The sequence below is a fragment of the Oryx dammah genome, unplaced genomic scaffold, assembly GCF_014754425.2.
Source record: "Oryx dammah isolate SB20612 unplaced genomic scaffold, SCBI_Odam_1.1 HiC_scaffold_29, whole genome shotgun sequence".
In the NCBI taxonomy this organism is placed as follows: domain Eukaryota; kingdom Metazoa; phylum Chordata; class Mammalia; order Artiodactyla; family Bovidae; genus Oryx; species Oryx dammah.
The window spans coordinates 68,248,099-68,392,277 of record NW_024070213.1 but is presented as its reverse complement, the minus strand read 5'-3'; the positions used below and the strand labels follow the sequence as shown (position 1 = coordinate 68,392,277).

At 39.3% G+C, this 144,179-nt stretch overlaps 2 protein-coding genes across 4 annotated transcripts; both read right to left on the bottom strand.

Annotated features, from left to right (window-relative positions):
* Positions 1 to 52,079: 52,079 nt before the first annotated feature.
* Positions 52,080 to 96,934, bottom strand: TBK1 (TANK binding kinase 1). 2 transcript variants are annotated; one of them, XM_040233374.1, is made up of 21 exons: positions 96,865 to 96,934; positions 94,354 to 94,471; positions 89,478 to 89,618; positions 86,461 to 86,590; positions 84,018 to 84,199; positions 79,050 to 79,210; positions 76,105 to 76,215; positions 73,195 to 73,374; positions 70,460 to 70,656; positions 69,736 to 69,794; positions 69,248 to 69,339; positions 67,665 to 67,766; positions 66,327 to 66,405; positions 62,105 to 62,226; positions 61,930 to 62,006; positions 61,296 to 61,335; positions 60,381 to 60,482; positions 60,156 to 60,252; positions 59,141 to 59,247; positions 58,846 to 58,917; positions 52,080 to 53,630 (listed from the first exon to the last, which is right to left on the bottom strand). In XM_040233374.1, the coding sequence occupies exons 2-21, from the start codon at positions 94,438 to 94,440 to the stop codon at positions 53,579 to 53,581; spliced, it is 2,190 nt and encodes a 729-aa protein (XP_040089308.1). In that variant the 5' UTR covers positions 94,441 to 94,471; positions 96,865 to 96,934; the 3' UTR covers positions 52,080 to 53,578. The 2 variants fall into 2 exon arrangements, with proteins under 2 accessions (XP_040089308.1, XP_040089309.1); XM_040233375.1 differs by having other exon boundaries at positions 53,099 to 53,630; positions 86,465 to 86,590; positions 96,865 to 96,914.
* A 4,621-nt stretch (positions 96,935 to 101,555) lies between these two features.
* XPOT (exportin for tRNA) lies at positions 101,556 to 143,842 on the bottom strand. Of its 2 annotated transcripts, none has more exons than XM_040233370.1 (25): positions 143,821 to 143,842; positions 137,734 to 137,867; positions 134,047 to 134,129; positions 131,905 to 131,961; positions 131,016 to 131,085; positions 130,112 to 130,330; positions 129,067 to 129,251; positions 128,797 to 128,965; positions 127,438 to 127,674; positions 126,301 to 126,339; positions 126,104 to 126,166; positions 124,938 to 125,062; positions 124,414 to 124,558; positions 124,136 to 124,255; positions 123,696 to 123,790; positions 123,063 to 123,132; positions 121,167 to 121,405; positions 119,972 to 120,257; positions 117,409 to 117,598; positions 110,971 to 111,087; positions 110,417 to 110,532; positions 109,682 to 109,729; positions 106,351 to 106,422; positions 103,999 to 104,055; positions 101,556 to 101,640 (listed from the first exon to the last, which is right to left on the bottom strand). In XM_040233370.1, exons 2-25 carry the CDS (start codon positions 137,791 to 137,793, stop codon positions 101,614 to 101,616), a joined length of 2,889 nt encoding a protein of 962 aa, XP_040089304.1. In that variant the 5' UTR covers positions 137,794 to 137,867; positions 143,821 to 143,842; the 3' UTR covers positions 101,556 to 101,613. The 2 variants fall into 2 exon arrangements, with proteins under 2 accessions (XP_040089304.1, XP_040089303.1); XM_040233369.1 differs by lacking the exon at positions 143,821 to 143,842 and adding an exon at positions 140,543 to 141,058.
* Between the last annotated feature and the right edge of the window lie 337 nt (positions 143,843 to 144,179).

Here is a 144,179-nt window from a genome sequence, read left to right as displayed (position 1 = left end):
TACAGGAAGGGTGAGGATGTCAGGGTGTTAACGCAATCTCTAACATGTTTTTATCAGAATAAGACCAATCACTTTCATTTTTAGCTTTTGTCATCAGTAGTGTCGCATTTTATCAAATACTTGGTTTTCTTAAAAAATCTATTGAGGTGATCATCCTTTTCTTCTTTGTTATATTAATGTGGTTAATACGCTAATTTGGGGTTATTAAACTAATCTTGCTGTGGTTGGCAGATTCTAGGATGACCTGTCATCCCTGCCTCCTGTTACTCACACCCTTGTGTAATCCTCTCTCATTGAGTGTGGGCTGGACCTAATGGCTCACGACTAATGAACAGAGAATGATGGGGCTTGCCTGGTGGTCCAGTGGTTAAGACTCTGCTCCCACTGCAGGGGGCCTGGTCAGGGAACTAGATCTCATATACCTCAACAAAGACCCGGTGCAGCCAGATAAATTAAAAACAAATGTTTATTAAAAAATGAGGATAATGATGTGATAGGAAATCACCCCTGAGATTATGTTACAAAGACTTTAACTTCTTTAACTTCTGTCTCTCTCTGTGTCTGTATCTCTCAGGCATTGCTCTCAGAAGAGTGAGGTGCCATGCTGTAAGCCTGCTATGGAGAGGCCTATTTAGTGAGGAGCTGGCTCTGGCCAACAGTGGGTAAAGACATGAGTCCTGACAATATTTCCATGACCAAGCTTGGAGGTGGGTCCTCCCCTAGTCAAGTATTGATAATTAAATTATGAATGGAGGTAAAACATGTAGAAATGCTTTAGCATATAGTAAAAGCTCAACACAATTGAGTAATATTATCTCTGAGCTTGTCTTTCCTATCTGTTAAATGGAAATGCTAAGACCTATTTCATAAATGAAATAATATATTGAAAGCACTTAATGAATAGTCACTACTTTTCTCTTATCACTTTAACTGCTACTTTTTAACAGTAGGAATATTGAATTTTAGCCATCTTAGAGTTCCTTAACACAACAGAATACATGTTTAATCAATACTTCAGAAATAATTGACAAACTCAATCTCTCTTCATACATGTGAAATCAAAAAAGCTTCATAGACTTAAACAAACCATTTAACTTCTGTATCTTCATCTATTGAATGATGGCACTAGACTTACTATGATTTCTTTAAGCTCCATTCATTAATCATCCATCCATTCATTTACTTGTTCACTAGTTTAATAAATATTGATTGGACTCCCACCATATGCCCGTCTCTGTGTTTAGGGCTGGGACTCAATCATGAGGAGAGCAGATAGGACTCCTGCTCTCATAAAGTTGCCAGTCTAACGAGAGGAAGACACAAATAATCACCCCCACACAAATCTAGTCACAAACTGTGAGAGGAGCTGTGAGAGGCAGGCTCAGGGAGCCATGGGAGAAATCCAGTGGGGAACTGGGCCTAGTTCAGGGTGACAGGAAGTCTATAAGCATCATAAACTACAAAGTCTCAGCTTGGTAGGAGGACATTTGCCCTTTGCCTATCAGAAAGGATAGAGTGATTCTAGCACCAACAGAATCTCGAAACTCACTCTGCTTGGTCCCGCCGTCCTCACCAGCACGCCTTGGTTTGTGTGCACAGCCATTTATGGTCAGGCTGGCCAGCGTGCGGGAACCTGACAAGAAGAGAGGGTAGACCATTTGAACAGAATTCATCTCCCAATTTTCATGAGTGCCTTGAAGCCAAAGGGTTTCCCTTGTGTCTCAGCTGATAAAGAATCCACCTGCAACACTGGAGACCTGTCTGGAACCATGTAGAGAAGATGCCACAGATCTCTCCACAGAACATCTACGATGGGAAGACAATGGCTGGAAATAGCCTCTGTGATGCTGTGAACACCAGATCTGAGGAAGTTGCCAAAACCTCCCTGGCTCTCCCTGCTCAGGGTAGCCCCAAAACACAGGTGTCTTAAAGAAAGTGCAGAAGAAAGTGTTGAATGATCAGGAAACTCATTAGGCCTGAAGCCTGAGCCCATCTCCAGCCAGAACTCATGGCAGCAGCGTTCTCCTCCATTGCCAGGTAAGACTGAGACTGCAGAGCTGCCTTCAGGATGGAAGGAGGGTGTTCTCACTTCCGGTTGCTGGGTGGCCTCCCAGTCTTCTGAAGCCTTTGTCTTGAAGAGCTGACAGCCCTTCTGCTCTGTGTCACAGGTCAGGGCCCAGTATCTGCAGCATGTCGTAATAAAGCACAGAGCAGGCAGATAGTGATGACATTCCCCAGACGCCTCTTCCACAGGCCAGTTAACATCTGGAGGCCTGACTTTCAGGTACTGCCTGTTTCATACCCACCCTGCCTCTCTATTCCTGTAGCCCTTTTCCTGTTACGGGTTATTTCTGTTGCTGGAATTCAAAATTTTCTTCTTGCTTAAGTAAAACCTGGTCTCCCCTCAGAGTGTCCCATGAGTTATGCGTTACTTCCACAGAGCTCACGCTGGTGTATGCCTTTCTGGAGTCAGAGTCCCTCGAGGTACAAATATTTGCATGCTTCAGGAAAATGCTTCCAGATGAAGCCACTGCCAACTCCTTGAACCTATCCTGTGTAGTGTCTAAGGAGCCAAGAAGCAGGCTGATTAAAAGGACATAACCTTGAGCGAGGTTTCTGGAAGCATCTTAACCTGGAGTCTGGCTTGGCAGATGCCTTGAAACCCATTCAAGACCCTCCCCTGTGGCAGGCTCCCTCAAGACCCAGGCTTCAAGGTGCTGTGATGAACCATGCTGAAATCACAGAGCCCCCACTTTTTCAATGCTAAGCAGACCACTGTGAGAAATGCCATGACTGACGTTAATACAAAAGCAGCTGGATTCTTGCGGGGGTTGTTCATATAAGAGGGGGCGTGGGACAGTGTGGGCATGGAAATGCGGACAGCTAAATAGCTCTTCAGACGGACAATTTTTCCCTTTGTTTCTGGCTACCAGCTAGGAGTGTGTTTCAGTTTTCTAGTCAGCAAGTTAAGCCAGAGGCACACATGGTGTCTTGACAAGAAAGAGGCCAGTATGAAAAGATATTAAAATTCAAAACACTTCAGAGACGGCTTTCTGCTCAAACTGCATGGTTGCAGGGAGAATTCCTGAAACAGAAATGAGGTCAAGTGGTGGTGCTGAGCTCAGCTTTGTCTGTTCCTTGGTATTAATATGATGCCCAGATGAGAAATGCCCAGGATAAAAGGCTAAGGTAAAACTTCTAACCTCTTAGCCCAGCAGCTACTAAACATCAGCTTTAGGCTGGCACCAAGCAAGCATTCCAAAAGGAGACATGAGATCATCAGCATCTGTCCACTTTTAAAAAACTATTTATTTATTGATGGCTGCGCTCGGCCTTCATTGCTATACACAGGCTTCCTCTAGTTTTAGCCCATGGCAGCTTCTCTTCATTACAGTGCACACACTTCTCATTGCAGTGGCTTCTCTTGTTGCAGAGCATGGGCTCAGCAGTTGTGGTGCACAGGCTTAGTCACCCCAAGGCAATATGGAATCTTCCTGGACCAGGGACCGTGTCCCCTGCATTGGCAGGCAGATTCTTAACCACTGGACCACCAGGGAAGCCCTGTCCACTTTTTAATTAAGTCAATTATATACAAAGATACCTCCTGTGCTTGGGGTTCAAGTTACAAAGGAGATCCTACAACCAGAAATCTTTTCTCCAAAGCTTGCACAACTTGTGGGGCAGAGTCTGGAGCCACAATCAAATCTGAACCAGCTAAGGCCAAAGTAAGTCAGCCATAGCCGTTCACAAGCCTGAGGGTGAGAAGAAGAAAGTAGCCTGCATTACAGGTCCTATGTTTCTCATGGGCAGATTGTCCCCTAAAGACTTATTTTTCTAAGGCCAAGATGGCATTAGTGGTAAAGAACCTGCCTGCCAATGCAGGAGACATAAGAGACACAGGTTCGATCCTTGGGTCGGGAAGACCCCTGTAGGGGGGCGTGGAAACCCACTCCAGTATTCTTGCCTGGGAAATCCCATAGACAGAGGAGCCTGGCAGACTATGGTCCATGGGGTCACAAAGAGTCTGATACAACTGAAGCAACTTAGCATGCCACTTTTCATTTTATTTTTTGGCCATGCCACGTGACTTGTGGGATGTCGGACTCATGGCAGTGAAAGTCCTCGACCACCAGAGAATTCCCTGTTTCTCATAGTTTTGATGGCTACAAAGTCCAAGACCAAGGTGTCTGCTGATTTAGTTCTGGTGAGGGTCCGCTAAGATTTATTTTTAAGTTGATAGTTGGAAAAGACCTAGGGATACATTTCCCCATAGGAACAATGGCGTCAAGGTAGTAGTGTTCTCTGATCGGTCCACAGCCTTCTGCCTGGCAACGTTCAGTTCAGTTCAGTTCAGTCGCTCAGTTGTGTCCGACTCTTTGTGACCCCATGAATCGCAGCATGTCAGGCCTCCCTGTCCATCACCAACTCCCGGAGTTCACTCAGATTCACGTCCATCGAGTCAGTGATGCCATCCAGCCATCTCATCCTTGTCGTTCCCTTCTCCTCCTGCCCCAAATCCCTCCCAGCATCAGAGTCTTTTCCAATGAGTCAATTCTTCACATGAGGTGGCCAAAGTACTGGAGCTTCAGCTTTAGCATCATTCCTTCCAAAGGAATCCCAGGGCTGATCTCCTTCAGAATGGACTGGTGGGATCTCCTTGCAGTCCAGGGGACTCTCAAGAGTCTTCTCCAACACCACAGTTCAAAAGCATCAATTCTTTGGCGCTCAGCCTTCTTCACAGTCCAACTCTCACATCCATACATGACCACGGAAAAACCATAGCCTTGACTAGCCGGACCTTAGTCAGCAAAGTAATGTCTCTGCTTTTGAACATACTATCTAGATTGGCCATAACTTTTCTTCCAAGGAGTAAGTGTCTTTTAATTTCATGGCTGCAGTCACCATCTGCAGTGATTTTGGAGCCCAAAAAAATAGTCTGACACTGTTTCTACTGTTTCCCCATCTATTTCCCATGATGTGATGGGACCGGATGCCATGATCTTCGTTTTCTGAATGTTAAGCTTTAAGCCAACTTTTTCACTCTCCTCTTTCACTTTCATCTAGAGGCTTTTTAGCTCCTCTTCACTTTCTGCCATAAGGGTGGTGTCATCTGCATATCTGAGGTCATTGATATTTCTCCCGGCAATCTTGATTTCAGCTTATATTTCTTCCAACCCAGCGTTTCTCATGATGTACTCTGCATATAAGTTAAATAAGCAGGGTGACAATATACAGCCTTGACGGACTCCTTTTCCTATTTGGAACCAGTCTGTTGTTCCATGTCCAGTTCTAACTGTTGCCTCCTGACCTGCATACAGATTTCTCAAGAGGCAGGTCAGGTGGTCTGGTATTCCCATCTCTTTCAGAATTTTCCACAATTTATTGTGATCCACACAGTCAAAGGCTTTGGCATAGTCAATAAAACAGAAATAGATGTTTTTCTGGAACTCTCTTGCTTTTTCCATGATCCAGCGGATGTTGGCAATTTGATCTCTGGTTCCTCTGCCTTTTCTAAAACCAGCTTGAACATCAGGGAGTTCGCAGTTCACGTATTGCTGAAGCCTGCCTTGGAGAATTTTGAGCATTACTTTACTAGCATGTGAGATGAGCGCAATTGTGCGGTAGTTTGAGCATTCTTTGGCATTGCCTTTCTTTGGAATTAGAATGAAAACTGACCTTTTCCAGTCCTGTGGCCACGGCTGAGTTTTCCAAATTTGCTGGCATATTGAGTGCAGCACTTTCACAGCATCATCTTTCAGGATTTGAAATAGCTCCACTGGAATGCCATTACCTCGACTAGCTTTGTTCATAGTGATGCTTTCTAAGGCCCAGTTGACTTCACATTCCAAGATGTCTGGCTCTAGATGAGTGATCACATCATCATGATTATCTTGGTCATGAAGATCTTTTTTGTACAGTTCTTCCGTGTATTCTTGCCACCTCTTCTTAATATCTTCTGCTTCTGTTAAGTCCAGACCATTTCTGTCCTTTATCAAGCCCATCTTTGCATGAAATGTTCCCTTGGTATCTCTAATTGTCTTGAGATCTCTAGTTTTTCCCATTCTGTTGTTTTCCTCTATTTCTTTGCATTGATTGCTGAAGAAGGCTTTCTTATCTCTTCTTGCTATTCTTTGGAACTCTGCATTCAGATGCTTATATCTTTCCTTTTCTCCTTTGCTTTTCGCCTCTCTTCTTTTCACAGCTATTTGTAAGGCCTCCCCAGACAGCCATTTTGCTTTTCTGCATTTCTTTTGCATGGGGATGGTCTTGATCCCTGTCTCCTGTATAATGTCATGAACCTCATTCCATAGTTCATCAGGCACTCTATCTATCAGATCTAGGCCCTTAAATCTATTTCTCACTTCCACTGTATAATCATAAGGGATCTGATTTAGGTCATACCTGAATGGTCTAGCGGTTTTCCCTTTCTTCAATTTATGACTAAAATCACATCTGGCTACCTTAAAATCCCCAAGCCTGTGCCTCTGAGCCCCTAAGGTGACAGTGATGAGCTGGAGGAGGGAGGAACTGGTTATTTAAGACTCGTGGTAGAACTTCCCAGGTAGCGCAGTGCTTAGGACTCGGTGCTTTCACTGCCAGGCCCAGAGTTTGACCCCTAGTAGGCGGAGTGAGATCCCACATTCTGCACAGTACAGCCAAAAAATAATAATAAAAGTAGAAAATATAACTCGTGGCAATGTTTGGAGGAAGACTCCAGCAGCCAGGTGGAAGGGTCCGGGGGAACACTGTACACCCCTGGCTGAAACCAGGCAGAGGCTGGGATCCAGCCCTCCCTCTACCAGCCAAGCTGGGGCACCTGTGGCTGCCAGAGGAGGAGCCTTGTTCTAATTTGTGCTCAAAAGTGATGCCCCAAAGGGACTCTGGAGGTTTCAACAGCAACAGTGCAAGACAGCTTTTCTAGAAGGTGTATCAAGCGAGGGAAGAAATTTGGGCAGAAGAGGACATCACTCGGGGAGGGGCAAGAGAGAAACTGCCACCCACATACGCAGTTCTGTGTCTGGGTCACTGAATGCTGGGGTGGGTATGAACACGTCCTAACCAGAGCCTGTTCTGGGAGCAACACTTAGGCCTCATCAACTGTCCTCACATTCCACTGCGAGACTTCCTGGGTGACCTTACAGCTTAGGGCTGGTGCTATGGGGTGAATGAAAATGACACACCTTTGAGATTTTCTACACAGTGGGACACCCAAAGAGGTGAGAAAATGCGTGCCTGCCCTCCTTGCTGGGGTGGAGTCCAGGGGCTGTTCTGGAAACAGGGAAGGGTTAGGAGGAATGGCCACTATGTGTTGGGGGTCGTGTGAGGAAAAGTGGCTGTGAAAAAGGACCCCATCCTAACTCCAACAGGAAGAAGTGATCCTCCTCCTGTGGGCCCTCCTTCTGTTGTAACAGCAAGAAGAAAAGCAAGACTGGTTAAAATGGCAAATTTTATATCTTGATTCATGAAGTGTTTAGGGACCTTATGTTATTTTAATGTAGTTAAATAACCAGAGTGTCATTGTTTCATATTAGGTAAAGCCTAGATATTTCTGGGAAAAAAGATAGACTATCAAATATGTGTGTGTGTGTTTTAACTTTCTATTTTTCTATTGGAGTATAGCCAATTGACAATATTGTGATAGTTTCAGGTGGACAGCAAAGGGACTCAGCCATACATATACCTGTACCCATTCTGCCCCAAACTCCCTTCCCCTAGAGGTTGCCACATGATATTGAGTAGAGTTCCCTGTGTAAAATAGCAAATTTTATGTTATACACACTCACACACAAACCTAAAAAAACAAGCAAATACACACAGAGACATATACACAGACATACTTGGGCACAGCCCAGATTGTGAGGGGAAAAGCAGGAGGGTCTATCCAAAGACTCTCCCAGCATCAACTCAAGCTGCAATCTGGGAAGCAGGCTCGCGGACAGAGGCCAGGAAGCCCTGTGGAACCAGACCAGCAGCTCCCTCAGTGACTTTGTGAGACTTTCAGGGAACAGGGTTTCCAGTAGATGCAGTTCCAGAAGGGTGTTATTCAGGTTATGTTAACCATCACGTGTGCCTGTGTGCTCAGTCGTGTCCAACTCTTTGAGACCCCGTGGACTGTAGCCCAGCAGGCTCTTCTGTCCGTGGGATTTTCCAGGCAAGAGTACTGGATGGCTCGCCATTTCCTACTCTGAGAGTTCTTCCTGACCCAGGGCTGGAGACTGCCTCTCCAGCCTTTTCTGCACTGGCAGGAGGGTTCTTTTACCACTGAGCCACCTGGGAAGCAGAGTATTAGTTAGCCATCACAGGGAACCCCCAAATCCTAGTCCCCCTGCCTATGGATGGGCAGTCATTCAGGGGCCCAGGATCCTGCCACTCCTGGCTCCAGCATCCCTGGGTTTCCCAAAGTCCTCTCTGTTCAGCCAGCAGATGAGGAGTGAGGGCTGGTTGCAAGTGGGGCCAGGCCTGACCGTGGCCAACAGCACCTCCACCACATTTCCTGGGCAGGAACTCAGGTATCTGGGAAAGAAGGCAGCCATGTGCCTGGGAAGAAAACCAGGGCATGGACACGTGAGTATGGCTGGTCCCTGTCTCTCTGCTCAGAGGAAGTGCTAGTTTGTGGCCCGTGGTGGGGTTGGCAGGTGTTCCTTTCATTTCTTTATACTTGCACCTGTTCAAGCAAGAGAGTTGCTCCCGTCGCTGTGACTGATAAAGGCAGGACCAAGAACCAGGGTGTGACTCTCAGCTTCAGGTGAAATGTCACCCAGGTTCTCCCCTGGGAATCTCACCCAAGCCTTTGTCTCCAGCCCAGCTCTTGCCACAGGCTTCTTCTCCCTACGCCTCATTTGAAATTGATCTGCCACAACAGTTGCAAACCCCAGCTGCTCTCTTACTCCTTGACTAGTAGCAAGAGGATCAATTATCACTGCCCTCAGTGAACTGCAGCGTCTGCTGATCTGCCCGAGGGTAGGATTCAAGGTCTCAGCCTCCGCCCATAAAGCTGTACTTAATCTGGACCTAATCACTCCAACAACTGCTTTTTATCCTGGTCCCCACCTGGCAACAACAAAACAGCACCTCAGACTTTCAAGAGTCTAGGATCCCTAGCCCTTAGGGAGGATGGGGCAGGCATGCATACTAAGGTCCTTGTTACAGATGCAACATGCACAGAAGGGGTAGAAAAGCAAGGTCCTGTTTGTCAGCAGCAAACTGGCCTCCATCTTTACATTTAGGTCTCACTATGGGCTTCCAATGAACTGTGGTCTTGGAGAAGACTCTTGAGAGTCCCTTGGACTGCAAGGAGATCCAAACAGTCCATTCTGAAGGAGATCAGCCCTGGGATTTCTTTGGAGGGAATGATGCTGAAGCTGAAACTCCAATACTTTGGCCACCTCATGCGAAGAGTTGACTCACTGGAAAAGACTCTGATGCTGGGAAGGATTGGGGGCAGGAGGAGAAGAGGACGACAGAGGATGAGATGGCTGGATGGCATCACTGACTTGATGGACACGAGTCTGAGTGAACTCCGGGAGTTGGTGATGGACAGGGAGGCCTGGCGTGCTGCGATTCATGGGGTTGCAGAGTCGGACACAACTGAGCGAGTGAACTGAACTGAACTGAACTGAGGGCTTCCAGCAGCAATAGCCTGTGGTCTATCGGTCTCCATCTGGGAACATTCCTGCTGCCTGCATGTGGAACCCTCAATTCATATTTGATTAGAGTTCTCAGTATTGCCATTTTAGGATGTGTTTACTACCATCTCTGTCCCCTCCACTTCCACCTACCCTCTTGGTAGTTTTGGCAATGAACTCATCAATGAGTCATTGGGAACTGGGGCTCTGTCTCCTCTCAGGACCCTCTCAGGACTTCTGGCCTGGTTAATATGCTGAAGCTGAAGCTCTAGTACTTTGGCCACCTGATGCGAAGAGCCAACTTTTTAGAAAAGACCCTGATGCTGGGAAAGATTGAGGGCAGAAGGAGAAGGGGGCGACAGAGGATGAGATGGTTGGATGGCATCACTGACTCAATGGACATGAGCTTGAGCAGATTCTAGGAGGTAGTGAAGGAGAGGGAAGCCTGGTATGCTGCAGTCCATGGGGTTGCAAAGAGTTGGACACAACTGAGCAACAACACAACATACTTACTGAGTGCTCCCTAGGTGCCGGGCACTGCTGGACCCTGAATTTCGAGGTCAGTGTCCTTACTTCCAATGAGTTCTGCTTTGGAATGTGTTTTTCAGTTGCTCTGCAACAGTGCCATGCAAATGGATTAAATGATAAAATAAAAAATGTAAAACAAGATAGTTCAAATTCCTTGGGGGGAAAAAATGAGAAATGTCTAGGATGGTGAGCATTCTTAGAGAAGTTTCTCTCCTCTCTTATTCTGGATAGAGTTCCAGCAGTAAGACTTTAGTCCTTTGGGGATTGGTGACTAGTATAAAAAGAGGTTCCTCCAATGTTCTCCTAACACACACACCATATTGAAGCAAGAACACGTTCTCTGCTTATGAACCAGACTTCTGTTTCTGGTTTGCAGGATAGTTGTAGTTTACCTTCTTTCATGTATGCATAATTTAGTTTTGAGGTTGTTAAAAATGTATGAAAGAGAATTCCCTGGCAGTCCAGTGGTTAGGACTTTGGGCTTTCACTGCTGAGGGCCCAGGTTCAATCCCTGGTTGGGGAACTAAGATCCCACAAGCCATGTGGCATAGCTCCCCCAGAAAAAAAAACAATGTATGGAAATATATTGAGAGAAGACCAGTCATGTATGTCTAAAACATTATTGTTTCTCTCTTAGAGATGGCAACTTGTAGAAACGTGATGAGGAAGAGGAGGCATTTACTATATTTAGGGCCTACAATGTAGGAGACCCTGGTTTGATTCCTGGGGCAGGAAGATCCCCTCGAGAAGGGATAAGCTACCCACTCCAGTATTCTTGGGCTTCCCTGGTGGCTCAGCTGGTAAAGAATCTGCCTGCCGTACAGGAGACCTGGGTTCGATCCTTGGGTTGGGAAGATTCCTTGGAAAAGGGAATAGCCACCTACTCCATTATTCTAGTATTCTGACCTGGAGAATTCCATGGACTGCGTAGTCCATGGGGTTGCAAAGGGTCAGACAGGACTAAGTGACTTTCACTTTTGCCCAAGAAGAATTAGCCTCCAACCTAATAAAGATACCACAGAAGTTATTAGAGGGCAAGGGCTGCTCATGTGTTTATCTATAAAGAATTGTTTTGAACTTACACACGTTCCAGAGTCAAATAGCCAGTATTGTCTGTCAGTTGAAAGTTGAAGTCAATATTGACAATTGTCAGTGTTTAACACAACAACCCCACCATTTGGGAAATTATACATATTGAAAGTCAAAAGGTCTAGTCAGTTGACTGGAATCGATGACTGTGTACATCAAAGGTATTATTGATATTTTTGAGAACACAATCTGCAGGATGAGATAGGCATGAGGGATGCAGCCATGAACGAAACAGAGTCCCTCCTCTCATGAAACTTACATTCTACAAAAACTAAACAAAATAAAGTCAGATGATGGTATGTGACATGAAGAAAATAAAACAGGGTAATATGTTATAGTATAATAGTGGGGGGAGGTTTTATTTAGTTTGAGTAGTTAAGTAAGGCCTCACTGAGAAAGTGACATTTGATCTGAGTCCTAGATCAAGGAGCCAGTTAGGACATACCTCGGGGGAGATATTCTAGGCAGAAAGAACAGCAGAGGAACTCAGGACTGAGCTTGGCCATTTAAGACATGGAGCAGGAGTCCAGGGAGCTAGTTTACAGTTGCTGAGTGAGGCAGTGGTGTGAGCCACGGCAGCACAGGAGGCAGGGGCTGGATCACAGACCACGGAGGGCCTTGTAAATATGGTAAAGAGTGCACATTTTAGGGACTTCCCTGGTAGTCCAGTGGTTAAGACTGTGCTTCCACTGCAGGGGGCATGAGTTTGGGGCAACTAAGATCCTGTCCAAAAATAAAAGAATGTATATTTTATTCTAAGGGTAGTAGGTGTTTAAATAGGTATGTGATATAATCTGGGTTATATTTATAAGACCAGATACTTGAAAACTTTTAGAGGAAAATATATGCAGAACATTCTTTGACATAAGTTGCAGCAAAATCTTTTTGGATCCACCTCCTAGAGAAATAACAATAAAAACAAAAATAAATGGGACCTAAGTAAACTTATTTAATTAAACTTTTTAAATTTAAAAGACCTAATCTTTTGCCCAGCAAAGGAAACCATAAACAAAACAAAAAGACAACTCACAGAATAGGAGAAAGCTTTTGCAAACGAAGATACCAACAAGGGATTAATGTCCAAATATATAAACACTTATGCAGCTCAATATCGAAAAAACAAACAACCCAATCAAAAAATGGGCAAAAGATCTAAAGAGCCATTTCTCCAAAAAAAACATACAGGTGGCCAAAAGGCACACGAAAATATGTTCAATATTGCTAATTATGAGAGAAACGCAAATCAAAATTATGAAGTATCACTTCACAGCAGTCAGAATGGCCATCACCAAAAAAATCTATAAGCAATAAATGCTGGAGATGGTGTAGAGAAAGGGGAACCCTCCCACACTACTGGTAGGAATGTAAATTGGTACAACCACTATGGAGAACAGTCCTGGAGGTTCCTTAAAAACTAAAAATAAAACTACCATGTGATCCAGCAATCCCATTTCTGGGACTATATCTAGAGAAAACCATAATTCGAAAACATACATGCACCCCAGTGTTCATTGCAACACTGTTTACAATAGCCAAGACAATGGAAGCCACCTAAATGTCCGTGGGATAAGGAAGATGTGGTACCTGTAGACAGTGAAATATGACTCAACTGTGAAAGAGGAGGAAATAATTCCATTTGGAACAACATGGATGGACCCAGATACTATTATTCTAAGTGAAGTTCCTCAGGCAGAGAAAGACAAATACCATATGACATCACTTATATGTGGAATCTAAAAAAAAAAAAAGGATACAAATGAACTTATTTACAAAACAGAAACAGACTGGCACACAGAGAAAATAAACTTATGGCTACCAAAGGGGAAAGGTGGGGGGTAGGGATAAGTTAGAAGTTTGGAATTAACATAAATGTACTGCTATATATAAAACAGATTGATTAACAAGGACCTACTGTATAGCACAGGGAGCTCTACTCAATGTTCTGTAATGACCTACCTGGGGAAAGAACCTAAGAAGAATGGAGAGATGTGTAGCTGGATCACTTTGCTGTATACCTGAAACTAATATAACACTGTAAATAAACTATATTCCAAATTAAAGAAAAGTCTAATTAAGAATAAACCTGGTTTACATTTTGAAAGATATTCTCAGGCTGCTATGTTCCCCAGCAGAGAACACAGGAGGTATCATAGTGCTGCAAAACAGATCATGATGGCTTGGACAGGGGACGTAGAGGAGAGTAGATGGACATTTGTTATGTTCTGGAGACAGAGCCAACTGAATCTGTTCTTTGGATGTGGGAAGAAGAGAAGAATTGAGGAAGGTTACCAGGTTTTTAACTTGAACAACTAGCTGCAGGGAAGTGTCACACACTTAGAAGGGAAAGATGAGAGAAGAGGTGGGAAGGATGGAGCATTATGGGGAAAGGATGGAAAAGCCACAGTTTGGCTTTGAAGTACTTTTCACTCACTTGTGAAGCAATATGAAGAATGCAAGTTGAACTAAGCAGAGCATTACCTAGAATGGTCCTCCTCACCAGCAAGTCTAAGGAGCATTTATGTAAAAGACAAATGCTATCAAGGTTTCCCTGGTGGCTCAGTGGTAAAGAATTGGCCTGCAATGCAGGAGACGCAGATTCAATCCCTGGGTCAGGAAGATTTCCTGGAGAAGAAATTGGCAAGCCACTACAATAGTCTTGCCTGGGAAATCCCTTGGACAGAGGAGCCTGGCAGGCTGCAGTCCACGGGGTTGCAAAAGTGTCAGACGTGACTTAGCAACTAAACCACCACCGTAAAATGCTATCGAGATGCAGAAGCAGGAATGGGGGAGGCTCCGTGGGGCATTTTTTGTTACATGTGCTCTTGGTGTCACAGAAGTGCATTGTGTAGTGGTCTTATCTGCAGAATAATTCTGTCTTGGGTATCAGGTATCAGTAATGAGTTGTTGAGAGGTACTGTTTGGGACTCAGCTGCCTCCAAGGACCGTATAGAAAAGGAAGCAGCAGCGTTACTTGTCAGGATGGGGAGTCGATTGGCATCCAGTCCCTGGGGCCAGGATGGTCTTTGCACAAGAACGAATGTCCAGTCCAAAATTTCTGTACATTGGGAAAACTTATTTAAAATTGCTGCCTCTTTCTTCATCTTTATTTTATTTTTGGAGGTGGGAGAGCCATGCTGCCTGGCATGCAGAATCTTAGTTCCCTGACCAAGGATTGAACCTACATCCCCTCTACATTAGAGTCTTAACCACTGGACCACCAGGGAAGTCCCTCTTTCTTTCTTCATCCTTAAAATGAAGACATTAGATGAAACCATTTCTGAGGTTAGAGACAGCTTCCTTATTCAGTGACTCACAAGATACATGAGCAATTGTGGTGTAAGCAGGCTTTAAGGACTTGGTGGGAGGTTGTGGTGGCTACGACAATGCACTTCTCAGCTTTCCGGCAGCGGGGCGCTTGCAGGACGGAGAGTCAGAGCGGCTACCATTCTGGGTCACAGCCCCTCTTCCCACCGGCTGCTTCCAGTCAATGACCGAGCAAAGACGAGGGACTAATGTGGGCCCATTCCTACAAGATGCAAACTCCTTTCATGATCAATTTTTCTCCCCAAGTCACCATCCTTTACATTTGTTTATAAACCACTATTAAAAAAAAAAAAAAAAAGAAACCACTATTGAGGTATGATTGACTTATTAAAAAGTTACATAGGGACTTCCCTGGAGGTCCAATGGTTAAGACTTCACCTTCCAGTGCAGGGGTGTATGGGTTCAATCCCTGGCCAGCGAATTAAGATCCCACATGCCTCATGGCCAAAAAACCAAAGCATAAAACAGAAACAAGATTGTTACAAATTCAATAAAGACTTTAAAAACAATCCACATCAGAGGAAAATCGAAAAAAAAAAGCTGCGTATATCGGTTATACAACTTGATGAGTTTGGAGGTAAGTATATACCTGAGAAACTACACCACAACCTATGCCCAATCAGAACTATCACCTCCAAAATTTCCCTTTTTATTATTATTTTGTGATATAAACACCTAACATAAAATCTAGTCTTTTGGCAAAATTTTAATCCCTTATAGCTCAGTTGGTATAGAATCCACCTGCAATGCAGGAGAACCTGGTTCAATTCCTGGCCCGGGAAGATCCCCTGGAGAAGGGAAAGGTTAACCACTCCAGTATTCTGGCCTGGAGGATTCCATGGACTGTATAGTCCATGCGGTTGCAAAGAGTTGGGACACGATTGAGCAACTTTCACTTTCACCTAAGTGTCCGTGTGTTAGTTGCTCAGTTGTGTCCAATTCTTTGCAACCCCAGGCACTGTAGCCCGCCAGGCTCCTCTCTGTACATGCAATTCTCCAGGCAAGAATACTGGAGTGGGTTGCCATTACCTTCTCCAGGGGATCTTCCCAACCCAGGGATCGAGCCCAGGTCTCCTGCATTGCAGGCAGATGCTTTACCATCTGAGCCACCAAGAAGTCCAGATAGTATTGTTAACAACAGGCTCTCTACTATACCTAGCTCTCTAAGACTTAGTCATCTTGCATAACTGAAACTCTTTGTCCTCTGGCTAATACCTCCCCACTCCCCCGCCCTCCGGTCCATGACAACCCCCTTTACACTCTTTGCTTCTGTGAGTCTATTTGACAACCCTCACGCAAGGAGAATCATGCAGTGTCTCTCCCCTGTGTCTGGTTTATTTAGCATAACCTCATCCAGGTTCATCCATATTGTCACAAAGGGCAAGATTTTTTTTTAGTTCATTTTAAAAATGGACTAAGTTTCCTCCACTCAAGGATTTTTCAAAACTGCTGCAGCCTCTGACTCTTCTACCCAAGATATTTCCTTCTTCCTATTCAAGTGTCAGACCCATTGCTGCCTGGAATCTCTCCTCACTAATGCAGGAGCATATCATGAAATCTCATTAATCGACTTTAAGATGGAGACTTTTGAAGGTATTACAAAGATAGTCTTATCAAAGAGTTAAAGAGATATAAATCTCTTGTTTAAAACTTTGAGAGCCAGATTCTTCCAGTTTTCAATTATATTTGTAGTATATCAAAATTCATTATTCATTCAACAAATATTCACTGAGCCTCCGCCACGGGCCACACACTGAGATCGCAGGGATGGGGGAGACAAAAACCTGTCGTGATGGAATGAAAGTCTACTGCTTCCTGTAAGGAGGCAGATGTGAGCACATCTGGGATACACAAAACCCCACCTCCCTCCCTAATATTCTAGGGAAGGAGACAGCCTCTCATGTTCAACTGTTTATGTCTCACTTGGTCTCCCCGTCTCAACTGATGGAAACTCCATCCTTCCAGTTGCTCGTTAGTGTCAGCCACACTTTCCAGCTCATCAGTGTGAGTCTGATGCTGCAGAATCAGACTCCATCTCCTCCCTTTTACTGTTGCTTGGCTGAGCCACCATAAACTCCTGCTGGGGTTTCTGCAATAACCTCTCAGTGAGGCTCCTCAATTCTACCCCTGCCCCCACCTATAATTTATTCTGAACCCAGAAACCCCAGTGATCCTTTTAAAAGAAATTAGAACACATCACTCTCTACTCAAAGCCATGTGATGGCTGCTCATTTCACTCAGAATCAAAATCGAAGCTGTGGAGGGGGCTACTTGACTACCCGCCATCACCTGCACCTCCTCCCTTCCTTGTCCTCACTCACACTGGCTTTCAACATACCAGGCCCAGTCCTGCCCAGGGCCTTTGTACCGACATCTGGAATGCTCTTTCCCCAGTTATCTGTAAGGCTCGCCCTTCATCTTCTTCAAGTTTTTCTAGATGGCTCCTTCTCAGGGAGACCTACTCTGATCACCCTAAAACATTTTTTTAAAACAACTTTAACAATATTTATTAATTTGGCTGTGATGGGTCTTAACTGTGACGTGAGAGACTTCGTTGCGGTGTGCAGCTTCTCCAGCTGCTCCACGGCATGTTAATTCTTAATTCCCTGACCAGGGATCAGACCTGTGTCCCCTACAATGGAGGGCAGATTCTTAACTACTGGACCACCAGGGAATTCCCTAAAACATTTAACAAAATATTTATCTCTGTTTATTTATTTGGCTGTGCCAGGTCTTAGCTGTGGTGCAAAGGATCTTTCGTCAAGGCATGCGGGATCTAGTTCCCTGACCGGGGATCAGACCCATGTCTCCTGCATTGGAACGTGAGGTCTTAGCCACTGGACCAGGAGGTAAGTTCCCATACTAAAACATTTGAAAACAGCTCACCCCTCGGCGCTCCAGATTCCCTTATCTTTTTTCCTACTTTTTCTTTTTCCAAAGCACTTATCAGCATTTATTATACTATATAATTATATGTTTTGTTTACTGTTGGGTTTTTTTTTCCCACCAGAATGTAAGCTGCACAAAGGTAGCTATTGTTGTCTATTTTGTCTACATGGTTGGTATTCAATGAATATTTCCCGAGTGAAGACAATCCTGCCTTGAAGACAGGGAGATGGGATTGCTCCCTGGACCATAAGCGCCTTGAAGATAGGGCTATGTTGGAATCAGTGTGCTATTCAGAGTGGAGACAGTGAATACTCGTTGAATCTCATTAGTTGAATTGAGCCAGAGACAAAACTAGGCATCTCCTTAGGATGGTCCTAAAGGAAGTGACCATTTATTGGCCCCTCTTACCACTTACTTGGTTGTGATACCTCCAGGAATCTGCTCGTGTCTCTTTCTCTACCTGCCAGAATTTCACTCTTAAGAAAACCTTTACACCAGATCCCTCTGCTTTCTGACAGCACTGTCCCTGAACCTCTGTAGTCACATGTTAAGGGGAACAATGACCCAGAAAACAGGGGTAGGGTCAGAAGTCTGAAAAAGAGAGGAAGGATATGTTCTGTATTGTTCCTTGGATCAGAGCTCAGGCCAATGGACTTCCCTGGTGGTCCAATGGCTAAGACTCCATGCTTCCAGTGCAGGGGGCCTGGGTTTGATCCCTGGTCAGGGAACTTGATCCCACATGTCACAACTAAAACCAGGTGAAGCTAAATAAATTAATTTAAAAAATTTTTTTAATTCTTAAAAAAAAAATGGGCCAACATGCTAAAACTGAAGGGAGACATATTATATTCAGCATCAAGAAGCCTAAAGCCTTGATCATGTAGAAAATGACTTCTTAAATTAGCAAGCATCTCTTTAAGGGAAATGTTTAAGCAGAGACTAGATAGGCTGGGAAGGCTCTCAGGCGTATTGACACCGCAGGCCCAGTCTCCCTCAGAGATGCGGTGGTTCTGTGGCGCTGAGAGAGCGTCAGATGTTTGTGACCTTAGGTAGTATATTTCTCTTTGTGAAGGACGTATTACCAATGTCTATTTTACTGTAATTCTTCTTTAAATTTATTTTTTGGCCAAGCCACATGGCACATGGGATCTTAACTCCCTGCATTGGAAGTAGAGAGTCTTACCCCTCGGACCACCAGGGAAGGCCCCTCACCATCATCATGTAGTCGCTCACTCCGGTCCCACTCTTTGAGACTCCATGGACTGCAGCCCACCAGGCTCCTCTGTCCATGGGGATTCTCCAGGCAAGAATACTGGAGTGGGGTGCCATGATCTCCTCCAGGGGATCTTCCCGACTCAGGGATTGAACCCTTGTCTCCCACACTGCAGGCAGAAGGGCAATGACTGTCCACATATTTTACTGTAATTCTTGATTAAAAGTGCAAATTTCCTGGCAGTAACTTACCAGCACCATAGTGTTTACAAACACTGCCCTATCCACCCTCCCTAACCCAAGGTCAGGGCTATTTAACACCCTGGTCCAGCCTCACTGCCTGGTGATTCAGTACCCCAGAATCATTAGACATACAGCTTGTTTACCTCCTATTTACTGCTCAACCAGTCGTGATCTACAAAACGAACTTATCTCTTCTCTTCAGTTAACGACTGAACCTGGTATCATTATTGAGTAGCCCTTTAAAGAGTATAGTAATAAAGTTGTTGGGAGAAAAGAAGCGAATCTCTTTCACACTTTTAACACTGATCCTGAGAACATAAAGCATTGTGTGATATCTAAAAGAGAATGTAGAAAGATCTGCAAGATAAAGGGAGAAAGAATATATTCAAATCATAGACTTAGAGGTAGAATCCAAGCTGCTCATTTTGGAAGAAAAGGACAATGAAGCCTGGGGTTTCACGTTCTTGTTCAGGGTCTTCTGAGCCTTAGCTCTTCTGTGCTCCCACCACAGTTTATTTCTCTTTCTCCCTCCACCTCTACCTAGTTCCCCAGCCTCCAAAATTATATTCTCCCACATCCTTCTAAGGGGCATCCCTGGTGGCTCAGATGGTAAGCAATCTGCCTGCAATGCGGGAGACCCGGATTCGATCCCTGGGTTGGGAAGATCCTCTGGAGAAGAGAATGGCAACCCACTCCAGTATTCTAGCCTGGAGAATCCCATGGAGAAGTCCATGAGGTCACAAAGAGTCAGACACAACTGAGCAACTAACACTTTCACATTCTTTTAACAACAATCAAAGCACAAAGAAAAAGTTAACTGTTCAGAGAATCATACTACAATGTTTAAATTAGATCCATTTCAAGGTTCCCCTAAACTTGGGGTGCTGTTTCCCTATTAACCAACACCAGGGATTTTCCGAAGGCTGATGGAAGGCCTTAAGCACTTGTGTAAGGCGCACATCTTGTGCACATGTGCTCAGGTGCACATGTGAAAATGATATTGCTCAGTCTCGCCTGCTGAAAAACCGAAAACAATGAAAAAATTTTGAAAAGATTTTATAGTTGTAACAGTAGCTGTGGACCTTTGGCACGTCACTTAGGCCCTGGGGAACTCAAATTTCCTCTTCTGTAAACCACAAGAACTCAAAGATCGTGGCCTAAGCCAGGTTCTCTGTGAAACGCAAACCTTATAGGGTTGTTGGGAGAATTAAATAAAAGAGCAATATTCAGTTCAGTTCAGTCACTCAGTCATGTCCGACTCTTTGTGACCCCATGGACTGCAGCACGCCAGGTCTCCCTGTCCATCACCAATTCCCGGAGTTTACTCAAACTCATGTCCATTCAGTCGGTGATGTCATCCAACCATCTCATCCTCTGCCGTCCCCTTCTCCTCCCACCTTCAATCTTTCCCAGCATCAGGGTCTTTTCCAATGAGTCAGTTCTTTGCATCAGGTGGCCAAAGTAGTGGAGTTTCAGTTTCAGCATCAGTCCTTCCAATGACTATTCAGGACTGATCTCCTTTAGGATGGACTGGTTGGATCTCCTTGCAGTCCAAGGGACTCTCAAGAGTCTTCTCCAACACCACAGTTCAAAGCATCAATTCTTCGGCACTCAGCTTTCTTTATAGTCCAACTCTCACATCCATATATGACTACTGGAAAAATCATAGTTTTGACTAGACAGAACTTTGTTGGCAATATTCAGTTCAGTTGCTCAGTCGTGTCCGACTCTTTGCAACCCTGTGAATTGCAGCACGCCAGGCCTCCCTGTCCATCACCAACTCCCGGAGTTCACCCAAACTCATGTGCATCGAGTCTGTGATGCCAGCCAGCCATCTCATCCTCTGTTGTCCCCTTCTCTTCCTGCCCCGAATCCCTCCCAGCATCAGGGTCTTTTCCAATGAGTCAACTCTTCACATGAGGTGGCCAAAGTATTGGAGTTTCAGTCTCAGCATCAGTCTTTCCAAGCAACATTAATTAAATCAGTTCCTGCCAAGCACTGGACTAAGTGTTTTCCTATGCACTGTTTAAATCTCTACAACATCCCTAAGAATAAGATATTACTACATTTTTTTACATATAATTTTTTGGCAACATTACATGACTTGGTAACCAAGGCCACCCAGCAAGTAGGGGGCTGCATGATTATCTCCTTGCCCTTGGTCACTGTGGGTCATGAACAGACTATAAAGGGCTATAGAAGCAGAGCTGCTATCTTTGAGACTGTGGAGTTTCCTAACATTCTCCTCTTGTCTTCTCCTACTGCTTGAATTCAAATAAGGGTGAAACCAAGATCAAACAATCTTCTAGGGCAAGCTAGGAGGTGGGGAGAGTCATAGAAATAGCAGACAGATTTTCGGAAGCAGGGCGGTCCTGCGCAGGATACTGTATCCTGCTGTGCAGGCAGTCAGGACTGGAGAGGTCACTGACCTATTGGACGTGAGCTTCTGCTTCTTTGTCTTTCTCTCTCTCTCCGGCTTCTTCTTATTTATTTAACAACTTTGTAATTTTTAAAATTAAAAATAGTTTTAAAAAATTGAAGTATAATTGATTCCTTTTTCTTTTAAAGAAAGAATTTTTAAAAAGCAAAATAGTGGACGGGAAAGCAAGAGACTTTTATCAGCGAGCTGAGCCTCTAGATAAAATCTGTTTTCCTTTTCTCATTTGTAAAATTACTTAACGTCTGTAAGCCTTGATCTCTCCATCTGTAAAAATGAAAATATCTTGCTGATGGAATTGTAGTAAGCATAAAATGAAATACGTGAGAAGCACACAGACGCTTAACTAATGTTAGCAATAAACATAATAATGATATATCTAAACCTTAGTTCTGTCCATGCGTGCTCTATAAATAACCGTCTTGGTATATTTATTGCTTTTTTCATTGGTGGTGGTGGTGGTGATTTAGTCCCTAAGTCGCGTCGACTTGCGATCTGGTGGATTTATAGCCTCACAAGCTCCTACGCCCAAGGCAAACGCGCAAACATATGGTAGTCAGTGTTAGAGTGCCCTCTGGTGACTCTAATATCACAAGCAAAACCTACTATCCCGACCTTGGCCTCTAAGGGCCGGAACTGGAAGGCTCTGCCTTAGTTGCTGTTGACCCGCCTCCAGGCACCGAAAGGAGGGGAGTAGGGCAGAGTCCATGCTGCTGCAGTGCTTCCATTAGAAAACGGTACCATTAATGTGCAAAAATACTGCATTGTATGCCATACACCTGAAACTGACCCAACATGGTAAACCACCAGGGAAGCCAACTATATTTAAGTTAAAAAAAAAAAGTTACCATCTGCTCATAATGATTAAGAATAATTCCCTTAGTCTGAGTTTGAGCCTTATGAAATTAGCTGCTATTCAGCCATTTATAACCTACAAAAATGTCAGTTTCCTGTGACTGCACCTAATCATTACTGCTAGATAGGGAGTATGCAGATCAAGAAGCAACAGTTAGAACTGAACATGGAATAAGGGACTGGTTCCAAATTGGGCAAGGGTACATCAAGGCTGTAAATTGTCACTCTGCTTGTTTAACTTATATGCAGAATACCTCATGTGAAATGCTGGACTGGGTGACTCACAAGCTGGAATCAAGATTGCCAGCAGAAATATCAACAACCTCAGATATGCAGATGAAACCACTTTAATGGCAGAAAGTGAAAAGGAACTAAAGAGCCTCTTTTCTTTTTTTCTTCCAAATATTTATTCAGCTGTACTGGATCTTAGTTGCACCAGGTGGGATCTAGTTTCTGACGAGGGATCAACCCTAGCCCCCTACCTTGGGAGCTCAAAGTTTTAGCCGCTGGACCACCAGAGAAGTCCCTAAAGAGCCTCTTGACGAAGATGAAAGAGGAGAGTGAAAAAATTGGCTTAAAATTCAACATTCAAAAAACGAAGATCATGGCATCCAGTCCCATAAGTTCGGTTCAGTTCAGTCGCTCAGTCATGTCTGACCCCTTGCGACCCTATGGACTGTAGCATGCCAGGCCTCCCTGTCCATCACCAACTCCCAGGGCTTACTCAAACTCGTATCCAGTGAGTCGGTGATGTCATAGAACCATCTCATCCCCTGTCGTCCCCTTCTCCTCCTGCCCTCAATCTTTCCCAGCATCAGGATCTTTTCCAATGACTTGGTTCTTCGAATCAGGTGGCCAAAGTATTGGAGTTTCAGCTTCAGCATCAGTCCTCCCAATGAACATTCAGGACTGATTTCCTTTAGGATTGACTGGCTGAATCTCCTTGCAGTCCAAGAGACTCTCAAGAGTCTTCTCCAACACCACAGTTCAAAATCATCAATTCTTTGGCATTCAGTTTTCTTTAAGTCCAACTCTCAAATCTATATATGACTACTGGAAAAATCATAGCTTTGACTAGACAGACCTTTGTTAGTAAAGTAATGTCTCTGCTTTTTAATATGCTATCTAGGTTGGTCATAGCTTTTCCTCCAAGGAGCAAGCATCTTTTAATTTCATGGCTGCAGTCATCATCTGCAGTGATTCTGGGCCCCCCAAAATAAAGTCTCTCATCATTTCCATTGTTTCCCATCTATTTGTCATGAAGTGATGTGACTGGATGCCATGATCTTCGTTTTCTGAATGTTGAGTTTTAAGCCAACTTTTTCACTCTCCTCTTTCACTTTCATCAAGAGGCTCCTTAGTTCTTCTTTGCTTTCTGCCAGTAAGGTGGTGTCATCTGCGTATCAGAGATTATTGATATTTCTCCCAGCAATCATGATTCCAGCTTGTGCTTCTTCCAGCCCAGCATTTCTCGTGATGTCCTCTGCATAGAAGTTAAATAAGCAGGGTGACAATATATAGCCTTGACGTACTCCTTTCCCGATAGTCCCATCACTTCATGACAAATAGATGGGGAAAAGTGGAAGCAGCTACAGATTTTATTTTCTTGGGCTCCAAAATCACTGCAGATGGTGAATGCAGCCATGAAATTAAAAGACTCTTGCTCTTTGGATAAAAGCTATGACAAACCTCAACAGTGTATTAAAAAGCAGAGACATCATTTTGCTGACAAAGGTCTGTATAGCCAAAGCTATGGTCTTTCTAGTAGTCATGTATGGATGTGAGAGTTGGACCACAAAGAAGACTGAGCGCTAAGAACTGATGCTTTCAAACTGTGGTGTTGGAGAAGGCTCTTGAGAGTCCCTTGGACTGCAAGAAGATCAAACCGGTCAATCCTAAAGGAAATCAATCCTGAATATTCAATGGAAGGACATTGTCCACCTGAAGGGAAGAGCCAACTCATTGGAAAAGACCTGGATGCTGGGACAGATTGAGGGCGGGAGGAGAAGGGGTGACAGAGGATGAGATAACTGGATGGCATCACCAACTCAATGGCCATGAGTTTGAGCAAACTCAGGGAGATAGTAAAGGACAGGGAGGCCTGGAGTGCTGCAGTCCATGGGGTCACAAAGAGTCGGATACAACTTAGTGGCTGAACAGCAGATGGGGAGTAATTCAAAATCAGAGTGTAACATTTAAAATGCTGAAAATGAAACGAGACACAACAACTTAAAGAATGACGTTGTGGCCTGTGGAAGCTAGAGATGAAAGAGGAACAGACAACCTCTCCTCAGGGATTTTAATGATGGGCTGTTTTACTGAAGCCCTAAAAAATTTCTAGCCTCTTTCATTCTTAAATCCCATCCTTTCCTGCATCAGAAGCACAGGTGGTGGTGGGCTGCTGCACCCCACTTTTCTGCTAGTTCACTCAGACCTTCCATTTCTTCCCCTACTTTGGAAAAAGATACATTTTCAGAGCCCCAAGGGGACAAGTGGCTGTGAAGCCTACATCTTCTGTGTAACCCTTCTGAGAATGACCAGCTATCAGGGGTGGGAGATCACAGACTCACTACTTCTCTGAGTCCTGACTTTACCAATTACAGTTTTGGAAAACTGGAAGAGGTTCGGCCATTCAATCATTTCCCCAAGTCACTCACCAAATCTCAAAGTTTTATGCAGTCTCCTACCCATTGTACTGCGTTCAAAATTTGTTCTTGGTGTTTGTAAAGGCTTAGTCCCTTAAAATTTGGTGAGTGAGATGGAAAAATGATTGTCTGGTTGGGTCTATTCCATCCACCATCTTTCAAAGCCCTCAGCATACCAAAAAGCAGTTGCAAGATAAGAGTGAGTGAGAGAATAATTGTAGTCGTTCTGGGTCAAATTCTATAGCTTCTAGGTAATTTTGCTTGAAATAATTTTCTTAAGGGTCTCCACAGAATTGAAACCATTCTGAAGTTTATCCCTGTAGCAGTGGCCAAAGATTATAGCATCACCTTCCAAAATGTTAATATCCTGAGAGATTGTCAGAACTCAGAATTCTGTAAATGACTTTGAAACCATCGCATTGATCATTTAGCAGGTTTAAAACCCCTGAGAAGGAATTCCCTGGAAGTCCAGGGGTTGTTAAGACCTATGTCTTCCAATGCAGGGGGTACCAGTTCGATCCCTGATCAGGGAACTAAGATCTCACATGCCTCACAGCCAAAAACAAAACTAAACAAAAACAATATTGCAACAAATTCAATAAGAACTTTTAAAATGGTCCACATAAAAAATCTTAAAAAAAAAACAAACGCATGAGAAAAGCTAAATATAGTATCAAACCCCAATTCAAATCACAGGAATAGATTGGTTAGGTAGAATTTTAAAACAATCTATTACATTGGATATGCCTTATGAAAAGAAAAAATATTCAAAATTGAATTGAATTCTCATCACCTCCTGTGAAGTATAGGTTATCCTCTAGATGTATATGCGGGAAATGATATGCTGGGTGGTATTCCCAGTTGGGGGCATTCTTACTTTAATATAGAGAAGCTTTATACTTAGCCTGTTGGGAAGCCGTTTTTCACAGCTTCTGCTTTGGCTCTATCCAGCAAACCAAATCTGGAACTCCCCAGAACGTCAACTTTTAAATCTTAAATTCTACAGTTTAAAAATAAGTGAACTAGGGACTTCCTTAATGGTCCAATGGTTAAGACTTTACCTTCCAATGCTGGGGTGCAGGTTTGATCCCTGGTTGGGGAGCTAAGATCTCACATGCTGTATGGCCAAAAAACCCAAAAAATACAAAACAGAAACAATATTGTAACAAATTCAAGAAAGACTTTAAAAATGGTCCACAAAAATTTTTTTAATTAAACTAAAATCAAATATAAAATTACTTTATAATTATGTAAAGCTTTTAGAGCCACGTAGGATTGCTCAGTGTTACTTTTAAAAAATGTATATAAGAAGTTTATGAACTGTTCAGCATTGGTAGTTCAGGTACCTTTTGAGAAACTTCCTTTAAACAAAAAGAATTTGTTTAAACCTTACACTTGAACTCTACATTTTTTTTTTCAAGCCGAACAAGTATATATTTGTTCTCCCTAGAGCCTCTCACAATACCTCTATTATTCTCTCTGCTCACTCCAAAGTCATCCTATTAAATTACAAACTGCCTCCCTAATCCAAGCTTTTCTTTTGGAGATGAAGGCATTTTCTCAAATTAGTTTTAAAGCTGGTACAACTCTGCAGGAACTCCAATCGACTCCCGTTGTAAAAGTCCCATCGGTCTCTAGTTAAAATGAAGCCATCAGTTTGCCAGACAAGCTATTATTCATGCCCTTGACTGACTCCCCATTCATTCCTTATGCCCCTGCCAAGTGTAATTAAATTGAATAGAAATTTAACAGATGTGAGAGCCACACACGCTGAACAAACTCATCACAGCAGCTATGAGTACTCTGATCAAGAGTTAACTTTGTTAGGGGAAAAGCAAGTGGCAAAAATCACCGATCTGTTCTTTTGTGCTCAGCGTTGGTCAGGGGGCTGTACAGAATCTGTCTCTTGGCCCCAGACTGAATAATAACTTCAGACACATGTAAGGGAAAGATGTATATTGTTGCCTGATTTCAGTAATCCTATTCAGACATGAAAATGAACTCCCAGAAATCACCAAGACACTTAAGGATCATTTCATGCCACTGCCCCCAACTTTCTGGGGTGGGGAGGAAAGATGACTTTTAAAGAAAAATCTTGAAAGGTCAGGAGAGAAGATGCTAGAAATAGTCAAGGTAGCAGAGGAGTAGGCTTCACTGCTGGTGGTACCCCCTTTCTTCTGGAAATCTCAACAAACCAGGGAAAACAGTGAGGAGGGAGGTCTGCCAGAAACCAGGCTGAGGACCTGTCAAAAGTAGATCTTGACCAGCTAGTTGGAGATCCTGGCTTTAACGGAACCAGTAAAAAATGATGGATTCCTGAGGCTCCTTATCAGATGTAGAGACAACCAACACGCTCATTCAAAGTTCAAGTCCCATTGTCAGTTGGCAGCGAGTACACCTGTCAGCCAGACCTCATCCTAAACGTGGACTAACAATGGTACAGATTGACGCCTTGTATCTTTTCCAAAATCTGTTGGATAAACTATTAGCACATTCTATCCTATTATTGCTAGGATTACAACCCATGGTTAAGCTTCCGATGCAACAGAAGAAAGGAGTCATGGCAAAGAATAAACACAAGTTAGCACTTGTGAAGACACACAGGTAAGCCATGGGGGTAAGGAGCCCATGCTCTTGGCAGTCAAGTGATGGCACAGCCCCCAATTCAGAACACTGCAAGCACTGTGTAGTACCTACCTGAGGGTTGTTTTGGCTTGAGTGTCTTACTTCACAAATGGGCATACCGCTTGGTAATTTCCCATTTTGTGGATAATCCAGATGTACCAGGTCTTGGCAGTAAGAATGGCATATGTATTTACCCTCTGAAAGAGAAAGTGCAGGAGGTTCTTGGTTAGAGGTACATGAATCTCTGTCCATCTGATGGGCACAGGGAAATTTAAGCCTCCCAACCAAAACCCAGTATCTGATGTGGAGTAACGGAGACATGTGTTTGTGTAAGGCCTATTCTTTCATAGCAGTATGCTGAGCCATTTATAAAAACCTGGCCTTCTCTGAAATCCAAACATGATACCAGTGAATACATTTCACGAAGACAGATTAGACTACTATCAATGTCATTTTCGCAATTTAAAAATTGAGATAAAATTCACATAATATAAAATTCACCACTTATGGCTTAAATAATTAAATATATATATAATAAGACATGACACCATAAAACTCATAGAAGAGAACATAAGCAAAACATTCTCTGAAAATAGGCAAAACATAAGTTGCAGCAATGTTTTCTTAGTCTCCCAAGGCAATAGAAATAAAATAAGAAATAAACAAATGGGACCTAATCAAACTTACCAGTTTATGCACAGCAAAGGAAACCATCAACAAAATGAAAAGACAATCTACTGACTCAGAAAATATTTGCAAATGATGTCAGTAGACAAGGGCTCAATTTCCAAAATATACCAATAGCTCATAAAATCCAACAACAAAAAGCAAACAACCCAACCAAAAAGTGGGCAGATCTAAAGAGACATTTCTCCGAAGAAGACATAGAGATGGCCATTGCAAACCAGAACTACAATGAGGTGTCACCTCACACAGGTCAGAATGGCCATCAGTAAGAGTCTAGCTCCAGATAATAAACGCTGGAGAGGTTGTGGAGAAAAAGGGATACTTTTCTAACTTTCTTATACTGTTGGTGGGAATGTAAATTGGTGCAGGCACTATGGAGAGCAGTATGGAAGTTCCTCAAAACACTAAAAACAGAGTTGCCATATGGTCCAGCAATCTCACTCCTGGGCACATGCCCAGATACAACTGTAATTTGAAAAGATACATGCACCTCTATGTTTATAGCAGCACTATTTACAATAACCAAGAAATGGACATAACCTAAATGTCTACTGATGGATGAATGGATAAAGAAAATGTGGTATAAAAATACATGGAATATTAGTCAGTCATAAAAAAATAATGAAATGATGCCATTTGCAGCGACATGGTTGGATCTAGAGATGATCACACTAAGCCAAGTGAGAAACAGACAAATACCATATTATATCATTTATATCTGGAATCTAAAATACAATACAAATGAACATATCTACAAAAGAGAAACAGACTTGCATACACAGAGAACAGACTCGTGGTGGCCAGTGGAGGAGGGGGTAAGGCAGGGAAGGGTCGGGAGTTTGGGGTTAGCAGACACAAGCTATTATATACAGCATGGATGAGCAACAAGGTCCTACTGTGTAGCACAGGGGACTATATTCAACACCCTGTGGCACACTATTGATATAATGGGAAAGAACATGAAAAAGAATATATAACAGAATCACTTTGCAAACACTTTGCTGTGTTTGCTCTAATACAACATTGTAAATCAACTATATGTCAATAAAAATTCACCATTTTAAAGAGTAGAAAGTTCAGGGAATTTCATGGAGCTCCAGGGGTTAGATTTGGTGCTTTAAATGCTGAGGGCCCACGTTCAATCCCTGGTCGGGGAATTATGATCCCTCCCATAAGCTGCATGGTGTGGCCAAAAAATAAATACAAATTAAAAAAGAAAATTAAATGATTTTTAGTATAATCATAACATTGCACAGTAGTCACTATTATCTAATTGCAGAACATTTCTGTCATCCCAAGAACAAGTCCTCTACCTGTTAGCAGCCACTGCCCATTTCCTTTCCTCTAGCCCCTGGAAATCTACTTTCTGTTCCTACAGATTTGTCTATTTTGGACATTTTGTTTTGACAGAATCATATAACATGTGGCCTTTTGTGTTTAGCTCCTTTCAAGGTCTGTCCATATTGTAGCACGTATCAGAACATTCCTTATTGTTGAATATTTCACTGGCTGGAAGCGCCACATTTTATCTATTCATCACTTGATGGACATTGGATTGTTTCCATTCCTAGGAGAGGAATTGCTGGGATCTATGGTAGTTCTGTATAATTTTCTGAGGAACTCCCACACTGTTTTCCAATGTAAATCTCTCCAAAAGGTTTCTTTCAGCCAGATCACAACACATAGATAAGAACTTCTATAACTCTATTCACCAGCTAATAGACTTCTCTGAACAGTAGTCTAGTAATGAAACCCATTCAAGAGGCATCTTACATTATGAAATACGTAAGGGGCCTTATTATGAAGTAACTTTATCTGTGAAAGTGGTGTCTAGGCAAGAAGAACCTGGAGGAAAACATTGTGTGGGGCTCTACAGGTGGTTCTTCTTCTAGCCAAGGACACAGCAGCCTACATCATCATTATAAAAAATGTTGTGTGTGCTGATGCCAGGATCAAACCTACTGGAGGCTAACAGGCACCTAGCTTTCCTAATGGCATCCAGAGGTGACCTAGAGGCCACGGTCTCTAGTGTCAGAGTCGACTAATTTGCAGGGACTTAGTCTGCATGCTGGTCCACATTCTTTTAGCCATGCAACAGATGTTCACGTACTTCATTCCCCAGGCCTGTCGGACAGTTCAGTACACGGTCAGAGAGGACCAGTCTCTGCCCTCGGTGTGAGCCACCGATGAGAAATGAGCTACACCACACAGTGTGGCAAATGCAAGAGCAGCACGGAGCTGGGGTCAGGACAGATGCCTAAGGCAGCCTCGGAAAGCCAAGAAAAGCTCCCAGGAGAGCTGATACTTGAGGTGATGTGGCCTAGGAGTTAGGCAATTGGCGCTGGAGGAGGTGAGAGAGGACAACTCAAGCAGAAGAAGCATCATATCTATGCAAGTGATGGAGGCTGGACAGAGAAAGTGCTGCTGGCCCTGGGACTACCTTTAGGAAGGCTGCGAGGTGGGATGATGTCTCCATCTTTGGCTGCAAAGAATATAATCAATCTGATTTCGGTGTTGACCATCTGGTGATGTCCATGTGTAGAGTCTTCTCTTGTGTTGTTGGAAGAGGGTGTTTGCTATGACCAGTGCATTTTCTTGGCAAAACTCTACTAGTCTTTGCCCTGCTTCATTCCGCATTCCAAGGCCAAATTTGCCTGTTACTCCAGGTGTTTCCTGACTTCCTACTTTTGCATTCCAGTCCCCTATAATGAAAAGGACATCTTTTTTGGGTGTTAGTTATAAAAGGTCTTCTAGGTCTTCATAAAATCATTCAACTTCAGTTTCTTCAGCATTACTGGTTGGGGCATAGACTTGATAACTGTGATATTGAATGGTATGCCTTGGAGACGAACAGAGATCATTCTGTCATTTTTGAGATTGCATCCAAGTACTGCATTTCGGACTCTTTTGTTGACCATGATGGCTACTCCATTTCTTCTGAGGGATTCCTGCCCACAGTAGTAGATATAATGGTCATCTGAGTTAAATTCACCCATTCCAGTCCATTTTAGTTCGCTGATTCCTAGAATGTCGACGTTCACCCTTGCCATCTCTTGTTTGACCACTTCCAATTTGCCTTGATTCATGGACCTGACATTCCAGGTTCCTATGGAATATTGCTCTTTACAGCATCGGATCTTGCTTCTATCACCAGTCACATCCACAACTGGGTATTGTTTAGCTTTGGCTCCATCCCTTCATTCTTTCTGGAGTTATTTCTCCACTGATCTCCAGTAGCATACTGGGCACCTAATGACCTGGGCCAAAGATGGAGAAGCTCTATACAGTCAACAAAAACAAGACCAGGAGCTGACTGTGGCTCAGATCATGAACTCCTTATTACCAAATTCAGAATCAAATTGAAGAAAGTAGGGAAAACTGATAGACCATTCAGGTATGACCTAAATCAAATCCCTTATGATTATACAGTGGAAGTGAGAAATAGATTTAAGGGCCTAGATCTGAGATAGAGTGCCTGATGAACTATGGAAGGAGGTTTGTGACATTGTACAGCAGACAGGGATCAAGACCATCCCCATGGAAAAGAAATGCAAAAAAGCAAAATGGCTGTCTGGGGAGGCCTTGCAAATAGCTGTGAAAAGAAGAGAGGCGAAAAGCAAAGGAGAAAAGGAAAGATATAAGCATCTGAATGCAGAGTTCCAAAGAATAGCAAGAAGAGATAAGAAAGCCTTCTTCAGCAATCAATGCAAAGAAATAGAGGAAAAGAACAGAATGGGAAAGACTAGAGATCTCTTCAAGAAAATTAGAGATACCAAGGGAACATTTCATGCAAAGATGGGCTCAATAAAGGACAGAAATGGCCTGGACCTAACAGAAGCAGAAGATATTAAGAAGAGGTGGCAAGAATACTTGGAAGAACTGTACAAAAAAGATTTTTATGACCCAGATAATCACGATGGTGTGATCACTCATCTAGAGCCAGACATCTTGGAATGTGAAGTCAACTGGGCCTTAGAAAGCATCACTACGAACAAAGCTAGTGGAGGTGATGGAATTCCAGTTGAGCTGTTTCAAATCCTGAAAGATGATGCTGTGAAAGTGCTGCACTCAGTATGCCAGCAAATTTGGAAAACTCAGCAGTGGCCACAGGACTGGAAAAGGTCAGTTTTCATTCCAATTCCAAAGAAAGGCAATGTCAAAGAATGCTCAAACTACCGCACAATTGCACTCATCTCACATGCTAGTAAAGTAATGCTCAAAATTCTCCAAGGCAGGCTTCAGCAATACGTGAACTGCGAACTCCCTGATGTTCAAGCTGGTTTTAGAAAAGGCAGAGGAACCAGAGATCAAATTGCCAACATCCGCTGGATCATGGAAAAAGCAAGAGAGTTCCAGAAAAACATCTGTTTCTGCTTTATTGACTATGCCAAAGCCTTTGACTGTGTGGATCACAATAAACTGTGGAAAATTCTGAAAGAGATGAGAATGCCAGACCACCTAACCTGCCTCTTGAGAAATCTGTATGCAGGTCAGGAAGCAACAGTTAGAACTGGACATGGAACAACAGACTGGTTCCAAATGGGAAAAGGAGTCCATCAAGGCTGTATATTGTACCCTGCTTATTTAACTTATATGCAGAGTACATCATGAGAAACATTGGACTGGAAGAAACACAAGCTGGAATCAAGATTGCTGGGAGAAATATCAAACACCTCAGATATGCAGATGACACCACCCTTATGGCAGAAAGTGAAGAGGAGCTAAAAAGCCTCTAGATGAAAGTGAAAGAGGAGAGTGAAAAAGTTGGCTTAAAGCTCAACATTCAGAAAACGAAGATCATGGCATCCGGTCCCATCACTTCATGGGAAATAGATGGGGAAACAGTAGAAACAGTGTCAGACTTTTTTTTGGGGGGCTCCAAAATCACTGCAGATGGTGACTGCAGCCATGAAGTTAAAAGACGCTTACTCCTTGGAAGAAAAGTTATGACCAACCTAGATAGTATATTCAAAAGCAGAGACATTACTTTGCCGACTAAGGTCCATCTAGTCAAGGCTATGGTTTCTCCAGTAGTCATGTATGGATGTGAGAGTTGGACTGTGAAGAAGGCTGAGCACCGAAGAATTGATGCTTTTGAAGTGTGGTGTTGGAGAAGACTCTTGAGAGTCCCTTGGACTGCAAGGAGATCCAACCAGTCCATCACCAGTCCTGGGTGTTCTTTGGAAGGAATGATGCTAAAGCTGAAACTCCAGTACTTTGGCCACCTCATGTGAAGAGTTGACTCACTGGAAAAGACCCTGATGCTGGGAAGGATTGGGGGCGGGAGAAGAAGGGAATGACAGAGGATGAGATGGCTGGATTGCATCATGGACTTGATGAACGTGAGTCTGAGTGAACTCCAGGAGTTGGTGATGGACAGGGAGGCCTGGCGTGCTGCGATTCATGGGGTCTCAAAGAGTCAGACACGACTGAGTGACTGAACTGAACTGAACTGAGGATGACTTCAGGAGTAGGAGATCCTGAAAAACCAAACCAGAGGAAAACAACAGAAATATTTTTAAGCACAAGTGTGATAAAATCAGTCTATATTGTAAAAAAAAAAAAAAAATCCTTCTGGTAGCAGTATGGAGACTGGAAGGGAACCAGCAGGATTAAAGAAAAGAGATGGATTAAAAACTCAGATCATCAATTTATGTAATTCCTATGGTGAATTCTTTACAGTGTTTTGAACTCACTCTGCTGTCATTAAAAAAAAAAAAGAGAGGAAATTGAACATATGTCTCTAATGCATGCAGGGTAAGCAATATATTTATTTATCATTGCATACATAAATTACTGCATTAGTATATTACATATAGAATAAAATGTATACAAATAGAAAAATTTAAGGATAATACTGATAGGTCTATAATCTTCTCAGTCTCTAGTGGCTTATCTTGCACACTGGCAGGTACTCATAGTATTGCCCTGATGCCTGTCTTGGCCTCCCTCTGGCCACGTTCTCCCCACAGAGCTCACAGAACACACCCACCTAGAACCAACATGGCCAGCTTCTGGGTATCACTTGCTGGGTACCCAGGACTCAGAGTTTCTCTGCCCAAATGGTCTCCAGCTTGCTCTCAGGGCCCATGCAGTCTTCTTGCCTGGGTCCTCCTTCAACAGGAGATGCCAGTGTGATCACCCTGAAGCCCAGGAGTTGGTCAGGAGCAATAGTATTGGTTGGGGTTGGACAGGGGCCCTCGTGCAAGGCCTTTTGTGCCACTGGAAAGAACGGAGGGCTGAAGAGGAGGAGGGGTGGGCTGTAGACTAAGGTCTCAGATTTGGGAGCTTGAGAATTGGCCTGTGAGCTAACTCTGTTTTGGAGACTGCTGTGCTGCAGAAATGAACTCACTGTAAGGGAGCCGGCACTGTCATCACCCACTGAAAACCAGAGAACATTTTCACCTAGAAAATCAGCACACACACGGTGCTGGTGAGACTGCTGAGAATTTGATACTTTCAAGCAGTGTTGGCAGGAGTCCGAATTGAAACCGCCTTTTTGGGAAGGCAATTTGCGAACATATATATATAAAATCTTCAAACTGGACTAACACTTTGACCCAATAACACTGCTTCTAAGAACCTACCCTCAGGAAATAATCATGATGTGAGGAAAGACTTACGATGCGGGATCTTCACTGTAATGGTAGAAATGTGGAAGCAATGGGAAGTCAGTTAATATGTTACATCCATGTGATGGAATACTGTGACATGATCAGTAAGTGATGTTGGAGAATAACATTCACTGGCATGAGAAACTGTTAAATTATACAGTCAAATTACTAAGGAGAATCTATGTTATGTTTCAGTGTTTAAAATATATATGCATAGAAAAAAGGTAAGGCTATTATGTCAATTACCAATTATAGGGGTTTATTTTTTATTTGTGCTTTTTTTTTTTAAATTTATTTATTTATTTTTAATTTTTACTTTACAATTCTGTATTGGTTTTGGCATAGATTGACATGAATCCACCACAGGTGTACATGCGTTCCCAAACATGAACCCCCCTCCCACCCCCCTCCCCACAACATCTCTCTGGGTCATCCCCGCGCGTCAGCCCCAAGCGTGTCATATCCTGCATCAGACATAGACTGGCATTTCGATTCTTTACATTTTATACAGAGTTCATCTAATTCTTCTTGTAATCAGAAACAAATTACTTATAATATTCATAATGGTGAGAGTATCGTCACGGTAAGAAATGGCATTGTTCTCAACTAAAAGGGATGAAGATGGAAAGTCAGATTTTAGAGATGCCTAAAGGTTAGTGTCATGGTATAAACTGTGTTCTCCCCAGATTCATTTGTTGAAGACCTAACCTCGTATGTCAGAATATGCTTGCATTCGGAGATAGTGCCTTTAAAGAAGTAATTAAGGTAAAATGAGGTTACATGAGTGGACTCTGATGCAGTATGACTAGTGTTCTTATAAGAAAAGTATATGAAGGCTTCCCTGGTGGTTCAGCAGTAAAGAATCTGCCTGCCAGTGCCGGAGACCCCGGTTTGATCCCTGACCTGGGAAGATCCCATATGTCGAGAAGCAACTAAGCCCGTGAGCCACAACAACTGAGTCTGTGCTCTAGAGCCTGGGAACCACAACTGCTGAGCCCACACGTGCAACGACTGAAGGCTGTGAACTCTAGAGCCTGCGCTCCACTACGGGAGAAGCCACTGTAATGACAAGCCCAAGCCCGGCCACGAACAGCAGCCCCTGCTCGCTGCAACTAGAAAAAAGCCCATTCAGCAACAAAGACCAGCACCGCCAAAGATAAATACATAATTTAAAAAAAAGTGTGTTAGGACACAGGCCACACAGAGCCCAAGAAGCAACCAGTGAGGACAGAGAGAAGGCGCCCACCTGCAAGCCAAAAGGAGAGGCCTCCGGGAAACCAGACCTGCCAACACCTAGATCTCAGACTTCCAGCCTCCAGAACTGTGAGACAATCAAGTCCTGGAGTTTAAGCCGCCCAGTCTGTGGTGCTTTGTTACGGCAGCCCTAGCGAACAATGCAGCTAGTCCTGTTGATACGGAGAAAGAGGACTGACTCTAAGATGACCCCCTCAGGTGATGTCTGCCCCAGGGTAAGGACGCTGGTGGAAAAGATGTATGGCTGAGCTCTAGGCAGTGTGAGATCCAGGTGCCAGTGGATTATGAAGGAGGCTGTCCAGCTGGTAGCTGGGTGAGTGAGTCTGCAGTTCAGGAGGGAGTGGTGAGACGGGGTCAGAGATGGGGAGTCATTTATCTTATTCAGATGTATGGCAAGGTCCGGATTATGGCTGAGAGCCGTCTGAGAGGGAGAGTGGCCTACTGGAAAGAGTGTAGTTTGTTGGTTAGACCATCTGGATTTGAACTCTGCCTCTGCCTCTTACTTACTGTAAAGTTCTGCACAAGTTATTAGCCCACTCTGAAGCTCAAGTGACCCTCTGTGAGCAGAGGGCATCTTGGAGCCTCACCATGCTCCCATGAGCCTTCAAATGATGTAACACGTTAAGTCCGAGAATGCTCTTGAAAGGAGCTCACACAAAGTGGCAGCTATTCCTACCATAGTAAGAACTAGGCTGAGGAAAGCTCACTGATACTGAAGTGGGTGCTGTGAGGAAGACTGAGAAGTAACATTTTGAGAGGCAAGAGGAGAAAGATGCAAGAGTGTGGAAAAGGAAGTCAAGACAGGAGAAACTTTCAGGAAAACGGTTGGTCAGCCCTGGCACATGTCACAGAGAAGCCGATAAGACAAGCATGGAGCATAGTGCAGAGATGCACTCCAACCCCGTATTCCACGGTTTTCCTTTCTAAGGTGTGCACCATCTTTTTTTCTTTTTTTGAGCGCTCTTCTTTCTTATCTGGGAACTAGACTGACACTGTTATTATTTATATGTGTTGATGTTCTAATAAACCCAACATAGGCCAACTGAATTAGAGAGATGTGTGATAGTCAAATATTCTATAAGCTATTCTACAAGCTACAAGTTTACTAGGCTATTAGGAAACATATTCTCTTTTGATATGTTTTTGTCCCTCATTCATAATCAATTTTAATCTCTTTCACTGTAATGTCAAGCCTACAGCAGGCCCACTATTTCCTTTTATGAAAACCATACTTCAAAAAAGAGAAAGCAAAACCCAATTTGGGAAAGTTTTATCTACTTCTTGTAAACAAAGTTTTAATGGGATGGGGATACTTTAATGAGGACGCACTGTTTTACAAGACTAAAAGGAACTTTGGAAGGCTATCTACCCAATTTCATCTATACTAAAGGCACTTTTTAAAGACATGTAAACATCTCTGAAGTGAACTGTCTTACAATGAATGATGTATCATCTAATTGACAACATTTTCCTTTCCTTTTTTAAAGGTTTTTTTTTTTTTTTAAATCAGTTTAAATTTATTTACTTACTGACTGATCCACTTGGCATGGGGGACCTTAGTTCCCTGACCAGGGATTGAGCCCATGACCCCTGCAGTGGAAGCACGGAGTCTTAACCACTGGACCACCAGGGACGTCCAGGATTTTCCTTTCTTTGTGGTTCATAAAGCATCACAGTCGACAGTGTCTTAGATATGATCAAACATGACAATGATTTGCCTGAGGACCAGGGAAGCAATTCTAGAAACACAACCACTTATTGGTTTTGTAAGAACCTCTAAGTAAGTGAGTAAGTGAAGTTGCTCAGTCGTGTCCGACTCTTTGCGACCCCATGGACTGTAGCCTACCAGGCTCTTCTGTTCATGGGATTTTCCAGGCAATAGTACTGGAGTGGATTGCCATTTCCTTCCCCAGCGGATCTTCCCGACCCAGGGATCAAACCCAGGTCTCCCACATTGTAGACAGACACTTTACTGTCTGAGCCACCAGGGAAGTAAGAACCTCTAGACAATAGTAATAATACGGTCATGTGGCAGACACACAGCCCTGGCAACATTTTCCATTGCTTAGCATTAAGACCAGCATCTTGCTACTCACGCCAAGAAACAAGACAGCTGATGGCTTAAAACCAGGTAGAATTCCTCTCTGGGTCCATTCCAGCCCCTGTCACCTTTTCACTCTAAATACACACACATACACCCAACAGTGCCACCTCCCGCTCCCCCACAGCCTTGCGGAGGCCTTTACTAGCCTCAGGATGGCTAATCTATCCATCACTGGCAAGAGAAAAGTAGGAGATACCCCTCTTTTACTTATTCTCTGTTAAACCCTCATTTCGATTTTGTTGCTAATGAAGATCTATAGACAGCTGAAGCTATTAGAAACTCTCCTGATTATACCAGTGCCCCTATCACCAGACAGCGCCCATCACCCCCTGTCTACACCGTGAGCCCAAAGGCAATTTCTGTTGCTCCTCAAGAAAGATTTGGGAGCTGAGGACTAACCCCTGGAGGTCCTTGAATCATTTTAGGAAGAATCTAGCCAGTAAAACACATGTCTTTGATATTTATAACTGGTCAAAATAATGCTGGAGTTACTGTTCCATCTGTTATGGAAAATTAAACCTCTGAGCTGTCCTGTAATAGAAAGAAGCTGCAGGGCTTTCCTGTCACCACCCTTTGTTTAACTCATGCAGCATTTGAAAGCACATTGGTCTACAAGAAAATAAAGCTTACTTGTGAGCTGGCTTATAAAAGAACTCAGATGACAAGAAACCCAAACAGCAGTCCCCGCTGAAGCTTTTATCCCCAGCCCTGAAGGCCAGCTGGGTCCTTCTGTAACATCAAAGGCACGAACAACTGAACCAATGTCAAGACGGTCCTCCCAGTGGCCCGGGTGCCGTCAGATGGTCAGAAGCCAGGCGAACCTACCGTGTATGTGGGTTTTCTTCACCCGAAAGTGGATTTTGCCTGAGAGCTTATAAATCGCAGTTCCCATCTCCGAGCCCTGGCTCCTTGTGCAGCACAGAGAGACAGCTGAGGGTGACAGGCTGAGTGGGCCAGCTCCTGCTGACCTATGTGACTCAGAGCCCACCAGGCGGCCAGGCCTCCTTCCACTCCCTGGCTTCGTGTATTTTTCCAACTGGCTACCAGTGTGCTCAGCAGCCCTGTTCGTCAGGGCTGTCAAACTCTCACAGCCAGGTCTATAAATCAGGCCACAGTCTTAACTGGAGATGCCTATATTGTGGTTAGGAAGGCCTCTGGACACAGATGGTCGAGGTGAGCCGTGTGGCTTTTGGCAATTTATTTAACCTCTCTGTGCCTCCATTACGTCTTCTGTAAGATAGTCCCCACTGCACTGACTTTTGATAAGGACTTAAAGGACTTCCAGGGTGGTCCAGCGGTTAAGATTCCCCACTTCAAATATAAGGGGCATGGGTTCAATCCCTGGTTGGGGAACTGAGAGCCCACATGCAGAGTGGTGGAGCAAAAAAAGAAAAAAACTGCTTAGAATGACGTCCGGCATCGTAGTAAGCCTCTCCAGACAGTTACCCACTGATACTATAATTGTTGTTGAAGGAAGCCCTGTGCTTTTCCTATTAAGAAAATATGCATTTATGAGCATGGATGTTAATTGATTGGGTAACAGGTTTTAACGATTTCCAAGGATACTAGGAAAGTATCATACATTAAGTCAGGTCACGAGTCCCATTGTTTGGGGAAAAGGAAGCCCTTACAACAGCAGTCAAGAATCAGAAGTGAGGCTGCCTTCTTCAAGTAGGTCCATCAGTGGGACTGTTTTATCTTTGCCCTGAGAACCCGAAGTTCCTGAGAGCATGGACTGCTGTGTAGTGCTGCTTTTGCCGCCTGTGAGAACTGCCAGCTTCTCTCCCGAGTGGCTGCGCTCTTCTGTCCCTGATCACCCCCTGTTGTCAACTTTGAGGCATTTTTATCCCTTGGTTAAACTCTCAGGTTAGTCCTGTGAGAATAGTGGTAGCCTTGCTTCACTGTTCTGGTGCCTGGAGGCAGAGAGGGGAGTTGATTTCACCAAAGGCGGATCTCATAGAAGGAAGTGGTCAGGATTTGGTACAAAACCCTCAGCAGCCCCAAAATAGCCTTTCTTATTTCTCAGCTGGGTCTGTCATTTACCAGTGTGTGATCTGGGTTCTCAGTTTTCACATCTGTAAAACGAAGGGGCGCTTCTAGGTGACCTGTGAGGTCTCTGTAGTTCTGACTTCCTCTGAGCTGGAGTTTGCACAAACAGGGAGGGAGGGGTGCCGTGGAATCCTCATAAAGGTAAAGGCTAATATGGTTCATCTTCCTGAAGCATCAACATTACTTTTTACATTAAAATAAAACTGGGAGTGTGATGGAATGCAGTTCAAAATTTCCAAGTATTTCTCAAGGAAAAAGTGAGATTTTAAATATGTTCACTTTTTCAATGGAAAAAGTACTGATGATGGTTGAACATTGTGAATTAATGCCACCCAATTGTATATGTAAAAATGGTTAATTTTTTTGTTATATATATTTTTACCACAGTGAAAAAAAAAACAGTATTCGGGTAGAGAGTCCAGAAATAAACCCACATGTACTTGGTCAACTGATTTTCAATGAAGAACAAAATTCAGTGGAGAAAGGATAATCTTTTTAACAAATGGTGCTGGGGCAATTGGACATGCATATGTTTTTTGCATATTTTAAAATAAACTTCATACCTCTCATGATGTAAGAATTTATTCAAAATGTATCACAGATCTAATTTCTAGAAGAACACATAGGAGGAAATCCTTGTGTCTTTGGGTTAGGCAATGATTTCTTAGATAGGACACCAAAAGCAAAATTAATAAAAGAAAAATAGCAAATCAGATTTTATCAAAATTAAGAGCCTCTTCTCTTCAAAAGACACTGTCAAGAGAATGAAATGACAAAGACTAAGAGTCAATATTTGCAAATCTGATTCAGAAAAATACAATGAATCTCAAAACTTAACATTCAGAAAGTAAATAGTCAATATAAAAAATGGACCCGGACTTCCTTGGTGGTCCAGTGATTAAGAATCTGCCTGCCAGTGCAGGGGACATGGGTTTGATCCCTGATCCGGGAGGATTCCACATGTCAAAAGGCAACTAAGCCTGTATGCCACAAGTCCTGAGCCCATGCGCTGCAACAAGAGAAGGCCACACACCCACAGCTGGAGCTCAGCCTCCACTCAACTACAGCTAGAGAAAGCCCATGCACAGCAATGAAGATCCAGCACAGTCAAGAGTAAACAAACAATAAAAAATGCATTTAAAAAATGGGCCAAAGAGTTGAACAGACTTCATCAAAAAAACAGAAGACACACAGATGGCAAATAAGTACATGAAAAGATGCTAGATATTATTAGTCCTTAGAGAAATGCGAGTTAAAAGCACAATGTGATACTGCTAGGCACCTACTAGAAGGGCTAAAATGGAAAACAGACCACAGCATGTCCTGGGGAGGACCTGCTGGAACTCTTTCTCACATGCTGCTGACGCAGATGTAAAGCGGTAGGACTACTTTGAAGAATACCTGGACAGTGTCTTAGAAAATTAAATATACAGCTACCATATGACCCCACCATACCACTCCATTTACCCAAGAGAAAGGGAAGGCTTTGTCCATACAAAGACTTGTCCACAAATATCACAGCAGCATTATTTTTTTAATAGTCCTCAACTGGGAAAGAACTCAAACGTCCATGAGCAGATTAATAGATAAACAAATTATGGCACATTGAAATACTATTCAGTGATTTTTAAAAGGAACTATTTTGATATACACAACAATATAAATGAATTTCAAAATAATTATACTGAGTGAAAGAAGCCAGACCAAAAAAGAAAAAAAGAGTACATGTTGTAAGAATTCACTTATAGAATATTCCAGAAAGTGCAAACTAATGTACAGCAACAGAAAGTGGATGAGGGGTTATGTGGTGGGGGCAGGAGGGGTTAAAGGGAAGGATGATAAAGGGGCATGAGGGGGTTTTGGGGAGTGATGGATGTGTTCATCATCTTGACTGTGGTGACTCCCAGGTTACGAGATTAAGCTCTTTAGATGGGATTGGCTTGGCAGAAAAGGGTCTAGGGTCCCAGGTAGCAGGGTATATGCATAGTACTTGAATGGAAAGGTCTCACCTGTCTCAACATGTTTATGTTGCCATAAAACATGAAAATTGAGTCCCTTGAGATTTATCTCTTCTCTTGTCATAGCAATAATTCAAATGAATAATCTGTTGGTTAGGCTTCCCTGTATTTTTGCAGACAAATGATACTACCTATAAGTGCAAGGACGCATTAGATTCAGGTGTGGCTGGATCCAGGGGCTCAGACAAGATCACTGGCCCTTGCTTTATCTCCATCTCTTCATTCTCCTGTCTGTGATGGCTCCATCTTCAAGAAGGTCTTCTCTCAGGGTGGCAAGATGACTGGCAGCAACTCCTGCAGACAGAGAGCTTCTGGATTTCTTCAGTTCCGTCAAAAGACCCAGGACTGACTCTGGTTGGATGGACTTATGTGTCTATGTCTAGGTGTTAAAAAATGCTGACTGGCCAGGCTTGGGTCATGTGTTCACCCTTGGATCACCTCCAAGTAGGAAATGAATGGTTTCTCAATGAAAACCAGAGACCCACTGCACCTTCAACATGAACCCCTGCAAAGAACTACCAATTAGCTTAACGTGGTGCTTGATTGCACTCCCTGAAAGCTTGACAGTAGCTGCATTCTGTATTAAAGATACACAGATTTATGAACTCACTTGATCAGGAAAGACACTAAAGTTCTGACCACTCAGTGTAGCAGGTTTTCTATACCTTATTCCTTTCAAGCTCTGACTTCAAAGCTAATTGTATTTCTTTGCATATGATCATTCAGTCTAGGAAAACACACAAGAGACTTCCCTGGTGATCCAGTGATTAAGAATCCACCTTCCAGTGTTGGAGATGTGGGTTTGTTCCCTAGTCGGGGAACTAAGATCCCACATGCCATGGGGCAATTAAGCCACAGCTAGAGAAGCGCATATGCACAACAAAGACCCAGCACAGCCAAAAAAAAAAAAAAGAAAAAAGAAAAGCACCCCACCCCTGCTGTATTAAGCATTTTCTCTATATGGTAATTAAAATTTCCAACAATCCTATAAGAATATTTCAGACTGACTGAGGTCCAGAAAAGTTAAGTAATTACGTGAGGTCAAGCTTGTGAGGGGGAGTAGAGCCTGCCCTTGGCTGCCCCTCTGCAGGTAGAGGCCTGTCTGCCCCATTACCAGGAGCCCTAGCCGCACAGGTCAGCCCCAGAAGCTTGGCTTCTCAGCCTCACCTGTCTTGTGTGTTCTCCAACGCCCGCTTAGAGGCTATTAGAGAAAAAATGAGATGAACCTGCACTTTCAATGTCTTCTCAAGGCTAAAGAGAGCTTTCGTTTGTATCCAATTTAATGTATAAGGGTATTTTCCGTTTACTGACATCAGACTCGGGAGGGAATGTTCTATTTTCGGTACGTTTCAATGTATCTTTTAAGAACACTGTATAACCACCAGGTTGATGTGAAGGAAGGAGCATTGCCCTAGTTAGAAGGAGACCTGAATTTCTCTAGTTTTGCCTTTGCCCACCACTCCCTGTATGACTTCTGAAAATCCACTTAACCTGACTCTCAGTTTCATGAAGTTGGATTTGATCAGGGTTTCCCACTGGTGGTAGGTAGACTTACCATGGTGGTACCTGAAATAAACACTTTACATTTTCCTAAATCATATACACATTTTAATGTGTAAAAATATAATAGTACACCAAGTCAATTATTTTCCAGGTATTTCTTCTTAGGATGACGCTAAGTAAAATGGGTATATTATTTAGTAATATATATATATGTATTAAGAGAATTCTAGTAGAGGCTTATGCAAATATGGCAAAAAATTGCAACAATGGCCTATGAATGATGGAAGTTTAGGAATTCCTGGATTGGGAAATGGAGCTACAGTTTACTGAGCCAGGAACCTGGCACTTTGTAAGCATTAATTCTTAATATCCTAAGCAATAAGTATTGTTATTATCATCTTTATATTATCAAAGAAGATGCTGTGGCAGAGAGAGGGGAAGTTGCTTTCTTACCAGTATGTGGCCAAGCCAGGCTCTGACCTCAACCATGTTCTTGGTCCTTGTGCTCTGATGGCGACCGTGGACGGCGGTGCAGTGTGGAGGATTTACTGAGACCTGAAGGTAGGGGTGTGTAATTCAGTAGGCCCGGGGATGAAGGCAGCATGAGCACCACCTGGGGAGCTTGTTAAAGCTGCAGAGTCACAGCCCCTCCCCCAGGAGTACGGGTCCTTAGGCTGGAGGTTTGGTAGGCGAAGTTTTAACAATCACCCCAGGACGTTCTGAAGTAAGAGAATCTGTGGTCTCACACTGAGAAGTGGCTGTGGTCCTCAGAATAATTAGAATAATGAGTAGCTGTGGGGAGATGAGGTCACTACTGACCTCCCTCCCTTGTTCACCTGGCTTGTCATACTTGCGGCTGTTTGCAGCCTGTGGGGCGGAAGTAATGAGCTGACATCATGTCTCTTTCAACTGTTCCTTTTACACATCACAGTGGCAGCAAGGAATCAATTGATCTGTATTCTCAAGTCGGTTCTGACAGCAGATCTCTATGTTCCTGATCACTCTATCAGAAGAAAAGAAACTCCAGAACAGGTAACAGTAGAAAAGTAAGCTTTGAAAAAATTCAGTGCAGAGTCAAATAAATTCTAGGTCTGCAGAATCTCACCTACATTCACTGATGCCACCTACCAGCCTGTTTCCCCCTTCCACAGCCGAAGCTCATTATGATTGCAAGTAGGCTGACTATATGGGGCTTTAAAAGGCTGAAAATAGTGGAAGAATGTGTATGTCTCTTCCAAAGAGACAATGAGGACAAGAGATGCCATGCCCCAGGACACCTTTGCTAGTCAGGTTTGCCAAAAAGTAAGAGAGAAAAATGGAGGAAAAAGAAGAGAGGATGATTTCAGAGCTTCTGAAAAGGACGTGAACTTTTGGTTAGTCCCTTCTCAGATGAACAGTTTAGAAAAGAGGTAAGAATTGTACAACAACAATCAAAGTACAAGATGGTAACAAGCAGCATAAGAGAAGTACAAATATCTTGAAATAGATATAAAGTTTGATGAGCAGATGAACAAAAAGGTTTTTGATACTCTAAGACCTGATGCCCAACAACTGGATGAACAGGATGAAGCCGGAACCTGTGCTCTTCAGGTTGCCAGAATCCCCCCATTTCCCATTTTTCTTACATCTGACACTTTTCCTTTTGATTAAAGTGTTAGTCGTTCAGTTGTGTCTTACTCTTTACAACCCCATGCACTGTGGGTAGCCTGCCAGGCTCCTCTGTCCATGCAATTCCCCAGGCAAGAATATTGGAGTGGGTAACCATTGCCTTTTCCAGGGGATCTTCCCAACCCAGGGATTGAACCCAGGTCTCCCACATTGCAGGCAGATTCTTTACCAGCTGAGCCACAAGGGAAGTCTTTCTTTTTGGTTATTCCACCTGGAATTTTACAGGCATCTGAGTTTGCGTCTCAGCACAATGTGGATGCTGATGTAGTTATTGCAGATGATGCGGTGCAGGAAGTATGTGGAGATGGGCCTGGCTGTGTGGGCTCGATTGAGCTGGGCCTTGGATGGCATACAAAGGAGTCAGTACCTTAAAAGTCAGCGGATCTCAAATAGAACATTAGCGCCCTCTTTAGACTCTGCACCTTGACCCCATAGAGCATCATGAGAGGTGTTCTGGGCGTGAGTGGCACAGGACAATCAGAAACAAAACAAAACTGTAAGCAACAGAGAGCTACAATGCAGTGCGTGACTCAGGAGGGACAGTGACGGGAGCATACACATGCTTTAGAAACCTCACTCTGGGGGAAGCTGGGAGCGTGATGGGAGGAAGGAAGGGAAGAAGGAAGAATGACTGAAGCCAGAGGAACAGCTAGCAAGGGACAACAGCAATCCAATGGGACTCAGGGCCTCCCTCCCACCACCAGCTTTCCAGCCCCTCCCTGGTCAACTGACCCACTCAGGAACTGGGTTGTAGGCAGATCAGCCCGAGGTGAAGGCCACTTTGTAAAAACATTTGTGCTTGTGACAGTCTGCTTTTTCCATCCCCAAATTCACAGTCTTTGGTCTTAGGCTATGTGACTCTGGATCATATACAAATTTGGGAGCTGGTCTTTACAGAGACCACCTGCTGAAGCCTGGCAGACCTGGGGGGCAAGGAGGGGTTTTCTGGACCCACAGAAGACATTTTTATCTACAGAGTAGCGTCCAAACAAGGAAGCCCACGTGGTTTAAAGCAAATGAAGGAAGCCCATGTGGTTTAAAGCAAATGAACAGAGAAGTGATCTCAGAGAAAAAAACGTGGGGCATCTTTCTTTCCCCTGAAATCAATCAACGCTCAGCTCCCACCCCTTCACACCACGTCCCTGTGCCTGACACCTTGGGTTTGGAAAATGCAGCTGCTCTAGGAGCAACACTGTTCTGGATTCCCAGAGGTGTTCAGCAGCCCAAAGCAGTGGGAGCGGGTAGAACTGAGGAAACCCTTGCTCTTCCTTCTTACCCAGGGAACCAGATTTTCAGGATCAGTCCTGCTAATGTTTTGTTTTGTTGCATTTTAAACCCCTCCTGGGACAGAGAAACTGGAATCCCCAGCTTCGTTAGCTGAAACCAAGTAGGTGGATGGCTATAGAAATCACAGCCAAATAGTCTGGGGGGTGCGAGAGGGGGAGACTTCTGGTCCCTTAATTTCTTGGGTTGGCACTCCTGGTACATTCCTGGTCATTATCATGAATGAGCTCTCAATTCTCTTGGCAAATCATCCAAATCGTTTGAGGGTGACCAGTCCTAAAATTGCCGTTGACCAAAGACTTGATTAGATGCTGTGTGTATGTGTGCATAACATGTTTGTGTTCTCTTGTGTCCCTGCTGGGTCAGGCGAGAGAGTGGGATGAATTGAAACATCTTAACCACACATTTCATCAACAGCACTGAGCATCTTAACCACACTTTTCATCGACAGCACTGAGCACGTCCTACCATGGGTCTATCACCGTGCTGATGTTTTGGTGACTAAAAGAAGCTAAGGGCGGGTCCTTGCCAATTTCTCCCTATGTCCTCCAGCAGGAGCTGAGATGAAAATAATAAATTTGACATCTGGGAAACAGAAGCTTTGTTGCAATTTCTATTATTACTTTATATGCTCTCAAAAAAAGAAAGTTTTGAGCCTAGAGAAGATTCATTCTGTAACATAGGCTTTTTGGTATTTTCAAAGGTGTTCTACTTTGAACTTTCCGGATCTGTCTAGAAAACCATGTCACAGGAAACACTGCATTTCCAAAAGTACTTGCTTTCATGCCTCCTGGTGTTCCAAAAAGGTCTGCTGTTTCTAAAGCACTTATAAGTATGAAATTAAAATTTTGAAGCTTCAACATGTTGAACTTCTCATAGTTTCACAGATTCCCCCTCTCTTCTAGAGATGAGATCAACGCAGCAAGTAGAAGGGCTATGTTCTCATGATTTGGGGGAACAGATCCAGGAGGGCTCTGAAGGGGGGTGAAGAGTTCAAACTCAGGCAAAGATGAAACCAAAATTCACTTCCCCTGACTATATCATTTTTCAGCTGTGTGTCTTGGGCAAATTATTAAGCTTCTCTAAGAAACCCCACTTGTTTAATTTTGCATTTGTTCTTGGGCTCATAGACATTTAAGGTCTATCTAATTCTAAGACTTTAATGTACCCAAAGGCTACATCAACACCCCCAATTTCAATCAGTCTTTTTTTTTTCAGTGTCCTCTTTTCAGTAATGACCTCAATACTTCTTAGCTAGCAGGAATAGTAACAGGAATCCAGAGGAGTGAAACACCACATTCATATTTAACACATATCTAGGCTCCCATTTGGAGAACCTACAACACTTTTTTTTTTTGCTTTCAAGGATCAAAAATTAGCTTTCTTGAATGCACCATTAGGACTAGAAATAGAAGCTGACATCTATTCAGAACTTGTGTGGCAGGTTTTCATCTAGATGTGCTATTTCCATCAACACGCTTACTAATTATTAATGATATAATAATTTTTAATTTAGATTAACTTCCTTGCAGTATAATTCACGCATGCACACACACACCCACCCACCCACCCACCCATCCCCTGAGAGTTTTAAACTAGATTATACATATTTTGATAGTGAAAAAGAATGGAAGTATCAGTTTAAGGAAAAAGAGATGACTGAAACGTACTAGGCCCTACATTTTGTAACGTTCTCAATCAGATACCCAGTCTTTTCCGTACCAGTTAAAGGAAGATGTGGCGGTGGCTCGTCCATCGCATCATCAGATTACGTTGATCACCCACCAGACAAGTCAACGGTAAGCTCTTATATGACACGCAGAGCTACATGGGCGTCCCCTTCCTCGGGTTTTGGTCACTGCAAGATGGCACGCTGTGAAGGAAGAGCGTCTGCTCCCCTCGCTCCCGCGGCATCTCCAGACCTCCTCCCAGGGGCGGCGCCGGAAAGTGAGAGCTGGGCTCTGCAGAAGGGGTCAAGAACCCTCTTCCCTCAGGCCCCCGTCCTAGGACTCCTCATATTCCAGCCAGGCAGGACTAGATGGAAATGCAGCGCTACACGGAAGTGCTTTAAAATCTCACCTTAATGCCTGACTAAAATATGCTGTATAAACTGACCCACTGACTTTTTAAATTTTCTATGAGAAGGCGAATGCATCTGATTATTATTCTAAGGTATTTTAATTCCACAAGCAAATTGAGATTCACTGATAAAAAGAGCTCCTTTTTTCTTTTTTTTTTTAAAAAGCTAAACATTCTCCATCTCTCTATAGAAAATATCTCCAAACCCAAAAGCCTATAGAGCATAAACTGGATTATAAAATGTTCATGGCTTTTAATATCTCACCTTCAAATTGCTTTCTCTTTTCTCTCAGAAAACCATGTTAAATAACTTTTTAAAGGTTTTAAGAGCTTTGTTTTTTCTCCCTACTTGAGAGAGGCTCCATTTTAGTAACAGAAAAAAATGTACTTCAAATGAAGCATTAGCCTCAGATAACTTACCTCGCCCCTGGCTCCAGAGCAACTTGGGTTTCTGATTCTTCGAGCAGGTTGGTGGCTTGGGGAACCAGTAAAAGAGCCGGGCAATCCTTCTGAATGTCTTGTTGAAGTCGCTTTTGATGGACATAGCCAGTACGATTGAGTGCTTCAGAACAGCCCTCCACGAGAGTGTGGATGAGGAAACAGTGACACCCACATGTGACACTTTAGCTGTGAACTCTCTTTCAGCCAACATGTCTGGGGACCACCTGTCAGCCCTAAATCCTCTTCCTCTGTCATTCCTTTGTTCTGTCCTTTGGACCTTAGCCCTCGTAACTAGAAACTGTATTAATAGATGTTCTTTCTAAAGAAAGAGTTTTAAGCTTCAGAAACTCTAACCTAATGCAACACTTGATAATTTTTAAGTATAGACACCATCCCTGCCCCACCTCCTCCAAAGAATTACAATTGCTTTCACACAGGGACAAAGTCACCAGTATCCACTAACACAGCATGCAACAGAATTGTCAACGGCAGTCTGCAGGACTTGCTGGTGTTTAACAAGCTACTTCTAAAAGCCATAGCCTTGATCCCATTTCTTTTGTACATTTTTTATTGGAAAAGTGAAATGTATTTTAAACCTTGGCAGGAATCTATCACAGAAAGAATGAATTTGACTGATTTTTACAAGTCAAGAAGTGTAAAAAAGCCAAAGACCCATCATCACTCCTGGAACTACATCTAACAACTGATCTTTGTGCATTCTGTTTATGTCAAAAGAAATAAACTTATTCATACATTAGTCCTTAAAACAGCCTGATGTAACGCTTGGACAGTGCTTTTTTTATGTGACACACTACATTTTTGGAGCTGACTTATATACACCCACTAAAGGAAACTATTTTACTACCAGTTTCTGTTTCCAAGTCAGATGTTTTTGTTTCCTACTCTACTTCCATGAGTTCTTATGAATTTGCTTAGGAGTCTGCTTTTAAGTGACAATTGGGGGAGAAAGTCCAATTAAAACCATAGTGTAAGATTTTCTGATACTCTCCTCTTCCTAAAAATAGGATGTAGGCTGGTGGATCTTGCCCAAAATGACAGCATTAAGACTTCTTTATGTTTTCAGTGTCTGCCCCCGCTACGTTTTAAATGTTTGAGTAACTGTAGTCATGGGGTCGCAAAGAGTCAGACACGACTGAGCGACTGAACTGAACTGAACTTTTCTACAGCACTTCCTCAAAGACAAAAAGTACATGGTGGTAAATGCCCTTCTGAGTGGAGTTAGGGCAAAGATAAAAAGACTAGCTCTGGTTGTGGCTGTGATTCTGATGGGATAATAAAAGTTCTGACATTTCAGTTGAGACTGTTTTTACCTACTGATAATTCATAATTCCTCTCTTAATTCCAAATGACAAACCTCTTTTAGCACAGAACACCACAAAAAGCAAACTTCACCACTTAAAAAAAAACCAGAAAAACAAACAAAAACACATTCTGGATAACTTACTGATGAAGGTATTATATTTTTAAAAGGAATATTCTGAGGAAAAGATCTTTTATATCTAACAAGAGACACTCTGACAGTGTAACGAGGGCTATAAGCCACTTACACAGTATTTGGTCATCTCCAAAATAATCGAAATGGGACCTTTAGAAGATATGATGGGATTATTTTCCACATTTCTTCCCTAACCTCTCACTTCTTTTTTATTTACTAAAAGATATCCCTGTTTTCCCCACATAATTTACATTCACTTATTTCATTTTTGATTATTTCTTCTATTAGAACCATAATCTCTTTTTTACATTAAGAATTAAATCTTACCTCACACTTGTCAGAATGGCTGTCATCAAAAAGAACACAAAGAACACATGTTGGTGAAGATGTGGGGAAAGGAAACCCCTGTACACTGCTGGTAGGAATGTGAACTGATCAGTCCCTGTAGAAAACTAAAGCAGAACTGAAAGCAGGACTGTCATATGACAGCAATCTACTCTGAGGCAGACATCCAAAACCCCCGAAAGACTAACTTGAAAAGATATGTGCACCCCAATGCTCACAGCAGCTTTATTCACAGCTGCCAAGATACAGAAGCAACCGAAGTGTTCCCCGACAGATGAATGGATAAAGACGTGGTGTATAATACACAATGGGCTACCACTCAATCATAAAAGAATGAAATTTTACCATTTGCAACAATGTGGATGGACTTGGAGGGCATTATGCTAACTGAAATAAGTCAGAAAAAGACAGATACAGTACAATATCACTTTTATGTGGACTCTTAAAAATACAACAAATTAGTGAATATAATAAGAAAAGAAATAGAGTCACAGATAAAGAGAACAAACTAGTGCTTACCAGTGTGGAGAGAGAAGCAGAGACGGGCAAAATAGGGTAGGGGATGAAGAGCTACAAACTACCATGTATAAAATACGCTAAAAGTATATACTGTACAACAAGGAATATAGCCACTACTTTATAATTATACATGGAGTATAACCTTTAAAACTGTGAATCACTATACTGTACACCTGTAACATATAATATTATATATTACCGTATATCAACTTAAAAAAACTACCAAAAAAAAAAGAAGAGTTCAATCCACCAACTCTTTCACTTGTTACATTTAATATTTTTAATCCCTGTCTTTTGGAAATATATCCAAATACTGAAAAAAAAAAAAGCTACTAAACTAGAGATGTAACTTATTTTAAAGCTAATTTTACTTACATAGTAACTGCAAATTTGGTTAGCAGACCAATGTCACTATCCATTTATTGACATAAGATGTTCTGAATGAAGATACAATCTTGAGAGTAGTCTATTGAAAGCAAATGTGCTTGATTTACATGCTGCTGTAATGAGGAACGGAACAGTAAGTCCTAACCAATTATTAGCGTGGATAAGAACTGATCTTACCAGGACAACTTACACAAGTCATACAAATACAGTCCCCACAGCAAGGGTTTGTTTATTGATGTTCTTTTCTAGAGGTGCTTGAATAAAAATGAAATTTGCAAATATATTAACTTGACCATATAACTTAGGTAAAATTATTACCTAGTATCACAATTAAAGACATTCATGTTAGAAGGTCAAATGGAAAATTAATAGTATAAGAGATTAAACCCCCCCTTGCCCCACACATTCTCTGACTAAACAGTTTTTGATGGTGATAACTGTCACAATCAAAGTAAAGTAATGTCAAAGTAATGTCATTTACCTCTGTATTTATTTCTCTAATGTGTACATGTGACACTTAAAATTCCCCACCACAATAAAGTATCAATTTGAGATTTCAAATAACATCCTAATCCGTTTACAGTTTTTCAGTGTCCATGGTAGCCAAAATTTACTCTTTAAAACATGGTCTCTTCGTGATATACAGGTTGAACACGATCATACTTCAATCATCTAAGAAATCAGAAACCAAAACCAAAACCTAATCCTTCTGGGATAAAATAATTTCATATTGAGCACAATTCTTTTGTCTAGAACCTTGGGTACATTTTTCAAAGAGAAGGCTCTCTTTTGGATTTGTACAGCGTATATTTATGAAAGAACTTCTACTAAATTTGGAATCAATGGTTTAGAAGAGACACAGAATTGCCCCTCGTCCAATTTCTGAGGCTAATTGACCATTACCACCCACATTATTTTTCAAAAGATAACTTTTGTTTCTCAAACTGTTGTACACAGAAAAATACAAACTGTTAGATTAAAATTGAGAAATTTATTGATATTTCTTCATGAAATAGTAAGCAGAATTAAAGTAAAGAAGAAATGTACAGCCTAAAACAGTTGAAATGATCCTAAATTTTTTATGACAATTATACATTTATGGCCAAAATAAAAAATGAACAGTTTTTAATAATTCATCACTTTAAAAGTTTTGCTCAGTAATTTACCTGAAATTAAACAGATAGGAAGATAACTGGGATAATGCCACTTTATCCTTCTCAAAAAAACTGGGATCCTAGTTACAACAGTGGTTCGGTTCTGCTCTCCACTCACAGAAGCTATCTCAGCATTCTGTCACTTACAAACGTGTCAACAATCAGCCTTTACTGATTTGTAAGGATGCCAATTTTGGTTCCACTTAAAAATGTTTTCAGCAGGCAGTCGGAGATACATGAGTTAGTTGGCCTTACTCAGAAAAGTCGACCATCAGTATCTCAGAATATCGGTCATGGCTTTCTTCTAAGTGCTAACTGAGGTCAAATGTCCTCATATAATTATGAATGTTACAAGGTAAAATTACATCTTAACAGCAGCCAAAAATTTATATATTTTTATGTATTTACAGTATTATACATATTTACATGACCACATCAAATAGTGAAATATAGAAACAAGAGACCACCTATACAGGCATTCATTTAATGCCTCGACATTATTTTCTTGTGCAAACTGAAACCTGCCTCAGACTTCTTATAAAGTTAAAGACAGTCGACATTGCGGAGGCCGCCGTCCATGGTTAATGAGCCAAACCTAAAACACAAAAGGAAAAAGGCAGTCTCACAAGATTCACTTAATTGACCTCTAACATTTTAAAGAATATAAAATACTTCTTAGATGAACAAACTATTCTTTCTAAAGAGTTAACCAACTATAATTTGCTCTATTTTGAAAACAGAGCAAAATAAACTTGCTCTAACTTGAAACACAGTGGTATTATTATAAATATTTGAAAAAATACAACTCAATGGCTTGGGAAGACTTCTTAAGAGAAAACGAGGAGTGACATAATCTAGAAAGCATTAGGACGAGTTGGGTAATTTCTTTGGTTGGGTAATTTCTTTGGGATGGGATTCATAAACAAAGATGTGGAGCTGGGAGTCAGGGACAGTGTGGAATGGAATCCTGCTGGAACAGAATGTTATTTGTAGGAATAAAATTGGGTTATTAGGCTGGCATCAGACTATTATATTCTTTGTATTCAGTACAAATTTATATTTTACTTTTTGGGTAGCAGGAATTTAGAAATTTTTGAGTCAAAGAAGCAGAACGATTAGATCAGTATCTGGGAAGATTAGTTTGGCTGTAAAACTGATGACAGATGAGAAGGGCTGGTTAAGCTTATAGACAGAATTATGACCATGGCTCATGAGGGAGGCGGGGGAGGGCGGGGGGGGGGGGGAAGGAGAGCTAAATGAGGCTGATGAGGGCGACAGGGAACATTCTGAAGGAAGACTACCAAATATGATGAGAGGAAGTGAAGAAAGAGCTAGTGTCTAAAACAAGTTGTGTGCATGGAAGGAGAAGAAAGGGGAAGAAGATGAGGAAATTGCAGGGGAAACTGAGTTGGGAAGGACGATAAGTGATTTTAGATACAAAGTGACAGATATCTATGTGGAGAGAGTGCACAAGACTTGGTTTCTATTACTTGTTCTGGCACAAATCCTGAAGTGGTCACTCAAACATTTAAGTTATGATTCTGCCATGTATGGTTACCCATGAATTGTCAAGCCAGCAAATAAAACATGACTAACTGGACATGCTTTGGGAAGTGGGGATTTTCTTTCACAAAACAGAAGTGATTCAATATATCAATAAAATTTTGTTAAAAAATTTTAATAATCTTTTCTACTTGCTAATCTTTAGCTTTTCAGGATAAATTTAGAATTTAGCTAAAGTTGTGAAGAAAATAGTTTGAATAAATTTATGAAGTTATAAAGAGATAATTACTATGTAGATGCTATAAACCAATAGGAAAAGACTTTAAAACCTAACAGGCAATTCACAGAAAAAAAAAATGAAGAAACAAATAAAAAGATGTTTGATATCACTATTAACTGAAGAAATACAAACTAAAATAAGATACCAGCTTCTACTAAATAAATTGGCACTTGAAAAAGTGGTAACATTCAATGGGATAACAAGCAAGTCTTTCAGAGAACAAACTAACAAAGCTTATCAAAATTTAAATGTGCATAACCTTAGACCCAACAATTCTGTATCTAGAAATGTCAAGAAATCAACCCTTCAAAAATTCTTACACAAGCACATGAAGAGATATATGAACATGTATGTTCACTGAAGCATGGTTTGTAATTGTGAAAAATCAGAAACAATTTAAATGCCCAATAAACAGGGATGCACTAAATAGATATGGTAGATAAAAACGCTAGAATACCAGGCAGCTGCTGAAAATGAGAAAACTAAAGCTATAGGTATGGATATGAAAAAGTGCTCTTGATATATAGCCTTAAGTGAAAAAAGACTAAACCAGTGTGAACAGAATGACTCCATTCTTATAAAATACACATGCACAACTATTAATACTGAGTACTTCTATGGGGGTGGAGAAGTATGAGACCGTAGATGAAGACTTTTATTTCAATTTTTACAATTACATACGGCTAAAAGTTGATTTACCAATCATTAAATTCATTAAGAAGGCTGATGATACTACAGAAGTATCTGATAACTTTCTGCATGAAGCTCGAATATCATGTGATTTCCTGACATTTAATCTTTTCAAGCCTTAGGAAGCTGTGTGGTCTTTTATGTGAGAGAACAGAGTTAGTAGGGAGAAGATGATGTGAGGAGATAGGAGGCTGGGTTCCAGCTCCAGTTCATCTTCTCAGGTATGAACGTCAGCATCTGTGGAACACTGACAAAGGCTACCTGTAGACCTTGGAATGCAACGCTGGAACGCGCCACACAGCATGAAAGTGCTCTTCAAGTGGACAAAACACCACAGAAACATGACATCCTTGCATTAACATCTCGGTGGTGAGACAACCTGTGGAGAAGCACCTAAGGGCTGAAAAAGAAGGCTTTTCCTTCATGAGCCAACTATGACTTCACTTCTCTGAGAAACACAGACAAGGAATCTGAGAAAAATAGCCAGTAAAGTGGCTTTATTGGCTCTATATGTTTTCCAACTTTTTCTCCTTGATCTATTAGGATTCTGAAGATAAGCAGATACTCAGCTCCTCAAAGAACTCAGTGAACAGATGATGCCCACGTGCAAGGAGGGTTCTGTGAGTTACACTATCAGAGTGCTGCCATCTCCTAAGCAACTCTGATTTCAGAGCTGAAAATGATGATTCTAATGAGAAAATGTTTGGAAAAATAATATGCAAAAGATTTTTGTTTCCACAAACTTATTCAAAGAATTCTATTAGGTTGCTACAAAATTGCGGTTTTACATTGTTGAAATTTACATTGTTGAAATTACATTGCGGTTTTACAGAAAGTTATCAGATACTTCTGTAGTATCATCAGCCTTCTTAATGAATTTAATGATTGGTAAATCAACTTTTAGCCGTATGTAATTGTAAAAATTGAAATAAAAGTCTTCATCTACGGTCTCACACTTCTCCACCCCCATAGAAGTACTCAGTATTAATAGTTGTGCATGTGTATTTTATAAGAATGGAGTCATTCTGTTCACACTGGTTTAGTCTTTTTTCACTTAAGGCTATATATCAAGAGCACTTTTTCATATCCATACCTATAGCTTTAGTTTTCTCATTTTCAGCAGCTGCCTGGTATTCTAGCGTTTATCAAATTCCATTTGATACTGAAATACATTCTTAAATAAATGTGGTTATGTTGTCAGATATCATATTAATGTGCATGTCTCACTTTATGTATTTTTGCAAATGACTTATTACTTGCTGTTTAGTTTATATTTATTTTAGACTATGGAAATGATGTTAGATAAAAAGCAAATTTGAGTGATTTTCTTATTTGAGTTCAAAATGGTCATAAAGCAGAGCAGACAACTTGCAACATAAACAATACATTTGGCCCAGGAGCTGCTAATGAATGCATAGTGCAGTGGTGGTTCAAGAAGTTTTGAAAGGAGATGAGAGCCTTGAAAATGAGAAGCGTGGTGGTAGGGCATTGGAAGTTGATAATGACCAATTGAGAGGATCATCAAAGCTGATCCTCTTACAAATACACAAGAAGTTGCCAAAGAACTCAACGTCAACCATTCTATGGTCATTCGGCACCTGAAGCAAACTGAAAAGGTGCAAAACCTCGAGAAGGCGGTACCTCGCGTGCATGCGTACTCAGTCACTTCAGTCGGGTCTAACTCTTTGAGACTCCAAGGACCGGAGCCCACCAGGTTCCTCTGTCCATGGGATTCTCCAAGCAAGAATACCAGAGTGGGTTGCCATGCCCTCTTCTAGGTGATCTTCCTAACCCAGGGGGATCGAACACATTTCTTAAGTCTCCTGCATTGGCAGGCAGGTGACTCATGAGCTGACCACAAATCCAAAAAAATTGTCATTTTGAAGGGTCATCTTCTCTTAACCTATGCAACAACAAACCATTTCTCAATTGGTCGTGATGTGGGACGAAAAATGGATTTTATATAAACAACCAGCGATGACCGGGTCTGTGTCTGGACCGAGAAGAAGCTCCAAAGCACTTCCCAAAGCCCGGCTTACACCCAAGAGTCATGGTCACTGTCTGGTGGTCTGCTGCCCACCGGATCCACTACAGCTTTCCGAATCCAGGCGAAGCCATTATATCTGAGAGAAGTATGTTCAGCAAATCAATGAGATGCACAGAAAACTGCAACACCTGCAGCCAGCACTGGCTAACAGAAAGGGCCCAATTCTTCTCCACGACCATGCCCAACAGCATGTCACACAACCAACATTTAACAGCTGAACACATTGGGCTATGAAGTTTTGCCTCATCAGCCATATTCACCTGACCTCTTGCCAACTGACTACCACTTCTTCAAGCATCTGGACAACTTTTTGCATGGAAAATGCTTCCAGTAGGAAGCAGAAAATTCTTTCCAAGAGTTCGTCAAATCCCGAAGCATAGATTTTTACGCTATAGGAATAAACACACTCATCTCTCACTGGTAGATATTTGTTGATTTTAATGATGCCTATCTTGCATGGAAAATCCCATGGACAGAGGAGCCTGGAAGGCTGCAGTCCATGGGGTCGCTGAGGGTCAGACACGACTAAGCGACTTCCTTTCACTTTTCACTTTCATGCATTGGAGAAGGAAATGGCAACCCACTCCAGTGTCCTTGCCTGGAGAATCCCAGGGACGGGGGATGGGCTGCCGTCTATGGGGTCGCACAGAGTTGGACACGACTAAAGTGACTTAGCAATAGCAGCAGCATTTTAACTAATACAGAGAAGGCAATGGCAACCCACTCCAGTACTCTTGCCTGGAAAATCCCATGGGTGGAGGAACCTGGTAGGCTGCAGTCCATGGGGTTGCTAAGAATCGAACACGACTGAGCGACTTCACTTTCACTTTTCACTTTCATGCATTAGAGAAGGAAATGGCAACCCACTCCAGTGTTCTTGCCTGGAGAATCCCAGGACGGGGGAGCCTGGTGGGTTGCTGTCTATGGGGTCGCAGAGAGTCGGACACAACTGAAGCGACTTAGCAGCAGCAGCATTTTGACTAATAAAGATGTGTTTGAGCCTCATTATAATGATTTAACATTCATGACCCAAACTGCAATTACATTTGCACCAATCTAATATTAACCAGTGCTTCTATAAAATGAAATCAATCACAATTATCTTTTCTTTATCCAAACAACCCCAAACATTAAAAGGCATCATGAAATTCACAAAACCTAAGGGTTCTGACTTAATACTCCTTTCTCACTGCTTAACCTATTGATAGAGGAAGACAGATACAAGTATAGATATATATGTATGCACTCAATTGCATAGTCACCAGGCAGAATGTTTTTTTAATTACTCACCTTTCTAAAATATGATTATTTTCAGCAAGTTCTTTAACTACTCCTTCCATTTCTTCCTTTAATTTCTTCATACTATATTCAAAATAAAGATAAAAGTATCTCTGCTTAAAAAAAGTAAGCAAATGTTCTATGATTATATTTACAGTATGTTTAGTTCTCTAGATTGATCTAAGCCATTAAATAACATTAGCAAATGTATTCCTAACAAATATAAAACATTTCAAAATAAAAGAGCAAGTAAAACAAAATAAAAACAAATAGAAACATTATAGTTACCAAATAATAAATTTCTTACCCAAGAGTCATTTCTACTAATGTGTTAGAACACGGATAAATTGGGGTCATGGTATGTTTGATTCCACTGGAGGCTGCGAACATTTTCTGTGGCAAAGTTTCTTGTAACTAAAACATCAAAAACAAAAACACCACATCAATCATAGAACAGAATACTTACTACAGATCTTGGAACAAATGTTATAGGTTTTAATAAGCCCATTATAGCTTTATGCTGTGATTTCAAAACTATCAGTAATACTTAAACTAAAACTCTTAAAAAAAACTTTTTAGATGATAAAAAATGATCTGTTAGACGTTTTATAATTAAAAACATCTAAGTTCTTGAAACTTGGCTCAAAATATGTATCACATGGACTTCCCTGGTGGTCCACTGGTTAACAATCCACAGTGCAGGGGACCTGGGTTTGATTTCTGGTTGGGGAACTAATAATCCCACCTGCTGTGGAGCAATCACAACTCCTGAGCCCACTCACTCTCGAGTCTGCACCACAACTGGAGAGCCCGAGTGCCAGAACTAGAGAGTGTGTTCACAACAATGGAAGATCCCCTGTGACAACTGAGATGAGACACAGGCACACAAACAAACAGGCGCGTCAGCTGCTTAGCTGTGTCCAACTCTCTGCCACCCCATGGACTGTACTGCCGGCTCCTCTGTCAATGGGAGTCTCCAGGCAAGAATACTGGAGCGGGGTGCCCATGCCCTTCTCCAGGGGAGCCTCCTGACTGAGGGATAGAACCCGGATCTCCTGCGTTGCAGGCAGATTCTTTACTGTCTGAGCCACCAGGGAAGACTAAATAAATAAATATTTTAAAAAATGATTTAAATGCTAAATGTTACACTATGTATATGTATATTAAAAAAATACATATCACAGAGGAGCAAGTGGTGCTGAATACAGGCATATTATATCCTATTTCTCTCTTTTCAATCATTATCAGATATAAACTGACAAGAATTTTAATTTTTCCTAATAGGAAAAAGGCTTTTTTTCTAGATGATTTTGAAGCTATACCTCATTAGTATAGTCTTGATACTTCGATACTTCTTCTTCAATATCAAAACACTGATTAGTTAGGGATAATAACTGTTTCCTAAGGTGAAGCATCTTTCTGAAAACCAAAAAGAATCAATTAATAAGCAGTCTAAGGAAATATTACCCTTACTTAAAATGTGTACTATAGATTAGATTGTATATTGTGCAGCCAACCACTAATCGCCCCCCCAAAAGTTTACTTACCTCATCCATTCTTCTGACTTATCCAAGAAAGCCTCATACTTTTTAACACATTCATCTGTAAAGTGGGTCATAGCTTTTGTTGCATGATAATACAGTTTTTGCCTGTAATTTAGAAATGATCAGAGGCTTAAAGCAATGTCACTGTCTCTATTTCCAATATTAAAGTCTTAAAATATATGAAATTTATTTCCCATAACCACTGTTGTGGGTTTAGGATATTTATTTACAGCAGAAAGCGCCTAAGGTTTCTAAGACAGACATTATAGCAGCAAGAGAAGAAAAAGAACGTTCATAGTGGAGAATGGTCAAAAAATATTTACTGAATGAGGTTAAGGTTAAAAAGGTGGTTAAGTGTGCCCTCACCTATGTTCTCTAGTATCTGTCCTACTGTAATCAGAGCACAGGAGGCAGAAGAAGACTGTCCCCCTTATTCTCCTATCTCTGTAACCTCTGAACCAGGGAGCCAGGTGAGCAGGCCTCAAGTATCTGCACATTCAGTAACAGTTCTATATAAAGCCAATATCAAGATGTATTTTTTATTGTGATTAATCACAACTTCAAGAAGAATCTCACTAACAATATAACCAAAAAAAATTATTAAACATAATCTGACAGGAAGAAGAGGGTGAGATGAATGGAGAAAGTAGCATGGAAGCATATATACTGACACATAAAACAGACAGCCAGTGGAAATTTGCTATGATTCAGGGAACTCAAACTGGGGCTCTGTCACAACCTAGAGGGGTGGCAAAAGGTGGGAGATGGGAGGCGGGAGGGAGGTTTAAGAGGGAGGAGACATATGTACACCTATGGCTAATTCATGCTGATGTATGACAGAAATCAAACCAATATTGTAAAGCAATCATCAATTAAAATAAATAAATATAATCAAAAAACCATAATCTAGACACTTACTTATCAAATTTGTGGATTTGTTCTTCATTATAAGCTAGTCCTAAAAATAAAAATATATATTACTTTTATAAATGTAGAATCATAAAATCACATGCAATTGTTTTCTGAGATTATTACTTCAGAAAGCTTAAGAGTTTAAAGCAGATGTTCCAAATTTGTGACCCATGGGTAGATATAACCCACAAATTCTTTTGTTTGGTCTATATATTGCTAACATTAAAAAAAAAGTCAACATTTAAAAATCAGGATATTTCTAGTAAAGTTTATTTCTAGCTTCTCTTGAGATCTAGGAAGTCTGGAAAAACAATTAGGTGAATCTGAGTACTGGCTCTCCCCTTCTGATGGGGGCAGGTTCGGAGAGGGGCTCTTCTCTACTTCCCCTCAGTCTCCACTGGCGAATCTCATTCCTTTCTTTTACGTGCATGGCCACTAGAGGTTTTAAAGACCATGATCCCTGATTTGAAATACTCAAAAGGTTGAAATTTTAATACATTCAACCTCTTTCCTTACAGAAATCAAGTCTCTGAAATAAATCACTTATGTAGACATCTTTATTAAATATAGCAAATAATTCAACTGAATTACAACCAGTAGGACTGACTCATCAGATTAACAAATGGGAAATTTTACTTACTACGTTCTGCTTTGTCTTTTTTGAACTGATAGTAAATCTCTGTGATGCAATTTAACAGGACTTGTAGCTTTTCTACACTGTTTTAGGAAGAAAAATCCAAATAAATTAATTGAGTCGATGTGAAAAAGGACATTTAATAATAAGAGCAGAAACTACCAATGCACTTATAACCTACTGTCTATCTTTGGGATGAGTGCCTTCTTGATGAGTCCATGTATCAGCAAGTAATCCACCTGGAGACAATTTGCTTTCAATATCCTGGAGACTGGTTTCTATTGTTCCCTGAGAACTGGAAAGCTAAATAAAACCAAAGTGTTTAGATCCAGATTACCAAAAATCAGGTATGAAAATCACAATGCCAATGGAGCTGAACAGTATTGCTTTTGAAGATTACTTCAAAGTCAGAATAATTATTTTTACCTTTAAATGCAAGCACAGTTTATAAGGTTGTATTCAATATGATAATGACAATTATCATATGACAATATAATAAAACATGAGTATGAATACATTTTATAAATACTGCTTACATCAAATATTCTTTTTAAAAAACACACAAAATACTTGTAATCATTCAATTATGCTTCTGTTTCTTTAGTTACAAAGTATGGTTAGTACCCTATCTCATGAAAATCAAACAGGAGAACTATTAGCATAACCCCAAGTATAAATGTAGGTATGCAAAATTGTGCTCTCTTTGTTTAGAGATTAAAAAAAGAAAGTCCTTATAAAAACAAAAAATGCAAAGAAACCTCATCTAAGACCCTGTTCATTTTAAGCTTAATAAATTTATTGCTTATCTACCAAAGATCTGAGTATCTGTATAACTTACAAAGAAAAGATGGTTAGACTTAGAGGATAAATATATTTGAATATTTTAAATGTCCTGATACATATTATTGTTTTTCAAATAAAGTTTTAAGTGATGGTTTAGGCAGCTACTAGCAACAAATGTGCCCTTTTCACTCTACTCTGTTAGCATTGGTATTATACAGTCTTACTTAGTTGCCTGCTTGCTTACTGTGCTGTATGCTTTGTAGGATCTTAGTTACTGCACCAGGGATTGAACCCATAACTCTCGGCAGTGAAAGCATAGAGTCCTAACCACTGAACTGCCAGAGAATTCCCAGTATATCAATTTAGAGGGCACAATCCAGCCCATAACATCACTCACAGCAAGGAAAAGGAAATAAAGCCTTAAGCCAGTTCAGGACAGGGAGTTAGAACTGAGTATTTTGCAAACACCCATAACTCGAGGAGTGCAGGGATCTTAGTCATTGTGGCTATTCTGCTGCCTGAAATAGGCCTGGCCCAGAGTTATGTGTGTGCTCATTTGTTTAAAAGGGCAGAGAAATAAATGGACACGGAGTGAAAAGAGACAGGAAAAGACTGAGGTAAGGTTGGAGAGAAGGGATAATTTTTAAAACCTTGTTAATTTGAAAGACAAAATGGTATCTTACTATTATCCTAATAGGCAATTTTCTATTACTATCAGGGTTGAACTTTTTACCCCAAGAATTTCACTTAGATCTACTCATTTTTAAATCATTTCTAACTGTTCTATGTCTATTTACTGCAGATTTAATGTTTTCCTTATGCATTTGTTAGGGAAAAAATTCCCTGGTGGCTCAGTCAGTGAAGAGTCTGCCTGCAATGCGGCAGACCCAGGTTCAATCCCTGGGTCAGGAAGATCCCCTGGAGAAGGAAATGGCAACCCACTCCAGTATTCTTGCCTGGAAAATCCCATGGATGGAGGAACCTGGTAGGCTATAGTCCATAGGTTCACAAAGAGTCAGACATGACTGAGTAACTTCACTTTATGCATTTGCATGAGCTGTGTTGATTTAAAAAAAAAAAAGAAAAAAAACCAAAACGCTTTATCTCATTTTCTCAATCTATTTGTTTTTTTAACATTTTTTTTTCATTTAACATATAGGGATCTTGAGAATTCCGTGGCAGTCCAGTAATTAGGACTCCATGCTTTCATTGCCAGTGGCCAGGGTTCAATCCCTAGTCAGGGAACTAAGATCCCACAAGCCATGTGGAGCAGACCAACGTAAAAAAAAAAAGATTTTAAATTCCTATATAGCCAAATACATATCTTGCTTTTCATGCTTTATATCTTTCTTAACACTAATGTTAAGAATGTGTTACCTTATAGTTCTAAAATATGGAAAATAGTTTATGGACAAAGTTATTTTTTTACAGCACAAAAGTGTATGAAATAGCAAGCAACCCAAAGGACCAACATTAGGGGGGTAATAAATAAAACTAATAATAAATCAATTGGCTGTAATATTATTAAATGTCTATTTAAAAAGTAGTGGGACTTCCAGGCCATCCAGTGGTTAAGACTTTGCGTTTCCAATGCAGTTTGTGTGGGTCTGATCCCTGGTTGGGGAACTAAGATCCCACATGCTGAAGTACAGTCAAAAACAATAAAAAGTACTATTACCAACCAAAAAAAACTGGAAAATGCCTTTACTATAATGTCAAACAAAACCAAACTGTATATACATAGGGAAGAAAATCATTTAATAATATATATAAAAAGACAACCGAACAGTGACTGACAAAATTTTAGCAGCATCGGAGTCCTTTGGAGAGCTTGCAACACTCATTGCTGGGCCCTACCATCAGTTTCTGATTCAACAGGTGGGGCCCCCAAATGTGCATTTCTAACAAGTTCTCATATGAGGTGAGGCTGCTGTTTCAAGGATTACTCTGAGAATCACTGCTGCAGTACACTGAACAGAACTTTTAATAATAATTTTTGATTGGTATGTATATACATAACCTTTTCTAACTTATATATCTTATTTTTATGGTGGGAAAAAATTTTGAGGTCTCCATTAGGAAAGGAGCCACAACAACTCCACATGTATGAGGAAAAACACTGAAATCTGGTGAAAAATAAATGGCCTGAAGTTAAAGCCCTGACTTTGTAAGACTCCATGAATATTTTAACCATCCATGCTTTGATTCTCCTACGAAATCTAAATCCTCACAAAAATGTCATAAAAATGAGAAACATTTTGGACTCCATGAAAGAAAACATACAATTTCAATTCAAAGTGCTGAAATGACTCTGGCACTTGAAAGTGCCATGAGGGCTCTGAGCTGCTAAGTCAAGTTCTAAGATGAGCTGGTAAGTCAAGTTCTAAAACAAAAGCAGAAAAAATAATAGAAAACATTTATAACAATATGACTGCCTATATTTTAATATGGACAAATACTGGGGAAACCTATTTCCTGTTTCTCTGACTTTTCATGTCTATTCTATTTTTCCAACTTTTTGATCATAACCTATAGAAAGAAGTTCACTTGGTTTTAACCCAGTATCATTCAAGTGTAAACAGTAAAACTGAACAGAAAGTTTCATGGACTAGTAATATCCTTATATGTGATGCATTCTGACATTTTCTATTCTATTTCATTTTTAAAACATTGCTGGTTACAACGCATTAAACTTTACAACTACTAGTTGTTCATGGCTCATATTTGGAAAACCACTATTTCAGATCTAAAACTGAGGAAAAGAAATAACTAAAAATCAGCCTAACCTTGGAAAGAGAAAAGGAGTATAACAGCAAGCTCTAAAACTTTTAACATCCATTTCATGAAAGAATACTTAAAATACTAGAAGCTTGCAGGAGTATATATAGCATTTTTACTTATCTCATTTAATTGGTACAATAACCTGTGAGGTCAGCAGAGTAAGAGATTACCCATTTTAAAGAAGAAAAAAGCGAGAATGCAAAGAATTGAAGGCCTTGCTTAAGTAGCGAGGCAGGAATCATTGGGTAAACAGGGACATATCTGGGATTAGGAGTCAGCTCTCAATATATAATTTCATGCTCTTCTACCACACATTTTAATAAGATATCCAGAGATTACCTGAAATGCTATTACATTTTTCAGGAGAGATTTTGTCCTAATTTCTTTTTTAGTTATAGAAACAAATCACTGCCTTGAAAAACTCAAATCTATCTTTCCTTACTTTTTATTTTAGAAAAGATCAGGTATTTTCCTAACTTGCATCTATTTCTAAATAAGTTTATACATTCTGCATGTCAAATTACATTTATGAACTTGCTTTAATTTCCACAAAAGCAACACAAGAGCACTGTGAATTCTAAAGACAGAGAGAGGGAGAGAAGAGAAGAGAGAGAGAGAAATGGGCTTAACGCAAAGAAGGCATTTGGAAATGTCATGAAGAACTTCATGGCAGTAAAGGGTATTTAAATAATTATAAACAGTTTTCTATGGTGGGAAAAGGCTACTATTTCTCCTGAGATCTTTAGGTACATCACCTCTCTAGGACAGTTTATTTCTAATCTTGTCACCAAAGGAATAGACTATGAACCTACAATTGTCATAATTTTGTAAACACTTACTCTCAACAGCTTGGTGCGTATGTCTGAAATTTCACCTAACTCTGCTGCTTCTAGGTTGATCTTCATCAACTTTTCATATCTGTACAAAAACAAGTACAGAAAAATTAAATGAGCATAGATTTTAAAAGATGTTTCATAAGTTATATTTGACCTATTATCATAATGACTTAAAAACAGAATATTGAATGCAAAGCCTACAATAAACAATTCTAAGAAAACTTGATGTCTCTGTAAAAATGAAATTTTATATATATGTATTTATAAATGTGCAGATTAAGAGATAAACTATAAAAGACAACTTTACTTCAGTTTTATGCCAGGATAATCATCAAAATACTAGATTTCTGATTTAATGCAGGTCAGCAGTATATACAGGTTCAGTTATTATTTTTCCTATGCAGTACAAGTAGTATAGCCTAGTAACAGGGCAGTTTAAAATATCACTGTGTTTCAAAAGGCATTCTCAGGAATAAGTAAGAGTAAACTAAGTAACAGTAAGTAAGAGTAAACTAAAGAATAATAAATAAGAGTCAATTAAATACTAATATAAGTAAGAATAAACTTATTAATATAGCACTGAAGAATATGCTTTTGAACTGTGGTGTTGGAGAAGACTCTTGAGAGTCCCTTGGACTGCAAGGGGATCAAACCGATCAATTCTAAAGGAAATCAGTCCTGAATATGCATTGGAGGGACTGATGCTGAAGCTGAAGCTCCAATACTTTGGCCACCTGATGCCAAGAACTGACTCATTGGTAAAGACCCTGATAATGGGAAAGACTGAAGGCAGGAGAAGGGGACAACAGAGGATGAGATGGTTGGATGGCATCACCACCTCGATGGACATGAGTCTGAACAAGCTCTGAGAGTTGGTGATGGACAAGGAGGCCTGGCATGCTGCAGTCTATGGGGTTGCAAAGAGTTGAACATGACTGAGCGACTGAAGTGAAGAATAAACTGAAGAATAATCCCAAAATTCTAAAAATACTTTCAAAAGACAGTTTTAGAATAACTTCCTACTTCCTTTGATTACAGGTTTCATATATCCTATGCAGAGGTGTCTGCTTAGCAAGGTAAAAAAATGGAATGTTTCTATTTCAGATTCTTTTCCTTTTCAAAGGGAAGGAGAAAATGCTACCAAGGAGATGGTATTCATTTCTTACTGAGACAACTGGATATTTCTGCCCTTGTGAGGAAGTGACTTAATCTAAGGTTGTCCCTTAACAGAAAGACTTGCATGGCATGCTATATCATGTTAACAATAACTAAAAAAATTAAACAGAAATGGAATAATAGTTAACATTTTAACCATTATCAGTAAGATGGCAATCTACTCACACTTTCACAGTTTTTTCAATGTTTCTGATGCAGAAATCCAACGTGATCACAACTTCTGTCTTTTTGTGAACAGTTTCATTATAGTCATCTTTAACTAATTCTCTAAAAAATAATAATATTCCTATTAGTTTATCTAGGGAATTATTTATTTGCTGTTGTCTTTCACTAATTACACTGCTGTACTACCTTCTGTTCAGACAAACTTCTTAATAGTCTTGATATATTATGAAAGCCAATTACCTTTTTATTACTGAAAGCATCTTTGTAACACTTATTCAGGGCACAAACCATTACCAGGTCAATAATTTGGAAATCTAAGGCATTAAAATTACATTAAGGAACAAAAATTAACCTTCAACCACACAAATAAGCTGAACAGCATTACATTTTATACCACCAGAATTAATTTTTACTGTTCATAGTAGACTACTGTCTGATTTATACTTTAAATCAATTAATATGATCTCTAAGGTAACATATGACATAGTATATAACTGAAGAGCTTCTGATCTATATCAAGTCAGCAAACTAAGGTCTGATGCCTGTTTCTGCTAAAAAGAGTATCTACATTTTTAAAGTTTGTAAAAACAAAATGAAAACAAAGAAAACTTGTGGCCCATGAAGTCTGAAATATTTACTATTTGAAAAAATTTGCCAACAGTGGTCTACATGAAAAACTATTTTCTTATGACTTATTGAACTAAAAACTAGTAAGTAAAGCAATAAAAGGTTCACAGAGCTGTGACTTGGACAGAAAAGAGCAAGAGAAAACAAGAGCTGTTAGTAACAATGCTATGATACCGAATGAAGTCAACATTTAGATTTTTCCAGAAACCATTTAGTAAAAATAAACAGGCTTCTTAATGGAAAGAGAAAAGCATAGGTTTACAAATTGGGTATGTGAACACATAAAAAATATCAGAAGCATAAATGACAGGTTTAACATAAAGGTGACAAAAAAAAAAGAGGCTTATACTTTTTTCTTCTTAGAAAAAACAGCACAACAAGAATGATGAAACGCTTCATGTATGTTTTTGCGAGAGGGGAAGGACAAGTGTGAGGTGGGTATACATAAACTGTCACAAGCATTAAAACCCAGGAGCACCATGAGTCAATCATTATGTGTCTATAAAATCCAAAAGCTTCAAATGACGTCGTATAGAACTAGAGTCATGATTTTTAAGAGACCATTCATTCTTCACTTCTGTGAGGACATATACACTCATCCACGAAACACTCCTTAGGGTCATGGGACCATGGCAATGAAAGCATGAGTCCTAACTACTGGACCACTGGGGAAGTCCCATTTTCTCCTGATTTGTTTTAAAATTTAAAATTTAATTTTTAAAAATTTTAAAATTCAGATACTATTTGTCCTGTCTTATATTTTATAGGAATAAAATTAAAGAAAAAAAAAAGCTGCTAAATGTTTTGTAAACTAAATGTGAAACAAATGTACTATAGTAAAAATCATGCACGTGACCCTACCTAGTCTCAAGAGGTAAAGTACCCATGAAGAGATGATCAGTTACTTAGTGAGGCCTATGTGAAGATCAATTTTCAAATTTCAATCCATTACTTACATCAACCATCGTATCCCCTTTCGCATTAATTCCTGATACAGCAGCAAGGTACTGGCAATTCTACAGGCATAACACACAACTCCTGTCATTGCCTAATGAAGAAATACAAAGTGTCACTATTTGGTGCTAACTTGTGGTACAGGGTTAGAAAAACTTTCACATAAAAATTTTCAAACATTCCTATTTTTATCATTAAAAACAGGATAAAGCTACTAGTTCCTAAAAGCTAAGGACAGATATAACTGCAATAAACATTTCATCCTTAATATAGCAATGGTAAACATGCATTGTCTCAATGGAGAACATTTTCTTATGAGTTCAAGAAAAGATATAATGAAGAGAAAACATGAGACAATTTGTAATGGATAACAATCTAAATGAATAATTTCCTAAGCTATACAGGTGTATATAAAGATACACTTTTTATTGCTTCCGTTATTGATAATTTTAATTCAGATGTTTAAATAGTAATTTAATTAAATACTAACCTTAGCCATGCTGGCATCCCCATCTAAATCATAACGTGGATGTACTTTAGGGAGGGAAACTGAAATATGAAATAAAATAGTTAAAATCAGAAATAAAAAATGCATTATTTTATCCTTTATACATCAACCTCCAAATTAAACATTAGAGATCTAAATAGAAATGTAAAAATCCAGGTAATTTTTTTGCGCCATCAGAATTAATAATTTAAAAGATTCCAAAATACAGATCTAATTATTCTTAGATTCCAAAGCCTGGCAAAGGGTCCTATTCACCCTGGAAACAATAAACATTTGTTGAAATTTATGATACAAAAGGTTATTCTGAGGGTTAGTAAAATACTAAAAGCAGAGAGCTACAGTAAAACATGTATGACGAAGTATTTTACCATTTTATAAACAAAATATTTACTGTCAAATCTTGTTACCTATGAGGATTTTAAATTTTACTACTACTCATTCGATTAACTTACAAATTTTAATATTTATAAAAGTTCCACATTAATGTCATCATTAATCAACTTTATGAAGATGACAATCATTTTTATGTTTTTTTTTTCCCTTTGGCTGTGCTGTGTGTCTTGTGGGATCTTATTTCCCCAACCAGAGACAGAACCCAGGCCCTCAGCAGTGAGAGTGTGGAGCTGTAACCACTAGACCACCAGGGAATTCCCAGTTTGTTGTTTTTTAATGCCTAGTAAGAACAACAAGAAAAATCCCAACTTACTTTTTTCATATATCAATCCTATGGTACTCAGAGGTTCCCGGCTTACTACAAAGATAGGGTTTTCCTCAGAAGTTTTAGGGAAATGCTGTGCCAGTCTTCCAGGTTCTAGAACTAAACGTCGTCCTTCATATATAAGCTCTTGATTTGAAGAAATAATTTTGGTTTGTTTATATACCAGTTCATGAAATACAGTAGCACTGTTTGAGAAAAATCGAAAAGGACAACATAATTGGGATAAAATGAGAGGTAAAATTTTTTTTTAAAACCAGTGCCACGACATCCATTTCTCAGTAAAACTTTAGATTGTGACCAGTCCACAGAAATGCTGCTTTGTTGATGTGGACACTATAAAGTCTACTAAACTGAAAATTTCACATAGTCTGTCGATATGGCAGTCAATTCCGAGACATTTTTATGTCTGGGTCAATTCCGAGACATTTTTATGTCTGGACACCTATATTGGATATGTGCAATTCACAGGAGTCTTAATATTTCATAAATGGGAGCCAATATAGAAGACAGTTTGAGGTCACTGACTGGAGTCAGAACAGCTGGGTTCATTTCAGTTTGTTTGCTTACCACTTACTTACTACCTTAAACTACTTAACTTCTCTGTGCTGTGTTTCTTTAGCTACAGAATGGAAGTAACAGTCCTCACCTCACAGAACTGCTGTGAGGACTAAATGACTTAAATATATAAGGAATTGAGAACATCACTTACAACATGAGTATATAATATGTGTTAAATAAGCTAATAAAGTCAGGTATTTTCAAAACGATGTTTTGGGGGAAAAGGTAGATTCTCCCTAAAGAGATCCATGAAAAAAAAGAAACAAATCAACATTCCAGCAGCAATGTTGTGATTTTTCTCTGCCAAAAAGCTTCTGCTGTGATTTTTGGCTTGGGCTCAGGTGGGCTTTCTATGTACACATATATTCTTACAATGAAATAGTGGCCAACACCTAACTATGTTACACTTCTATTCAGGCTATTAAGCACCAAAATATAAATGATGATTAATATATTTTAGACAGCATATTAAAAAGCAGAGACATTACTTTGCCAACAAAAGTCCATCTGGTCAAGGCTATGGTTTTTCCAATAGTCATGTATGGATGTGCGAGTTGGGACTATAAAGAAAGCTGAGTGCCAAAGAACTGATGCTTTTGAACTGTGGTGTTGGAGAAGACTCTTGAGAGTCCCTTGGACTGCAAGGGGATCAAACCAGTCCATCCTAAAGGAGACCAGTCCTGGGTGTTCATTGGAAGGACTGATGCTGAAGCTGAAACTCCAATACTCTGGCCACCTGATGCGAAGAGCTGACTCATTAGAAAAGACCCTGATGCTGGGAAAGATTGAAGGCAGGAGGAGAAGGGGACGATAGAGGATGAGATGGTTGGATGGCATCACCAACTCAATGGACATGAGGTTGGGTAAACTCTGGGAGCTGGTGATGGACAGGGAGTTGGTGATGCTGCGGTTCATATCACAAAGAGTCAGACACGACTGAACGACTGAACTGAACTGAACCTAATGTTATTAATATTATTTTATTCATTCTATTTATATTATTTTCAATGTTTATAATATTGTAATGTTAGTTAGTGTTAGTCACTCAGTCGTGTCTGACTCTTTGCAACCCCAGAGACTATAGCCCGCCAGGCTCCTCTGTCTATGAAATTCTCCAGGCAAGAATACCAGAGTGGGTAGCCACTACCTTCTCCAGAGGATCTTCCTGACCCAGGGATCAAACCCGGGTCTCCTGCACTGCAGGCAGATTTTTACCCTCTGAACCACTAGGGAAGCCCCTTATTGGATACAGATATTAGACAAAATGTCTAGAGTTTTATTCCATCTAATTGATTTTATTCCTTAATACATAACCAGTGAAAGTCTCTTTTTTAATTTCATGAGGCATCAAAACTGCTACCTGAGTCTTGTTAAAATAGAAACTAAGACATATAGAATGGGTGTAATGCTTTCTACTTTCATTTAAAAGAAACATTTGAGATCACTGTAGGTTCATGTGCAATTGAAAGAAATTGTATAGAGAGACACTAAATACTCTTTACTCAGTTTCTCCCCAATGGTAACATCTTGCATAAGTATAGTACACTATTATAATCAGGACCTTGATACTGACATAATTCACATATCTTATTCAGATTTCCCTAGTTCCACATGTAAAGGTGTGTGTGGTTTAGTTATATGTAGTTTTATCACATGGGTAGATTTTTATCATGTAGGTATAATCTGTTTTTTTAAGATGAAAGGAATGGGTCTTTCCCTAGCACTCAAGGGCTTTAGGCCACATATGCAAATAATTACACGAACTATCTTTAAGACTTATGCTTTAATATTTTAAGTGACAGGACAATACTCTTAATAAAACCTGGCTCATTTATTAGTAAATGCTAATTGCAGTTATGTGGTTAAGTAATTTGAAAGAAGGCACATAAAGGAAAATAGTCTTGTAAAATTTGTAGTTTAAGAATAAGATATAGAATAAGTTTAAGAATAAGTTAGCTTACTTGTAAATTTTAGAAAATTAATCCTTTTACTTCAAAGATAAGTGAAAAGTAATTTACTAAGCATTCAAACATTTTCTAACACTTTCTACCCAGAAATGGGTACATCTGATGAAGCTGAAGCATCTATTTCTTCACCCGATTTGTGAAGATACATAACTATTATATAACATCATGATATAGGAAAAAATATAAAGAGGTACTTACGTATTATAGCCATGAATATAAATTTTATGAGCTGTCATTTGTTGTAGTGAAAAAACATGAACTATCATCCGGTGAAGTATATCACTAGTTTCTGCAAAAAACTGGTCAAAACCCCAACACTTTTCCTGATCTGCCTCAAGGATGTTTGCAAGAACAGGAGTAAGCAGAACTTGAAGACCCCTAAAATAGTATTGAAAAGAGTTATATGAAGAATCTAAGTACAAAATCATAATATTTACCAACAAATCAAAGGAACTGTTATTACTATTATCAGATAAGATTAATTTAAAATCATAAAAAATCTACCAACTTTCTGGAAAGCCAGGTAACCTTGATTTAATATTACTTGTCAATGAACCAGGGGTTATGGTATTTTTATGTTGGCTTTTACATGTTATTTTCTTTGATTTTCTCCTTCCCTAGTTTTCTCACTTTTCCAAACATCCTAACACTGTATATACATGGCTATCCAGGTGAGATCAATTGACTGGAACCCTGTGGTCATGAGGATAATGGTTTAACTTCAGGGTCATGAATGTCCTTTTAATATGTCACTCCAACACCTAATTTTTTATGCTGAATTCATATGCCTTTTGTAGCACACTTCTTCAAGAAGGAAAATCACTATAATCATAAAGCAATCAATTAATGCCAATTAAACTAAGAATAATCTTTGACTGTGTTAGTCGCTCAGTCTTGTCCGACTCTGTGACCCCATGGATTGTAGCCCGCCAGGCTCCTCTGTCCATAGCATTCTCCAGGTAAGAATACTGGAGTGGATTGTCATTTCCTTCTCCAGAGATCTTCCTGACCCAGGGACTGAATCTGAGGTCTCCTGCATTGCAGGTGGATGCTTTACCGTCTGAGCTACTAGGGAAGCCTCCAATCTTTGACTAATAAATACTAAAAAAAAAAAAAAAAAAAAAAAGAATGGAAGGAACTTAATTCTTTCTCATGCACTACCTGAATTTTAAAATATGTTTAGACTCACTTATGGAATTTCAAGTCATCTTAAAAATATATTCTTGACTACATGACAATGAAATAATTGTCTGTTAACAGTTTTTAAAGTATGTGTACTCAGCATGTGCATGCTCAGTCGTGTCGGACTCTTTGCGACTCCACATACTGTAGCCCACCAGACTCTGTCTATGGAATTTTCCAGGCAAGAATACTCAAGTGGGTTGCCATTTCCTTCTCTGGGGAATCTTTCCAACCCAGGGATCAAACCCAGGTCTTTTGCTGCATGTCCTGCATTGCAGGTGGATTCTTTATTGCTGAGCCACCGGGAAAGCCCACCAAGTATTGACAACAATCTGAATCTGAGGATTCGGTGGAGCTCTGAGTTACATACACACATGAACTTTGGATTACGTCAATCTCTTTTTCATTTATATCTGTCTTCACTCACAGCTGAGTTAGGTTTGTCTCATTGGCTATCTAGTCTTGACTAATACATATGAGAAAGAAGATGGTTATCTTTTTTCTGTAGTTCTTACATTTTTGGTAGTTGTTTTCATTGTTGATTGCTAGTACTCAAAGTCCTTAGTATTTAAAAAAATCATATAACATACTTTGATACCTAAGCAATTTTTATAAAAAAAAATTTATAACTTAGTGCACTGAAGAATAATTAGACAGATAAGGCCTGGTACCCTCCTGAAATATGCAATCTATAGTTCAGACTGCCAAAACACTGTGTGAATGTCAGCAATATAGCTAAACATTAAACAGCGAGTGCTCATTTCCTGACCCCTTTAAATTTTATCAGTTTTGCCCGAGATTTCCAAAATGGGTACTTTTCTAAATCAAAATTTAACATAGATCACTATTATAACATTGAATTTCTGCTCTCCAATAAAGTGACTTTATCTTGGTAATTCTAGTTGCATGACACAATTTAGTTTTGGAGACTTTTAACACACAAAAATGAAACTGTCAGGCCAGTGGTTTTCAAAAATGATTTCAGCACTGGAACTACTGGTTTAAATGAGTTTTCACAGATATTAATACATAAAATGACAGGACATATTTCATTAACTTGTGGTATATATATTATATATGTACAGTCTAAATAAATATTTTGAATAAACATATTTACTTATATGTTGAAAGTAATACAAAAAGCACCCACAGATTCTAAAAGGCATTAAACCAATAAAACATAACCCATGTATGTTCACTTGTGGATTATACAATCCCCACACTCAAGAAAAATGGAAAGTAATTCAGTAATTACAAATTCTAAATACTGATGATTGCCTTGGCTTTATTTCCAGAGTAAAATCTAAAATAATTTACTCTCAAATTAGCACAACTTTGTAAATCAAACATACATCAATAAAAAAAGATATACAACAGAAAAAAAATTACTCTCTACTTTTAATTTCCTTTACCTTAAATCTCTCTCTGTGATAACAGGATTCATGTATAATTTGAGTTCTGGCTGCTATATTAAGACCCATATGAACTTTTGAAATGCTGGAAAAAGCAGTAGAAAACTGTTATTTCTCACCTTTTGAATAATATGATTACTTTTTGAAAATGAAGGTAATAGACTTCTTCAATGTTTGTTTCTTAGAACTCTAGTTATTCCTATCTGTACCACTATTTGTGTTCTGTCATAATGAAGGTCAGCACAAGAGACACCAAAGTCCTAAGCTGGAACCCCACACTGGACACAATTCTAAGACCAGTGATTAGCAATCTGAAAAATTTATGAATGCTCTATGTCTTAAAAGAGATCTGGCAAAATTATTTACATGGACTCAAATCAATCTTTACATTGCCACAAAGACAAAAATTACAAATCAAGGCATGCTTTAGAATAAAACTACACTTAAGTATTGGTGACTTTAATCAACAAAGATCCCAACACCAAAGAGAACAGGGTACATACACTATTCTTACCGAGAAAGACTACAAGAAACAGGCATGTCTCCACTCCAGTCAATTGGTCCATTTTCTGCTTTCTGTACTCCAGATATTGCACCAGAAGGCTTTCCAGTAATTATTTTATACCTTGGGAGGAATAAAAGCAGATTAAAATAAGCAGTTTGTTACTGCATAGCCTATCAAAGGGCTCTGCAAAAATAATTCCTCAGTTGCACCTACAATTATCTACTAGACAAAACTTTGCGACTGATGTTCACAGGATCCATAAAACAATCAAAATACTTTGAATCTGACTGACTGAAGTAGAATAGTGGCTGTATGATTATTTTACATATGCCATAATTAATTTTCATTTGGGCTCTCAGAGTGCCATATAACAGCATCTTGATGTTCACAACAAAAATATTCATTTTTCCATCTGAAAAAATGGAGCAAACACAAAAAAAGTTATGTTACAGAATGTCTCTAGACCAGGAAAAAAGCATCTAATCCCTCTTACTCATCTTATCCAAAGGCACAGTCAACTGGACCATGAAATTACTACAGAATGAACAATAGCTTTCTTTAAAAAAAAGAGATAAAACTATACATAGCACAGTATCAGAAAGTTTTTGCATGTTGAGAAAATATATACACATTACAGGATTAGATGTGTGTAGCAAAATTAAAAGCCAAACTTAATCTGTTTCTTGATGATGGTGATAAAAATAAAATGAATTCAAGAAAGAGATGAATGAAGAAATGAAAGAATACTAATAATGATGGAGGTGGGGCAATGAAAGCAGCCTTAAAGGTGTCAGCCCTTTCTAAAACAAAATCTGAAATTAGGAGAGAAATAGAGGTTCATGCCTTCAAGATGAAAATGTAAATCATAACACATCAGAATCTTATATAAGTTTATAGACAGTATTTCTGACATAATTTTTTGATTTGTTTAATGTCTACATAAATGTGCTCTGAGCAGATTAACATACTCTTTAAAAAAGTAGAAGAAACCAGAACAACTGATCTGAGCTGCTTGCTGCTTCTTCAGTAGAGGCAGCCAGAATTTGTGCACTAAGAGATTTTTCAAAGAAGGAAATTAATGTGAAAAATAAGCTGCATTCATGTGAGAAGGATCAGACTGTGAAGAAGTTAAGCAGAGATATGTGAGAATAATGCAAGAAGAGATGTGAATAGAATGAATGGCAGAATTCTTAATTAAGGTAATGCTTATAAACTCTTGAAAAAACTTATTTTGTTAAGATACACATCTAAATACATTTATTAACATGTAAATAAGATTCTGAGGGATCAACACTCCTATAATGTGAGAGGAATACATCACTCAATAGTCAAGCAAAACAATCCTTATTATTTCTTAAAGCGTTTCTGAACATTCATTAGCATCAATGTTCATAAAAAGTTTAGTTTCTGTGCAATTAAAGAAAAAAATTCTTGTAATGGTACTAGAATGTGCTATGTATTCCCAGTTGTTTGAGTCATGTTTCCTTTATTAAAGAGCATCACACTTTTATTTAACCCATTCTTAGTGCAGCAATACATGCTGATACTGCTTTAAAACACCTATGACAGCAAAGCATGATTAACTGTTGGGCACACTTTATGTTTAATGAGGAAAGACAGAAACTGACTCTAAGCCTTCATTAATGAAGAGATTTTATAAAAAGGACACTGCTGTAAAGTGGCCTCAAGATGATGGTATACCAAAATCAGTACAGTAATGGATAACTTCTTCCCACAAATATGTATGCTCTCCTTGCTGGAAAACATTCAGGTTTTAGCAAAAGTCATGGTATCAGCTGAACTAGTTTTACCTCCTCAAACAAACAAAAGAAAAAATATGCTCTTAATTTTCTAAGACTAAAGATTGTATGTTTACACTTGTGATTATTACTTATAAAGTGGGTCATGTCTGACTCTTTGTGACCCCATGGACTGTTGCCCAGCAGGTTCCCCTGTCCATGTAATTTTTCAGGCAAGAATACTGGAGTGGGTGGCCATTTCTTCCTCCAGGGAATTTTCCCCACCCAGGGATCAAACCTGGGTCTCCTGCACTGCAGGCAGATTCTTTACCATCTGAGCCACCAAGAAAGCTCCACTATAAAAGGCAGGGTCAAATATATAAAGATTTGAGAGAAACATCAAAATCTAAACGAACAGGTGAACACATTAAGGCTGTCAAGTGAGTTATACTTCACTGAACCGAACAACATTCATAACCTCACCTTATAGTTTTACGTGTACAGAGGCTGGCTATTTCTCATGAGGCAAGATCAACCACTAATTTCTTTCAAAATAGAAAGATGTGCAGCCAATGTACAAGTGAGTTTTATAATAAATTTCACATCTAACAATCCACCCCTTTTTTCTTCCATTATTTGGTTTATAACAGTGACTTCATATATAGTAATAATTCCCTAGTAACTATGGTAGTTGCATAAATGTATAATGTACTGGTAAAATGCATTCAGCAAAATGTATTGGACTGAAACAGCAATGCTAGAAAAATAATATTACATTAAATGTTATTTTTGAATTGTTAAATCAGGTCAGTTCATATTTCTTTTTGATCCACTAATTCTATTAGTGGTTCTATTACTTCATGCAAGTATTTTTAATTTTTTTAGTGATATGGAAGAAAACACTAATAAGCACACAAAAAGGACTAAATAGAGCTGAAATAAATTTCAGAAGGCACAATATTTTTAATATGGACCAAAGACTGCATGGACCAAATATGGATGCCATTTATACTTTGTACATAAGATAGTTAAACACAGTATGAAACAGTATCTCTATACATTTTTATAAGGTTGTACTCTTACTAAAAAATCAAATAGTATAAAATATCAGAAATGATGGCTAGATCAATAGTGTACCTCTCTAACATGATGAAATAAAGTAAGACATATACATTTAAAAAATTATTTCTAATTTTAAATGGAGAAATCACTTACATCACTTCCTTATTCCTACGTGGCCCTTCAAATGGTCTAAATGGCAGTGATCCAGTAGCTGCATGGTAAAATGTCACCCCAATGCTCCAAAGGTCCACAGTTGCTCCGTATTTCTTCTGATGATCTTTTCTTAGCACTGCTCTCTCATACATATCAGGATGCTTTAAAAGAAAAGAAAAAGCTACTAACATGTTCTATGAAATACATTACACAAAGATGGGTATTCAATAATGTCTGGAAATCCTATTTTCCTAATAATTTTACTTTCAATCTGAAAAGACTATTTCACGTCTTCCTCTCTCTCCTCAAACCTTCAATACCACCTCCTTCAACTCTCAATTTTGATGACCTCACTTCATACTACAGTGAGAAAATGGAAGCAATCAGAGATCAACTCTCCTTTATATCTTTTACCAAAAGCCGACCTACCTGAATCTGTGTTCAGAACCAGTTGCAATGGAACTGCTCTTATCAAAGGCTTAACTTTCCCACCTGTGCTGTACCAAATTGCTTCAGTCGTGTCTGACTCTTTGCACTCCCATGGACTGTAGCCTGCCAGGTCCCTCTGTGCATGGGATTCTCCAGTCAAGAATACTGGAGTGGGTTGCCATTTCCTTCTCCAGGGGATCTTCCTGATCCAGGGATTAAACCCGCATCTCTTATGTCTCTTGCACTGGCAGGTGGGTTCTCTACCACTAGCACCACCTCTGTGCTATGGGGCCCATCATATCATCTCATCAATTCTAGAAATCAATTCTTGAAACTACCCCTTTTATTTTATGCATCATTTCCCCCCTTTCTATTGGCTCATTTCTTTCAGCTTACACACATGCTTTCATATCTCCCATTAAAAAAAACCCCAAATTGACCTTACAACCTCTTCAAGCTATCATTCAATTTTCTGCTTCCCTCCATAGCAAAACTCAAAACAGCTGTCCACACTGACAACTGCTTTACTTCTTCATCTCCCATTCCGGCCTATGACATTAAATGTTACCTATATCCTTTTAACTTTCCAAACCATTTCTTGTCCTGAGTTCTGGATTCATATATCCTACTGTTTTCTCAAATGTCTAAAAGGAAGCTTAAACTTAAGGTATCAAAAACAGACTCCTGGTCTTCTGACTCAAACCTGTTTCCTTCTAATCTTTACCCTTTAAGTAAATGGTACCATCATCCACCCAGTTGCTCATACCCAAAACATATCAGGCAGCCTCAATTCCTTTCCCTCATACCTCACATGCAATCCATGTGAGCAAGTCATAAGGGCTCTGAGATGAAAACTCAATTTCTAGAATGAATTCAGAGGACTAGCCTGATTGGGTATGCTGGAGGATACAGCAACTCAGATAAGTAGCTGGTCTGATGTTCACCACATGGTCCTTAAGCACAGAAGACACTATGATACAGTTGTGAAGAACAGATGGAATTTATAGGGCATGGCTTAGGAGCTTACAGATCCAGACAGAGATTCTTATGGACATTAAGCTCTGCAAAGGACAGCCAGAGGTCATACACTTAGCCTCCGTGACACTGTCTTTATGTAAATTACATGCTGTAAATCAAGGTTTTTGGTAGATAAACCTGTAAGAGTGTACTCTGGACCAGAGCAGAGTGATCTCCCAAATGATACCGAACTAAAACAATGCCTTATGACACTGTGGTATGCGGCCGCGGCCCAAGGGACTGGGGTAACACTGCTGGGAGGGTGTCTCTACTGAAAATGATGCGGTTTATGAATTCATCTCTCGAAGGGTCACAAGCTCTGGATTATTTTTGGGGGGATGGATGGGACTTTTTTGGGAAATACATTTTAATGAGAAATTAGAAGAGGTGACAAGCATGAGGGGCTTAAGACGTATGTCCAAACATGGCTACCAGATATACAGGGTCTGAGTGATTTTGCTGATTCTGTGGCATAGTACAGAAGGCATTACTGTCTAAAGAAGCATGACCCAGACCTCTGTCCTAGCAGAAGGTTCTTACTTTATCAGTGGTGCTGTGAAGAGGCCAAGAGTACCTGGACATGCCTGATCTTCAAAGAACATGAGGCTGCCAACCTGGGAAGACAGATACAGCGATTCTAGAAGGAGACAAAGCGGGACCTCCTCAAAAGGTGCACTAATATACCTCCTAAATAGCACAGCTGGAAGGCCTTCCCTAGCCTGAGAATGATTAGCTGAGAATGGCCTGATGCATGCTGGTCTGATACACCTGGGTCCACAGGCTCTCTCCTAAACGTGCTACTTGTATTAGCACAGGGAATAGCATTACTGGGTCCGAGCCCCTGCATCTGGGACAGGAGCATAAGGACAAACCTACTCTAAGTTCTCAGGTTAAATCAGGTTGGCCAAAAAGTTCGAGTTTTCCTGCACTATCTTATAGAAAAACCTGAATGAACTTTTTGGGTAATTCATATTAAGAAAGCCATCATATTAAAAACAGTAGAAGAAAAAATGCTGGTGCTTCCTTTGGTCTTTAACAGATAAAAAGGAGAAGATTCAACATCTGGTCCGGGAATTCCAAAATGAGGAAAGTTTTCATTTAAATATAGAAATATTTCTAGACTGGTGAGTTTCAGGCTGTGTGTCTCATATCATAACTGCTGGTGTAATCTATTAGAAAAGAGATTTGGGAATAACCTGAAATAGGAAAACAGACTACAGTAAAATTTCAGCCAAGAGATCAGCATGGACTTGGAAGTTAGTTTACTTAATGTTGTGTTCTTTCCATTTTACAAGTCTGTTGGTGGCAGAGACTAAATTGTGGTCTTCGGAGACTATGTGAAAGACTGACAGTCGGTAACAGGGATCATCCTCACAAAGGCTAGTATGGTACTGCCACTGTTTCTTTCGATCACCACAGTCATTGGGAAGGGCTGCTGGAATTTAGTGGGCAGAGACCAGAGGTGAGAGACATCCTGTTGAACATGAAACAGCTCTGAAAAACAAGCTTCTGACTTCCTGCATGACTTTTGAATATCCTGCCAGATATTTGTGCAGCTAAGAAGTCTGTTTATAAAGATCTCACTTCATTTTATATGTAAACAGTGTATTTTTGAATATAAAGTAAACAGTATTTTTGCAGCTATAGGAATGTAGTATACATAAATCTACCTTGTTAAGTTAGAAACTTTATCAGGAATTCTTCAGTGCTTTGGAAAATGATGTAGTAACAACATAAGACTTATGATATTATGACTCACCAATTCAATATACAGGTTATCACTGCATGTGCACTGGAGGTAACTTTATACACAGGTACAGGCATCTAATTATTTCAGTTGTTTGCTAGTGAAATTGACAGTAAACTTTTACATATTAAGTATGTATGATTTTATTATATTTTCCTTTATATTATCATTAAGATACTATGTTCTTCCTTTAATTAGGTATGCTGGTTTATTATATTATCTAGGAATTTCATTTCAAGACACAAAAAAGAATATTGTAAAACATTTATTATTAACAGGGGGTGATCATACAGGGTAGAAACATTTATTATTAACAGGGGGTGATCATACAGGGTAGAAACCACTGCGTGCTCTGGTTGGCTTCTGCTTACTTCTCCAGTTCTTATCACCTGCCTTTGCACTAAGTCCAGCTGTTCTGTCATCCCTTCCGTTTTTCAAACATCCAAGGTCATTTCTGTTTTTAGGCCTTTGTAGTTGCTTATATTGCTGCTTTCCCCCCAAATCTTTGTATGGCTTGCTTGTTTTCATCATTAAAGTATCAGTTGACTTAGGATTGAAAGGAAGCTTTCCCCAGCTTATCCTTCTTCTGTTTTGTTACCTTATTGTCTTTCCAACACTTTAATCATCCGAATTTATCTTATTTACTTGTCTACTGTCCTCACTAGATTGTAGGTTCCACAGGAGCAGAAATCATATACTTCCGGTACACCACAGAAGTCTCAATTTCTACAACAATGCTTGGTACATAAATAGCTGTTGGATGAATATAATCCATTTTTAGGTTTTTTTTTTTTTTTTGGTGGCACTGCACAGCAGGATCTTAATTCCCCGACTAGGGACTAAACCTGTGCCCCTGCACCCTAAGTGTGAAGTCTTAACCACTGGACTGTCAGAGAAGTCCCCATTTTTAAGTACTCTTAATAAAAGATTATCAAAATACAACTGCAGGTTAATTAGTGGTTACATATTGATAGAACAAGTTAAGATACCTTAATGCATGCCAGAGTTAGAACAATCTGAATAAAGTTATAGGGGCACCTTGACTTTATTCAAATTATAAAATTATAATCACAGAATCCAATTGGAAAAAAAGTCACAGAATCTAAGACTTTTAAAATAAAACTCAGAGCCATAACCAATTAGTGACAGCTATATGTTATAAACTTTCTGATTACATATTAAATGTACTTATTTTTAAGTGCCTTTCTTAAGTGTTTCAAATATTTACTAACTTCACACAAGCACATCTACATAAACTGTTTCAACCACGGAGCTTTTCTAGTTTTCTAGTATTTGAAGTTAGATCTTTTAGAGGCATTTCATTTTTTGTGTGTGTTTCTAACAATGGTTCTTTTCATCTTTCAGTAACCAGCCTCCCTGAAGAGAGTCTTCTTCAGAATTATAATGAAGTTTGCTCTACAGGGAACAGTATTATAACAAGCTTGTAATATATTAACTGCTCTGATCCAAATAAGGAAGCTTTTACTAGCTAGATGCTTCTGGAGTGTACAGATAGTTCTTTAACACAGATGCATAACATTAGTAAAATTATTTAAGAGTATTATAAAACTTACAATAATTTTTTTTTAACAGAAAACAACACCTTTAGAAACCAATACCTAATTCCGCATTACATACCATATTCATTAGAATAGAAAATTTAGTTTTTGCCGTAAGAGTTAAGACATTTTATAGAGTGATCTGGTTGACCAACAGCACATATTTATAATATATCCAGCTTCTTAAAATAAAATTATTAGTGATGCATGACTTACCAAATATTCTTCTGTGCCATACAGAGAAACAAACTGCTCATCATCTTCTAATTCTCTAGCTGCACCAAAATCTGTGAGTTTGTAAACAGACTGTCCGTCTTCCCCTATCACACGCATGATATTTCCTGGCTTGATATCACGGTGAACTATGCCATTCTCTCGGAGATGATTCATTCCACCCACTTCAACAATAAATATAAAACAAAGGAAAACATAAGTAGGTATGTGTGTGCATCAGATTCACTAACGAACATTAATATATTCTTATTCACTCAATGTAAGTTTTTACATAAGTTGGTCCAAAGTCATTTTAATCAAAGAAGTAATAGATTATACTTGCTGCTAAGTCACTTCAGTAGTGTCCGACTCTGTGCGACCCCACAGATGGCAGCCTACCAGGCTCCCCCGTCCCTGGGATTCTCCAGGCAAGAACACTGGAGTGGGTTGCCATTTCCTTCTCCAATGCATGAAAGTGAAAAGTGAAAGTCAAGTCGCTCAGTGGTGTCCAACCCTCAGTGACCCCATGGACTGCAGCCTTCCAGGCTCTTCTGTCCATGGGATTTTCCAGGCAAGAGTACTGAAGTGGGGTGCCATTGCCTTCTCCAAGATTATACTTAGATTTTGTATTTCATGCTTGAGTAATGAGAAATTTTAGAAGGACAGGGATCAATATGGTCTAAAGGAAGAGTCCAGACTCTCTTAAATACTGTCAAGAAAATGGAACACAATGATCTTAAGCCTATGACTTCCTGAATTACTTTTTGTTATATACCTGTGGGCCATCTATCTAAACCCAAGAATACAGATTCCCAAGAAAAATAATCTTCCACAATAATTAAAATTTTTACTTTGGGGAAAAAAATTCCACAAAATAGTAAACTGGACTCAATACATAATATAGTAAAAAAAAATTAATAGAAATTGCTGAAATTAAGCTGTTTGGGCTGACATGCAGTGTCATAGAATGATAGTCTGAACCATTTGTTTGACACCTGATAGATGAATGTCCAAGCACGACATATAAAAATAAGTTTAAAGATATCAACATTGAATTATGGAAACTCAGGACTACCAGTATACTTAGGAAGGGATCAATTATCTACCCCTTCTATTTGACTTAACAGGCTGCAGCATATATGGCTTCTCTTTCATTCTACCCTCACCTAAGTAGTCTCTACTGCTTCCAGTATCAATTTCAAGAATTCCCACTAACCTCATACTGTATAACACTGGGCTTTTCCTATTCTTCAAATATTGATTCATTTCTTTCCAAGAAGATATTATTCCCGGTGGCTGCCATATTCTTTTTTATTTCTAATAACAGGTTTATTGAGATAAAATTCACATATCATAAAACTCATTTTTTTAAAGTATACAATTCAGCAGTTTTCAGTATAGAGCCATAGAGTATACAAACCATCACCACCAATTTCAGAACATTTCCGTTATGCAGAAAGAACCCCCATATCTATTGGCAGTCACTCCTTGACTCTACTCTCCTCTCAAGGCCTTGACCACCATTACTCTGCTTTCTGTCTCTAGGGATCTGCCTATTCTGAACATGTCACATAAATGCAGTCATACAAATATTGTTGCCTTTTGTGTCCAGTTTTTCACTACGCATAATTTTTCAAGGTGCATCCATGTTACAGCATGTACCACTACTTCATTCTTGTTATAAACAAATAATACTTCACTGTATGTACCCCATTTATCTATTCACCAGTTGGTGAATACTGGGCTTCCTTTTTTTGTTGTTGCTATTATTATAAATACTGGTACACAAGTTTTTGTGTGGAAATATTTTAAATTCTTTTAGATAAATACCTAGTAATGGAATTGATAAGTCATATAGTAATTGTTTAACTTTTTGAAGAACTGTCCATCTACTGTGCAAAGTGCCTGCACTTCTTTTTACAATACCACAAATAGTATATGAGGGTTTCAATTTCTCTACATCCTTACCAACGCTTGTTTTGTTTTGTCTTTTTGATTTTAGCCATCCTAGTGGGTATGTAGTGGCATCTCTTTATGGTTTTGATTTGCGTTTTCTTAATGCCTAATGATCTTTTTATATATTTGTTGGTCATCTGCATATTTTCTTTGGAGAAATGTCTACCAAATCCTTTACCAATTTTTAAATCGGGCTGTCTCTTTATTGTTGACTTGGTATAAAAATTCCTTATCAGACATCTGATTTGCAAATATTTTCTCTCATTCTGAGTTGTCTTTTTACTTGACACTGTCCTTTGGACACACACAAGTTAACGTTGATGAAATTTATCTACCTTTTTCTTATTGTACTTGTGCTTTTGATATCATATCTAAGAAAGCACTCCATAAAAGTCTTTAGCTTTGAATGTAAGAAATTTATTTTTAAAAATTCTTATGTCATTAAATTATATTTACACACATACATAATCATATAAATAAATAAACATACCCACATCTCGCAAAACAATTAGAAACTCAGACTCTGGTAGTCCATAGGCATTAGATGGTTCTTCTAAAACAGTGTATAAACTCCCACATGGGCAAAATTCCATAATAAGTACTTTATGTCTTGTTGTTGTCTGGAAAAAAAAAATCACTGAGTGGGGAAATCTAAAAAATAAATTTTCAATATATGCCAATACTCATCTGATTTCATTTAAAAGTTGGATTTGCTACAATAATGAAGGTAGTTTCAACTGCTTTTTACCTAGGGTTTGTTAAATATTTGTTGACTGTACAGATGAGAATTAACACTTTCCAAAATTAATATTAAAATTGGATTTATCTTTAAAGACAAACCACAGTAAAAGCTGGCTAAATCTCATCAGAAAATCACTGCTACAATGTTATAATGGATCTTTCAAAATTGTTTAATTTCTAATACATAATAGTACATTTAGGATATTAGCTTTTGTAATGAATCTCTTAAAACACTTGAGTTCTTCTTGTGACAAACACTTTCACTACTTTTACTTCAAAGAAGGGAGTTTTAGCTTTTTTGGGGGGCAGTACAATGTGGCATGTGGGATCTTAGTTTCCCAATCAGGGGCTCAACCTGTGCCCCAGGCAGTGGAAGCCCAGAGCCCTAACCACTGGACTGCCAGAGAGTTCCCCGAGTTTTAGCCTTAAAAACAAATAGGTAGCAGAATAATTGAGTGGTCCCCTTGGAGCAAAGTTCTAGTCAGCTCATAGGAATCTGAGCTGCTGATCTGTTTTAAACCATGATTTTAATGTACCATTGATTATAAGATACACCATCAATTTAATAATAGCTTTATAGAGGAAAAAAAAGAAGTATTACCAACTTACAAATACACATTGATTATAACATAATGCCCATTTCAGAAGCTTGAAAATGTGAATGAATCTTAAATACAGTAGTCATTATCATTTTCACTTTCTTCCTTTTATAATTTTTTTCTATATATCCCCAAAATAAATCTATAAAATATTTTAAAAACTTCTTTACTATTGAGTAGTATGAAAGAAATAATTTTAAAAGAAAAAAGCTGTTACTTTTAAATAATGAAATAACTGAGTTTTGAGGAGTTGAAAATTTGAGAAATATCTCTAATTTCATCACCGAGATAATTATGTTTATATTTGGTAATTTCCTTTCAGTCTTTTTTCTATGTAATGAATCACATTATAGACACACCACACTTTGTATACCATACTGTATTTATCAAGATCATACTGCATATATATTTTTAATACTGATTTTCTCACAAAACATTATATATAAGCATGCTCCCAGGTGACTGAAATTTTGTTAAATATTTCTTTTTATTACTGCTTAACCACTGTGCAGTACAGAATTAATTTTAGCTAGAGAGGTCTAGTGCTTGCCCTTGGCTACTGGGAGCTGATTCAACAGGTCTCTAGAATGTCCTATCTGCTAAAGTGTCTATCTGGGGGCTTTGGCCACGTGACAGTCTAAAAATGTGATTTATGATGGGGATCTTAGGACGTGCACTTCAGTTTCGACTTCTGGAGGCTAAGGAATTAGCCAGAACCCACAGGAAGCATTGGAGACTAAAGTTCGGCCATGCAGAGTATGTGACTGAGCCCCAGTAAAAACTCTGCACACCAAAGGCCTGGGTGAGCTTACAGGGTTGACAATACTCTGTGTGTACTGTCATATCATACATCAATGCCAGGAGGATAATGTATCCTTGTGGAAAGGAAGATTTGTGTTTGGAACCCTCCTATATTCCTCTATGGCCCTATGGATCTCTTCCTTTGGCTAGTTCTAATTTATATCCTTTTGCTTTGCTAAGATACCAACTTGTAAGCAGAGTTGACCATTGAACAAAGCAGGGGTCAGGGGTGCTGACCTTCCATGCAGTAGAAAATCTACATGTAAGTTTACAGTCAACCCCCTGTATCTGTGGTTCCATATCTGCAGATTCAACCAGTCTCAGATTGTGTAGTATTGTAGTACATATTTAGTGGAAAAAAATTCACATTATTATTGGTGGACCCATGCAGTTCAAACCTGTGCAGTTTGAGGGTCAACTGTATAGTGCCTTCCTGAGTTCTGTGAGTCATTCAACATTCTAGCAAATTATCAAATCTGAGGGCAGTCAAGGGAAGCCCCAAATTCGTAGCCAGCTGGTCTTAAGGGAAGATGGCTGTGGGGACTCCTGAACTTGCAGCTCGTGTCTGAATGAGCAGTCTGGTGGGGACTTCTCTGACTGGACAGTCTGCCAAACTCCCCTGTGGCTAGTGTAAGAAGTCAACAGACTTGGCAGTCCAGAGGGCTACGCTTTTAATCTTCAGTATCGCTAACTCTGGCTAACTATCCATCAAACATTCTAATTTATTTAACCATTCTTTATTATAAACAGGACAGCAATGAACATCTTTGTGCATAAAATTATAGTTTACATTTCTGATTACTTTCTAAGAAGTAATCACTAAAATATGAAATCACTGATATAACGAGTATAAACTGCCAAATTGTTTTTCAAAAGGTGTGATTTGATTACCCATAATAATGAGATTTCTATTTTTCTAAAGACATTTTTATTTTCACTGTTTCCCACTAAAACCAATTCTGTCTTTGACAACTGGATTCATATATCACTCTCTGGATTCCAGAGATTTTTATTCTTTATAAAGCCTTCCTTGCATTGTTTGACTTTCTCCTTATGTAATTATGTCAATTTAACTTCACTTAGCTTTTGCTTTTAGTAATAATACTGGTAACCACATTGTATATTCTTTTATTACTTATACTACTTTTTCTGATTCCATGAGACTTTCCATTGTTATATTCCATTCCAGTCCAACAACTTCCATTGTTATATCTGTTTCTGAGAATAAATATTTGATGGTATGAGCCCTAATTTTCAGCATTAAAAAACCCACTCTTTATAAAACAATTTTTATGTTAGATTATTTCTCCTGAATTGTATTAACAACAATAAACATGACAGGATTAACTAAAGCTTGATGACTTACCTCTTCTTCAATAGCAAATAATTTGACAATGTTTTTGTGATTCAGTTTTTTTAACACTTCAAATTCTCTCATTTGAACATCCACTGGACGAAGGAAGCTTATGTTATTAAATACTTTGATAGCAAATAAGTCACCAGTTTTCTAAGAAAAGGAGAGAAAGCTTTTATTTACTTATAAAGAAAATAAAAAAGGTAGCATTAGAACTAGATACAGAAATTTATCTTTTTTGTAGAACACCCTGAATATTTTTAAGTATTGGTAGTTTGTACTAGGACTCCTGATCTTTTTTTTTTTTTAAGCTAAAATACATTAATCAACTGCTCAATATTTATTTCAAATTGTATGCTTTGGAATGTAGAAAAGGCTATTTTCTTTCATATTATAAATAAAGCTTCCATTGTGATACATGTGGCAAAGACAGTCAACAGTACTAGAGGCAACATGTGTTTTGAATGAGAAATAGAAAGTGAAACTCGCAAGGTTTCTCTGGGAACTAATAATTTTAAACTAATCAAAGCAGGAAGAGAAGGATTATAAAGATTATATTCCACATATGAAATTTTTAGTAAGAATCTCAAAGTAAGGCAATTAACTTTTAAGATTCCCTAGCTGGATAAAATGTGTGTGTGTGGAAGTAGAGGAGTTAAAAGAGTAAGGTTAGAGCACACCCTTCTTGCTGAATTGCACCATGGCTGCTGCTGGGGACTTTCTGCAACTATACCTAGATGACTAGGGCAGGATGCTGCTTCCCACATTATTTCTAAAGGATCAAAGGCCTTTCCTTTCCTCCATCAAAACAGCTGCGGTAGCCCAACTCTCACTCTCTCAGGGCACAATGAAGTACATCAAACACAGAATTACAAAGCACAGCCGAAATTGGGAAGGCATCTTAGAAGTACAAAACACATGCTTCATTCCAGGTAAACAGCAAATTCTTATGTTCTTCACAGAATTAACCATAAAGGCTCTCCTGCAGACCCTCTCACCTCTTTCCACTCACTCAGGCCAGATTCTCTGAGTTTAACCTTGCTTTTCCCACAACCCAAGGCTGAACCCGCCTAGAGTTGGTGGAAAGCTGTCTCCTCTACAAGCTTAGGGTTCAAGCACGCCTTACATAAAGCTTTCTCGGCTCTCTGTCTTTGAGGACCTGCACTCTTCCTGCTTTGAAGCCCTCTCTACAGCTTCTCACGCAGATTAACCACCTATAGAACCACCTACAGCTCGTCACCCTCCTCCCCTCACCTTAGAATTTCATGATCTTCTGAAGACCACTGAGCTGTCTCACAAGCCTAGTCTTACGTGCACTCTGTGGAGACCATCATCTGTGTGATGAGATCACTCCTCCCTTTCCCCCGGGCTCCCTCCACACCAAATACACGTATATTCTTTCCAGAGGAAAAGACCCACTGACTGTTTTCGGACAGAATGAAATGGAACAATTTAACCAGGGCTCATTCATACTGTTTTACCATTTGATCAGCCAGGATAAGAACACTGTCAAATCTACTACCACCCAACAGAGAGATTTTTCCTGAGGACACTTGTCTTAAACTCAGTCTGAAATGCGGGGAATCCTGAGAGAGGAGCAAGCAGGGGAAGTAACAGAATGCCACCATGTGTCCACTGTGACCAAGGCCAGTGCTCTCCAGCCCCCTGTGGTCTACCACATACCCCTGAGCCCACCGGGACACGTCACAGCATGGCCCAGTTTCCCTCTATTCAACTGCACAGTCACCTATCAGTCACCGTCCTTACGTCAAAGCACTACGAGTAATGTTCAGAGATTCACAAGTACATGTATATACAACATGCAGGTCAACACGTCCTTCCTACAGCTCTCCCCTCTTTAACTTCACCTAGTTATCACATGCATACACACTCATCCACACACGGTAGCAGCTCCAGGCAACTTAATGAAAAAGAGACTAAGTAAGTAGGTAAACTTTGTATGGGGCTTCCCTGGTGGCTCAGACAGTAAAGAATCTGCCTGCAATGCAGGAGACCTGGGTTCGATCCCTGGGTTGGGAAGATTGCCTGGAGAAGGGAATGGCTACCTCCTCCAGTATTCTTGCCTGGAGAATCCCATGGACAGAGGAGCCTGGCAGGCTACAGTCTATGGGGTCACAGAGTTGGACAGGAGCAACTGAGCAACTAACACTTTCACTTTCATATTTTGTATAGGGCCTCCTGGTAGCTCCGTGGTAAAGAATTTGCCTGCCAACTCAGGGGACATGAGTTCAGTCTGGACTGGGAAGATCCCTTGGAGAAGGAAATGGCAACCCACTCCAGTATTCTTGCCTAGGAAATCTCATGGACAGAGGAGTTTGGGTTACAGTCCATGAGGTCATAAACAGTTGGACACGACTTAGCAACTAGTTAATGACAACAACAAATACTTTGAATAACAAATAGTAAACTTAAGGACCTGGTCACTCCCGGCAATAACATAAAAAGGGTTTAGCTAATACAATTAAAGATCCTTAAACAAGCAGTAATTAAGGGCAAGCAGGATTTTGGGGGTAGAGTCCAACTGATGTCACTGAGAACAAATATGGTTTCTCAAAACACATTTTGAATACTAAACTAGATGTTGGCAATATTATAAGTCAATTCTTATGCCTCTCAAATCCTTATTTGAGGTTTTTGAACTCTATTGGCTAAAGAACATTTTTACTTCCTTTGAAGAACTTCAGGTCGTGTTAGGGTAGTCTACTGTAGTTTGTTCTCATTCACTCATTCTTTCAGTCATCAAGCATTTATACCACCTACTAAAAGTAAGTACTAACATGAAGGACACTGGATATCTAAGTAAGGAAGAAGGAAGTGAAGTGAAGTCGATCAGTCGTGTCTGACTCTGCAATCCCGTGGACTGTGGCCCACCAGGCTCCTCCGTCCATGCGATTTTCCAGGCAAGAGTACTGGAGTGGGGTGCCATTTCCTTCTCCAGGGATCTTCCCGACCCAGGGATCGAACCCAGGTCTCCCACATCGTAGGCAGATGCTTTAACCTCTGAGCCACCAGGAAGCCCCAAGGAAGAAGGAAAGGCACTGGTAAATAGAGATATTTTGGCTCAGACGGTAAAGCGTCTGCCCACAATGCGGGAGACCTGGGTTCGATCCCTGGGTTGGGAAGATCCCCTGGAGAAGGAAATGGCAACCCACTCCAGTACTCTTGCCTGGAGAATTCCATGGACAGAGGAGCCTTGTAAGCTACAGTCCACGGGGTCACAAAGAGTCGGGCACGACTGAGCGACGTCACTTCACTAGCCTCAGGCACTTTAAATGCGCCTCCCTCAGCTCCTATCACTACTGAACACCTGTCACTCCCTCAGTTGCTAATTTATGCTCCTTCCAATGCCACCTTGCTACTGAACCTAAAACTCTTCGTGCACAGGAACTATACTTAAAATCATTAAAATTCTGATGATTTTAATAAATTCTGTGGCTAAAATCACTAGGTCCACTCAAAGTATCTGACATAGACCAGGTGATTATTAAAGTCTGATAAGTTAATTTGGGTCACAGGAAGACACAGGGTCAGATGTGTCTCACTGCTAAATTCAGTGCTGCCACCCATTTTCTCTTCTTGGCACACTGCACAAAACAAAAACAACCTCTAGGACAGGAATATCCAAGGCTGATCACCATGAATCTGATCAAGGACTGGAACATGTGGATAATTCTAAAAATTGGAGGTGAAAAAAAAGCTAAAAAACTGTACGACACTTCTGATTCACTCCCTAAGAGCCACAGAGGAAAGAGCACCCCTCTGTGAACACTTACTTCATTGTCTCAGACAGAATTGACTGGTGGTCGGTCTCAAGGCTACAGAAAAATATATAGAAACTCCTCCTTACTAAAGTGTTTTGAGCTCCTGGGCTGAATTCTTAGTGCTGAAAAACTAGTGGATGATTATTTGCATCATAAAAGGATGTTTTTATTCTATTATTTTTCCAGCTTCCTTCCCAGAACAGAAATTTTAATGATTTTAAATTTCTTCATTTTTAAATGACTTTAATTATCTTTCATTTCATTCTCCAGTATAGGAGCTGACATAGAGTCCTTTCGGTTCCTGAAATGCCTCTGGGATTAGCCCTTTTATTCTATTCCCCCTTGCACTACCAGGGCTTCTCTGGTGGCTCAGACGTTAAAGCGTCTGTCTGCAATGCCGGAGACCCAGGTTCTATTCCTGGGTCGGGAAGATCCCCTGAGAAGGAAATGGCAATCCACGCCAGTACTATCGTCTGGAAAATCCCACGGACAGAGGAGCCTGGTAGGCTACAGTCCATGGCGTCACAAAGAATCAGACACGACTGAGTGACTTCACTTTCACTTTCACTTGCACTAACAAGTTCTGATTACCTCATACCAGGATATAGCCCCACACTGCCATAAACCTGGGCTCCTTGTTGATAACTTCACTTTACACCAATCTACTCTGCAGAATGCTGGTTTACTTCAAGGGCAGGAAGCCTTACCACAGCACAGCAGAATCATCTGTGGGTTTCCCTCAAAAGTTCCCATCTGCTCCTCACCACACCTCCCTCTACTGCCTCCTACCCCAAATCACCGCTGCACTGAACTCTGTCAGTGAGATCACTCTCTACCACAGGAGGACCAGGTGGAGGAGAGAGCCAAAAGGCCAACACTAATTTTCGCTAGTTCCTTTTTTCATACAACCTTCTGTTTTTCTCCTTTCCCCAGCACACGACCTCTGCCACCACTAGGTAGACAGCACTGCCTCTGACATCAGCAATACCTTAAATAACCACAAAAACACACACTCTCTTTAGACAAAATAATCAAACCCACCAAGTGGAAGCGTGCATCTCAGAAAACTACACATACAGTGCTTTCACAGAATTCTCCGTACCAACCTTATGTCTTCCACGAAAGACATTTGCAGTAGCTCCTTGGCCTAAAATATCAGCTAAAAGCCACAGATGATTAGAAGTGCTCTGCATCTCGGTGTGGTCAGGCGATCCTCCTGTTACACTAAGAGAAAAGAAAAAAAAATTGCACGCTTGTTTTAAGGGAGTAATATATTTAAGAAACAAATGTTAGCTACTTTTAGTCTCAAGAAAGAGCACCTATATTTACTGCTAAACTGAAGTGTACCAACAGTCCAATAAAAATCTAACTTTCCAGCAATATTAAAGATTAAAATGCTGTGTGGGCTCTGAAAAAGCTTTAACCAATGACATCTTATATATTCAGTTTAATTCACTTATTCACAGGGCTGGAAAAAATATCTATTTTCTTTCTAATTTTTTCTCTGTCAATGAAAGTGATATTTACCTCCTTAAAATGTTTTGAGAGATTAATCACTGATGCATCATATTTTAAAGTGTTTAAATAAAATAAGGTAAAATACAACAGTAATATAGAAAAAAATAACTTTGTTTCTTTCAGGTGCAAGGCAACACTAAGCAAAACAATTGTTGCCACTACATAACCTTTCCTAATTTAAAATTTCCTCTACCTGGAGCCTGGCAACCAGGATTCAAAAGAGATCTTTCAGCCACAAATTCTCAAATTAACTTAAGGATAGTTTTTCCAACCTCCAAATATATAAATACACACATACTAAGTGTATATTAACAAGTCTTAAAAAATAAGCAGGGGAGACTACGCACGTTTAGAGGCAAGAAATATATGGAAAAATCTCTGTACCTTTTGCTCAATTTTGCAGTAAACTTAAAACTGCTCTAAAAAAATTAAGTCTATTAAAAAAAAACAATACCCCTATCCTTGTCCTTCAATATCGTAAAACTGTGTATCTATAAGGATATTGTAAATATTTGTGCTCCATGATGGAGTAAAAATGAGGTATGCTAAAAGCATAAATACTTGTTCTACCATGCCAATCTAAACCTGATGTAATGACACATTCAATCTTAACATCCTTTCACAGTAAGTCAGAAATAGATATTCAGGAATGAATTAATGAATGCCAATATTCCAAGTAGGGTTAAGAACACAAAGAATGGGCAGGGTCCAAACTTCAACAATCTTTGATATATTAAGATACATAAATATAATTTTACCATCTAATTCAGATAATTTTATATACAGTAATTTATGGGAAATAAGCAGTAAAAATAAGATTCTGTTTTCAAAATATGAAATACATTTATCAGTTACTGATATAATAAAATTCTCAAATATCTTTTCAATAATACCTTCAAGTCTTTCTCAAGAATGAAAAGCTTTCCTAATTAATGTAACTTTGCTGCTTGAGCTAACTATAACTGACAAATAATATCATTAGGTACCTGTGTGCATCTAATGAGTAATAGAAAACATATTCATCAGCTAAGATATGGTGCTCTCTATATGCAGATATTAAACTAAGGTGTCACAATGATTGGGGAAATGCCTTTTCAAACTATCTACCAATTACCCCACAACAACAGCATGCTAAAACATGACTCAGCACACCTAGAAGGTGCTTGCTATATCTTTTGAAAATTTTGACACAACATAAGCAGGCACTCAACAAGTACGAGATTGGTGATCCTGCCTTAAGTCTACTTCCTTATACCGTCCAAAATGAAAGTTACCATTTGTCCATACATAAAACCGGCTTGGTGACGCCGCGTATGGACAAAGTTCCAGGATTTCCAAACTCTACCACTACGTGAATCATTTATTAAACATAACATTCAGCATTCTACAGCGAAAAAAGCCGGGCTTCGGTTACGCACTGACAATTATTGGGGAGAACTTGTTTTGAGGACACCTATTGAAAACACCCGGGAAACGGGCTGGAAAATACACTCGTAAGCCATTTACCAAAGGAAACGTTTGGGAATTTGCATTACATGTATGTACATTAAAAACGTCTTCGGCTTCTAGCTTCCGGTGAGCCAACCCCTGCTGTTTTCATTAAAACCCTAATGACATGTCTTCTTAATCGTCTGAAAAATCAGAACGATCGCGTTCACGCTCGGAAAGACAGCAGAAAGGAGCCAGTCTAACTCCAAGGGAAAGGGGCAGGGATGCCCGCCTGCCCGGGCGGCCAGGGCCCAACCCCAGTAACGGATACATCCTCTTTCTCGGTGCCCAACGACACCAGACCCGTGAGGGCCCGGGTCAAAGGGCCGGCCATGGGGCGAAGAGTCCAGACGCAGCGGACCGGCCCGCGCGACCATTCCGCCCGGCTTCGCACGCCCCGGACACCAGGGAGGCGGTGTCCGCCCAGCCAGGGTCGGGGAGGGCTCGGCCTCGGGTCCCGCTAAGCTCCTCGGGTCGCCCGCCCCGCCTCCGCCCTGACTCAGCACCCCAGTTTCCCACGGGGGCGGGATTGCTTCTCGCGGGCCATGTCTGGCTCCGCAGCCCGTGCCCCACGCGTTTGCAGCCCCTCCGCCCGAGCCGTCCCCGCTTACCTTGTCCGGTCTCCGCCACTCCACCACCAGCGGGCTCCCGCGGCCTCCCTGCGCCTCAGGCCACTTCCGGCTTCGCAAGCCCTGGACAGAGGCCACGTGACCGACGGCCGGCGCGCGGGTGCGCGTGCGCACCCCCGCCGGATCGGCCTGGGCCTCAGCCTCCGCCGCCACGGCTGCTCGCACGGCTGGCTCCGCGATTTTCTGGGACGAGGAGCCAGGAGGCTGGGTGGGTGTCTGAGTCCGACCCAGTCCACATCCACCGCCTGTCTTCCGCTTACTCTGAGGGTAAAGCTGGAGAGCCCTGCGCGGTGAGCGCAAGAATTCAGATTCCCACGCGGCAAATTCTGCCGCGTCCCCCAGTGCAGTGATGGTGGGTCAGACAGATAGGGACCGATGATTACGAATATATAGTAATCACAGCTGTGCAGAATACTGACACGTGCGAGGCCATGCTTCAGGGATAGATTCGTACGTATTTTAAAGAAGACCACGTTGGCTGCAGGGGAGCCAGATTATTGAATGTAAACAAGCTCATTTAATTCCATCTTTTTGGATGGTATTTTGGGCTTCCCGGCTTCCCTGGTGGCTCAGAGGTTAAAGCGTCTGCCTCCAACGCGGGGGACCCGGGTTCGATCCCTGGGTCGGGAAGATCCCCTGGAAAAGAAAATGGTAACCCACTCCAGTATTCTTGCCTGGAGAATCCCATGGACGGAGAAGCCTGGTAGGCTACAGTCCACGGGGTCGCAAAGAGTTGGACACGACTGAGAGACTTCACTCACTTTCGGGCTTCCCTGGTGGCTCAGACGGTAAAGTGTCTGACTGCAACGCGGAAGACCCAGGTTCGATCCTTGGATCAGGAAGATACCCTAGAGCAGGAAATAGCAACCCACTCCAGTACTCTTGCTTTGGAAAACGACAATAGTGGAGAATCTAGGGACTAAAATCAGGTGACCTGCAATATTTGTGCCGCTGAGAGCTCAAGCAGCTATTCCCTAGAGATCCCTCTGGCCCACTGACAGCACTGCAACCTTTCTCAGCACTAGAGGCTCAAGAGACTGCTGCTGCTGAGGGATAAATTCCGGAGGGAAGGAGGAGGAAGGCGGGAGTCCTTTCCAGGTGAGAACTACAGGAGCCAGGAGTGAAAGAAGGAAACTATGGCAGAGTGGTTTAAGAGCAGAGGCTTTTGGATGGAGCCGACCTGGATTGCAGTCCCAGCGCTTTTTGCTAATGATGACGTGCTGTGGTTCATGGGGTTGCAAAGTTGGACATGACTGAGCAACTTAGCTGGCTTTAGACAATTTGTTTTTTAACCTAAGCCTGTTTTTTAGGGCTTCCTTGGTAGCTCAGAAGGTAAAGAATCTGTCCGCAATGCGATAGACCTGGGTTCGATCCCTGCATGGCAAAGACCCTCTGGAGAAGGAAATGGCACCGCACTCCAGTATTCTTGGCTGGGAAAATCCCATGGACAGAAGAACCTGTCTGGCTACAGTCCATGGAGTCGCAGAGTCAGAGACGACTCAGCAACTAACACTTAAGTCCTTAAGTGTGTTTTTATCATATAGCATAGGTACAAAACAGAGATAACAAAAGTCCACTATAATGTTACAAAGGAATTTTCATTATTAAACTTTTAAACAATGTTTAATGATGGAATCATTCTAACAACGATCTATTCACTGCTTACAATTCCTACTAATTTTAGTTCACCCCTATCTAATGCCAAGGAGGCCTTGAGTCCAAGTTCCTTACAACAGTATAACCTACATCTCAAAGTTGAATGGGAGAAAATGTGATTAGCTGAAGGCCTTGATTCAAAATGTTTACTGCATTAAGTGAGGAACACTGAAACACTTTTTCTGGAAGATCAAGCCATTTGTGAAGCATTTAATGTTAGTATTTAAGATTTAAATAAACTTTAGGCCCAAAACTATACCAGGCCTCATAAAACTTATAGTTCCATAGTTAAGACATCAAATCCGTCTTCTTGCCTCAGTGAGGCTTTGTTAAGGTGAGATTCACCCTTGAGACAATTAATTATTGGGGTGTTTGCTTTTGGAGACTGTTATACAATACAGGTAAGGCAATTTATGATCAAAGTTTCCTAACTGCTATGGCTCCCCCTATGTGAAGTGCTCTAGACAACCTCAAGGAAGGAAGGTGTGAATTATTACACATTAGATAACATGAAGTTTTAATCTCTATTATAGATTCTTAATGCCCCTGTTTTGATTTCTCTCAGTTCTCAACACTTGTGAATCTTCTGAAGGGCTCTAAAGAGCCAGGAAGGAAGAAGGAGGTGTCACCTTTACATATATGGAATAAACAGTACAGTAACAATGGCTATTGGGGGCTTGCCAGGTGGCTCAGTGGCAAACAATCTGCCTGCCAAGCAGGAGACTTGGGTTCAACCCCTAGGTCAGGAAGATCCTCTGGAAAAGGAAATGGCCACCCACTCCAGTATTCTTGCCTGGAATATCCCATGGACAAAGCCCAGCAGGTTACAAGAGTATATAAAATAGCATGGGGGTCACAAAAGAGTCAGACACCACCTAGTGACTAAACAATAGTTATTATCAATAAGCAGATGCTGCAGTAAGCTTTTTTCATGTTTAACTTACTGAATTCTTAGTTATAGTTACCATTATTTCCCCCATTTTACAGATGGGTAAACTGGGGCAGAGGAGAGAACTTGTCAAAGGTTCTAAAACCAATTACTGGCATAACTGCTATCTGAACCTACTGAATCTGGATCCTGAGCCTGTCTAAGCTCTTAACTACTATGCTATGCAATTCAGTATACTCTGAACAATCAGTTCAAAGATCATTGCAGCATATGCAATGATCTCTCCCACTGTACAGGGGAACTTGTCAAAAAATAATAGCTCTCACTCATCTGTTTTTAAAATTTTTATTGAAGTACTGTCATCCCTTAGTCCACAGGGGATTGGCTCCAGGACCCCCAGATACCAAAATCCTTGGATGCTCATTTCTTATATAAAATAGCATAGTATTTGCATGTAATCCATGCACATCCTCCCACATTCTTTAAATGATCTCTAGAATACTTACAATACCTAATACAATGTAAATGCTATATAAATAGTTCTCAAGTACAGCAAATTCAAGTTTTGCTTTTTCAAACCTTCTGGAAATTGTTTTTTCCAAGTATTTTTGATCTAAGGTTGGTTGAATCCATGGATGTGGAACCTGCACATACAGAGGGCTGACTATAATATACATCTCATTGACCCATTTTTACAATTAACTGTTAACTTAATTTAGCACCTTTACTCTAATATTAGGAAAATGTTTAAAATCGTTTCTGGAATTAACCCCAGCAGAATATTTATGTAAAATTAAGGATACAATTTTAGGGAATTTAGAAGACCACTGAAGCCCATCCATGAAACCTCTAGGGACCACATGGGCCAAAGGTTAAAAAAGACCCTTAGCCACCCTAAAACCTTACTTTGGAGTTTGGAATTTAAACTTAAATGATGATTATAGTAATTCTGCTGCTCAGTGTTGTCCATCCTTTCTTAATTTTCCAATAGTACTGCTGGTCTTACCGTCTTGGTTTCTTACATGAAAGTGAAAGTGTTAATCACTCAGTTGTGTCCAACTCCTTACAGCCCCATGGACTATAGCCCGCCAGGCTCCTCTGTCCATGGAATTCTCCAGGCAAGAATACTAGAGTGGGTAGCAATTACCTTCTAAGGGGATCTTCCCGACCCAGGGATTGAACCCAGGTCTCCCAAACTGCAGGCAGATTCTTTACTGTCTGAGCCACCAGGGAAGGTTTCTTGCATCGTTATGAATAAAAATGGGGGAAGGCAGGGGAACTAAACCGGCAGCTACTAATAAGCATTATAAACACACAGGTATATTGTGCCCTAAGTAAATCCAGTTAGAAAATATTAGATTTTTAATTCTATCAACATATGCACACAGGCTTTTTGTAGTGCATTTGAAAAAAGATTCTAAATTACTTAATAGAACAAAGTAGGATATACTCTTTTAGGAGCATAATTAAATAATCCAAACACTTATACAGTATGTGCAGTCCTTTAAATGGAAGATCAAGGAGAGATGAAAAAATAAGGCTCAAGTATTTAAAATAACTCCAAAAGACTTGATATATTTCACTACGTAAAATTTATTTGCTTTTTTTTAATAAAAAATGTATAACACCAGCACCTACTCTTCAATCAGTTAATTTATGAAACCGTTCTGTTTTGTAGAATACACATTGGCATTAAACAGTTTAAGGAAATGTAATAGCTATCTACAAAAAAGTTAATTTTGATTTTATTCCCCCCATTTTTTTATGAGTCTGCACACATAAATGAAACAATTTATGAGTCTGCACACGTAAAACAAAAATTTAAATTTTCAAACATTTTATATTCAGTAATGAAAAAGAAATACACTGTTTTCTTGCTATGGTCTTTATAAAGGACTTAAAAGTTTCAAGTTAAAAAAAAAGGTACTAGGATAACTCTGCTGTATCTTACAACAGCATTTTTATATAGAACGATTTAATCGGCATGCAACTTCTCTATGTTGTCACATACCTGTAATTTAGGGGAAATTACACCCATTTTACAGAAAAAAATCCCAATACATATACTGCAATAAGCTCAAAGCAATGTTAAAAAGACCAGGGTGAACAGCACACAAAAAATTGTTTCTTTATAAATTATTAACTGGAATTCTTGATCATGAAGTAGGCACGGGGAGATCTAGTCCTCAGGGCTTTGCTCTCTGGAAGAACACCTGTAAATAAGGTATTAGTTCACTTAGTACTGATGGCAGATGATTATCACCTTTTACCTCAAGAAGGGCTCCATGTTACTGGGTGCTAGTCACTCTTCTAAAACATTTCATATACTCCATAAATCCACACATAATACAAGCCAAAAACTTTCTCTTCTAGACAACTTGGTAAAGTCTAGAGATAACTAATGTTGCCACTACTCAATTGGGAAACTAGTGAAAATATGGTGCTACCTCCAGTGCTATCAGAGTCAAGCAGTGAGAGGAAAACACGCTCTTGACAATGGTTTGCTGACTGGCACTACTGTCAAAGTTAATGCTAGGAAATTAAATTTTGAGGAAGAAACAAGTCAAAGCTAAAGATAGCAGGTATTATCCCTTAATTATTTATTTGATTATCAAAAAAGACTTCCAATTTAACATCTAAGACTTTGAATGTGTAGGCTAGAGGCTGTGCTAAGCACTGACTCAGTATTACTCCCTTCCATAGTTGGGTTCATGTTAAGTAAGCACCAGAGTAAATAGAAGGCAGTAAACTCATTATGGATAAGGACCACATTTGTCATTGTATCTGTAACACCCAGTAGATCAGACATTCATATAATAATTATTAACTATCTACTGACTAAGTGGAGAGAAAAGAATCATCACTATATAAGCAAAACATAGAGGCCACGATTAAGATTAGCCTTGAAGAATGGGTAGAATTCCTAAAGGCAAAGAGTGCTAATAAGGCAGAATATTTGAAGAACAGCAGGAATAGTAAGGGATATTCCTGCAAGAGAAAACAAAAAGGTAGTCTGAGCTCAGAATCTGAAAAAAAAAAAAAAAAAAAAAAAGCACCTAAATGCCAAATTAAAAGAATTTGTTACTGTTTAGTCAACAGTTAAGCCTATGAAGATCATGAAGAAGAGGAATGAATTTCAGAAAACTTTTCAATGTTTTCAAATGGATCAGCTTGGATAGAACAAGGGAAGGGAAATCAGAGTGTTCTTAGAGAACAGAAGCCTACACCAGAGTGGCGGCAGGGGAGACAGAAAACAAGTGAGACAGTGAAGAGGAAACAATCAGCAAGATCTAAGGATTAATCAGACAGGAACAGAGGAGGCTCAAAAGAAGGAACTTCATTTTTTTTCCAACTAGAAGAATAACGCCATAGAGAAGCTGCGCTTGGGAGGAAGACTATAAATGCTGTTGGGATGAATATACTTAGAGCACAAGCCTCCTATAATGTACCTAGACCTGCTGGAACAGATACCTCTAACAGAGTTACAATTTATTTTTAGTCCTTTAATCCAGTGTGATGATCAGTTACTTAACAGAGGTTACTTCCACAGGTACTTTGCTTTCATGAGGAACTGGGAAAAGGGGAGGGTTCCCAATGATAAACAGTAACTCTCTTCTCATAAACTCTTTGGTCAGTTTAAGCTGACAAACTATTACTAGGGGAAAAACTGGCAAGGGAAGATGGCAGAACCAAAGTTGAAGGATAGCACACTTATTTATCAGTGAAGTTCCTTGACTTGAATGCCTTTGGCAAAAGGACCAGGGAGCCATTAAGTTACTTATCACTAAGAAATTTAGCACGTGCTTTACCCTGAAATTTGTTGAAGATAATTAATAAAGTAGAGAACAGTTCCTCAAGCTGTCACACTATAACTTTAATTCCAGACCATGAGCTCCTTGTGGGCAAGGAAAGTCACTCATACCGGTATCTGCAGCAGTTAGGACAGTATGTGTTACATAACAAGGCAGTCACAGAGTGCTGACTGAGTGACCAGCTGGGTGAGGGTAAGATAGCTGTTTCACGGATTTAACTGTAGAAATGAATACCAAATAAATACTTGGAGGTTGGTTTGGTTAATTCAGTGGTTTTATGACTATAAAAAGAGCCTTCATGTCCATTTTGCAAATTTGAAAGTTTCAAGATAGGATATAATCAAGTAAGTCATACTTCTGTTTTTTTTAGTTCCTTACTTTCAACTCAATATGGGTAGCTGTTCTTAAATATTACTTGTTCTCCCAATTCTCTAGTTCCTATTTAGTTACATCACAAAACTGAAAGGAAATGACATTTTTGTATCAACACGGTCAGGCATATACAATTCAGTGTGCTTATCTAACTTCCTCTAACCTTTTGTAGAAGCTCAGCTGAAAGGGCCTTCACATAAAACTGAAGTGTAGTAATAGCTATTAATTGTGGATTCTTAGAAGCAGGTTTTAGAGCAAAGAGATTCCCAAATATGTAACTATGTAACTGTTGGTCAAACTACAGTATGATACAGTATGCTGTAGTATGTATTGGGTCTGAAACACCACCTAATTGTATGAAGATATGTAAGTTTTCCAAATACCTACCTTTAAGTAGTTTTTAAAAACTTTAGCATCAGGCTGCTGAAGCGCTTGACAAAACTCCTGAGGGGCCAGGAGGGGAGGAGAGATAAAAGAATGAGTCATTTGTATTAAATTCATCAAAATTCAAAACCACAATATTCTTTTAAAATTGTGATAAAATCATAAAACTGACCATCTTAACCACATACACAGTACAGCACTGTTAACTATATGCACTGTTGTGCACCAGATTTCAAGAATTTTTCATCTTGCAAAACTAAAACTCCACACCCATTGAACAAGCCCCCGATCCCCCTTTCTTTCCAGCCCCCACCCTCTGGCCACCAACATTCTACCTTCTGTTTCTAAGAGTTTGACCACTTTAGATACTTCATTTAAGTGGAATAATGCAACACCTGTTTTTGTGATTGGCTTATTTCATTTAGCGTAACGTCCTCAAGGTTCATCCATGTTGCAGCATATGACAAAATTTCCCTTTTTGTATTAAAGGCTGAACCATATCTGTTCTATGTATATACCACATTTGGCTTATCCATTCACCCGTCAACAGACATTCAGGTTGCTTCACATCTTCAGTATTCATATTATAATTTATCAAAATTAACCTGAACATTTCCTCACCAAAAAGGTTGTAAGACATTTTCAAATGTAAAACTTTTCAGACAGGCTGTTTTCGCGTTCGAGAACATGGATGCTCTGGGGAGGATGGACTCTTGCCTCAGAAGGGTGAGCGGGACAAAAGTTACATGGCTATGGCTGTTCTCATCTAGTAAAAGGGTAACTGCGAGGAGCCAGGCCAAACGCAAAAGAGAAAATTCTCCTCAATGGAACTGTTCAAGAAGCGCAGTCACATGCCATATGAGAAAAGGGAAAACTGGGAATCATCATCTTTTACAAGCAAATTATTAGAGAGAAATGTAATAACTTTGCTTCATTTAGGGACCTAGGAAACTATTTGAGCTATTCAACATTGAGTGGTATACTTCTGTTCCTGATGCATTAAGATCATAAGTAATTAGTAACATACCTTTTTATAAAATATTAATTTACTTATGTAACAAATGGTAAATGAGAAAATTAACATCCAAGTTAAAGATATGTCATAAAATTAGAGATCATAAATTAAAAATTAATTTTGTGAGTAGTTTTATGTGAGGTCTATTTTTCATTCAGTTTTTTCAGTGCCTTTTATAAAACAGCATTATAAAATACTATTGATGAAGAAACAATCCTTAGAATCTACACAAGAGATCCTAACTCTAGTTTCAATCGGGACTTTGATACCTCATTAGAACCATGTGCTATTGCACAAGAGGTCTGGATAACTAGATGCTCAGAAAACAACTGAATGCCATCATAAAAATGTGCCACTTACCTCAAAATATGATTTCAAATTCACAAGCTAAGCACAGGTGAGCTTGGCCTGTGTAAAATTAACCACCTGGCACAAATCTTCAGACCATGCACTCATGTGCCACAGTCCCTTCTGGCAGTCTGCGGGAGCCTATTAGACCACTTTCAGAATGTTTTAAAAAATACTCTTAAAATACATGGGGTTACAAAGCAAAGTAATGATAATGAATTTTGCTTATGAAATATATTTGTGATATGTGGCAGAATAATAAGACTTACTGACTTAGATAACAAGGTCTAGTGGCTATTTCAAGATCTCTGGGAAAATGTAATGTGATATAAAAATATCTGTGATTCCTATGAGTGACAAAGTCACAGGCAATGTGAATACTACTATGATCTGTCACCTACACAATGGTAGGAAATTAAATTTCTGTTAGACGGAAAAGAAAAAGACATTTTTTCCCCCATTCAATTTCACAGACCCTCTGATGTTTGGACTTTGGCTATCCTGTATGTATTAAGTCAAGGTGAATGTAATAGTTCTGGCTTTCTCTTTTCTTTTAAAGCCTTTTTATTGATTTTGTTACAATAATGATTATGCTTTGGTCTTTTGGCCAAGAGGTATGTGGGATCTTAGCTTCCGGACCAGGGATGGAACCTGTACCCCCTGCACCAGAAGGTGAAGTCTTAACCACTGGACCACCAGGGAACTTCCAGGTTTGGCTTTCTCCAATCAAAATTTAAATTGAATTACAGTGGCTCAGTAGTAAAGAATCCACCTGCCAAGCAGGAGATGCAGGTTCAATCCCTGGGTTGGGAAAATCCCTTGGAGAAGGAAATGGCCACCCACTCCAGTATTCCTGCCTAGGAAATCCCATGGAGAGAGGAGCCTTCTGGGCTCCAATCCATGGGATCACAAAGAATTGGACATGACTTAGGGACTAAACAATAACTCCTTTAATTAAGATTAAGAGGAAAATCTGCTACAACAGCTCTTACCTGAATTATCTCTGGAGCTACTTGCAAGGAAGGCAGGTATTCCTGTTGAAGATACTGAACACATTCTGGGCCCTGAAAATTAAATTGGAACAATATGTGAATACTTTAAATACAATATGGTATTTTGATTAAGAACACAGATTCTAAAGCCAGACTGCTTTGAAGCCTGGCTCTAGCTAACTTCTAGTAACTTGGGTAGGTTACTTAATCTCCCTGAGCCTCAGTTTCTGAAAAAAAAGGAGTTACTGTGAGGATTGGATGAGTTAACAAACGTAAAGCTGCTAGAATAACACTTAGCACTCAGGACACATTAACCTTACGCAGTGTTATGCAGTGCTAACGACTAAACAAATATTCTTTTAAATGCAAGAGATCACAAAACCAGAGTCTGACTCACAGGACTGAACAAGAAAGCAAAGAGAGGTGCTCCCAGTCTATCAGAGTGGACTACCGGCGCGTGGGGGAAGCCTGTGGGTAGTGCCAGGAAAATTAACATCTTTAGAAATGAAAATATAAGCAAGAAAGAATAAATGCTACATAGGAGATAACAGCAATAAAAGCACACCTCCTTCTTCCTGTTCAATAAACTAGGAAACAGGAATTTAGTAGCCAGGTGAGGAAACTAAGTAAGACACAGGAAGATAGGGTGATTTGTCCAGGTTCTGTTAATTAAGTCTGTACTAAATACTAAATAAAGAGCAGGTCATTTGATATCTTAAATAATTGTCCTTTGTTGCCAACTACTAGTACTTCTAGATGCTAAAACTTTCGGAATAGTTATCTGGCTTTTTAAGGGTAAACTTGGCAGAGGGAGGGGAGAAGAGTTCCACAAACTCACCCCTAATCTCCACCCCTTCTCAACACCTACAAAGGACTTAGGACACAGTTTGAGAACGCCTTTCTTATAGCACTCTGTTGCTGAGACAGTGGCCTCAACCAAATGCAATAAATCCAATACTCAGAAAACAAGCAAACAAAATCCCTGCTAATTTCATCTTCAAACTTGAATTTAACTTAAATGCTTTAATATGTTGATTACTCCAACCTAGTACAACTGAAAGGATGCTATCAAAACAAAAGCAATCCAACTCTCCTCAATGTACTTCTCCCTGCATTAATATCTGGATTTCCTGTTAACATTATTGCTCCTGAATCAAAGGCTTTCTTTATGTTTCCTTATCTACCTTGACTCCTGACCCACTAGCCGGATCAATCCAGGTCACAATTTAATGATCCTTCTAAGGAAACCTGTTCCTGAGAGGAGATAATACTGGGCTGTTTGTGCAAGTTTCTCATATCACTTCTACTTTCCTTCTCACTTCTTTTTTCTATTACTCTCCCTGTACTAATTGCCCATTCACTGCTCATCACTGCATATAACTCCACTGTTGTCACTTAAAAATGGAGTATAGTTTTCTTTTCTTTTTTTTTTTAATGAGGAAACGTAAACTTTGACCTCAAGAGGATATCAGTCAGGTAAATAAATGAGAAAATAGAAAAATGAAGTAAATAATTTTCAAATATAATGTTCCACTTGATTCAATTCTGTGTCTAAATAACAACTCTGAGGACAAGATAAACACTTCCAAATTGTAAATATCATTCTTACTGTCTGCTATTCCTCATTCTCCTTGACTCTCTAGCATCCAGCAATGTTAACCAGTCTTCTCTTTCATGTCTCTATTCCCTAACTTTCATACCTTTGGTCCTAGCTTTCTGTTGACTCTTGCTTTAGGCAAAGTTCTTTCTGTCCTGGTCTTAGAAAGTCTCATTCATTCCTACTACTCCATCTTAACAAACTACAACCTGAGAACTCCAAAACCAGTATTTACTTCTAACTGCTTTTGACCCATGTTTCTAAGTGTTCTGTGTACATTTTTTCTACCTAGCTATTCTAAATTACAATCACTGCCTACTGACTTCCCAACTTCTCACAGGAAACACATACCTAGTCCCAATTCGGTTTTTAGCTATTCTACCCCTATACTTTAGTTAAACAGGATAACATTATTTGTCACTAACTCTACACTGCAACACCTGATCTGTCTTCCTACACCTGTCACAGTATCTTTGCCCAGAGTGCCAGCTCCTCCTGGTCAGTCTAATGAATCCACAGTTATTTCACAGTCTATAAAAAAACAGAAAAATACTCCCTCTTTTTGGTATTGACTTATATACTGCCTGGGCAGATCTGCTCATTCATCTTTAGTCCCACCATGTTACATTTAATACAAATGGATTAATTTACTGTACCTCTATTAAAGTACTTACTTAACACATCCAATTGAGTTTTTAAGTATTGGTCTCCCCGATTCTAAGTGAAAGTTGCTTAGTCGTGTCTGACTCTTTGTGACCTCATGGATAGCCCATGGAATTCTCCAGGCCAGAATACTAGAGTGAGTAGCTGTTCCCTTCTCCAGGGGAATCTTCCCAACCCAGGGACTGAACCCAGGTCTCCCACATTGCAGGCGGATTCTTTACCAGCTGAGCTACCAGGGAAGCCCGATTCTAAGCTCCACAAATGTTGGGGCACTTTTTATTCATGTTTATACGGGACCCTTGCTGCCCCAAACACATAGCCCTTTCCTCCCTAGCACATAATAGGTGTAGAGAAAATGCTGGATTGAAAACCCTTCAAGTCTCTCTTGGAATCAAAAATTTAAGTTCAAACGAGGGAGTGGGATGTATGGAGACTCTGAACAAAGCCTCGTGTGTTTATTCTAGGGGGTTGAGGGAAGGCGCTGCGCACTAGACGGCTTCAGCTGTGTGGGACTGCTAGTCCTGGGCTGCCATCCTGGCTTTGAGAAGTCGGAGAAGAAATCTTTGTTTAAATATTAAAAAAAGGACCTATTTTCAAATGCTGGCAATCAATTCCCTAATTAAAAACACTATATAAAGCAAACAACACACCAGCTAGATTCAGCCCAGAATCACTTATGATTTATACAGATTGTTAGGTTAACAAGGGGACTACAAACTTCTGAAGTAGTGAAGTGCTCTAACCAATTGGTAACACTTAAAAAGTTGGACAAATCTGTGAAGAACCTACCAGGTAGTGAAACCGGGGATTGTGAAATTCTGGTTAAGATTTTTCTTATTATTTGTCAAACCAAACAAATATACATTTTAACTTTCTGTTTATCCCAAATGTGAAAGACAATAAAAGATACTACTTCTTTCGTTCAACCCCACCCTCACATCCAAGATAGTCGAAAGCAAAGTTAATCGATTTTCATAAAAGATAGTTTTCAAGAATAAGACATATGAAATTAAAACTATAAAAAATAAACATGCAAGCTGAAAATAAGGGGGCAGGAAGTATAAAGCTTACCCGTTTGAGATGAATTGTTTTCAGTGTCACCGCACACTCAGATAAAGCCTATGAAAAGCAAGTTTTAGAAATTTAATATAGTCAATTCTTAAATACTGATCCTACATTTCTTTCCCTCGCCACTGTTCACTAACATTTACTGCCAAAGAAAAGATGGAGAAAGGAATGGTAACAGACAGACAAAAGGAACACATGAGTTAGACAGAAAAATACAAAAATACTATCTTAATGTAGTGCAAGCTTTTACTTGGTCCTAGGGAAATGAATAAAGGGCAACTGCTTGACATTAAGCATTCTAAAGATGAGATTTGGGGAAACTATCGAATGAGGAAGAGAAAGTTACTCTCTTAATGATTAAGGAAAAAAAAAAACAACATTAAGCACAAGTTTTAGAATGAAAGAAGTGGCAGAAAACTAGTAACCCAACCAAGCTTTAAAGAATGTTTGCATCGTGTACCCTTTCACAGTCCTAGAAAAAGTCCTGGTTGTTAAAATTGGAGGAGCTACATTTTATACAGTTAGCTTTAATATCAAGATTTAGTAAGAATTCACAAAAGGTCCAAATGGTATCATCAATGTTTAAAAAAAATTTTTTTAATGAATATTCTAATTTGAAATTATTATTATTTTTTAAAGGCACTGAAATCTAATATAATCAGCCTGACATTAAGGAAGAAATTGTGAATTAGAATACATGAGATCTAAGAAGGTCTAAAGAGATTCCTAGGTGCTTACCAATACTGTTTGTGCATCTGCCAGATCAAAGGTTTGTTTTAAAGGTGCTAGGAAACATGCAGGGACAATGTGCTTATAAACAAAATCAGCAAATCCCACTGGTCCATCTTTACCTCCTGTTAAGAAAATTCAAATTTTCATCTTGTATAATAATGAAGTCATTTAATTTATCACCAGTGAAAATCAACTCCCGGCGCCTGTCTATGTTAGGACTAGGATCCCATTTCATCGATCTTGTCTTAGGAAACAGGTTGGGGAATGTAGAATTTTTTTAAAATTATATTTATTTTTGGCTGTGATGGGTCTTTGTTGCTGCGCGGGCTTTTCTATGTTGAGGCCCCGGGCTCCAGGGCAGGCAGGCTTCAGCAGCCGCAGCTCCTGGGCTCTTGAGCACAGGCTCAATAGTTGTGATGCACGGGCTTAGCTGCTCCAAGGCATGTGGGATCTTCCTAGATCAGAGATCAAACCTGTATCTCCTGCATTGGCAGGCAGATTCTTTTACCACTGAGACACCAGGGGAAGCCCCAAGATTTTTTAAAAAAGAATTATCTTACCCCAGAGTTCTACCAACTTGGAAAGGATAATAAAACATGTTTTCTGAGCAATGGGATCTGGATATTCTACTGCTCCTTGAATAACAGTAACCAGCACTCGTTCTACATTCTCTGCACCTGAAGAAAGAAACCTGAGTTCAATCTGAAAAAGAACTAGAAAGGCAATCTGAAGTTCTGATTTCATATATAGTAACAAGACAAAAGCATTTGCAGGGTTGATAAGATCCCTCAATTTTTACTATCCTGGCTCCTAAATTTCAAGTATAAAACATTGAAAAATTACTATTCCCTCATTATCCCGCCCTCTGGACTTCCATATAGCAAAATTCTCTATGTGGATCCCTGCAGTCCATTTTTGATAGCTTATTGACCAGAGACAATTCAATATTCAGTTACATAACTAATTGCAGGCCACAGGCATTACATTTCTGCAAAAATCCCCCAGACACTAATGTGTTAATTAAAAAAAAAGGCAAAGTGGCCAGTAAGATTCAATTGTCGGGTCAATTCTGGCAAGAAGCCATCACAGTATTATACTATGAAGGAATCAACTAATACAGCTTTAGGCAAACAAAGAACATTCTCTAGACTAAAACACATACTAGAACACACAACCAAGCCACAGTAAATATAAAAGGATAGAAATTATTTCAAGTATCTTTTCTGACCACAATGGCATGAAACTAGAGATCAACCACAGAAAGAAAAATGAAAAACAACTCCAGGGGATCTTCCTGACCCAGGGATCAAACCCAGGCCTCCCACATTGCAGGCAGACGCTTTAACCTCTGAGCCACCAGGGACTCAAACAAACAAAAAACCACACAAAACACACACACACACACACACAACTATGTGGAAATGAAACAACATGCTACTAAAAAACCAATGGGTCAATGAGGAAATCAGAGAAGAAAAGAGAAAAAATAATACCAAAGCAAGTGATAATGAAAACCTACCATACAAAAACCTACAGGATGCAGCAAGAGCAGCCTTAAGACAGAAGTTCCTCGTGATCTAGGCCTTCCTCAAAAACACAAGGAAAGTCTCAAACAATGTAACCTACCACCTAAAAGAATTAGAACAAGAACAAACAAATCCTGAAGTCAACAGAAGGAAGGAAACAAATATCAGAGAGAAGACACAGATTAAATAGAAATTAAGAAAGATAATAGAAAAAGGCAATAAAAGCAGGAGATAGTTTTTCGGAAGGGATAAACAAAATCAACAAACCTGTAGCTGGTCTCATCAAGAAGGAAAAGGACTCAAATAAACAAAATAAAAAATGAAAAAGAAATAACAACCAGTACTACAGAAATTTTTTAAAAATTGTAATATTAGTTATATGGCAACAAAATGGACAACCTAGAAGAAATGGAAAAATTTCTAGAGACATACAGCCTACCAAATCTGAATCAAGAAGAAATAGGTAACTTCAACAGACTGATCATTAGAAGTGAAATAGAATCCATCTTTAAAAAAAAACTCACGGCAAAAAAAGTCCAGGACCATTCAGCTTCACTGGGGAATTCTACCAAACAGACAAAAGTTCTTCCAAAAGACCGAAGAGGGGACACTACCAACGTCATTCTATGAAGCCATCATCACCCTGATACCCAAATCAGACAAACACACTAAAAAAAAAGAAAATTATAGGCTGGTATCTTTGATGAATATAGACACAAAAATCCTCAACAAAATATTAGCAAACTGAAGCCAATAACACATAAAAAGGATTATACTCCACGATCAAGTAAGATTTATTTCAGGGTCACAAGGATGGCTCAATATATGTAAATCAATCAATGTGACATACCACCCCAATAAAAGAAAAGACAAAAACCACATGATTATCTCAGTAGATTCAGAAAAAGCATCTGGTAAAATCAACATCCCTTCATGATAAAAATTCTCACCAAAGTGAGTACAGAAGGAGTATATCTCAACATAATAAAAGACATTTATAACAAACCCACAGTGAATGTAATACTCAATGGTAAAAAGCCAAAAACCTTCCTGCTCAATTGTGGAAAAAGAGAAGAATGTTCACTTTCACCACTTCTAGTCAATATAATATTGGAAGTCTCAGCCACAGCAATTAGACAAAAAAAAAAAAAAAAAAGAAAAGAAATAAAAGGTGGTATCCATATTGGAAGGGAGAGGTAAAACTGTCATTATAGGCAGATGACATGATATTATATATTGAAAACCCTAAGGACTCCACAAAAAAATATATTAGAATAAATGAGTTCAGCAAGGTAGCAGGATACAAGTCTAATATATAGAAATCTGTCACATTTCGTTAATAATATCAGAAAAAGCACAAAACAATCACACTTGAGATTGTGTCCAAAAAAATAAAAAAAAAACCACAACCAATAAATAAACCTACCAAGGAGGTGAAAGACCTTTATGCTGAGGACTATAAAAAATTGATAATGGAAACTGAAGATGATTCAAAGAAATGGAAAGATATCCCATATTCTTGGTTTGGAAGAATATTGTTAGAATGACCATACTACCCAAAGTTACCTATGGATTTAATACAATTCCTATCAAATTACCCACGGCATTTTTTAAAGAATTAGAAGAAATAACACTAAAATTTATATGGAACCATAAAAGACCCAGAATTGCCAAAGCAATCCTGAGGAGAAAGAACAAAGCTGGAGGCACACCCCTCCCAGACTTCCAACAACACTACAGAGCTACTGTAGTAAAAACAGCATGATAATGGCACAAAAACATACAGATCAATGAAACAAAACAGAAGCCAGAGAAAAAAACACAAACACCTAGTCAATTAATCTACAAAGGCAAGATTATATAATAGAAAAAGACAGTCTCTTTGGTAAGTCATGTTGAGAAAGCTAGATAGCCACTTGTTAATCAGTCAAGTTAGAACATTCCCTCATGCTGTACACGCTATCACCTCACAGAATGGCTATCACCAAAAAGCCTCCAAATAATAAAGGCTGGAGAGCGTATGGAAAAAAGGTAGCTCTTCTACACTGATGGTGGCAATGTACAACTGGTGCAGCCAGTATGGATAACATAATGGAGGTTCTTAGAAAACTATACGTAGAGTTACCATGTAATCCAGCAATCCCACTCCTGGCCATATACCCAGAAAAGATGAAAACTCTAATTTGAAAAGAAACATGCACAACAATGTTCACAGCAGCACTATTTACAAAAGCCCAAACATGGAAGCAACCTAAATGTCTACCAAAAGATGAATGGATAAAGAAGATGTAGGTTATATATACAATGGGATATACTCAGTCATCAAAAACAGTGGAATATTTCAATCTGCAGCAACATGGATGAACCTAGAGACTATCCTAATAGGTAAAGTAAGTCAGACAGAGAAAGACAAGTATTATTTGATACCATTTATATGTGGAGTCTAAAACATGACACAATGAGCTTATTTACAAAAAAGAAACAAGACTCATAGACATAAAAAACTTATGGTTACCAAAGAGGAAGTGGGGAGGAATAAATTAGAGGTATGAGATTAAGCTGTAAAGACTAGATATCTCTTCAAGAAAATTAGAGATCCCAAGGGAACATTTCATGCAAAAATGGGCACAATAAAGAACAGAAATGGTATGGACCTAACAGAAACAGAAGATATTGAGAAGAGGTGGCAAGATACACAGGAGAATTATACAAAAAAGATCTTCATGACCCAGATAACCATGATGGTGTGATTACTGGACTAGATCCAGACATCCTGGAACATGAAGTCAAGTGGACCTTAGAAAGCATCACTAAGAACAAAGCTAGTGGAGGTGATAGAATTCCAATTAAACTATTTCAAATCCTAAAAGATGATGCTGTAAAAGTACTGCACTCAATATACCAGCAAATTTGGAAAACTCAGCAGTGGCCACAGGACTGGAAAAGGTCAGTTTTCATTCCAATCCCAAAGAAAGGCAATGCCAAAGAATGCTCAAACTACCGCACAATTGCACTCATCTCATACACTTGCAAAGTAACGCTCAAAATTCTCCAAACCAGGCTTCAACAGTACGTGAACCGTGAACTTCCAGATGTTCAAATTGGTTTTAGACAAGGCAGAGGAACCAGAGATCAAATTACCAACATCTGTTCAATCATCAAAAAAGCAAGAGTTCCAGAAAAACATCTATTTCTGCTTTATTGACTATGCCAAAGCCTTTGACTGTGTGGACCACAACAAACTGGAAAATTCTGAAAGAGATGGGAATACCAGACCACCTGACCTGCCTCCTGAGAAATCTGTATGCAGTGGCTCCGAGGGTAAAGCATCTGCCTGAAATGCAGGAGACCTAGGTTCAATCCCTGGGTCGGAAAGATCCCCTGGAAAAGGAAATGGCAACCAACTCCAGTACTCTTGCCTGGAAAATCCCACAGACGGAGAAGCCTGGTAGGCTACAATCCATGGGGTTGCAAAGAGTCAGACACAACTGAGCAACTTCACTTTCACTTTCAAGAAGCAACAGTTAGAAATGGACATGGAACAACAGACTGGTTCCAAATCGAGAAAGGAGTATGTCAACAATGTATACTGTCACCCTGCTTACTTAACTTCTATGCAGAGCACATCATGAGAAACTTTGGGCTGGAGGAAGCACAAGCTGGAATCAAGATTGCTGGGAGAAATATCAATAACCTCAGATATGAAGATGATACCACCCTTATGGCAGAAAGTGAAGAAGAACTAAAGAGGAAAGTGATAGAGTGAAAAAGTTGGCTTAAAACTCAACATTCAGAAAACTAAGATCATGGCATCTGGTCCCATTACTTCATGGCAAGTAGATGCAGAAACAACGGAAACAGTGGCTGACTACTATTGGGGGCTCCAAAATCATGCAGATGGTAACTGCGGCCATGAAATTAAAAGACGCTTGCTCCATGGAAGAAAAGCTATGACCAACCTAGCTGCTGCTAAGTCGCCTCAGTCGTGTCCGACTCTGTGCAGCCCCACGGACGGCAGCCCACCAGGCTCCCCTGTCCCTGGCATTCTCCAGGCAAGAACACTGGAGTGGGTTGCCATTTCCTTCTCCAATGCATGAAAGTGAAAAGTGAAAGTCAAGTCGCTCAGTCGTGTCTGACTCTTCGAGACTCCATGGACTGCAGCCCACCAGGCTCCTCCGCCCATGGGATTTTCCAGGCAAGAGTACTGGAGTGGGGTGCCATCGCCTTCTCCGACAGCATATTAAAAAGGAGAGACATTGCTTTGCTAACAAAGGTCTGTCTAGTCAAAGCTATGGTTTTTCCAGTGGTCATGTATGGATGTGAGAGTTGGACTATAAAGAAAACTGAGCGCCAAAGAATTGATGCTTTTGAACTGTGGTGTTGGGGAAGGCTCTTTAGAGTCCCTTGGACTGCAAGGAGATCCAACCAGTCTTCCTAAAGGAAATGCATGCTGAATATTCATTGGAAGGACTGATGTTGAAGGTGAAACTCCAATACTTTGGCCACCTGATGCAAAGAACTGCTGGGAAAGATTGAAAGTGGTAGGAGAAGGGGACAACAGAGGATGAGATGGTTGGATGGCATCACTGACTCAATGAAAATGAGTGTGAGCAAGCTCCAGGAGTATGGACAGGGAAGCCTGGCCGTGCTGCAGTCCATAGGATCGCAGAGAGCCAGACACTACTGAGCAACTGAACTTAACTGATGAGATTAACAGATATACATTACTAATGTATGAAATAGATAACCAATAAGGACCTACTGTATAGAATAAGAAACTAGATTCAGTATCTTATAATAACTTATAATGGAAAATAATCTGAAAAAGGATATGTATATAACTGAATCATTTGGCTGTATATCTGAAGCTAACACATTGCTGGTCAACTTAAAAAAAAAAGAAAAAGGAACATTGGTTTAGGAAAACAGGAACTGAATACAAATTAATTCTAAGAGCGCTGAAGTGAAAGTGATCGCCACTCTGATAATAATGAACTGTCATCCTTGTGGCCAACATACAACTACTTCAAAAGTTCAGTGTTTGTTTATAATAGCCAGGACATGGAAGCAACCTAGATGTCCATCAGCAGATGAATGGATAAGAAAGCTATGGTACATATACACAATGGAGTATTACTCAGCCATTAAGAAGAATTCATTTGAATCAGTTCTAATGAGGTGGATGAAACTGGAGCCTATTATACAGAGTGAAGTAAGCCAGAAAGAAAAACACCAATATAGTATACTAACACATATATATCGAATTTAGAAAGATGGCAATGATGACCCTGTATGCACAACAGGTTCATGTTGATGCATGTCAAAACCAATACAATATTGTAAAGTAAAAAAAGAAATAAAATAAAATCATTAAAAAAAAAAAGTTCAGTGTTTACTTCAACTAGCTCTTGTTCATACAGATGCAGAACTGTGACAAATAACAGACAATTTAGGCACCGCATGCATCCCCACCTTGATTTGCTATGACTTCACTCATTCCACTGCCTGTGACTGTTTGCAGAAAAGCAAAGTAACTCCTCCGCAACATCTGCTTCTCTAAAGCAGCAGATTGGTCGTTTTCTTCTGCTGGTCGGAGCAAAACTTCAAAAATTGCATGAAGAAGAGGCATGAACATTTGTTGTAAAAATGGGGATACCTGTATCTGAAGAGAGGAAACAACTATTACTATCTGAGAAATAAGAAAATTACTAATTTAAAATTTAGGAAAAACACATTTTACATAAAGCCTTTTTTCAGTTTCTGTATTTAGGATACGTATTTATATAATTCAGCTAGCAAACATCAATATTAAGACAAAAATCTACATAGCATATACAGTATTGAAAGCCTCAAAAATCGTTAAGTTCAAACCATTTCTTACAATTCAAGATTCAGGTTCAAGTAACATGGAATCAAACATATTCCACAATCAAATACTGTCATGGAATATTGTCAAATTTAAATTCTAAATAAATGAATTCCACTACTAAATTAGGGCTTCCTTGATAGCTCAGTTGGTAAAGAATCCGCCTGCTATTTCTGCATTATTGACTATGCCAAAGCCTTTGACTGTGTGGATCACAATAAACTGTGGAAAATTCTGAAAGAGATGGGAATCCCAGACTACCTAACCTGCCTCTTGAGAAATCTGTATGCAGGTCAGGAAGCAACAGTCAGAACTGGACATGGAACAACAGACTGGTTCCAAATAGGAAAAGGAGTCCGTCAAGGCTGTATATTGTCACCCTGATTATTTAACTTATATGCAGAGTACATCATGAGAAACACTGGACTGGAACAAACACAAGCTGGAATCAAGATTGCCTGGAGAAATATCAATAACCCCAGATATGCAGATGACACCACCCTTATGGCAGAAAGTGAAGAGGAGCTAAAAAGCCTCTTGATGAAAGTAAGAGGAGAGCGAAAAAGTCGGCTTAAAGTTCAACATTCAGAAAACTAAGATCATGGCATCCGGTCCCATCACTTCATGGGAAATAGATGGGGAAACAGTGGAAACAGTGTCAGACTTTATTTTTTTGGGCTCCAAAATCATGCAGATGTTGACTGGAGCCATGAAATTAAAAGACGCTTACTCCTTGGAAGAAAAGTTATGACCAACCTAGACAGTATATTCAAAAGCAGACACATTACTTTGCCGACTAAGGTCCGGCTAGTCAAGGCTATGGTTTTTCCTGTGGTCATGTATGGATGTAAGAGTTGGACTGTGAAGAAGGCTGAGCGCCGAAGAATTGATGCTTTTGAACTGTGGTGTTGGAGAAGACTCTTGAGAGTCCCTTGGACTGCAAGGAGATCCAACCAGTCCATTCTGAAGGAGATCAACCATGGGATTTCTTTGGAAGGAATGATGCTAAAGCTGAAACTCCAGTACTTCAGCCAGCTCATGCGAAGAGTTGACTCACTGGAAAAGACTCTGATACTGGGAGGGATTGGGGGCTGGAGGAGAAGGGGACGACCGAGGATGACTCGATGGACGTGAGTCTGAGTGAACTCCGGGAGATGGTGCTGGACAGGGAGGCCTGGCGTGCTGCGATTCATGGGGTCGCAAAGAGTCGGACACGACCGAGCGACTGAACTGAACTGAACTGAACTGAACTGAACTGATAGCTCAGTTGGTAAAGAATCCACCTGCAATGCAGGAGACCCCGGTTTGATTCCTGGGTCGGGAAGATCTGCTGGAGAAGGGATAGGCTACCCACTCCAGTATTCTTGGGCTTCCCTTATAGGGGCTCAGCTGGTAAGAATCCACCTGCAATGCACAAGACCTGGGTTCTCTCCCTGGGTTGGGAAGATCCCCTGGAGAAGGGAAAGGCTACCCACTCCAGTATTCTGGCCTAGAGAATTTCATGGGTAGCAAAGAGTCAGACATGGCTGAGTGACTTTTACTTTCACTGCTAAATTAAAAATGAATTAATATGACTGAACTCTGTGAAGGCTTTACATGGCCTTAAGCAAATACCTTAACTTCTCAGTTAAGTGTCTCAGTTTCTTCATCTATAAAAGAACAATACTTAACTTCCAAGGTTGTTACAAAATTCAAATGAATGTATAAGAAAATGCTCAGGACAGATTTTGAACATAGAAAACACTATGTTAAGTGTTAGCCAATTTCATTAGCCAGCTTATGCTTTGCCTAAATTTCCTGGTACATAAAACAGACATTGAATTACTTTTAAACTATTTAAATACCCAAATTACAGTGCTTTTAACTTATTCGTTAGACATTTAGTATCCAATGCAGTTTCATTTGCTTTTCTAAAACACCAAACTAATAAGTTTTCTTCTGCTACATAGAACAGAAAAGCTCTATTCTTATTAAATATCTATCGATCAGGCCCTGAGTGTCAGGGAGTGTTGTAGACATTGGGACGATAAAAATACATATGATCCATGCCCTCAGATAACTCATACTTAAAAAAAAAAAAGTCAAATGCTAAAATATATCTGAAGAGAAATACAAAAGTCAGAGATCTTAAAGTCAGGAAATTCTCTGACCTCTGAAGGTGTATGGTACCTTAAATTTGGCTGTAATCTGGTTGATAAGAGGAATGAATTCCTGGAGGTCTTTTGCTTCACAATCTTTGAGCATGTGTTCTGAAGCAGATGGAATGAAGGGAAGGACTTCTTCCTCCAGGCAAATAATCATGCGATGAAGGAAAGTGCGGACTCCACTCCTGAGAACATCCTTTTGTAAGGGACAACTGAGGGCTGGCAAGAACGTCTGTAAACAGTCCAGGTAAACTTCGGAACAGCCACATTGCTTCACAGTCTGCTTGTTGCTGAAAGCTTTGCTGGTTCGACTACATAAACAACGATCAGGTAACTGGTTTTAAGTTTATTCTTCAAGTGGTTTATGGAGTAATAAACAACAATGCACAACAAATTATAAAACTGACAAAGCAGCCAATTCTTTATTTTCCATGTCACAGTTATGTCCACTTTTAGCTAATGGTTGCTTCCAGTTACCATTCTAGAAAGGGCCCAAGTTAAATGAATGAAATGTAATTGATACAATCTCTCAAATGTGAGCCCACCTAAATATTTTGCTAAAATCCTGCTGATAATATATGCAGTAAAGAGAAAAAAAAGTCTATTTACTATGAATAGGCTCTACTACACAAACTGTAAACCACCGATTTATATTAGAAAACAATCTTAGAATTGAGTTATTTATACAATATCTCTAACACAAGCTTTTGCATGGAAGTCTTCTGTAGAGCAATTTCTCTAAGTGCTTCCAATTAAAAATCACTGTAACTTTCATACTGTTATTCTTTACCAATAAAGAAGTATGTGTAGAGAGAGAAACAACAGCGTGGGCGGTTGGGACACAATGCAACACTAATAAGAAGCCTCAGCACCTTCTCTTTAAGATTCCATAACAGATCCCCTGATGTCACTGGTATATATACTTAAGCGAATCTCCTTAAATACATTATCAACTTAAACCAGAGAAATCAGAGAAGTTAAGGATTTAGGAAGATGTCAAGTCAGAAATGCAGAATGTTATGAGATCTATTCCCTTCTTCAGCTAAATCTCCTAATTTAATGAATTTAGAAAAGAAATGTGTACACAATTCTCTGGACAATCCAGTTTTGGAAACATGACACACATGCCTAGTTCTAGAAAAATCTAAGTAAATGATTCTGTATACATTGAGAAAATCACTTCGCCAATTTAAATGCCAATCTTCACCAATCACACTCACCTAGCAAATCCAACAGCATGGTTGAGACAGTCTGCTAGAGATGCCTGTCTTTCTTCATCCTGTGCCAGCATCAATTTTTCTAACAGAATTTTAAACTTCTCCATGAGTGGAGTCAACAGATTCCTCATTAATGCCTGCTTCCGCTCTGCTGGATACTCACTATTAACAATTAGCACTCCAGCTGTCTCATAGATAAATAATTGATCATCGCTGCTCAACAAAGACTGGTAACCATTCTCCTAAAATGAAAATCAGTCTTATTTAAGTTTTAATTTGTTCAGTTCCTCCCATTTAAAAGTAAAAGAGGGACAGAAGATGTAATCTATCACATCAACTCATTAATAAAAAGAAGATTGAGTACTTGTAAATAAACTGAATTAGAGGTCAAAAGATGAGGGGTCTATTGAGACGACATCATAAATGGTCATGTAATGTAATATCAAGTTTTCTAACTTGTTTTACTTTTATAAAATTTATCTGTTATTAGGAGGCTAAAAGTCAGTTATACAAAGTGCTTTGAAGGTTAAGACAAAGCCCACACAGATTAATATTTTAAAGTGTTTAAGATTTAAATAACAACAAATGCCACATAATAAACACATACACGAGTTGTTACTTTTGCACGTTTGAAAATAAGACTGCAAATAAAAAGATCTTATTCAAGTGTAAGCAAACATCCATTGACCCATTTTATTACTAAGTTTTGTTATTTTTCACATTTATGCAATCTGAGAAGCCAGGGGGAAGGGGAAAATACCAGAGGCCCTTCTACATCTAACACCAAAACTCCCTGTTAAGAAATTATTTACAAGCCTAGTCTTAGATAAATTGTGTGGCGGCCTTATTTTATATATATATATAATATATACATATATATATGTATATTTTATATATATGTGTGTGTGTGTATATACATATATAAGAATCTTCTATCTTTTAAAAAAGAACGTCCTATTTAGAAGTAACTAAAACACTTATTAAATAACACTAGGACCAATCACGGCTCTAGGAGTTGAGATCACAAGTTAAAGTTGCTAGATAAATACACAGTATTTATACCCCTATTAAGCAGTCAACATTCAGTAAAAGCACTGTGAATCAAGTCTTTTTACACACTATAAAAAGGTTACAGGCATAGTACAAGTTCTTGTTTCTATGTGCAATAAGAAAAACAAAAAATTTCCAATATCCATAAATATGGCAAGGCTAAATATGGATCTATGAAAGTCTTTTAACGTAGATTTCTTTAGTATGTAGGCAAATTTAACCATATAATTCACTAGTAACCTTTCATGCAATGAAATTAAATAACCCATATACTCTAAATACTGATACTTATTTTAAAAAACAAAATATTTTATGTTTAACATTTTTCAAGTGTGGCTCCATTAATAACTCTCACCAAAATGAAAAAAAAAGTTAATGTCAGTAGTTTGCTGACATTGCCAGCATTTTACACAAAAACAGGTATCAGTCAAAATGTGCTTACAAGGTATCTTTTAAAGATTATTTAAATCTTTCTAGTGAAATAAATAACTGAGATATTCAGATCAAGCAGTGTTGAAATTCTTTTTACCTCAAGCCAGAAGTTTAACAATAAAATTTCAGTCTACTAGTAGAAGTCACTGAAAAGGGCTCATGTGATCACAGTACTAAACAGAGAATAATTTTGAAACTGAATATTTCTTCTCCAAAAAATACTTCACTGGCATTTAATAGTACAGAGAGCAGACCATATCTCACACTGCTAAATCTATCAGTCAAATTTTGATTCCCTTCTATTTCTTTTTTTCCTCTTCTATTTCTATTTACTATATCTCAACAGAGTTTTAGTAAATAGATCTAAGCCCTACATGCCCCCCACCCCAATTTTCATTTAGAAAGAAAGATACTTACAGGTGGAGAAAGCTCTAATAAATCTTGTATTCTATTCAGAATATCCTCAATGAAAGGATTCATTTGTTTACTGAATAAAGGCAAAAAGGAAAACCACAATTACATAAATAATAGTGCTTGGAGAAGTGCTGAAATATCAAATTCCTCTTTATGGCAGAACTAAAAAAAGTTCAGTTCTAAGGTAGTCACATGTCACCATTCAGACTAGCTATGCTTTTTTAAAATTACAATATTATAACCTAAGAAAAAGTAGTTTTCATACCTAGAAAAATGGTACTAGTAAAGAACAATATGACAGATTAAGTTAAAAAGGTATTTCCAAGGAATATCATCTTTAGAATTTCAAAGAAACCACATAGTTTTATCTACAGCAATAAAACTGTGAAATAACTAATGCCATTAGTAATGACAAGTGTTACCTATAAAAATATTCAAACAAATCAGTTTAATAATGAACAAAGTACCTGGCTAAAGAGAAAGAAAAGAAAGCACAATAAAAAAAGGAACATTTTATTTAAAAGCCTAAGAACAGAAAGAACTAAAACTACCATAGGCTCTTAGATAATAAGTTACATCTTACTTAACAATCTTAAAAATAAGAATTAAACATAACAGCCAAAATGTTTTACTTACTTGAGAGATTTAACAAATCTGGAGAATAGGTAAGCGGTTCTGCTCCGGACTTTAGCACTAGAGTGCCGCAGACCCCTGTGATCTAAGAAAGCCATCTAAAGAAACAGAGATACTTTTACTATTTCTGTACTTATTTAACATCTTTTATTGCTAATGTCATGACATGTTTTTGTTCACATCGAATTTTACTTTTTCGCTCTGGAAGAGAGGAACCAGGTACATATAAGTAAGCCTACACTACACACAAATAGGTCCTTGAATATTGTTTTAAATAACTGACTAGACACAAACTCCATTTTAAAGAAATGGAGGAGTTTTACCATGTTCAGGAATTTTTGAGAGCTCTGGAAAAAAGTGATAAAAAAAGATAGAATGCTATCTGTTCATTAGCTGAAACAACATCCAAAATAACAAAAGCTGAGAGTAAAGTGTATACTTACTAGTACACATGGAATGTGCTGAGGTTCAACTGTGAAAAACTTTTCATATCTAACAACAGTTTCGAAGAACTCCAATGTCACAGATGTGTGCTGATAGGAACTAACTCCTGATGTTACCAGCTAGAGCAGGAAAAAGTTAAGAAATCTATCTTCATTTACTGCAACATCAAAATGTCCCTGTAATAATGTATATTAAACTCTAACAATTAAGAAACTCACATTAGCTTATATGAAAACAGAAAATTAGGTTCAGAATAAGTTGTCTTTAGTATACTTACAGTTCGCATCATATCCTGCAAAGCACTAGCTTTTGAAACATCACCTGAGAAGTGAGCACCATGAGATACTGGAAGAGCTTCTGCCAACATATACAGCAATCTTATTGCCACTTCAACTTCCATAAACCGTGTAGTCTGCCAATTCCTACCAAGGTATAACATATCACTGAGATCTGAATACAAACTTTCTATACAACTAGTGATGCACTGGATAAAAAGACACCAACAAAATCCTCTTTAATTACTAACAAGTCACAGCAATTGTTAATTCTGCCAGGGAACATAATTCATATCACAGAAGTATAAATAACCAATGTAATCCATTTTATTGTTTATGTTCTGAAGAGCAGCATTTCCCCTCAAGGATCAAGATAAATCGAGGAGTCAAGTGCATTGTTTCGGAGACACACGTAAGATCTCAGTAAGTAACATAAACAAGTGAGTCACGTGAATCACTTATGGTAGGCCACCATCAGGGAGAGGAGGAAAGAGGCGACTTGTCAGAAGCAGATGGACACACTTACTGCAGTGTAGAACTGAACACTCTGCGGACAGAAGCCAGCAGCAACTCTGGTGAAACTTGAGCAAGCCTGTCCAACAGCAACTTCAGCTGTTTTCTATATTCTACAAACATGGCTTCATCTTCACCCTATGGTATTTTAAAAATTCCATTAAGAAACTTAGAAGACCTTAAGACACACAAAATGGTGAGTTCTTATTAGTTTTTTGTATTTACAAATTTAATACACTTTTATTTTTTCATAAATATTTATTTATGTAGGAAAACGCAGTAGTGTTTCCCCTCCTGCTCACCAATAATTATTTCCCAGCCCTAGACCATGAAAGCCTAGAGCCAGAAACAGCACAGGGAGGAGGTTAAAAACAAGAGTCATTATAACAGAAGAGAGTGACTGAGGGATGATTAGGCAAACACCAGATAATGGAAGGCTTTGGAAAACAAAAGCAGAAGTTTAAGCCACGATGGGTTCACACAGGGCTTTATAAGAACCTTAGCACCTTATGTATACTCTTTGTATCTTACTGCCCACTATAAGAACTGTAATAATATCACATGATTAAAGATACTATATGTAATGAACCTGGCACTTTGCAAGTGCATGGTGTGTTGGTGATCATAACCAGTATCCTCGTGTAGTCCAGTTTCTGAATGTCTGAAGTGGGTAACAGAACACGTTAGCACACAGCTAGACAGTACATGCCATTACTGAGTCGCCAGAAAGCACTCATGACTCTTGTGACTGATGGAAACCTGACTCATGACAACCCAGGAGAGGACTTTAACCACAACAAGTCCAGAGACAGTGAAGTGCCTCACTCCCACTCTCCCGTAGACAATTACAATCTGAGGTCCACCAATTGGGCCTCAATTCCTCTCTTATTAAATATAAAGTGAAATATGATCACGAACAATACTGTCAATGTCTTACCAAGTTCAGTGCTACAGAGTGTCCTTAAAAAGGTCATTTTCGAGAATTAGAGGACAAAATACAAAAACATGAAGAATTATGAAGTTTCCATTAATCTAAAAAGTGGTCAGTATAAACAAGACTAATTTTTAAAACAGTTCTTGTTTTAAAGGACTCTAAGACACTCAAAACTTGAAATAGTAATCTGATGTGGGTACATAATAAAATTAAAAACTGTTTTCTCCTCAATCCAAAATTCTTACCTCATTTTCAAAGTTATATTCTTCATCATAGGTTAATTTTTTCATAACGGCCAACATGATTGCCTAAAATTAAGAATAAAGTATCTTTTGTCAGTCTCCTCTAATTTCGTGTAATCTGAAATTAGGCTGTATTTCAAGGCAGACTGCAGATACAGAGTCTACTATTGGTTTAAAAGAAGCAAAAAGAAGTCAGTTACCTCTACATTAGCTTTTTGTTGATCTGAAAGCACTGTAAGCTGTTGAAAAGAAAGCAATCATTTATTAGGTTTCCTAAAGTAATACTTGCTTATCAAAATATTTTTCTAATCAGTATCTTTTCAAACATGCACACAGCTTTTCTGGAGGGCAGTTTGATAGTACCTTTCTATATGTGAAATGTACCTAATCTAAAATCTATTAATTTCACTTCTAGTAAGTAACTTGGCATACAGGCAAAAACATGTAGATAAACTTGAATTTTAAAGATACTTATAAATGTACTCAGCAAAGAAGCAGATTACAGAAGAGCAAAGTATGATCTCACCTTGTTTTTAATTAAGTTAGGCCATAAAAGCCTAGAAATCCACTATGAGGTGGGATTACCAATAGTGATTTTAACTTTCTTCATACCTTTTCACATTGCCTAAAATTTCTTAAAGTATGCATGCAGAAACATGTTATAACAGAAGCTAAACTCAGTTTCGAAAAATATTATCTTAAGCTTGACTCAATTCAACTAAATCAATGTAAATAAAGTAGGCATAGCTCTCACCTAATGTCATAATGAAAAGTTATTAATTCTTTAAAAGGCTACATGTATAATATATGAGATTCATACCTTCTACGTTTTAAGTTCTACTATTGGCAGCAACTCTCTAGGGGGAAATTTTTAATTATAAAAAACTTCATAAGAAATGCTGCATATGTAATTAAAATAACATCTTTAACAAAATTTCTACTGTATTTAAAAAACAAACACAGGGGACTTCTCTGGCAGTCCAGTTAAGACTCTATGCTCCCAAGGCAGGGGTACAGGTTCAGTCCCCCAGTCAGGAAACTAAGATGCCACATGATATAAGGCCAAAAAGAAATAAACACAGATTAAAAATAGAAGAAACAACCTAAACCTATAACTAATTCTGAAGCTTTTTAGTCTAGTGAATTTTAGAACCTGGCCATTTATGTTTTCCAGCTAAGAACTTTAAAGGAAAGAAAAAAGATGAAAATATATTCCTAATTAACAGTAAATATCACTAGAGTAGATAACTGAGTATCTTATTTTCATTTTCCTGTATTTTTCAATTCTCTATGGCTTTTCTATATTATCTACAACAAAGACTAACATAAGGACTTACCTGTTTCAAAATATGAAGATAATCATAACAAAATCCAATAATGTTAGAAGAGATGTCATCATCCTCATGAATTAGGAGCTGCAACATCAGCGCCACCTTTGTTTCAATAGCTTGCAGTGCCTCCTGAGCATTCTTGATATCCCCACTTTTAATTAATTTAGTCCAGCTAACTATCAATGACTGTCCCATTCCATTGACCAGTTTAGAAAATCTGGCCAGGAAGTCAACATCTTCTTCCTACAAACAATACAGATCTCAATTTAAAACCAACTACCTGAGAGGAAAAACTCTAAATTTTAGAATGGATCAAGTGCCAATTATAGGAGTCAATTTTAAACTAACATTAGACATTAACAATACTACCATTTTGACTGGGAAGTTTTAAGAGTCTGAATTCTTCTACTGTTATTATCCACTAACTCTCAAAATAACTATCTTTAATGATTACAGTCATGTAGACATTGTCAAATTATAAAAGTTTAAAAAAAGAGATCTGTGGTTTCAAAACCTTCTCTGTAAATTGATGAATTTAATAAATACCTTCTAATAAAGTTAATGCTGCCATATTATGCTTTGTGCAACTATTTACAACAGTCCTTTCTGACACTATTTAATTTGAACCTCAACTACATCACAAAGAGATAAAACTGCTATTAAAATAACTGCCTAAAGTTAATCAGCATTAGTGTTAGAACTCAAAATCAGGTTAATTTTCATTAATTATCCGTATGATGTTCTCCTACAGAAAGAGTTTTTAGCTTCACCATTTTAAGTTTTTTAATAAAACAATTATTAGCAGTGTAACTGACTACACTTTGTCAGTGAGGAAAATACCAGAGGTGTACTCCTGATATATCAACAATATAAAGACTTCTTAGTAATTCTTTATCACTGTCACAGGTAAAATTAAAAGTAAAAACCTTCAAATTCAGTTTCTAAATTATTAATTTACCACACTCACTTGAGCCCTAATTCTGCTGAGGCTGAACTCTAATAGCTCAAATGAATATGATAAAAATATAACATTTATAATGGAGTCTAATTTAGGTCAAAATGCACTGCCATGCTTCTTAAAGTGTGGTCCATGAAGAGCAATATCACAGCATCACCTGAGAGGCTATTAGAAAGCATAAAAGTAAGTACTATCCTAGACCTTCAAGTTTAAGTCTGATATAATCCATGGTCAAGGAAAATGTTACACATGACATTACAGCTTTCTGGACAGTGTTTCACTATTATAAGCTCAAGAAAGTTTCTAACACAAAAACAAAAATAAAGAAAAAGCAAAGTATATTTAAATTACTGCCTATCCTAGTTTGTTCTAACAATTTTCAACACCTTACACATAAATTTACTGACCCGGTCAATGCTGAAAAACCCAGCAGACTGTAACACTTGACACAAAGATTCTACCAGTTTCATTTTATCAACAGGATCCATTCCTTTATTTACAATTTCAAATAAACAATCACAGGCTTCTTCCCGTAGAACTTCTATTGACATATGACCTAGCAGCATATTTATAAACCTGGCAATGGAGAAAGAAAAATTCTTACAATATTTTCAAATTCATGAGCTTTATACACTGTATTATGCAGGTTTATATTCTTAAAATATAGATTTACTTACCTATCATTGGCTATAAGGGATAAGTCTATCCAAGAGACATAAGCCCCAACTACTTCAAGGCACTGGCATGTCACTTCTGAATTGGTATACTGATAATTTTGTAGGATTTGGTACCATGATTCCACCAAGTTTGGAATGCACTGTTCCCTCATGGTATCCTTTATGAGAGTATTCCTACGAGCCTCCTAAAAAAAAAAAATACCATATATACAATCAGATTACCTCCCAAGATAATGTTTGGTATCTGTATAATAGTTGCACACAGTATTTTCTCAACACTACATTTCCCGACTTGTTAACACATTCCCTGCCAGTATTTCCTATTTATCTGCTCTAAAATCATAACCTGTGATTCTAATTCTTCCTTCCATTTTACTTAGACATAATTTATTAAACACAAACTATAAAAAAAACACTGCTTAGAAATTTTAACCATGTGATAAAAGTTATTTCTCAGTATTATACAAACATACTTAAACTATTTAAGAGAACAGCAATAATGTAAACAATACTCTGTATAAATGTCACATTTAACATACAATAACCTTAAATCGTCAGACACATTTGAATTAAGCTATTTCCATTGTGTTCTTTAAGAAAAAGGAGAAAGTTATACTGGGTAATAAAGAAATAGAGAAAGACTAAGGTCATGGCCTATGTGATTATCTGAGAATACAGAAGAACCCAGCACTGGTACATAGCAAGGCTTTTTCCTCAGTCAGCAACTATAAAGTAACAGTAAATACAGGCCACATTTCTCTACAAGTTCATAGGAAAAAAATCAATTTGTTTGTTTCACTAGAGGAAGTTCCTGTCTGGTTAAAAAAAAGAAAAAGCTAAATGCTCTAATTTCACCCTACACCTGGGGAAAAAACCCCAATTTAAGTTCCTTTGTAAAACAAAATTCAAAATGTTGAGCAAATTTATAAGTATTCCTAATAAAGTTTTATCAAAAACAAAAAAATTCCTTCTTGATCCTTTCATTATGTACCCATTATCTCTTGCAATATCTAAATTAAAAACTTATTAGTAAGATGTTACTTGCCTCTGAGGTGTGAACCACATCACGGTCCACCAACTCTGAATCAATAGCCATGAGAATTCGGAGGTACAGATCTACTCCCCTTGGATTTAGGTCCACTACTGAGAGAATGTCAAAAAAAAACTTGGGCCATTTAGTGAGATATTCTGTAACAAAAAGCAAGGCGAAGACTTGGGCAGCTTTATTTCGTATGAAGGTCTTCTCTGGTTGGGGATTCAGCATCTGACAAACAAGAGATACAGTTCATAAAATTAAATGTAAATGGAAAAGATTCAAACATTGTTCTCCTATTTATCATTAACAGGCAAAATCCCACTAAACTGCACCATGGTCTACAACAGCTGTGCAGCAAATATGCTTGAGAATTACCAAAGTATTAAAGTTTAATGGGCAGAGTTTTAGTAGTTCCTATAACCTTTTCTAAGAAGAAAGCAAATTCAATGGTTTTTCTTCTAGCTGCTTGCTCTATAAGATAAATAAATATTCTAGCTACACAACTGTTTTAATATGTTAAGATTAGCTAAAATTAATGAAAAATAAAATACTGTGAATAAAGAACTCTACTGGCTCCTTTAAAAAGGACTCTTTGTGAAGAATCTGTTCCAGGAGGGCTCACCTTAAGTGTGAAAATTGACTTTTGTCTAGTAGTTAAAATAACATTTTAAAACCAAAAGTTTCCACCATGTGTCATGGAAAGAATGACAGCTTCTATTACTGATATAATTTTAAGTTACTGCTAAGTTTTTATCACTCGTAATCTTCAAAGCCAGCACTTTCTAAAAGAGCTACATGATCAAATGGAGGATAAATGAGTGACATTTTTGAGGTGAAGTTGCAAACTCTTCCAAAAATAAAAACTGAAATATCTGGCAATTTGAGGTATTAAATGTAAAAGCTACTATTTTACCTGAGCTTGAAGCCAAGATACGAGCGTCTCCCTAATTAGTTGTTGTTGAACAGTAGTTAGTTCTGAATATCTGTTCAAAATACAGAATAATGGAATATTTAGTGTATGTGGTTTTTAAAAAGTAATGGCCTCTTATATTTGAAACAGAGAATTTGTACAGCAATTACCTAAAATTCCCTATGATAAATTGGTAATAATTCTCATTGCCACTTTAAAGACAGGGGTGGGAGTGGCTGGAGGGGTATCAATATTGATCTTAGTTTTATCTGTGGTCCAAAACAAAATGGCAGCTACACAATTTTTCAAATGAAAATAATGGTCTCAGGTCTGTGATTTACAGAATAAATCAGGAGGCAAACTAAGGATCCTTGGGGCAGCAATTCATTGTTTCTGTTTAAATTAGGCACGGGTTTTTGGAAAAGTCAGTGGCAACCCACTCCAGTGTTCTTGCCTGGGAAATCTCGTGGACAGAGGAGCCTGGCGGGCTACAGTCCATGCTGTCACAAAGAGCTGGACATGACTGAGCGACTAAACAACAAGGCAGGGGTTCTAAATGCAAGTGCCTATACTGCCACTCTTCTTTAACAGAGAGTGGTCATGCAGTGATACAGGCGTGGTGTTGCCGTATCTTTTCATTCTTTCCCAGAGAAACTGGAATTTAACTTTTTCCTGTGTACTGACTGGATTCTTTTATGTAGCCAATGAATTCGGTATTTTTAAAACACCTTGGAAAAAAAAAAAAAAAATAAAACACCTTGGGATAAATCAAAACATATCTCAAAGCTGGATATGACACATAATGTCAATTTACAGCCTATGTTATGTCCCCAAAGAGGGAAAAATTTCAAAAATAGCCTCTCCCCACAAATCTCAGTGAGAAAAGCCATACTTGTATTTAACTTGATGTTCCAGTACTTGAAAGCAGAAAAACTTAATATGATCATCACTGAAAAAGAAAAAAAAAGAAAAATTAGACAAGGAGAATATGAATTGGGGAAAACAAATCAAAGGTAAATAGCAATGAATAACTCAGGCCAAAGTTTCTCAAACCAGATCTTTGGCTTATTGCTCTCAAGTGTTACATTCACATTCATTTGTAAGCTAAGATAACTTTATATAATATTCAGTGGAAATCTGACAAACAGAATAATCCCAAATTAAGATTCACTTTAAGTACATACAGTGCTTTGCAAATAGAGAGCATTCCCCTCAATTCAAGACGTTAGGATTCCCAAAGCAATTCTTACATTTTATAACAGAAAGGATAGATGTAAAATGACAAACGGTAGAACAGCCAGAGACTCAGTCAAGTCAGAGATGGCCATCAAAGTCATACTTAAACTTAAAAGTTCTATTGCAGCAAAATCCAAAGCAAGAGAAGTCTCCTAGACTGGCAGTCCAGCCCCGAAATTCATACAGAAAACCAGGTTACAAATATATTGCCTTAGGGATTCCCTGGTGGTCCAGTGGATAGGAGTCTACACTTCCACTGTATGGGGTATGGGTTTAGTCCCTGCTTGGGAAATTAAGATTCTGCATAGTGCATGGCGAGGCCATTCAAAAAAAAGAAAAAAAGAAAGAAAGTAAAAACAAATATATGACCTTAAAAAGGGTGGGGGTAGTAAAAATCAATATCCATCCACTGTCCACTTCTAACTGTCTCCCTAGGAGTGACAACAGAGATGCAGTGAGCTAGCTACAAGCTCTGACCAAATCCCTTTAATGAACAACAATGTTCTTTTTAGACAGTTGGTTTGAGTCAGGCATAGTCAAGGAACGACTTTTCATATACAAAGCTAACTATAGCCAATGTAAGAATGGAGGTATTGTCTTTATTCTGATTACATCCCTTAACCCCTCCACCAAAAAAAATTCGCACTTAAGAAAATAAAACCTAATTTTTTAAAGTTTTTAAAAGTTACATTTAATTAGCATCTTTTCTAAGACCTTAGGGTTTCTATTCTTATCATGGATTGCACTGAAGCTTTAATTATATTATATAAGACTGAAATTTTTCACTCAAAATATAAACTACAGGGAGCCCTTAATTAAAGCCAGCCCTCATTTACTCTAAGACATAGATGTTCTTCAAAATTAACTTTCACTAAACTGGAACACTTGGTTTCAGCTATAAAATGCAGTGACTGATACTCCCAGCATGCAAGAAACCTAGGTAGGAATTCTCACTGACCCCTATAAACTTATTTATACTCTTACTAGTAGAGTTGTTGTTTACAACCAGTCAGTGTGCTTCCCCCAGTTGCACTAGGTGCCCTGTACTTCTTTTATATGTAAGTAACTTAATTAACTACTATATAAAATAATGCAGTGAGTATGATGTGTTTCTATTTTTGTGAAAATTAAGTTGAATGCTTTAGAAAGAGTTCACAGAAAGTCACACTGCATGGGAGAAAAAAAACTTGTACATGTGTATTGTGGGCCAGATAACCAGAAGACTTGGAGATGTGGGAACAAATAAATAAAAGGTTTAGAAAGCCACATTCACTGTTCTTCAATCCACTACAGGGACCCAAAGCAGAAATTGGAGAGGATCAATTATGGGGGCAATTAGTATTTTCAACATTAAGAATCACAAAGTGATTGTGGCACATACACAAAGAAAAATTGTTGGTCCAACATCAAAAGATTAGTAACTGAATGTTTATGCACTAAATTAAAAATTAAGATAGATAATTTCTGATTACCTTCTTTACCAAGTTTTTAGAAAACCAACCATCCCTCCTCATCATAAGAAAATACAGAAATTTCTACTGTACTATATGCCAGCTGGAATCTACTATTAGGAACTCAGAATAAGGCAAAGAAAGGATAGTTTTAATGAAAAGTGAATTCAGAATTGGCCAAAATTTTTAGTTTATTATTTTTCTCATTCTACATGGAATAGTTTTTTAAAACTAAGTCATAAAATGTTTTTATGAAAGCCTTTTTCAAACAGATAAATAAAACAATCCTGCCAAGTTCATAAAAATTTAAAGTCTTCTACAAGTTATGCAAATTTTGCTTTAATTACCTGTATGTCCTCTGAGCCAGAGCTTCTGCACACACCTGCCAGGCATCTGGGGAAATCTTTAACTGTTCAAAATAGGCCAAGGCCTGTGTAATTGCAAAGCAGAATATGCATTTGGAACAGTCAATCTCAATTCTCTGCCAAAACTCAACAAAGTTTACTGAAAGTAGCAAACCAACTACAGTGACTAAAAAAAACAGCTAAACATTGAATTCAGGCTTCTGAGTAGGTGCAACTGAATGATTATTCCTAGGAAATAGGTTAAGTAGAAAACAAATTCCATCAGTTGGATAATTCTAACTTGCTTCCTTATGGGAAAGGAGACAATACAAAAATGCCCTGCAGACCTCACTGGGTTATTAGAAGAATCAAGAGAAAACACTCCAGTGCTCTGTCAAGTGCTATACTCCTGAGGTACATGCAATTATAAAATGGGATATAAAGAATACTTTTCTTATTTAATATCAAACATGCTATTAAAGTGACTACCTATAAAGGATGAAACATATTCTGTATTATCATTTGATCTACCATTTAACAGAAAAAGAGAATTATTTCCATTTTTCCACTGCATCAGTAAGTTTCCTAAATGGTGAGATTAAAATCAGAGTTCAACTGCTTGATATGAATTTTAGGGAAGTACCAAATAACTGAAAAAGTCAAAGCTTTAGGGAATGCATTTCTCATCCCTGTATTCATGAATTCTGGGTCTTGTTATAAGAGCAAGTATCCTGTAGAACAGATGCCGCACCAAGTCCATAGCCTATCTACCACTGTTGGGAAAATACAGGTGACTCATACTCTTCCATTTGTATGCTGCAATGGAGATCAATGACAGATGCCAGTTTCACATATGACAACAAACAGTAATCTAAGTGACTTGCAAAAAATCTCTCAGTCAAGAAAATAACACATAATCTCTAGAAACACTGCTAAATGAGTCTGAAGCAATTAAGCACATACCTTGAAATGAGTTGAGGAATCTAATTTCAATTAGCCAATATATATATATTTTTAAATGTGGTTTGTGCCTCATCAATGTTGTGAAAACAATTTTATCAGTCTTGATCAGCAATTTAAAAAGTGAAACAGAACAGAGATATTAGAGTGCACTGCACCTAGCAAGAATAACTATTATTTTGTATGACTTGTTTTACTTATGTGTGTACATGTCATATATTCATGTGTGTATATACATACCTATCCATACACATATACTGGGTCACAATATAAAATTATTTTTTCCTTTGGGTTAGAGGTTAAAAAAAATAAGTTAGAGTCCTTGAGCCACAATGAAAGATCTCACACAACTCAACAAAAGATTCTGCTTGCCACAACTTAGACCCGAGGCAGCCAAATAAATGAGTGAATATTCTTATTTATTTTATAAATATACACATATTTTAAAACCTGCAATAATAATGGAAAGCTACTGAAATGGCAGTCCACTCCTGTATCTTTGCCTGGAAAACTCCATGAACCATGGAGCCTGGCATGTTATAGTCCATGGGGCTGCAAAGAGTTGGACATGACTGAGTGATTGATGCGTGTGTAGTCAGGTGATGGTTTCCTGTGTTACACAATTGTATGCATGAGGAAATGAGTTTTTATATGTTGTCTTAATGGCTGTTCCCACTGAGAGAGGACCAGGTAAAAGAAGCGAGTAGATGAAGATCACCAAATACTATCATAAGGGTAAATAATGGTTGCCTTTAGAATTAAGAATATAGGAGCTTAAGCAGCAGAAAAAAATCTAGTTCAGGTGTCTAACAATACTTATTCCATAAAGCCTCGAGTTTCCTTTAGGAGTATCTCAGGGGCCAGGGAGGGGAAAGTTTGAAGTCAGTCTTGCAGACTGTATTATCATTTAATAGTTCACTTACCAAAACAGGTGGGGGAGACGTGATTCAGCTGCTGGAACTGTCACTAAGTTTCAAGCCAAAGACAGATATTCTATTTTTTTAAGTGGTAATAACTTGAAAATTTTCAGTTTTAACTATTCTTTGCACTCTGAATCCACGTGATACTAGCATTTAAAAAACAACAACAACACTGTAGCAATGATGAACAAGTCAGTTTTCATCGCCCAGTTCTGCTATCTCACACCTTTCTAATGCTCTACTGTCTCTAAGTGGCAACAGAGTCAGTTCAGTTACTTAGTGCCCAGGTAGAAAACAGAACTATAGACAGACAACTGGGAATCAGGGTTGGCAATCATTTATATTACAAAACTGAATTAAGTCCCTACTACTCAATTCCAGGATCAGGACTATCAGAACTTACTTTTCCTTACAATTCCTTATTTTTCATTCTAATTATTACTCGGGTTGGCTTAATGGAGTATAAATTAGGGCTGGATCTGGATGTGTAACATATGCCTATGACTGATAGAACCCATTTTTATTGCTGAAAAACCTAACTTCTATAATATTAAAACCACTGTCAAGGTACTAGTTTTATTTTCTGAAGAAGAAAATCATGGCACATTAAAAAAAAAAAGTTCTGATGGTGGAATTTAATTATAAAACAAACGATTTCAAAAAAGGAACATAAAAAATAACAGAAACTTATTTAATAACTAAACTAATAGTCAAAAGCTATGTAACACCAAGCTAAACGAAAGGTACAGATTTATTATGCTTCAACTATGTTCATGACTAAGGGTTTGAAGGTAGGTAGCTAAAGCTCCTATGAAAAGAAATATTTGTCCATATACACAAGACACAGACTTTTAATGACTTTTCATGTCCTAACCGGTTTGATAGGTATCTTGTAATTAGCTATTTAAATCTCAATTCTTGTCATTTACCTCTATCTGGAAGGCTGGTTACTTCTTTTAACAGCAGAGACAAGTACACAGTACTATCCTGGAAATCCCTGCAGATTTTTTTTTTTTTTACTATTTAAAAAAATTTATGTAAAATTGTTGACTTTTATATTTTGTAAATTTTTAAATATTTTATATTTTGTAAATTGTTAACTTCATTTAGCTCATTTATAAAAAAATATCCTTTGCTATGACAGCAGAAAGTAAATGACTCTTCATCCATTTACCTTATACTTCAAACCACCCACACATCTTTAAAAAACTTAATTACAGGCTTGTTCTTTAGATTCTTCTTTTATCATTTAGCCATGATTACAAGTGTATGCTACAATATGTTTAATTGTTTATACTTACCCAAATATCCCAGTACCTCATAATGGATTCTTTGTCATGTAATCATTTTATGTAACCTGAGACATGGTATATAATACCTGCTTATTTACCTGTCTGCCTGATTGAAGTAACAAGATTGTTAACTACCACTAACACGAGGGTTAAACAACTTGTTTAGACTAAACTAAATCAAGCAATGGAAAAACATCATATGTACGCCTGCTATTTTAGCAAAGTCCCTTGAACAATACTTTGCATTATAACTTTCAAATAATTATAATGATGTGACATAAAGACTTGCCTTAAATTACAAGAGATTTTAATACTGTTGTTAAGCCAACTACAGAGAAAATAAATCACAATCATTCACTGTTTCTGTATTCAGAATATAGTGAAATACCTCAGATTTGTTTCTCTGTTCATTTCCATCCAAATTAAACCTTCATCAGATGTGTATTTCTGATTCAAGCCCTCTAATGAAAATGTTTATGTAACGTGATTTAAAAAATGATTAAGCAGACATGACTTACCCTTTGTCTGAAGTCTGAATCAGCATTTGGATTTAGACCTAAGAGAGCCTGTTCATCCATTCCTGCTGCTATACTTGGAGTTTTCTGATTACAATAGGCGTGCCCTCTAATCCCACAGAAGAATCCACAAACATCTGTACACACACACAAAGTTGAAAGAAAAAAACACTTGATAAGCAAAATAGATGCTTATCCTGAATACCATTACAAGCAGATAACATTATAGGAAGACGTTTAAGAGTTCAAAGAACTTCCTTTGAAACAATCCAAATTACAAGTATAGAAGCCTGTCTCAGAAGAGTGGGTCTGCTAAATAGTCCACTAATGTGTAATTTCTAAGGTATGCCATTGAGGTTTTCAAATTTCTTTTCTTCAAGATCATCAATAAAGTATAGAAAGTAATTATTTTTACTTGAAATAGAAGCATCTAATTTGCATTGTTACTATCTCCAATAAAGTGCAACTGTGCAACCACATTATGTTCAAAAAGAAATACAAATTCAGATTATGTTGCTGTCGATTTAACACTGACTGCTCTTATTTAAGAACTTTTTTAGTCTCTGGAAAGCACTGCACTTTCCTCACAATTTAGAGTCTAACATTTTCAAGTAAGAACACGATCAGCCCCAAAGGCAACTTGGTTTCTGATAAAATGTGTATTTATTTGCAGAAATAAAGAACAAGCTCTACCTGAGGTAAGGAGGCCTGGTCTTACTACTCTTAAAAGGCAAGAACCTGGGGGGGGGGGGGGGGGGGGCACAGGGGGTGATGAGGAAGGGGCCACAGCCTTTCTTGGGAATGGTGAGGCCAGGATTGAATCCAGGTTAGAAGATTCTTACTACAACATGCTTTTCTGTCTCCCCTTGGTTCTGCCCAAATCAATGATAAGTCAGAATGTGTTCTGAGAGCCTTGGAGAAGAAAGCTCAGCTGCTTCTCCTACAGTTAAGGCCATACTTGCAGATTACATCAAGGTAGTGTAACTCCCTACTTCCCTCAGGATTAAGATCCACTTTTCAGTGACTGTAACCATTCTATACTCTAGCCATGCAAGACAAGCGGTAGTCTACCTTTCATCTTCGCACACACTGCTCCTTACTTGGTTAACCCCTGCTTGTCCTTCAGAACTCAGCTTAGAGGTCACTTCTTTCAAGAACACTTCTTTGACCCCTACTGTTCAACTCTCCCAAACTGGATGAGATGCCCCTCCAAGTGCTGATAGGTTGTCACTGTCTGCTTTCTACTTTTCTCTCATTAACCTTAAACAGGAGTGACTGAATATTTGTCACTATGTTCCTAGAACATAATATAACATAGATTTTGGATTTGCAAGGATTCGGATTGGCACTCTAATCTTACTTTCAAACTGGGGCCACGTGGACAACTACAAAAACTGAGAGAGCCCTTTCTGTGAAATAGGAAAAAAAGAGCACCTGCCTCATAAAGCAGTAAAGACTTCAATGAGACAAGGTATATAAAGCATGACTGGCACATAGTGGGCCCACAATTCATAATTCATCGTATCACACTAGAAAACTGGCATTTTGAACAGATGGAAAAACAAAGGCATTGTTAAAAATTTGATGACCATTCCCCTGAAAAATGCACACACACAAAGAAAAGACGATCTGAACTTCTATGAATCCCAGATCGAGAAATTCTGTAAAAGATTTCTTGAATATGGTATGGCTTTAGGGAAAACTTCATAAACTTGGTCACTTTGATTCTATCAAGGGAAACAGCAAGCGGTACTAAGGAAAAAACATTGCAAATAAAATCTAAGGAAACAAACTTGTTACAGTTGTCAGTAGAGAAAGAATCTCCCACGGAGAAGGCACTTGGATAATAACAAGCAATGGTAAATCACCTACATGTACGCAAAAAACCTGAAAAGTTATAACCTGTGCAAAAACGTGACAATTTTCCTAGCAAAAGGTTGTGCATGAACACATATCTAACATGGTATAGCGGTGCAGGCTTAAACATTTGTTACAATAAGATAAACCCTTCAATTACGCATCTAGCAAATGTTCTGGGGGAAGGCAAGCAAAATACTTAAAATTTTAAGCCCTAACTTTACTATGGATACCCATTAAATCAAGAATCAAACAATCTGGAAAAAATTCCACTACACCTACTGAAAACTGTTCTTCAGTTCCAAGGCTGAATCTTTCCAGCCTTATACTACCACGCTGACAAGTCGCTTTAATCAAACGTAACTTCCCGCAGTAACACTAATTAGCACTTTCAAAAAGTAATTTTTTTCCCCTGGTTAGAAGGAAACATCATGTTTCTCCACTCTTGCAGAATTGTGAGGAAGGGAAGAGCAAAAATGGCGTGTCCGTGCTGGCAAATTACTACAGAGAAATAATACTTTTTTTCTTTTTTGTCCTGGGACGGGGTGGGGGTGGGGATCAAGTTTGAGGTCTCTGCAGTTGAAACTGCTGAGATACGCTACAACTATTACAAACGGGCTTAGCCACTTTTACTATGTGGGGGCCACAGGCGATGGGGGCCCTCCTCCGCCGGCCTTGCCCCTTTCCTTCCCCCGGATCCCTCCCCTAAAAGAAGCCTCGTGGCAATTGGAGTGATGAAACACCGGGCAATGAGCGGCCACGCACAGGGAACGCACTCCGCCGCAGCTCGTACTACCACCCAGGCAGCCCAGCCTCGGGGCGCACCGCCATGGAGAGCCCCCGGCCCGCACCCTCTCCAGCATGGGGGCTTCCAGGGCGTGTCTTCCCGGCCAACTTCCCCGCAGCCTCGCGTGAACCGAACTGGGTCCGAGTCCCGCCCCAAGCCCCGAGTCACCTTCCCTATCACTCCATCCCGCCTGCCCGCCTGCACTCCCGAGGGCCGGTCAGTGGAGCCGCGCCGCAAGCAGGGAGCGAGAAGAGCGGCCCTCGTCCTCGTCACCGTCGTCCTCCGCCACGGCCGCGGCGCTAACGCTGGAGACGGAGCTGGCCGGGGCCGCACGCCTCTCGCTGCTCTGCGTCTCCTGGCGCCTTTTCTTGCGTGGCGCCGGGCAGGCAAGCTAGCAAGCCGGCGGGCGGGGTTGGCGCCCCAGGAAGGATAAGAGCGCGAGGGCCGGCTAACGCCGCCACGGCCGTCGCCGCTGAGTCAGCGCGAAGCGCGCTCCCCGCGTCGGTGCCGCGCGGACCAAAGCCAGCAGCCTCATGGAGAAGGCTGAAGACAGCCCGAGGGCCAGGACCGGGAGCCTACGACTCCCAGCATGCAATGTGCACGCGACGCTTCCGGGCGACGGTACGCACACGCGCACCGGGCGCTCGCCGGGAGGCGTGGTCGCCGGGGCCTCTGGTGCATGCCGGGATGGGGGTCCGACCGAAATTTTTCGCGGCCGTGAAGTGTGGTGCGGCGTCTGTGCTGGGGCGAAGATCCGTAACCATCCCCCCACATCCCCAAACCGGGCCTGGTTTGCTTAGCATGTTCCTTAAAGACTTGGGGAGGTAGTTGGTAGGTTAGAGAACGGAGTCCCGGAGAGCCGCCTGTCGTGGTCCAAACCACGTGTGAGTCAGTTGTTTAATTTCTCTTTTATGATCTCACATGTTCCCCAGCGTGAGCATCCCCCGACGAGCGCTGAAAATTTTTTGTCAGTTTAAACGTACCAGTATTTTTGTCATTCGTGAAAAGATACTATTTACTTCGTGTGATACTGTTACTTGGTTTATTCATTCACCGATGAGTTTAAAATACTGAATAGAGATAGTATAGGCTCAAGCTGCGTAGATTTGGATCCCAGCTCGTCCCACACCCGTTACCCTGCTCACTTATTGTTAACTTCAGTTTCAGGCATGTTACATAATCTTATCTGTGCTTCAGTACGATTTGACTTTTCTCGCTCAGTAGTGTCCAACTCTTTTCACCCCCATGGACTGTAGCCCACCAGGCTTCTCTGTCCGTGGGATTTTCCAGACAAGAATACTGGAGTAGGTTTCCATTCCATATTCCAAGGGATCTTCCCCGCCGTGAGACAGAATCCGCCTCTCCTTCATTGGCAGGCGGATTCTTTACCACTCAGCCATCTGGGATGCCCCTGTTTGCTGCTAAGTCACTTCAGTCGTGTCCGACTCTGTGCGACCCCAGAGACGACAGCCCACCAGGCTCCCCCGTCCCTGGGATTCTCCAGGCAAGAACACTGGAGTGGGTTGCCATTTACTTCTCCAGTGCATGAAAGTGAAAGGTGAAAGTGAAGTAGCTCAGTCGTGTCCGACTCTTAGCGACCTCAAGGAGGCTCCTCCGTCCGTAGGATTTTCCAGGCAAGAGTACCGGAGACCAGTGCCATTGCCCCTGTTTACTCATCAGTAAAACGGTGTATGCTAATAGTACCTACCTCAAAGGCTCGTTGTGAGAATTGATTTAATACTTATGTTTGACATACAATAAGTGCTCTGTATTTAGGTTTCATTTCTGATTGTTAAATATGTACTGAATATAGACTAGGTTACCCTCAGTGGGACTACAATGAAAAACAAAACCTGGGAGAAGGGAATGGACAGAAAAGTAGAATAAAATTAATGTTGACTATGCCAAAGCCTTTGACTGTGTGGATCACAATAAACTGTGGAAAATTCTGAGAGATGGGAATACCAGACCACCTGACCTGCCTCTTGAGAAATCTGTATGCAGGTCAGGAAGCAAGTTAGAACTGGACATGGAAAAACAGACTGGTTCCAAATAGGGAAAGGAAAACATCAAGGCTGTATATTGTCACTCTGCTTATTTAACTTCTATGCAGAGTATATCATGTGAAACGCTGGACTGGAAGAAACACAAGCTGGAATCAAGATTGCCTGGAGAAATATCAATAATCTCAGATATGCAGATGACACCACCCTTATAGCAGAAAGTGAAGAGGAACTAAAAAGCCTCATGATGAAAGTAAGAGGAGAGCGAAAAAGTTGGCTTAAAGCTCAACATTCAGAAAACGAAGATCATGGCATCCGGTCCCATCACTTCATGGGAAATAGATGGGGAAACAGTGGAAACAGTGTCAGACTTTATTTTTTTAGACTCCAAAATCACTGCAGATGGTGACTGCAGCCATGAAATTAAAAGACACTCCTTGGAAGAAAAGTTATGACCAACCTAGATAGCATATTCAAAAGCAGAGACATTACTTTGCCGACTAAGGTCCATCTAGTCAAGGCTATGGTTTTTCCAGTAGTCATGTATGGATGTGAGAGTTGGACTGTGAAGAAGGCTGAGTGCTGAAGAATTGATGCTTTTGAACTGTGCTGTTGGAGAAGACTCGTGAGAGTCCCTTGGACTGCAAGGAGATCCAACCAGTCCATTCTGAAGGAGATCAGCCCTGGGATTTCTTTGGAAGGAATGATGTTGAACTTGAAACTCCAATACTTTGGCTACCTGATGCAGAGAACTGACTCATTTGAAAAGACCCTGATGCTGGGAAAGATTGAAGGCAGGAGCAGAAGGGGACGACAGAGGATGAGATGGTTGGATAGCATCACTGACTCCATGGACGTGAGTTTGAGTAAACTCTGGGAGTTGGTGATGGACATGGAGGCCTGGCGTGCTGCAGTCCATGGCGTCACAAAGAGACAACTGAGCAACTGAACTGAACATTTTTGAGCATTTATTATGTGCCAGAAACTGTTCTGAGTGTTTAGACATTAATCCTCACAACAACACGCCCATTTTATAGATAAGAAAACAAATGAAAGTTAAGTAGCAGAGTTGGGATTCAAATGCACACAGTCTGACTCTAGAGTCTGTGCTTTCAACCCGTCTCTCAAATGAAGGTTCATTAAAGGATGATGACACTGTAGAACTATTGTACTGGTTCTTCCTATAAATATGCTGAGGCACCTCTCATAACAATAAAATGTTGTTTCTGTCCCATATTTCCCTTTTCTTACAATTGCCAGAGTACTTGAAAGAAGCATAATAGATAACATTTATATATTGCATTATGGATTATAGTATGTCTCCATATAACTTTTCTAATTTGTTCCTTTTAGCTTTTAGGGATGGAGCAGATATCATCATCATCATCATCATCATCTTTAATTTACAGTTAAGGAAACCAAGATCTATTTTAAGTAACTTACCCTAAGTCACATGGGGCTTTCCTGATGGCTCAGTGGGTGAAGAATCCACCTGCAGAGCGGGAGACACAGGAGATTCAGGTTTGATCCCTGGGTCAGGAAGATCAGATCCTCTGGAGGAGGAAACGACAACCTACTCCAGTATTCTTGCCTGAAAAATCCCATGGACAGAGGAGCCTGGCAGGCTACAGTCCAAAGGGTCACAAAGAGTCAGACATGACTGAGTGACTAAGCACACGCATACACCTAAGTCGCATAGGTAGTAAATGTATTAGAACCCTAAATTCTTGAATCTAGGCTTCCTGTCTTCAGGATACGATACATTTTTGCCTACACTTAATCCTCCAGTCTCTCACTTTTTG

Bases quoted from the DNA above. Each gene is read 5' to 3' on its own strand.
- TBK1 (XM_040233374.1), bottom strand. From the start codon at position 94,440: ATGCAGAGCACTTCTAATCATCTGTGGCTTTTAGCTGATATTTTAGGC. The intron at 84,200-86,460 runs GTATGTTTATTT...TTATTGTTGAAG, and splicing joins AATTGTTTTGCGAGATGTGG to TGGGTGGAATGAATCATCTC. The intron at 73,375-76,104 runs GTAAGAATAGTG...ATACTATTTTAG, and splicing joins GTTTCTTGTAGTCTTTCTCG to GGGTCTTCAAGTTCTGCTTA.
- XPOT (XM_040233370.1), bottom strand. From the start codon at position 137,793: ATGGATGAACAGGCTCTCTTAGGTCTAAATCCAAATGCTGATTCAGAC. The intron at 126,340-127,437 runs GTAAGTCCTTAT...TCTTTTCAACAG, and splicing joins ATCTTCATATTTTGAAACAG to CTTACAGTGCTTTCAGATCA. The intron at 123,133-123,695 runs GTAAGTAAAACA...GCCTTTATTCAG, and splicing joins AGATTTGTTAAATCTCTCAA to TAAACAAATGAATCCTTTCA.